The sequence below is a fragment of the Aulonocara sp. 'chitande type north' Nkhata Bay genome, linkage group LG15, assembly GCF_057382095.1.
Source record: "Aulonocara sp. 'chitande type north' Nkhata Bay isolate Kocher_YH1m ecotype deep benthic linkage group LG15, A_spYH_male_GT1.1, whole genome shotgun sequence".
Taxonomy (NCBI): domain Eukaryota; kingdom Metazoa; phylum Chordata; class Actinopteri; order Cichliformes; family Cichlidae; genus Aulonocara; species Aulonocara sp. 'chitande type north' Nkhata Bay.
The window spans coordinates 40966971-41083210 of record NC_141358.1 but is presented as its reverse complement, the minus strand read 5'-3'; the positions used below and the strand labels follow the sequence as shown (position 1 = coordinate 41083210).

Genomic DNA, 116240 nt, shown 5'->3' with positions numbered 1-116240 from the left:
AATGAATGTACTCCGCTAGAACACGTGGCTGACTTTGTCTGAACACCTAAACAGAAAAATTAGCATTGTTCTATAAATGATGCATAACTTATTTAAAATGATTTGAAATGGTGGATTTAATGTTGTACTAATAATGACAAGATTGGACCTGCTGACATTTTGTTTATTTCATGGTTTCTTTGTAAGGGAGCGGTACAAAGAACAACTGCAGAGCTCATCTCTGATGATTGAAACAGGAAGTCTCTGGCTAAAAGCTGGTCAGAATGAAACCAGGTGCCATGGAAAATAATGATGGAAATGAGAACATTTACTGAATTCAACACCGGTTAACCTGTAACTTCATCTTGCTCAGGGGCTCTGGCTTTGACCTCTGACCTTCCTCTATAAAATGTCAAACTTCTGTATTGCTTTTTAATTGAAAGAAAATCCAAACCTAAAGATGAGAAGTTATTTTATAATAGTTTGCTGTTAGTAACATGTTTAATTCGTCTCTGTTTAGCTGACTTAATGTTACATGAATGTCCTGATACTAAACTGACTCATTGAACTAAAGAAAGAAAGATGAACACCCCAATTAAGGTATAAGAAAGATGTGAAATATATATGGGGGATATTTGTCGGTCATAATCTTTAGATGCATTCTTCCAGCACAGACCAGTGCAACATGTGTTTATTTCTTGTGTTTAGACCAACATCTGCCTGTGTCTCCTCCACTAAAACCAGCAGAGATGTCCCAGCAGCTCCAGTAAAGCCCATCAGAAGCAGCAGACAGGAGATGACTTTGTGTTCACCGCTCCGTTCGCTCTAGTGTCTCTGAAGCATCAGGATGCAGATCCTGGTGGCCAAGCTGCTTGGCCTGCTGGGCTTGTTCGGCCTTATGCTGGCTGGTGTGCTGGTCCCAGTACGTCTCCTGCTCGTTGACTGTGATAGAGCACAGAGATACAGGAGGCCATTGTCTCTGTGCAATTCATTTGGAGGGGGCGTGTTCCTCGCAACATGCTTCAATGCTCTGCTTCCTACTGTCAGAGATAAGGTAAACACACATCCTCTCACCTTGCACATACTTTGCATTCTTAAAAGTGAAGCCAAACTTTCCAGATGAGTTCATGGGCTCAGTCTCTACTTTCAAGTCTTAGTCTGATTAAACAAAACACAAAGTTCATTTTGTAACTTATGTTCTCACCAGAGCAAAGACTTTGCTCTGATGGTTTGTGTTGTCGTTGGTATTTCATAGCAACTGCTCCCTCAGGATGTCCTGTTTCAGAATACTAAGATAACGATGAAGTTTTATCTGCTTATTGTTGTGGTTTTCGTTTTGCGCCTTCAGGTGGTCGATGTGTTCCAGCAGCTGAAGATCAGCAGCGATTATCCTCTGGCTGAAACAATGATGATGCTCGGCTTCTTCCTCACCGTCTTTATAGAGCAGGCTGTCCTCACCTTCAGGAAGGAGAAGCCATCCTTCATCGACCTCGAGACTTTCAACGCCGGCGGCTCCGAGGCCGGCAGCGACTCTGAGTATGATACCCCTTTTATCTCCTCAGCACGGGGCTCACCGAGCAACGGCGGTCACCGCTCCCACGGCCACCACCACGGACACTTCAACCCGGCCGAGCTGGCGGGGGCGGGTCCTCTGCGGCTGGTCAGCTTGGTCCTCGCTCTGTCCGCACACTCCGCATTCGAGGGCCTGGCGCTCGGCCTGCAGGAGGACGGGGCCAAGCTGGGCAGCCTCTTTCTGGGCGTGGCTGTGCATGAGACACTGGCAGCCATCGCCCTTGGGGTGAGCGTAGCTAAGGCATCTCTCGGCATGAAGGACGCCACCAAGCTGGGTGTGACAGTCAGCATGATGATTCCGCTGGGCATGGTGGTGGGAATGGGCATAGAGTCGGCCCAGACGCTGGCGGGCAGCATAGTGTCCGTGGTGCTGCAGGGACTCGCTGCCGGAACCTTCCTGTTTGTTACCTTCTTTGAGATCCTCACCCGGGAGCTGGAGGAGAAACAGGACCGGCTGCTCAAAGTGCTTTTCCTCATCATCGGCTACGCCGCACTCGCTGCTCTCGTCTTCATCAAGTGGTGACAGACACCCAGCGATGCCAAACTACACTAAGAGTTCACTTTAATGAAGCAATCAGTTGTGAGAGGCGGGAACATGTGGCGTTTCTATTTGCAGTTTTAAACAGGAAATTACTCTAAAATCAGACTTTTGCCCCTGAAGGACGGATGAGTTCATTTATGTGTTTAATAACTAATATCTGTAAGTGGCTGCAGTGAGACTGCTGCTGCTGCACATCTGGAGCTGTAATATAAGGACACTTCAAATTTCCTTACAGCTACTTTATAGTCTATAACAAACCATTTATGATATTTGTAGGCTGCTTGGAGATGCTAAACAAAGGGGCTTAAAATGTTTTTAACTTATTTTTATAAACCTTTCCGTTACAGTGATTGAATCTCGCATTAGAAACTGCAGGTTGAAGGGGGCGACTGCTACATAGGGCTAGCGCTGCATTCACATATATGTGGGGTAACCAAAAAGTTCCAGGAATGAGCCCCTAAAAATAAAAAGCCGTCACTGATTTACATGTAAGGTCATCTTCTTGGGCACTTCTAGACCGTTTTCAAGGCAGCAGCTATTTTTAGATTGCTTCATGAAAGCCCTGCTAGGTCCTGTTGTACTAAGCTTCCTCTGTCTCCTTCACTGTGTCGACATAAGCCAGAACTGTTTTTAATTTGTGGGAAGCTGAAAAGTGCAAATCTGGTGGTCTGTTAATGTGGAAAAAGGGGTCAGAACAGGGCTTCCAGCAAGACATCTAAAAATAGCTGCTCTGCTAAACACTACCTGGATGTGTCTGAGATGATGACATTGACCAAGAGATTGTTTCATATTAAATATGGTCGGGTTGTTTTTATTTTATAGACTCGTTCTCAGGCCTTTTTGGTCATACCTCATAAGGTAGTATGTAATACCTGACTTCTCAGGATTCCATCTCACTGATATTGTTCCTAACATCTAGCATCCTCCCAGTTTTAGGTCATTTGTTTCTACATAGTTTCAGGCCTAAACGTCAGTTTTTATTTATTAGAGACAGGAGTGGTTCTTACGTTTATGAAACACGCTACATCCTGGACGGCTCTTCTCCAAACTCCGAGTGAAGTCGATTCTTGCCGCTCCACCTATCTGTAAATTGCGAATACAAATGCTTGTCCTCCATTTCTTATTGTCTGTGACATCAGGAAAGTGATGTCACTGATGATGATCAGCTGATTAGCTTTTTCAACATAGTGTGAAGTGAATTTTTCACAGAAGTTTTGTGGATACACATTCACATTTTCGCTTTGTCCAATCTTACTTCTGCCAATCTGCATCTTTACACAGACTTTGCATGTAACAAACAAAGTCTATGCAGAGAGAGACTTTAAAGTTGTGATTCTCAAACGATGAATGACCATGAAAAACAACTTTATTTTAGGAAAAAAGTGTTTTCTGATGCTGCTCGCTGACCTTTTTTAATTCATCTCCTATCCTTTTTAACCCTCACCTATAAAAGGCTGGTGAGCTGTTGTTTGCAAATACAATAACTCGAGAACAAGGCTTGGTCGGCTTTTCTGAAAATCACCTGTGATTTAAAACTTTATACCATAGGAGGCTATGAGGAGGAGGCTGAGGTGGTGGCCCCCACATTATTTTTTATTGGTGATCTTTGTTGTTGTTGCGCTATGAGAAGCACTGCTGTAGAGAGATTCAGGTTTTCATACAAACTGGGAGACCAACTCAAACATTTGGATGTCAAGAAGACGACAGAGGTGCAGTATCAGCGCGCGGGGATGTTACTGATGATGCAAGCCGAACACGTCCATGTTTATAGTTTTATTTACTATTCGTCTACTCAGTAACAAGCCTTTAGCTTAGAGGACTCAGAAATGGAATCAGATTTGTCCTGCTCTCCTAGCCTAGAGCTGTGAGCCAAAGGTGAATCCCAGATATTTTCTGTTAGTTTGTCAAAGCTCTTCAGTTTCTCTTCTGTTTTTACATTCCTGCTGTATTCTCAGAAATGCCCACACAAACACACTGGAGCCTTTTAGCTGCTTTTTCTTTCTTCATGTGTTCATATTGAGATCTGGATCAGGTTTGTATTTATGATTGTTTTTGCCATCTTGTCTTGATGTCATTAATATGTTTTGCAAGGTGATTTTTTGTGTGTGTATTAGTTGGAAATAAACTGATTACTATCTGATACATCCATTTACGGCTTTGTGTTTGTTGTTTCACTCAGACTGTAGTCTGAACTTAGCCTAGGGCCTGTGCTATGAACCAGGTTTGGCATACCCAGGATATCACCACCATACGGTTTGCTGATAGCAGATTCGAAAACAAAGAGGTTAAATGCATAATACATGACAAAAGCAATGCAGCTGCACAGAACAAAAAAACTGGCTTAGAAATTGTAAACTTTTTGAAGGACATGAGTAGACAAAGGTTAAAGAGGAAATCAGGTGACTGGCCTGTAAAACCTTCAGTGCACCCTTACTGCTTCCATGGGAAGTAGAGAGCAAATAGCAGCACGATGCTGCTAATCAAATACATTCGATAACTGATCATCAGCGAGCATGAACGCCTCCATGAAAGCAAAAGTTTTGCCAGTTTGCTGGTCTGGAGCATTCAGGTGTGTGTTAACACATCGCCAGGAGTAGATGTAAATTCAGCCATAGCTCAGGCCGTGCAATGCTCAGAGAAACTGCAAAACATGGAAGAGCTGCATCTCAAACTCCACAGGTTTCTCTATATAGAACATGGCAGCATCGCTTAGGTTGGCAAAGTTGCATCTGAACAAACACAAGATTTCTGGAACAATTTCCTTGTTACAGAAGACCAAAGTGATGTTTGGCTATAATGCAAAAACACCGCATTTGATGAAAACCAAACACAGCGTATGAGCACAAACACCTGCACGTTGACAGTTGGTATGAGGTGCAATATCCTCTTAAGTTTATTGTACTAAGAGGATATTGCCCATCAGATAGGTGGGTGGTTTGAGCTTGTTTCGCAGTATACTGCGAAGCCATCCCTTTCACCTCCTGCGTCTTTGCTAGTGTGGACCCAGAGCGTTTTCAGACGAAACCGCCATTTTCAAATCTATCCGGGCTAGTGTGGACATAGCCTTAGCCAACCCGTCAAGCTTTCTGACAAAAGTCACACTTTTCGAAAACTTCGGCTTAACGCTTTGGTAAAAGAGTGCTGATGCTGACAGGATGGGAGCTAAACAACTGAAACAGGTCTAACCAGTGTGACTTTTTCCCTTCTCTTGTGTAACTACATTGTGAAATAAAAGATCCTCAGGATTTTCTATACAGGCGCTGTGGAGAGCATCCTCACACAGAACATGACATCGTGGTTTGGGAACAGCTGTGTGAAGGACCAAAAAGCTCTCCAGAGAGTGATCCGTACAGCAGAACGCTGCAGCAGGATTGCTCTCCCCCCGCTTCAGGACACCTACACCAGGAGATGCCGGACTAGAGCAGCGCAGATACTGAAGGACCCGTCCCATCCTGGCAACAAACTGTTCCAACTTCTGCAATCTGGTAGAAGGTTCCTCATCATCCGGGCAAGGACAGAGAGACTCAAGAGGAGCTTCTATCCCCAAGCCATCCGGGCCCTAAACACACACACCCGCCCTCTCACATCATCTATAACTGACTGAGTCAGGACTCTTCCAGACACTAAACCAAGGCACAATGTACATTTCAATTCCTTTAACTTTAAATATGTTTATATTGTGTATCCTGTAAAATAGTCAGATGTCTATTCATATTAATGTACAGAATTCACCTGCTTGCTGCTACTACTGCACATTCACCCAGTGTATATACTATATGTGTATATATATATATATATATATATATATATATATAAATATATATATACATATATATATAATGTTCTTCCTCTACACCCCCCCATTTTTGCACATGTCGAGGAGCGTGTCAGGCTACATTTCACTGTGTGTTATACTTGTATAACTATGCATGTGACAAATAAAGAACCTTGAACCTGAACCTTGAACCTTGAAAAGAAAAGAAGACTCATCTAAGGTGTTAGAACATGAAGTGAAAATGTATTAAATTACACCACAGTTTAGGAAACACCCACTCACCAAAACTGTGAATGCAGTATCAGTCTGACATTCTTAACCTTTGAAGAAGCTTCCTGCTGTGTGACTGTGCTGCAGCGTCCGAGTGATACGTTGAGATGGAATCAGGTAAGAAATGTCTTTATGTTTCAATCTGCTCACTGAAAAACTGCAAAAACCCTCAAAACAGACAAAAAGAAAATAACTGTCAAAACATGAAGTGGCTGTTTCGGTTATAAATGTGTTGTAACGTAGTTGCAAATGTGAATTTCGGTTAATTCTGTTTAAAATTCTCCCCCACAGTTAATAACATTGATGTCTATGAATACCTGTGGGTCAGTAACCAGGACATTGCTGAGCACACGCTGCATACACCGTGTCTACAGCACATGCAGCTTGGAGACCTGCAGGCAGACAACTATGTCAAATTCATAATCCAAGACATCAACTATCTGGTGGTGGTCACAGACATGTTGGATGAGATGAGAAACAAAGTCGAGGTCCCCGAGGACCTCCACGATTTCATGGAGGATAGGTGTGAAAGCTACAAGACGTATGCTGAAAGCACGTTAAAGGAATTTAACCTCAATGTAAGAAACCTTCAGCAACCTCCTTTAACATTTCTCTATTTAACTGGAATGTTACTGTTTTGAAGTCATTGCTACAATTTATATTTAACCTGTGTCAATAATTAAATCTACTTGTCACATCCACACAGTGTGTCAATCATTAACCAACCCCTGCCATGAAAAAGTACTTGTCTGATTACAAAGACATCATGGAGAATCAGATTCGCCGTGGCTCTGCTTCCCTGCTCCAGGCTGTGGCTGTGGCTAGCCAATCAGCTCAACGAGAACTGCTGCAGCGCATACTTCACCTGGAAGATGTCCAACATGTGTGGCCACCCAGAACAGCACTATAAAGCGCTGCTCAACAAGTATCTGACCACACCAGAACAGAAGGAACTGGCAAACAAACTCTTCCGCCAGCAAATGGACAACAAGCATGACGTTTGTGCGTCTTCACTTGAATGAAACAGGAGCAGTTAATAATAAACCTTCTTGCTTTCAACTGGTTAGAGTTAATGTGCCTCTACTGCCCTCTGCTTTTCATGTCTAACATAGTGCATGTGAAGAACATACTCTTCTTCACCAGTTCTGCACTGCAATAAAAACTGAGCTTTGTTCAGTCGGTGCCTTTAGATTCTTATTGCTGTTTCTCACTTAAAGCAAAATGTCTGTCTATCTATAAAATGTCCTTTATGGCCGTTACAGCGGGAAGTACGCTGTTAACATCTTTGTATTGTTAACATTTTGTCTGTGAATTAATGTAATACTCACTGTGCTTGTTCTTGTGTATTAACTAAAGTACAGTCAAATTTTTATTATATAGCATGTTTCAAGATAAATATCACGAACTGCTTCACAACAAAAATGGTAGAACATCAAAACAGAAAAAGTCACCAAGAAGCAAGTTTTTTTTTTCTTTTTCTTTTTTTGGCCTGTCCCGTTTGGCTCTTTTGCATCAGAATTGTTGTCTAAAGGCAAAGAAAGATGCCCAACGGATTTACTTTACCAAATTTACCATCCCAGCCTTGCCGTAATGGTCCATTTGATTCACCTTTTATTGTTTATTTTATTTATTTTTTTAATTTTCACTTTTCAATTTTCACAGACTTGAATGAGGAAAAGAAAAGGGAGAAATGAATTCAATTCAATTCAATTCAATTCAATTTTATTTATATAGCGCCAAATCACAACAAAAGTCGCCTCAAGGCGATTCATAGATACAGAGAAAAACCCAACAATCATATGACCCCCTATGAGCAAGCACTTTGGCGACAGTGGGAAGGAAAAACTCCCTTTTAACAGGAAGAAACCTCCGGCAGAACCAGGCTCAGGGAGGGGCGGGGCCATCTGCTGCGACCGGTTGGGGTGAGAGAAGGAAGCCAGGATAAAGACATGCTGTGGAAGAGAGACAGAGGTTAATAACAGATATGATTCAATGCAGAGAGGTCTGTTAACACATAGTGAGTGAGAAAGGTGACTGGAAAGGAAAAACTCAATGCATCATGGGAATCCCCCGGCAGCCTACATCTATTGCAGCATAACAAAGGGAGGATTCAGGGTCACCTGGTCCAGCCCTAACTATATGCTTTAGAAAAAAGGAAAGTTTTAAGCCTAATCTTGAAAGTAGAGATAGTGTCTGTCTCCCGAATCCAAACTGGAAGCTGGTTCCACAGAAGAGGGGCCTGAAAACTGAAGGCTCTGCCTCCCATTCTACTTTTAAATACTCTAGGAACAACAAGTAGGCCTGCAGAGCGAGAGCGAAGTGCTCTAATAGGGTGATATGGTACTACAAGGTCATTAAGATAAGATGGGGCCTGATTATTTAAGACCTTGTATGTGAGGAGCAGGATTTTGAATTCTGGATTTAACAGGAAGCCAATGAAGGGAAGCCAAAACAGGAGAAATATGCTCTCTCTTTCTAGTCCCTGTCAGGACTCTTGCTGCAGCATTTTGGATTAGCTGAAGGCTTTTCAGTGAGTTTTTTGGACATCCTGATAATAATGAATTACAGTCGTCCAGCCTGGAAGTAATAAATGCATGAACTAGTTTTTCAGCGTCACTCTGAGACAGGATATTTCTAACTTTAGAGATGTTGTGCAAATGGAAGAAAGCAGTCTTACATATTTGTTTAATATGTGCGTTGAAGGACATGTCCTGGTCAAAAATGACTCCAAGGTTCCTCACAGCGTTACTGGAGGCCAAGGTAATGCCATCCAGAGTAAGAATCTGGTTAGATACCATATTTCTAGGCTTTTCAGGGCCGAGTACAATAACCTCAGTTTGATCTGAATTAAGAAGCAGAAAGTTAGCGGCCATCCAGGTCTTTATGTCTTTAAGACATTCCTGCAGTTTAACTAATTGGTGTGTGTTATCTGGCTTCATGGACAGATAGAGCTGGGTGTCATCTGCATAGCAGTGTAAATGTATGCTATGTCTTCTAATGATACTGCCTAAGGGAAGCATGTATAATGTAAACAAAATTGGTCCTAGCACTGAACCCTGTGGAACTCCATAATTAACCTCAGTGTGTGAAGAGGACTCTCCATTTACATGCACGAATTGGAGTCTATTAGATAAATATGATACAAACCACTGCAGTGCAGTACCTGTAATACCTACAGCATGTTCTAATCGCTCTAATAGGATATTATGATCAACAGTATCGAACGCTGCACTGAGGTCTAGCAGGACAAGCACAGAGATGAGTCCACTGTCAGAGGCCATAAGAAGATCATTTGTAACCTTCACTAAAGCTGTTTCTGTGCTGTGATGAGCTCTGGAACCTGACTGAAACTCTTCAAATAAACCTCTGCAGATGATCTGTTAGCTGTTTGACAACTACTCTTTCAAGGATGTTTGATATGAAAGGAAGGTTGGAGATTGGCCTATAATTAGCTAAGACTGCTGGGTCTAGAGATGGCTTTTTGAGTAAAGGTTTAACTACAGCCAGCTTGAAGGCCTGTGGTACATAGCCGATTATTAGAGATAGGTTGATCATATTTAAGATCGAAGAATTAATTAATGGCAGGACTTCTTTGAGCAGTTTTGTAGGAATGGGGTCTAAAAGACACGTTGATGGTTTGGAGGAAGTAATTATTGAAGTTAACTCAGAAAGATCAATTGGAGAAAAAGAGTCTAACTTAATATCAATGGTACTAAGAGTAGCTGTAGATAATATTACATCTGTGGGATGATTATTGGTAATTTTTTCTCTAATGATAAAAATTTTATTTGTGAAGAAGTTCATGAAGTCATTACTAGTTAACGTTAAAGGGATGGTTGGCTCAAAAGAGCTCTGACTTTTTGTCAGCCTGGCTACAGTGCTGAAGAGAAACCTAGGGTTGTTCTTATTTTCTTCAATCAGTGATGAATAGTAAGATGTTCTGGCTTTGCGGAGGGCTTTCTTATAAAGCAGCAAACTATTTCTCCAGGCTAAATGATGATCCTCTAGATTTGTGACACGCCATTTCCTCTCCAGATTACGAGTCATCTGCTTTAGGGTACGTGTTTCAGAATTATACCACGGAGTCAGGTACTTCTGATTAGAGACCTTAGTTTTCACAGGAGCTACAGTATCCAGAGTCGTACGTAGTGAGGAGGTGAAATTATTAACAAGATAATCGACCTCTGTTGGAGTAGTGTTCAGATAGCTGCTCTGCTCTATGTTGGTACAGGGCATTGAAGATGATAACAGTGGGTGGATTATATTCTTAAACTTAGTTACAGTGCTTTCAGAAAGACATCTACTTTGATAAAGTCTACTCTTCACCGCTGTGTAATCAATTATTGTAAAAGTAAATGTTATCAGGAAATGATCAGACAGCAGAGGGTTTTCAGGAAACACTGTTAAATGTTCAGTTTCTATGCCATATGTTAAAACAAGATCTAGAGTGTGATTAAAGTGGTGGGTGGGTTCTTTTACATTTTGAGAGAAACCAATTGAGTCTAATAACAGATTAAATGCCATGTTGAGGCTGTCATTTTTAGCATCTACATGGATGTTAAAATCACCCACAATAATTATTTTATCTGAGCTCAGAACTAAATTAGATATAAAGTCTGAGAAATCAGACAGAAACTCTGTGTACCACAGAGCGAGCGAACACCAAGTGACAGCCACTTCAAGTGACAAATGAAGAGGAGGAAAAAAAACAGCGGAGAAGAGGGACGGTGATAAAGGGCAAAAAACAAAAACCAACAAAATAAGCAGACAAAACATACATAAATCAATCACCTGGATCACCTGTTGAGAAAGAAAAAAGAGAAAACAAGCAGAAAAAATAGAGCAACATAATAAACAACATCACGATGATATATGGGAATATGACAGTAAATACTAAATATTAAACATTATTGTGCAGCACATAAGATCAACAGAACACAGTGTGCTTTGAGGTAGGAGCCAAAAAGGGTGTAGTTTGTGGGTGTGATCACCCGTGTGTACACCTGTGAGCATGGACGCGCTTGTTTTTAAAAGGTTCCTTCATGTAATGATCTGCTAGAGGGTGTGGGGGGGCCACAGCCCCGTCCTCCAGGGCATGAAGCAGATATGGAGATCAAGACTCCAGACATCCAGAGGCCCCCAGAACACAAGAGACCAAGGAAGACCAACAGAGGGGCAGCCGCGCCACTGTCCCAGTAAGAGCTGAGGAGAGTCCCAGATGAGGGCTCACTCAGCAGCCGCGGAGCAGAAGCCAGGGGGGGTTGCAGTGACGTGCCCGTGAGCTCCGCCGGCAGCCAGCTGTGCCTGAGTGACCGAGCCCCAGGCCGAGAGGCCGACGGCACCCCACCTCCGAAGTGGCCCGAGCGAGCCCCAGGCTCCAGGCCCCGACAAGCAGCCACCAAGGAGTGAGCCGGTGTGTACCTGGACGCCCACCCCCGGACACAAAGAACCATCAACGCACCGATGTCTGAGGGAGTCCGCCACTGGCAGGGGAAGTGGTGGTGGGTGGAGATAGGCCTCCAAACCTTGGAGGGCCTGAGATGTCCCCAGAGAGGTGGCGCCTGACACCCAACCTGACATATAGACACAGACATACAGGCACACACAGACACAAACATCCATTCCCACCCTCATGCTCTCATATGCACTTACCCCACACTCAACCAACGTGGAGACAGACATAAAGAGACGCTGTACACACGATCACACTCCCCAAGCGTACTCTACAAACCGGGTCTAGGTACCCTTGCCCCTGGAGGGGGAACTGCACCCAGACCCAGGTGGTGTTTCCCTTTTCCCTGCAGTGGGGAGAAGCAGACCGCCCCGACTCCGCAGCAGCAGGGAGGCCCCACACTCCAGACCACAGTCGGACGGCCAACTCCTCCCCCCCCCCCCCCCCCCCCCCCCCCCCCGCTCCAGCAGGTCGCAGCTAACCAAGAAGCAAGTTTAAAAGATGACTTTTTAGCTGCTTTTAAAAGCAATCAGCAAGTTTCATAGAAGCTCAGAGAGAGATCAGGGCCCACTGCTGTTCTCAGCTCAACCCTTAAACCCACAGACTGCAGGTCCTGCTACTGGAAAAACATCTCCCAGTTTACTCTCATGGGGATTCTACATAATCTAAACTCCAAGAGCTCCAAATAAAAAACTGCAAAAGCACACAAACTTTGAGAACAGTGTTTGTTTGTTTTTTCTTTCTTCACAACATGATGCTTGTCTTAAACTTCAGCACTTAAAAGCATTGGGTTGCTGCCATGTGATTGGCTGATTAGATGTTTGCTAATAAAGTGGCCTCCTGTCTTAAGACAAAATGAAGCCTCTTGATTTATAAATGTGTTCGAAAGATTTGGGCCTTAAAAAAAACGTAGGTGCATGTGAATGTTAAACGTCCGACCAAAGAAATCGAGACTGAACTCTGGAGTAAATATAGTTGTTAATGAAGATTCATTGACCAACAGGTTCATTAACATTTCCTCCCGTCACGTGCAGTCACCCTGACCCTGATTTGAGACTTCAAAGTGAAAGCTTATTGAGAGTCCAGCAGCTTTTCCTAAAGCTGAAGGTTCCTCTGACCCATGCTCACCCAGACTCTTTTGCCAAAAGGTGTAAAACCGAAACAACAACAACACGATTGAGTCTAGCAGCAGGACCAGATGCCAAAGGCCTGTGATATTTCCTCCACCTCTTTAAGCCTCTTAGTCCTGTAAGTCTGCAGGCTGTCTGCAGAGCTACCTTGTTGCTGATCAGTGATCATTTAATCCTTTAGTGGAAAGGGTTGGGTCTCAGAGGTTTGTCTGCCTGCCAGCCACACATATAAACACTCAGATCTTCACAGGTATGGAGGAACTTCTGTTACCGAACGTTGAGGAGGAGGTGCGCTCTGACAGCAGCTCGTACGCGCCTGGAAATGCAGAGAAGACGATGGGGGACCAAATGAAGACTTTCCTCCTGAAGACAGTGAAGGGGGACCTGAGGACGGTGAAGAATTTCTTTAAGAGGAATGGGCTGCTCACGCTGTCAGTCATCTCTGTGATCACCGGCTGCACGCTAGGCTTTATGTTGAGAGGAAGTCAGATGTCTACACAGGTACTGTTCACCTTACAGCAAACAGCATGCCATTAAACTCTCAGCTTCACATTTACATCACGTCATTATGTCGACTGGACTTCTTTCCTTCAAATATCCTGTTAAGTCACCTTCAGTGGTGCTGCCAGGAGCTCACCTTTAAGCTCCTGTATTGATACTGTCCAACACTTTTCCTGTTAATTACTTCTCTCAGCTTTCTGCTCAGTAGCTGCCTTTAAACACTCTGTTAGGATGTAAAATTTCAGCTTCTATGTTTACATTTTCCTGTGAAGCTGATAGTAATATTTAAAATAACCTAAAGCTTTGTGTTGATATTTTTATTTCAAATGTCTTTACGTTGCTTCGTGCCTCGATTTATTGCGATATATCTTTTTAAATTTAAATTTCAGCTTCTGTGTTGATTACTTTTTTTTGGTTTGTTTGGTTGGTTTTGTTTTGTTTTCTGTTTATTTTATATATTTTTTGTGGAATTAAGTAAAAAGTATGCAAAACACACAGTAGCAGAGAGGGATGGAAGAGTTACCAAATTAACAACATATAATAACATAAAAAAGAAGATAAATCAAAAAACTGAAAAAAAAACTGCTGAACTTTTGATATTTTAATACAAAGGTTGGAGTCTTCTCCTCCACTTCTCCTAAACTCCAGTGGAGGAGTTCAAGTATCTCGGGGTCTTGTTCACGAGTGACGGGAGCTCGACAGACGGATTGGTGCTGCAGCTGCAGTGATGCGGACGCTGTACCGGTCCATCGTGATGAAGAGAGAGCTGAGTGTAAAAGCAAAGTCCTCAAATTACCCATCAATCCATGTCCCTACCTTCACCCGTGGTCATGAGCTGTGGGGTAGTGACTGAAAGAACGAGATTGCGGATACAAACTACTTTATTTTGCTACAGAAATTAAGTCTTCCATTAAATGAAATCATGTCTGTTTAATAGACTCCAGTTTGCATGTAAATGAGAAAAGCTCTGCACGCAAAAGTTAGTTAAGGAGTCCCTCAGGGTTCTGTGCTGGAACCATTATTGTTTAAATGACACACATATTATACAGGCTTCCCTTACACAATATTATTAGAAAACATACATTTTCAATGCTATGCAGATGATACTTTATCTATGAAGATACAAATGAACTAGTTGAATTGCAGGAATGTCTTAAAAACACAAAGGCCTGGATTACCTCTGAATTCAGGTAAAACTGGAGTTATTATATTTATAAGGCCCCAGTAACACTTTGAAGAATCTTGGAGTTGCTTATGCCCAGGACATGTCCTTTAACACACATATTAAAGTAGCATGTAGGGCTCTCTGCTATTATATCTTCTATTATTTGTGATGTTTAGTTAGTGCATCACTCAAAGACAAACATGTTGTCTTTGAGTGATGCTGAAAACTCGCTAGTTATGTGTTTTTTATTTCTAGACTGTACTATTGTAATTCATTATTATTAAAAGCTCCTTTCAGTTGATCTAGAATACTGCTGTGAGTACTGACAGGGACTTCTCCCGTACTGGTTTCTCTTCCTTTGATCCCTATTTAAGCCAAAATTGAATTTAAAATCAGAGTGTAAAGACTACGTTGGTAACTGACTGCTGGTGTAAACTGGCACTATAACAGTGAAATGAACTGAATCAGTTTCCTTGAATTCAGTTCAGTTTTAATTAAATAGTGCCAAAAACAGTCACCTCACGACCCTTTCGCACACCTTCAATGAGATCCAGAGTTCCTTTACGAAGACTGGTGAACTTTACAGAAGACATCATTGTTGTAGGCTTCTGTGGTGGTGATCGTTCTTTTGCAGCAGCAAATGGGAGACCCACTATTAGAGAGGGAAAGATGGATGTAGGAAAATAAATCCTGATTTTAAAAACATTTCAGCATTTACATTTCAACAAGATAACTCTTTATTTACAGCCTAAGTCTCTGAAGGGGCATGAAAAGTGATCATGTGCAGCAACTATACTTCTCCAGCACTGCCAAGTTTGCTATGTTCTACAAGAAGAACCAGATTTTTTTTTTAAAAAGTGTGACAAACCTGAAGAATAATTCACAGGGAATTTGACACAGTCATTACTGTAAACAAGAAAGAAAAAGACAGGCTTCAGGAAAACTGAAAGTCCAGGCCAGGCTAGATCCAGAATGAAACCCACCACAAGTCCAGGCCTGAACCCAACAGAGCATCTCTGGGGAGAAATAAAGGACAGTGAAAATTGTTTTTATATGTGATTGATTAGCAACATAGTAATATAGGTTGTGCTTCTTAGTTTCTAGTTCATATCAAATTTTTCTTGCTTACTGGATTATATATCTCTCATTAAGGAGAGTGAAGGACACAGCTGAAGGTAAGAAAGAGAGAAAAGTTGTCAGTTCCAGCGTTTGGATAGTTTAGTCCAGTTAGGTTTAGGTTTCTTTAATCACTGTTTTAATGAAACTAAACGTAGTAAAAATGTGACACTTGAATTTATGGTTTACCTTTCACTCACATTTTCTTGTACAATCCCAGTGTTGGGGCACTCTAAGAAAAAAAGTAATGTATTTTAAATTATTCCTTCTTTTTTAAAATATCTGTATTATATATTATTACTGAATTACTCTCAAGAATTACTCATAACAACATCCCAACAACATTATTACATGCTCAAAGGGACTTCAAAGAAGTCACTGCAGCGATTCTACTGTAGCAACATGAAGAGGCAGAAAGGCTCGTCCTTGCTTCTGTTGCCTTCAGTTTGGGCTCTGTCTGCTGGCCTGGGGTCGACACACACTCAGCACTTTAGTTTTGTGTAAATATGCTGTCTGTGCAGCTTGCTAGGAGCCCGTGTGTGTTAGTAGTATAAACGCAGTTGCTTCTGTCCTGGACGCAGCTTGCTCTTCACCATCGCGCCCTTGGCCTTTTGTGCATTGAAAGTAAAAGTAGTGTCCATGGCTTCATTTCAAAAGTTTTTTTTTCTTTGCACAGAAACTGAAGTCAGCTGGTAGCTGACAAAGGCATGATTGATGTTTCTTTCTGATCAGATCTTTCTGATCTCCTGATCAGAACCTGTGTAACACAACAACAACATACTTGTAACTAGAGCTGGGCGATAGAACGATAACGATATGTATCGCGATATAACTTTTACTCGATAGAGAAATTAAGCTATCGCGATAGACCTCGCCGCTCTTGTCCTCTTAAAAAAAAAATTAAAAAAAAAAAAAAAGGTCAGCCAATCCAAATCAAGTAGCGCAGAGCCGAACCAATCACAGCCGCAGCGTCACGTCGCGTGACTTGTTACGTACAGCACAAGTGCCAAGCCGCACGTGTGTTTGTTTGGGAAGCAGCCAGCGGGTAATGGAGGAAATGAGTGTGCCGACTAGAAAAATCAACCGAGCGTGACCGAAGAGAAAACAGATGATGGTTCCAACGCCGGAGAGATTGTCGAACGGAAGAGCCATAGAAGTTCCGTAGTGTGAAGGTATTTCGGCTATTTCAAGTCTGACAAAAAACAGAGTAGCGTGCACTGTAAATTGTGCCGAAAGCAAGTCTGGAAATACAATAAACTGGTGCATGCGTCACACTGTGCGCCACGTTATTGTTTCGGTGAAATGAATTTCTACAATACTGTTAATTCTACTCTCTGCAGTGTTTAAATGCTTACATATACACAGTTACTGTCCCTCCACACATACGACTCGGTTCTGCTTCTATGCCGCAGCTTTGTTTACTTTTTCCCACCGAGGCTTCTAGACTTCTGATTGGCCAACGTTTCTGCACGGTTAGGAATCTAGCGCCACCTGCTGCTTTGGCATGTTCATAGCAGCGTTTTCCTTCATTTCTGCCTTTATGTGTGGACGGGATTATTTTTTAAAACGAAAACGGAAAATCTCCGTTTTCAAAAATACCCGTGTACGTGTGGACGTAGCCTCAGTCTCTGACTGGAAGCGCTAATTCGTCATTCGGCTTTTGTCAGACTAAAGTAACTGTTAAAACTGTTTGAAAAGCTCAGCTATACAACAAGGAGAGATTGAGAATTTCCTTTTAGTTCTCAGTTTATTTGATATTGACAAAAGTTAGTCAGTTTTGTCTGTTCTTCTGTAAAACAAACTAAGATTTATTTTTAGAATTAATATTTTGTTTCTAAGTGGAATTGACAATTTAGTCTGTTTCGTTTGTTCTATTTTGAAACTTAAACGCTTTAGCGGCTGCCTTTTGTGTAGTTTGCAATATTTGCCTTTATTTATCTGAAAAAGTCTCATGTTCCTTAAGTACATCTACCCTGTTGAACTTATTATGGGAAATAAATATTTAAAAACAAGCTGCTGATCATTTCACATTTTACTTGTGAGCAACGGCACATTTAAATCTTACAAATATAGTTATTTGGCTGATATCGTGATAGATATCGTTATCGCCTGAAATGAAAAAAACATATCGTGATATGAAAAAATCTCATATCGCCCAGCTCTACTTGTAACTATAATGTGATTATTAAATTTAATACAGTAATGTGTTACATTACTGCATTACTGCATTTCCCAAATTACTCAGCCGTGACATCACTCTGGGGTGTTGCCTAGCTTCATGATTGCACAGTAGCTCTGCAGATGCTTGCAAAACCCCAAATTTCTCTAACAGAAGAATGAAGTTTTTCTGTCCTTTTATGCTTTCTATATGCAGCATGCAGATAACTTAGGAAGCTTTATAACACAAGTGTCAATATAACTGTAACTGTAATGTAATTATGGATAACAGTAACAAGTTACTTTGTAACATGTTAACCCAGCACAGGTAATGGTTCCGGTCAGCTCTGTGAAGAACTATATGAACGTTTAAAAAATAAAATTAAACAAATGTCATTTCATAACAAGATTCGTTTTTACATTGTCCAATGAGTTCTTACTGTTAAACGATGAATATGCACACCAAAGAGAGATAAAAGGGAAAACTAAAGTTTGTATCAGAAGCTAATTATCCAGATATGTGTTTACACTTAAACAGCAAATCTACTGCTGCAGAGCAAAGATGATCAAACTGTTTTGATGTCTTGGGCAAGACACTTCACCCTACCGCCTACTGGTGTTGGCCACTGCCCCAGTCTGCCCCAGAGCAGTGGTGGCTACAACTGTAGCTGCCTCCACCAGCGTGTGAATGTGAGAGTGAATGAATAGTGGCATTGTAAAGCGCTTTGAGGGTCTCAAAAAGCACTACATAAATGCAATCCATTATACTGAGGACATATATCAAATAGAATATTTCATTTTGTATTTGCAGGAGTTTGAGCATGTCTGGTTGCAAAGCTTAATGTACTTAGCATAATAAATAGCTGTTTTTACATTTCAACCTGATACTCATAGGATTACAGATAAATCGAGCACCGTGCAGTTTCAGAGATGCAGATATGCAGGATATGCAGGATATGCAGTGCCACTTAATTTCAGCACAACTGGTCTGTTAAGTTTCCATGTTGAGGGGAACTTTTCCAAGAAATGTAGAGGTCTCTGGCCTGTTAATTCTCTGGAGGACACACTGTAGTTGAAGAAAAACAGTGTCATAGAGCTTTAAGAGCAGCCAGTCCAAATCCACCAACGTTAATCCGTCCATGTAAGGAGTGCCTCTCATGCTCTCAGAGGGCTCCTTCTCTCTGAGCTTTTAAAAGAAACAGTTAAAACAAAGCTGTTTGTGCAGCCTCTGAGCATCTTACTGTAAATATAACCAAAACAACTCTATGATAGTATAAACATAATAATAATGGCTCACTTTGATCACCGTTGGTTATTTTCATATTCAGAATACAACATGAGTTTTTTTCATTCATCTTTTTTTCATCAGTTTTTACATTTCAACACGAAATCATAGGATAAGTTCTTAAGCGATTGTTTAACAGTTACTAATTATACTCTTCTAATATAATGTTAATAAATAAAACCAACTCGGTTAAAAATGTTCATCTAGAAAGATTAAAGTTACAGATGAGAAATAAAACTGTTTACATTAATTGTTGCAAGCATGATCAGAATGACACCTCTGTGTCTTGTTTCACAAATCAAACAAAGATTTTAAAGTTAACTGAGATTAACTTAATCTGAAAATGTTGATGTGATTTTCCATCACTGTCAATCTGTGTGTCTGCAGATTCAGAAAACCCAACGAAACTACTCGGTTATGTGAACTAAAACTGTGACCTATGAGCACATGCACTTCAGAGTCTGTGTTTGTTAAAAATAGTTCCGTTTGTGTGTGAACGGTCTTTCTGAGAAGAATTGATCCCTCTCAGCTAGACTTAAGTGCCCTGCAGACTGTTCACAAAGCTCAGGGATCTGGGACTTAACAGCCGTCTGTGTGCATGGGTGTTGGACTTCCTCACTGGCAGAACTCAGGTGGTGAGGGTGGGTAGATGCGTCTCTAACAGCATCACCATCAACACAGGAGCACCTCAGGGATGTGTCCTCTCGCCACTGCTCTACTCCCTCTACACTTCAGACTGTGTGGCCACCCATGGCTCCAACACCATTGTGAAGTTTGCTGACGACACAGTGGCGTTGGGTGCCATCTCCAACAACGATGAGGCGGCCTACATGGATGAAGTGAAGAATGTGGCATCGTGGTGCCAGGACAACCACCTCCAGCTGAACGTCAGCAAGACCAAGGAGCTGGTGGTGGACTTCAGAAGGGGTCAGCACAGAGACTACAAGCCCATTATCATCAATGGAGCTCCAGTGGAGAGGGTGCAGTCCTTCAAGTATCTTGGTGTCCACATCTCCTCAGACCTGACATGGGCTGCCCACATTCAGGTCCAGACCAAAAAGGCTAGGCAGTGCCTGTATCACCTACGACAACTGAGGAAGTTCAGGGTCTCTCCAAAGATCCTCAGGATTTTCTATACAGGCGCTGTGGAGAGCATCCTCACACAGAACATGACATCGTGGTTCGGGAACAGCTGTGTGAAGGACCAAAAAGCTCTCCAGAGAGTGATCCGTACAGCAGAACGCTGCTGCAGGATTGCTCTCCCCCCGCTTCAGGACACCTACACCAGGAGATGCTGGACTAGAGCAGCGCAGATACTGAAGGACCCGTCCCATCCTGGCAACAAACTGTTCCAACCTCTGCAATCTGGTAGAAGGTTCCGCATCATCCGGGCAAGGACAGAGAGACTCAAGAGGAGCTTCTATCCCCAAGCCATCCGTGCCCTAAACACACACACCCGCCCTCTCACATCATCTATAACTGACTGAGACAGGACTCTCTTCCAGACACTAAACCAAGGAACAATGTACATTTCAAATTCCTTTAAATTCCACAAACATAAATGACAAATAAAATAATGTCAATCCTGCAAACTTATGAGAGAATACTGAAGGTACAAGGTACCGGACTCTGCAATACAACTACCGGGGTTCTCTGTGCACCGCGCGGACAGGTCACAGGATCTTACTGGGAAAAGCAGAGGCGGTGGTGTGTGTTTCATGATCAACAACAGCTGGTGTGATTATGCGAACGTGCACCCGGTCAAATCCTTCTGCTCACCGGACCTGGAGTACCTGATGATTAAGTGCCGGCCATTCTGGCTACCGAGGGAATTTACAGCAGTGATTATTACGGCTGTTTACATTCCCCCACAAGCCGACACTGACCGAGCACTCAGGGAACTGTACAGCGCGATCAGCAGCGAGGAAACCGCACACCCAGAGGCAGCGTTTATCACAGCCGGAGACTTTAATAAGGGAAACCTGAAGAAAGTCTCACCAAAACTCCATCAACACATCCTTTTCAACACACGTGGAGAACGGCTTCTGGACCACTGCTACACCTCTTTCCGGGATGCGTACAAAGCCCTCCCCCGCGCCCCATTCGGCCAATCAGATCACTGCTCCATCCTGCTCCTGCCCGCCTACAGGCAGAAGCTGAAACAGGAAGCTCCAACCCGGAGGGCGGTGCACTGTTGGACGGACCAATCGGAGTCTGCGCTGCGGGACTGTTTTGATCACGCGGACTGGGAAATGTTTCACGTGGCTGCTAGGGACATTGATGAATACACAGACTCAGTCTGTGGATTTATCAGGAAATGCGTGGAAGATGTTGTCCCATCCAGAACAGAGATGTTCGCGCGGCACTGGCGGCACGGAACACCGCCTTTGCCTCCGCGAACACATCGGACTACAAACACGCACATTACCAACTCCGGAAGACGATCAAAGCAGCCAAACGTGAGTACAGGGACAGGGTGGAACAACAGTTTGACAACCCTCGGAGTATGTGGCAGGGACTAAACACGATCACTGACTTTAGAGGGAAAACCAGCACACCGCAGACCACGGCCTCTCTGTGTGAGGATCTAAACGTATTCTACGCTAGATTCGACACAGCGAACACCATGAGACCGGACAGTGTGTCTGAGGAGGATGTGCGGAAGTGCTTCAGGAAGGTGAACGCACGCAAAGCTACTGGTCCGGACGGGATTCCCGGCCGCGTCCTCAGGTCATGCGCGGCTCAGCTGGCTGGAGTGTTCACGCACATCTTCAACCTTTCCCTCTCTCTGTCTGTAGTCCCAGCCTGCTTCAAAATGGCTTACTGAACTTATAAACACTCTTCACCTTGAAAAAATAAGATATAGTATGAATGACAATGTAAAAGATTTTGAATTAATCTGGCACCCTTTACTTATATACCTTGGGAAAATATAAAACTTTGTTTACTTGTTTCTCTTCCCTTTTGCCGACAGCCGGGGTATTGGGACCCCTTATGGGTGACTGCGGGGTTTTTTGTTTTTTTTTTGTTTTGTTTTTTTTTTTTTTTGTTGTTGTTGTTGGTGTTGTTTAATTATTTGCCTTGTTAGTTTAGAGAAAAAAAGGAGCATAAGCTATGTTATGTCAATTTGTAAAAACTACAATCATGATACTTGCTCTCAATAAAAATATTTGAAACAAAATGGCCACCATCGTCCCTGTACCCAAATCCTCCACCATCTCCTCATTGAACGACTGGCGACCTGTAGCCCTGACCCCCATCGTAAGCAAATGCTTCGAGAAGCTGGTCAGGGACTTCATCCGCTCTGCACTACCCGACTCACTGGACCCTCTACAGTTTGCATACCGCCACAACAGGTCCACTGATGATGCCATAGCCCTGACACTACACACTGCCCTGTCACACCTGGAGAAGAGAGACACGTATGTGAGAATGCTGTTTGTAGATTACAGCTCAGCATTCAATACCATCGTTCCCTCGAAGCTGGACAGGAAACTGCAGGATCTAGGACTGAGCAGCTCCCTCTGCAGCTGGATCCTTAGCTTCCTGTCTGACAGACGCCAGGTGGTCAGACTGGGCAGCATCACCTCATCCCCCATCACACTGAACACTGGTGCTCCACAGGGGTGTGTACTGAGCCCTCTCCTGTACTCACTCTACACCTACGACTGCACAGCCACTAACAGCTCCAACATCATTGTGAAGTTTGCGGACGACACTACAGTGGTGGGTCTTATCACCAACGGTGATGAGACGGCTTACAGGGAGGAGGTCAGCGCCCTGACCCACTGGTGTCAAGACAACCATCTCACCCTGAACGTCGCAAAGACAAAGGAGTTGATAGTGGACTTCCGGAGGTGCAGAGAAGTACACACCCCCATCACCATCAACGGCGCTGCTGTGGAGAGAGTGAGCAGCTTCCGGTTCCTTGGAGTACATCTGGCTGAGGATCTTACGTGGTCAGTACACACAAACAAAACAGTGAAGAAGGCGCAGCAGCGCCTCTTCTTTCTCAGGAGACTGAAAAGATTCGGCATGAGCCCCCGCATCCTCAGGACCTTCTATCACTGTGCCATTGAGAGCATCCTCACTGGATGCATCACCACCTGGTATGGCAACAGCACCGCCTACAACTGCAAAGCTCTCCAGCAAGTAGTGCGGTGCTCTGAACGGATAATTGGAGGTGAGCTTCCCTCCCTCCAAGACATCTACAGGAAGCGCTGCCTGAGGAAAGCGGGGAGGATCATCAAGGACTCCAGTCACCCCAGCCATAAACTGTTCAGACTGCTTCCATCAGGAAGGAGGTTCTGCAGCATCCGGTCCCGAACCAGCAGACTGAGAGACAGCTTCTTCCACCAGGCCATCAGACTGCTGAACACTTCATAGACACCTCAGCTTCACTACTGGAACTTCAACATTATGCACTCCACACTGTATATAAATGCCACTTGTTTTGCACATATTCAACTCTGTATATTTTATATATTTTATTTTATTATTTTTTTACTATTTAATTTGTAAAAATGTGTATATATACACACACACACACACACACACACACACACACACACACACACACACACACACGTAGGAAAACATTTAGTATACACATGCATAAATGCATACACTATTATATATTGTACATATATTTATTAGTTTCAGGTTGGCCATTCTTGTATTTTGCTCGTTTGTGTTGTTGTGTTTGCACATCTCTGTTGCTTGTGGGGCTCGCACACAAGAATTTCACTCGCATGTGCTGTGCCAGTGTGCCTGCACATGTGATGTGACAATAAAAGTGATTTGATTTGATTTGATTTGATTTGAAGTGAAAGACTTCTTCTTCATTTTAAGTTAAATGCACTTTATATAAATTTAGTTTTAACAGCAGTTTTATAAAAAAAAAAAAATAAACAACAGGAAAAAAATATTTTGAATGAGCTGCATTTTTAGAAAGCTGAGAGTAATCACAGTATTTGCATTATGTGTTATGACACAGAGATTTATTCTTGCATCCTTGTGGAATGAATGTTTTTTGGTTTTATTTACTTTTACATCTACCATTTAGCTTGGTCCTAAACTGAACAAAAAACGTGAAAGAAGAGAACGACAGGAATGATGCAACAAAAGCACGACTGGTCTGTGTCATATCAGCAAACACATCCAAACATCCTAACTAACAGGGACTATTTTTAGCTAGATAGAGATAATACACAAAGTGGCCAATCCATCATTCTGAAAGATAAATACACTAAATAGTCATGAATAAGTAATTAAGTAACCAAGTATCAATAAAAGGCAGCAGTGTGATCATAAATATTGAGGCTGATGAATTCTTTGCTGGAAGCTCCGTTTATGTGGTGCAAACTTTCACAAATCCTGACTGAATGCTAAACTTCTGTCCTTTGTGTTAAATGATAGAACATGAGGCATGATGCCATATTTTAATGGCTGTAAAAAGAAAGATTATTTTATTTTAATGCATATTATTGTTGTTGTTGTTGTTGTTGTCTAAGGAAATTGCAAAGAAAAGCGTCTGCACTTCTTTAAGTTACTTGAAGATGTTTCACCTCTCATCCGAGAAGCTTCTTCAGTTCTAAGGTCAAATGGTGGAGAGTCCCAGATTTAAACCCAAGCACGACATCCCGGTGCATTTCAGACCCAGCAACACGCTCAGACAGAAACTGGTTCACCCGAAAGACAAAACGCCAAAACGCAAACTTAACAATGTGGTGTATGCTGTACAGTGCAGCGAGGAATGCTCAGACCTCTACATCGGAGAGACCAAACAGCCACTTCACAAGCGCATGGCACAACATAGAAGAGCCACCTCCACAGGACAAGACTCAGCAGTCCATCTGCATCTAAAGGTCAAAGGTCACTCTTTCGAGGATGCCAATGTTCACATTTTGGACAGATGGTTTGAAAGAGGAGTGAAAGAAGCCATCTATGTCCACTGTGAGCGACCATCTTTGAACAGAGGCGGGGCTTACGACACCAACTGTCTGCCATCTATAATCCAGTTTTGAGATCCTTCCCAGACGCCTTAACGCCCACTCACATCCTGGGCCATCTGACCTCAGGAATTCGCATGATAAGGTGGGGCCAGGTTTCACAATGAGCTCACCTGAAACCCTGGCTGATTGGGACCCACGCCCAGTTTCCCACCTTGGCTCAGGCGATTAGAGGATCATCAGGGGGTCCTTTTGTCCCTCTGTGGGGGGAAACTCCCACTATGTTTATATCTGGGACTCCCCACCATTTGACCTTAGAACTGAAGAAGCTTCTCGGATGAAGGTGAAACGTCTTCAAGTAACTTAAAGAAGTCCAGACGCTTTTCTTTGCAAGCTCCTTTGACTACGATGACCTGGATGACTGAGAACCTTCACAGACATGTTGTTGTTGTTGTTACTATTTGGTGTTTAAATTTAATTTGTCTATAACAGATGAGACTGAATTGAGGACCTGATGTGTTTGATTTCTGATAAAGACTCAGTCTCAAATTTTCATCAGAACCTGTTCATAAGAGCTTACAGTCAAGTCATCTTTATTTAAATAGCACATTTAAAGGACATCTGTCTGCCAAAATGCTCAACAGAGGGATAATATAATCAAATAAAAAGAATTAAAATCAATAAGATGAAAACATATAACATAACAGTATATAGCTCACTGGCCACTTAATTAGTTACACCTTGATAGGTGTCCTGTTAGGACCACTTTTTTTGCTTTCAGTGCTTCATTAATTCTTTGTGGCATAGATTCAACAAGGTGCTGGAAGGTCCTCACTTCCTTAGAGATTTTGGTCCAGAGAGACATTATTAGACATTATAGCATCACAAAGTTGCTCCAGATTTGTCAGCTCTACATCCATGATTGAAATCTCATGTACCACCACATCCCGATGGTGCTCCACTGGACTGAGATCTGGTGACTGTGGAGGTCAGTCAGGCTGTGACATGTCAGGCATGTCAATGATCCTCAGTTGGTACTAAAGCACCAAAAGTCTGACAAGAATCTGCTCACTATGACACCTCCACATCCGGTATAAGCTGTTTGTAGGCAGGTTAGAACCATGCTTTCAAGCTGTTAACACCAAACTCTAATTCTACCTTCCAAATGTTGCACCGGAAATGAAGACTCATCAGACCAGGCAACATGTTTTCCAATTTTCTTTAGTGCCGTTTAGGTGAGCCTGTGTGGTTTTCAGTGTCCACTTTGCATTCTTACCTGCTGCTGTAGCTCATCTGCTTTAAGGCTTGATTCACATACTTTGGTTGTAATTAGTGGTTATTATATCTTATCATCTTCTGACCTCTGGCAGCAACGAGGCATTTTCAAACAGACAACTGCTCCTCACTGAATATTTTCTCTGTGTATCAGACAGAGTGAATGTAAGATAAATGCTTGGATTGAAAATTTGGAAACTGAAATCTCCGTGGAGGATTGGAAACCAGGTTGTGCTGTAATTCTGTGAAAACACATTTCAGACTTGCATGCTAACATTATTTAATGGAAATATATGGAACTCCTGTCAGATTCAATTATCTAAAAACGTCATATCTTTTTAAACATGGACCCAGAGTTTCTGTGTGGACAAATGGCATGTTGTAATTATCCGTTATGTGCACTGAGTTTATGAAGTTTTCAGTGATTCAGCACGATGTGCGTCATGTTCAGCGTGTGACCCTCTGTGGGTCTATGACCAATCTGTGTCTCTCCATAAAATCTGTCCAAAGGTTTGTTCCAACTAAAAGTTTAAGGCCATGAAACAAAACTTTAAGCTTTGTTAATCGATTTCTTTTACATTAATCTCTTGGTTAAAACGTTCAGAGAAATTCATGTGATTCAACTTATCAAATGTAAATGAATAAAATCAGTTTAAACTGTTACAAAGAGCTGGATTTAAGACCTTAAATGAACATTTTAAGTCTAACAGATTACAAATGAAAACCTTTGTTATTTTTTTTTTTAAAGTGATTGTTTTTGTCTCTACAGGCCAAGATCTACTTTTCTTTTCCTGGTGAGCTGCTGATGAGGATGCTGAAGATGCTCATCCTTCCTCTCATCACGTCCAGGTGGGTCAAAGTACCGACACACAGTATGACAAGGAAAATCACTGTAATCAGAACCATGAGGCTTTGCAACAGTCTGCATTCTGTAGGGTGCAGTTAGATTTCCTTAAAGTGGACTGTTTTGTATTCTTGTACTAGGGTAGCTTTGTATGATTCAAATAATCCATCCAGTCATGCACATGGGCTGTGAGAAATAGTCCCAATCAAATAATTATTTTTTATGCTGGGCCTTAGTGCAGACCCTAAGTTCACCCTCTGTCTGAAACATTGGAAATAAGCTATTTTAGCTCCTCCCCCTTGAATATAACTTTCTTCTGATAAGATGCTCCTCTCAAACGTCTTCAACCCAAAGGTTGAAGAAGCCGGTTAGTGGAGCTTCTCTGTTCACAACCATAGATGCACATTTAAGGATGCGACCTTTAGAACAGTCTGAAGCCTGAGTTTGTGGCTTGCAGGGATTACTTGTACAGAGGCTGATCTCATTATTTGAAACTCTGGCCATATGAACCCGTGAGAAGAGAAAAGCCCCCTATAGAACTCTTAGATTTAGAAGGCTGTGATGTTAAAGCTCTTGTTTTAACAAAAGCACCTTAAAGGATCATCCCACTTCATTTGAGCTTGCTGTATTTCCTGTGTGTTGTTTTTCTGCAGGTCAGCTTTGCGCTCCTCAGAGAGTGTATCTATGACGTTAAACATGAACTGTGCCAGTTGTGTTAAACTATTATTGTTGTTGTTATTATTATTACAGTTATTTCAGTTAAACATGCAGTACTTTACCTGTTTGTTAGGAACAGTCCAGTTGGCCTTCTAATTGAGACTAAATCTACCAGCAGGTGTTTACAGTGGGACCACATTTTTGTCTGTGTGTTACCACATATGTTTCCTCACCCACATTACTAAAGAAAATCCATAAATTATGCGTATAAAAATATCAAACAAAGGCATATTAACAGCATATTTATTTGGAAAGTTTTGCCTCGAGATACTGATTCTCACACTTATGACACTTATAACATAAATCAAAGTCCAGTCCAATGACAGGACTCATGGACTTTATTCATATGAGTGATTTAAAGATTCTCCTCCATAAATTTTCAACTAGAAGGGTAAATCCTCTAAAAGAAAAACATGGATAGCTCCACATATTTGACTTGACACAGACTTTCATGGCCGTCCTCAAACAACCTCAGTGTGATTTGTGTCTCCTCCCAGCATCAAATCTACGCAATAAGACCACCCACAAAAATAACTGTGTCCATGGCTTTCTATCAGTAACATTTCAGTCTTTTCTTAAGTAGTAAGTACAGAGTAGTTTTCTAACAGCAGAACACGATTCTGCTGTTAGATATGTCCCCAAACTGGTTTTAAAACAAATAGTCTGAAGAAGCAGAGATCTGTTATAGATTTTCTTATTCAGTACCTCTCAGTCAGCACTATGGCGCAGTTGTGTATCCTCTCTGTTGATGGATCCAGACTATTTTCTAAATCCCCCTCTGTCCTTGCCTTGCTGTGCAGTTTAATGTCGGGTCTATCATCGATGGAGTCGAAGGCATGTTGCCGAATGGGTGTCCTCACCGTCACATACTACCTCTGGACCACCTTCATCGCTGTAGTGGTCGGCATCTTTCTCGTGATCATCATCAAACCAGGTGTGGGCACAGAGATGGAGAGCAACCGGCTGGGTGGCGGGCCTGTCATGACCTCGGCTGATGCCCTCCTCGACCTCATCAGGTGTGACAGGTCAAAAGTCAGCTGGAGACTCTGGAAGGGTCCCTGCCAGTTATTTGTGTGGTGATAATTGTTCTCTGTGTTTGAAAGAGCAAACTGTAAAAGAAAAAGTGAAAGTAAATGCTAAAAAAAAGGAAGGAAGGAAGGAAGAGGACCCCAATGCAGGACTTGTGACACAGGCTGAACCTAAAACACAGCTTTTATTAGCTGGCAACTGACTGGTTAATAAAACACAATGACAGAGCAGGGCAGGAGCAAACTGACTGAGAAACTAGGTCTAGTGGAGAAACATACAGACAGATGAGCACACAGCATAAGGGATAAGAGAGGAAACAGCAAAGAACAGAAGCAGACTGAGGGTTCAAATACACATGAGGAGACTAGGACAGAGTGGACACGGCTGGGGAACACAGCACAACAAAATCAAAATAACAAGCCAGAGGAAGCAAAAACTGAACGTAACACATCAACGTACAAACTTAGTAAAAAAGGGAAATCAGACTACGGTGGAGATAGGACACAGAGAGACGGGACGGACACAGGGACAAAACTGGGGAGACAGAAAAGGGATCAATAAATCAGGAATCAGGAAACTGACAGCACAAAAACCAAGGTCATCGTAAGTCCAGGAATGTGAAAATAACACTATAACCAGAAGACTATAATGCACAGAATACAGAACAAAAATACTGTTATGGCAAATGCAGATGGACGCAGGGAGCAGAGTTGTGGTGAAGACAGTTTATTTACTGTGATGAGGAGGTTTTACAAGTATGTACAATAGCGTATGAATGGGGACGCGGAGCCAGGACGTGCAGGTGACGGAAACACACACAGGTAGTGCCCTCGATTTGGTACTGTTTATAAGCCTCCAGACGGAAACAAACCAGACGAGGCGAAATCCTGGGGAGGAAACAAAACTCCTGACAGTCACCAGAAATAATCCAACGGCTCCAGCAGGCAGGGGCAGAATTACAGACTCCAAAAACGTCAATACTCCGACACTAGTCTTCTGTCGGGAACACTTCTGAAGAATGCAGCTGACGAGTAACAGGTGTGCCAGGTTCAGTGACTCAAACACCACATAACCAGAACCCAACTCCTAACAAATACAAGATTATCAAAAATACAAACGCTGTATTCAGTGTGCTGAATCTCATTCTGTTTTGCTGTGTAGTTCGTAAAAAGTTTCACACTTAACTTGGAGAATGTGCAGAAACTAAATGTGCCAGGCTTTTCCTCTAAACAACAACAACATTTCCATGAACCTCGGTTGTGCTGGTTTGGAGGAAAACACATCAAAAGGATAATTCTGGTTTATTTCACTTTGGTACATGTCCTGTAATTGTGCTTGTTGCATCTCTGTGGCCTCTGTGAGATTCAGGGAAATGAGGATTGGTGCACAGCAGCATAGAAACGTGCACACAGCTTTACAGTTTGTTTTGGGTATTAGAGATCACCGTCCGGATGCACATCCACTCTGACATGTTCAGCTGAACTGAGGTCAACAAAACGTAGAAAACCAACACACACTCTCTCTTCTTCTCTCACACACACAAATCCAATTAGAGTGCAGGGCTGATCAGTATATTTTTAGTAATCCTGCAGGGATAAGTGATAGATTAACCAAGTCAGTGGCGGTGCATGATCTCTGCTGTGGCACGTTGGCAGACCAAGCTCTCGTGCCATGTTTGAAAGTCACTCCCATGTTGGAAGGATTCGTTGGATTGTTTACCTCCTGAGGTGATGAACCCCTCCCAGCAAAGGGTGCAGACAGTCATCCTGTAGAAGAGCCACCCAAGTCGTGCTGCTAAATAAAATTTATTCCAAAATAAAAAATTAATAAGAACAAAAGAACAACATGGAGGAAACTTAGGCTCCTCCTATGCAGAAGAGGCAGCGGGTGGGAGGAGTTTGTTTGTTTGTTTGTTTAAAGCTAACGATGTAATGTGTTTATCACAGAAACATGGTTCCTTCCAATCTAATTGAGGCCACATTTCAACAGGTAAGACAACAGAATCGTGTTGTTTCTTTAATGCTACAAGCTTGAATCCTGTAACTAAATATGATTTTCTTTCTTCAGTACAAAACAGACCTGATTCCCATCCTCAAAGTCCCAACCAAAACAATTCAGCCCAACTTTGTCTATGTGATCCCTGATGACAATGACCCCAAAGGGCGCATGGTGTACCTCGAGCTGACTCCTCCTCCAGATGTCATATACAAGACAAGTCCAGGCAGCAGCCAGCAGATGAATGTCCTTGGCATCGTTATCTTCTCTGCAACTATGGGTGAGTGGGATCGGGCTTGGTAACATCGTAAATTTTGAAACCTCATCATTAGCGTTTTAACTGCCAACATGTTGGTTTTTGTAACCAGAAATGACCTGATCAGAAATGACCTGTTCATTTCTTTTTGGACTCCACTAGAATATTGTTTGAATGATTGACAGTTAAAAATAATCTTTATTCATACTTCTATAGTGTAGCCCCTAAGTTCATCCACCTTGTGAAACAAGCTTTTCCTGCTGTGAGGCCCTTTAACTCTTTTCTGCTTGAAAGCCTACTAAGAGTAACCCTTGAATCTTTTTTTCTAAACTGAGCAGTTTCTGTCATATCTCAGGCACAGAAGCCTGAGATATGACAGAAACTGCTATTTTGTTATATAACAAACTAATGTTATAAGATATTCTCTTTATATGACATTATATGGGTCCCAGAACTGAAAAAAACTGTCTGAAACTGAATAATCAGAGCACGGTGAAGTCTATTCTTTTGGCTTGGAGAGATTACTTCTTTTATAATATGTGCATGAGCACGAGCAAGTGTGACAGACAATAAGGAAAACACAATAGTTCCACTTTCAGGTTGTGTGATGAACCAGTCAAGACCAATTTTTCTTAATTTTGATTAGATCAAATCAAATAAAATCACTTTTATCGTCACATCACATGTGCAGGTACATTGGTACAGCACATGTGAGTGAAATTCTTGTGTGCGAGCTTCACAAGCAACAGAGTTGTGCAAAATACAATAATGTAAACAAGCAAAATATAAGAATGGCTACATCTGAAACTAATAAATATATGTACAATATATAATAGTACTGGATGTGTATACAAAATATGTTTTTCTACGTGTGTGTGTGTGTGTGTGTGTGTATACATATTTTACAAATTAAATAGAGTAAACAATAAAATAAAATATATAAAAAATATGCAGAGTTGGTGGCACGGTGGTTAGCACTGTTGCCGCACAGCAAGAAGGTCCTGAGTTCAATTCCACCATCAGGCCGGGGTCTTTCTGTGTGGAGTTTGCATGTTCTCCCCGTGTTTGCGTGGGTTCCCTCCGGGTACTCCGGCTTCCTCCCACCGTCCAAAGACATGCAGCTTGTGGGGATAGGTTAATTGGATAATCCAAATTGCCACTAGGTGTGAATGTGAGTGTGAATGGTTGTCTGTCCCTGTGTGTTGGCCCTGCGACAGACTGGCGACCTGTCCAGGGTGTACCCCGCCTCTCGCCCTATGACAGCTGGGATAGGCTCCAGCGCCCCCCGCGACCCTGAAAAGGATAAGCGGAAGCGAATGGATGGATATACAGAGTTGGTTGAGACGTGCAAAACAGTGGCATTACTGTACAGTATGGAGTGCATAATGTTGAAGTTCCAGTAGTGAAGCTGAGGTGTCTATGACGTGTTCAGCAGTCTGATGGCCTGATGGAAGAAGCTGTCTCTCAGTCTGCTGGTACGGGACCGGATGCTGCAGAACCTCCTTCCTGATGGAAGCAGTCTGAACAGTTTATGGCTGGGGTGACTGGAGTCCTTGATGATCCTTCCTGGTTTCCTCAGGCAGCGCTTCCTGTAGATGTCTTGGAGGGAGGGAAGCTCACCTCCAATTATCCGTTCAGAGCACCGCACTACTCGCTGGAGAGCTTTGCAGTTGTAAGCGGTGCTGTTGCCATACCAGGTGGTGATGCATCCAGTGAGGATGCTCTCAATGGCACAGCGATAGAAGGTCCTGAGGATGCGGGGGCTCATGCCAAATCTTTTCAGTCTCCTGAGAAAGAAGAGGCGCTGCTGCGCCTTCTTCACTGTTTTCTTTGTGTGTACTGACCACGTAAGATCCTCAGCCAGATGTGCTCCAAGGAAGCGGAAGCTGCTCACTCTCTCCACAGCAGCGCCGTTGATGGTGATGGGGGTGTAGATAGATTAGATAAAACTATATTAATCCCTCAAGTGGGTTCCTCCGGGAAATTCGGTTTCCAATAGCACAGCACCAACAGAAGTTACAGAGTGTGAGCAGAAATATACCATATATACACATATATAAATACAGAGACATATATATGCATATACAGAGTATACAAAAGGGATAAATAGAATAAATAGGAATAAGAATACAAGGGAATTGCACATTTCAAGTATTGAAGTCTATTGCATTGTTGGATATTAATAATAATGGATTGGATTTATAGAGCGCTTTTCAAGGCACCCAAAGCGCTTTACAATGCCACTATTCATTCACTCTCGCATTCCCTCACTGGTGGAGGCAGCTACGGTTGTAGCCACAGAAGCGAGGCTGCCATATCGCGCCATCAGCCCTTCTGGCCAACACCAGTAGGCGGTAGGTGAAGTGTCTTGCCCAAGGACACAACGACCAGGACAGAGAGTACGGGGATCGAACCGGCGACCTTCTGGTTACAGATGCGCTTCCCAACCCCCTGAGCCACGGTCACCCCATTAACAAAAAGTATTTCACAGTGAAAGGCACTACAGCTTAGTTGTTCCCCCCTCCTTTGTCCTCCTGTTTCCCCTCCCTCTCCCCTCCAGAGAGGAGTTAAACAGTCTGATGGCGTGTGGGACAAAGGAGTTTTTAAGTCTGTTGGTTCTTGTCTTGGGGAGAAGCAACCTGTCACTGAACAGACTCTTCTGGTTGTTAATGGCCGTGTGCAGAGGATGCCCAGCATCGTTCATAATGTCCAGCAGCTTCTTTAGTGTCCTTTTCTCTGCCACTGTCACCAGAGTGTCCAGCTTCATGCCGACCACAGAGCTAGCCCTCCTGATCAGTTTCTCCAGCCTGGATGAGTCCTTCTTTGCTGTGCTGCTCCCCCAGCACACCACAGCATAGAAAAGTACTCCAGCAACCACCGACTGATAAAACATCCTCAGGAGCTTCCTGCAGATGTTAAAAGACCTCAGCCTCCTGAGGAAGTACAGTCGGCTTTGGGCTTTTTTGTACAGGTGCAAAAAACAGCCCGAGGTACTTGTACTTGTTGACCACCTCCACCTCCTCCCCCTCTGAACTGGCAGTGGCCCTGCTCTGGACCTCCCGAAGTCCACACCTAAGTCTTTGAGGTGTTGAGTTGCAGGTGGTTTGTGTGACTCCATGTGACGAAGTTCCTCACCACACTGCTGTACTCCTCTTTCCGATCATCCCAGATACACCCCATGATGGCCGTGTCATCTGCAAACTTCTGAATGTGGCATAATTCAGAGTTGGTGTGTCATAGTGCCAGGAAGGGGGGGAAGCGAGGGAGGTAGGAGAGTGGGGAGAGGGCTCTGTAGGTAAAGGTGAGGGTGGGGGGGTTGTGTGCTGGTCAAACCTGTTGAAGAAGTTGTTGAGTTCGTTTGCCTTCTCCACAGTCTGTGATGGTTTTCCCACCATTCCAGACCTCCCTCATTTATGGGCAAAGTCTGTGATAACATTTACAGAGCTGAAGCTTGCATAGAAACGCAAGCATAATCAGTGTTTATGTGTGCTGCAGGTTTGTTGCTGGGCAGGATGGGAGAGCGAGGAGTCCCACTGATCAATGTCTGTCAGTGCATCAACGAGTGTGTCATGAAGATCATCAACGCTGCTGTTTGGTGAGATGAAAACTCAGAGTACAGTCATACAGCTAGGGGTCTGTTTACCCCCACAATAACTTCAAATTGACAAACTGATGTGCAGACTCTCAGTTTGAATTTGAGGGGTTGAACAATGCCATGCAGAGCCTATGTTACAATTGCAGCTTTCTACACCTGTGTTTGAATCAAAAGTGCATGGTTGGCTTTGTAAATGAGCCATGAAAGCTTGTAGTGACTGATTCATTTGACTGCACTGGTATTCACATTACTGAAAATGAATCTCACTATCCCAACAAAGGTGAGCTTAATTAAACTAAACCACAAAAACAAATCCCACTGGGTGGAAAATAGTCACAACAACACGCATTGTGTATATTTTCTTTATTATATTCTTAACTAGCTGTGTTTTTGTGGTCATATGTGTCAACTGTCAAGACAAATACCAAATACGAGGAGATTTAAAACTGTAGCAAGGCTTTAAAACCTTAACGCTCAACACAAACAGATGCAGCTCTACAGGTTTTATTCTGTATGCATGTATACACCTAAGTCTGAATCAACCCTCAAAGAATGCTACTGTTGGTGAGAGCACCCGTAACCAGAACCATTCTCACCAACAGTACAGGACTTCTAAGGAATGATCAAAAAATGGGAGAAGAACAGTCACGAGGTTCCTGAGAAGATGATCTTAAATGGGAGAGGCTGTTTTTTTTCTACAGTTTTTAAATTGAAAAATATTTTGCGAGTTATTTTAATATAGTAACTCTTTCTTGCAAAACCCGATCAAATTTTCTAAAATAATGCTCAGTGGACTTCAAGAAATCTATGTTCATAATTCTAAACAAACTAATGATATCTGAACTCCACTCAAGAACAAGGTATATATGAAAAATATGTGAAATGAACATGAAAGGAATGAATGTAAAACATTTAAGTTTTGCCTTAAGCTTCAGAGACAAACTTCACGTTTAGCTCTTATAGGATTCATAATGATGTTCTGTTCTTCCAGGTATTTTCCATTTGGGATTATCTTTTTGGTGGCGGGGAAGATCCTGGACATGCAGGATCCGAGCACACTGGGGAAGAAGTTGGGCTGGTACGGTGTTACTGTGCTCACCGGGCTCTTTGTTCATGGACTTGTCCTCCTTCCTCTCTTCTACTTCCTTCTCACCAGGAAGAACCCCTTCAGCTATATCCGTGGCCTCCTGCAGGCCTTGGTCATCGCCCTGGCAACCTCCTCCAGGTCAGCCCTACTTTAACCTGCTTCCTACGCTTCAGTTAGTTAGTCCTGGAAAGGTTCATAGCAAATATGCTAAACGCTAACTGAGGAGTGAAGATACGAAACAGAATATGGGCCTATTAATCTTTTGTTTGAATGCCACCTGTCCACAGCTCTGCCACACTGCCTATCACCATGAAGTGTTTGCTGGAAAACTGTCATGTGGACCGGCAGATCGCTCGTTTTGTTCTCCCAGTGGGTGCCACTATCAACATGGATGGGACAGCTCTCTATGAGGCAGTGGCAGCCATCTTTATTGCTCAGGTTAATGACTACGAGCTGGACTTTGGCCAATTGGTCACCATCAGGTAAAATGAGACAAACAGTTACTTTCACTTTATCTGTACAGAACCAGTCTGTGTGCATGGGAGACACAGATTATACTCTCCTGTAGCCAGTGGAGCCTTTTAAAACTTTATGAAAATACATAATAAACATTGAAGAAGCCTGCTGTCTGCTCATGTTCTTTCAGTTTTGATCTCTAACTCTCCTCATGTCTCCCCGTCTTCCAGTATCACAGCTACAGCCGCCAGTATTGGAGCAGCTGGGATTCCTCAGGCTGGTCTGGTTACCATGGTAATCGTACTCACATCAGTAGGCCTGCCACCAGATGACATCACACTAATCGTAGCCATCGATTGGATCCTGTAAGTACTGATTATGGAAAATCACAGGTTTCAAAGGATGGAATCAGTCCTTGGTGAGGTGGTCTTGTGGCATTTTGTCTTTCCTTCTCTCTGCAGTGACAGGTTTCGTACCATGATCAACGTTCTTGGTGACGCCCTTGCAGCAGGAATCATTGCGCACCTCTGTCGGAAAGACTTTCCCCTGAGCACAGCAGGAAAGGTAAAACCATGATCGATTACAGCTGGTAGTTTCTATTTGCCAGCATGAAAGGATTTGCTTGACAGCACTCTTTGAATTGACCGATGCTATGAACAATGGCAAAGTATCACTCCTCTTGGAAGAATTGGTCAGTCCAGTGAGTGCTGTCCAGCAAAAACTACAAATCATGTTTATCATGTGAGAAGTTTGTAGACCTTGGCCTTGTCAAGTCAAAAGACACTGTCGAACATTCAGCACCTCTTATTAAAGTATTTAAGTGATCATATGTACATATATCAGGCTGGGCATGTTTCTTCTTGTACTGGCCTAATGTTAGAGATAATCCAAGGCTGAAAGATGGATGCTGTACAAGCATCCCATTCTGGAAAAAGAACAGTTCAAAAAATTAACAGAAAGCCCAAAATGACCATGAAATTTGTTCCTGTGATTAGCGGATGTAAACCTTTGACCACAACTGTATATTAGTATGATCCTGTTTCTAAAAAAGATTAATTTAAAAAGAAATGCTGTGTAATAGGGTAATATAACAGAACGTAGTGATGTGCAAACTGTTTAGAGTTTGTTTTGAATAGAAAATACTTAAAAACTCCCAACAACAAATTCACTCAAATCAGCAAATTCAAAAACATTTGTGTCTCATCGTTGTATTTATGGGACTTTTACCTTTATTAGAGGGTTTGGGACATGTTCCATTTATATGACTGTCTTTATATGACCAACTTTACTGACCACATATCTCTGTATGTACCTGATGACTATAAACCTGAGCCTGTGACCTGTTTCTTCATTCATGTCTATGGACATAATACGATTACAGCAGTAGGTGTGTTCAGATTGGACCAACAACTACAAAGGATTAAAGCTCCTACTGTCATCCTGAGCCTCAGACTAGCTCCTCCCATATCTACTGAACTCAGTGCTCCATGTTGCCAGGAAGAACAGCCTGTTAATAGCACACCAGAAGCTGTTTCTGTCAACTTACCAGCACTGATCAACATTTCTTGAGTTGTTTTGTTGCTTCAAACACCTCTTTGTGAGAAGGCAGATGTTCTTTTCTGTGTTCTGAATGAAGTTGAAGTTAGTTAATCTAGATTAGCAATGAAACTCAAAGCAGGGGCTAACTGGTCGTAGCTAGTTTGCTGATTAAGCATGCTGATCTTGCTGCAGTAAGAGGCTAACATGTTTTTGCACTTCATCTGCAGCCTGCGCCGTCCTATGGGACGCAGACTCCGCACAAAAACTCCAACACGGTCGATGTGCCAATGACGGAGATGCACACACACAAAGACTGCACGTTCGATTTGACGGGTGACTCGGTGAGCCAGATGAATGCACACACAGTCTACTACAACATCTGCCAGGTGTGAATGGAGAGAGTGGAGCAACTCACCTTGCAAAGGTCCAACTGGGTCTGTGAGACCTCATAGTGCCATCTGAACAGGATTGTTAAGAAGAGATTAATTCTATACAGGAACCTCCTTCTTGGTGTCAGCTTGATTAAGCTAACTTGAGGTGGAGGTGGCCAAAACTGGACTGCTTATTTCGGAGCTTCTCTTGCTCATTAAGGACAAGAAATGTGTGAGGTAACACATTTCAGCAGCCTCTATTGTTGTCATTTTCAGCACTCCAGCAACCCCTCAACTCATCTGTTGTCTCAAAAAAGCTCCTGTCTCTTTCAGGCCTGGGCATAAGCCCACATTCATCTGATTAGGCACTTTCTGGAAGCCTGCAGAGGGGCAGCACCCAGTGCTCATGAACAGCAGTCTGAAGCTGGCACTTTTTGTTCACTGGGATTACTTTTACATTTAATAACATCAGAGACTGCAGCAGTGAATGCAGGACAGAAAACAAGAAAAAGCAGATAGGGTCCCTTTAAAAGAAGCCCTCCAGCTACAGGAATTGCAGGCTTTATTGCATCGGCTTATTTTGGTCCACTGTGGCTGAAATAAATGGGTTTGTGTTGCTGTGCTGATCATAGCCACCATGTGGTTAGAATGACTGGGTGTCACATGTCACGAATTAAAGCCACCTAAATGTCAAACTATTGTTTTTATTATTATTGTTTGTAACTGCAGGTAAAATGAGTTTTCCTTTCAGGAGAAGTTCATTTTATTCCGGTTTCATATAAGAAATCCAGTTCCTGATGTTGCCAGTGGAAACATGGAGCTGTTTCCACTGGCAAGACACTGGACTGCGATCTGATTGGCTGATGCTCGGTGCACACACTGGGTGAAGGGTTAAAGTGTAATGAACAAATTCAAGTGCTCTTCCTCTTGTAGAGTCAACCTTCTTCTGATTCCTTTGTATACAGTAGCATGCTGGCATGCGTTCTCACTGACTTCATGCAAAGTCGAGGTGCATTATTTTCTTCTTTTTGTTTTTTGTTTTTTCACTTGAATATTGCAAAGGTAAACAAAGTGCTGTGTGGATTTGTGGAATTTTGTCGATGACAGTTGCAGCTAATGTGAACAGATTTTAATTTAATTCTGGGTCTACTAAACATTCAGAATTGGTTACTTTCAGTGATTTATCAGAAGCCTCTGGAGCCACAAAACCAACTTTCTGTTAAGGCCAGGAGATCTGAAAAGCACACCACAAATAAGTGCTCTCAATTTACTAATTCACTTGTAAGGATTAATGAAAGGAGCTCTGCATAATCTATAGCAAAATCAGCATTATGGGGCTCAAGTTTGTGCATAGCTGATGCTCACACTCCATCCTCAGTGACAAAACATAGTTGACAAGGCTTTTCTGAACCACTAAGATGTACTGTATGTGCTATATGTCTTCTATGTAATACAACAACTCATGTCATCTGAGTTGGCGTGATGAAGATACCAATACTGGCTACGTGCTGAGTGACGTCATGCTTATGTAGCTCAAGAAGCAACCAACAGTTGCAAGGGAAAAATTTGGATGTCAGCTACAAATTGAAAGGTTGGTAGTTGGATCTCCATCTGCTCCAGTCAATATGTCAAATATCCTTGGGCAAGTTGCTCTCTGATGCATCCATCGGAGTATGAATGTGTGACAGATAGAAAGCATTTACATAGAAAAAGTGCTTGTGTGAATCGGTGTGAATGGATAAAATGGGTCACGAAGAGGGTGCTGTACCAAAAGCCTCCTTGTGATGGCTTTGGTTGCTAGCAGATTACCCATAGTTTGTTACCCATAGTTTGTTACCCATAGTTTGCATGTAAGACATGAGATTATATGCAAACACTCAAAAGCTACTCACCAGATGGTAGTCAAACTGTAAAAACTGCAACACAAGGCAGATATGGAGAATAACTGCCTTTAACGTAAAAGTTACGTCTCAGCACAACAATCAACACGTTTCAAAACACCCAACTCCATAAAATACATATGTCTATATTAAATTAAAAGCACAACAATAAGTAACTGATATGTAGAAATTGATATTCTGAGAGCACAACGTTGTCAGTTGCATGTTGTGTTTGTTGTTGTGTTTATCTTCACAATAATATTTCCAGGTCCGAATGTCAGAAATTCATCAATCTAAACAATATGGATCCCTGGAAATTCTGACACAATAATAGTGTTATTAATGTTTTCTAATTATGTACTTTTCTAACCTTTCAGTACTTCTTAGCTGTGTATATTACCTTGAGTTTGGGAGTCTGTACTGAAAATAAAAATAGAATGAAATATTGACTATTTATCTTCAGGGCTAAAAGTGAGATGGAGAAATTAAAGGAAAGATTAAAGATTTGTATGCTGCATGAGTTGATGTTCAGTGGTTGAGATACAGCTCTTTAAACTGCTTGAAGTGCCCCTGAATGTCTCTGTTTTAAAGTAGCTTTTTGTTTGTTTGTTTGTTTGTTTGTTTGTTTGTTTGTTTGTTTGTTTGTTTGTTTGTTTGTTTGTTTGTTTGTTTGTTTGTTTGTTTGTTTGAGTTAAATGTGAAAATGTGGACCTGCCTTAATCTACAGTTGTGGTAAGAAGTTACATACAATACATCATAGGGATAAATCCAGCACCAGTAACTTAAGGAACTAAGTTAGTACATGTATATACAGTATTGATTCTATATATAAACATCGAGGCCAGGGGTGGGCATTCTCAGTCCACGAGGGCCGGTGTCCTGCAGGTTTTAGATCTCACCTTGGGTCAACACACCTGAATCACATGATTAGTTCGTTACCAGGCCTCTGGAGAACTTCAGGACATGTTGAGGAGCTAATTTAGCCATTTAAATCAGCTGTGTTGGTTCGAGGACACATCTAAAACCTGCAGGACACCGGCCCTCGTGGACTGAAATTGCCCACCCCTGATCTAGACCCAATTATGATTTTTTTTAAGTCATTAAAGGTATAATGTTCAATTATTCCACTCTGGGAAAAGAACAGCACTAAAAACCATTAAAAGCTCAGTGTTACCATGGCAATAATGCCCATGGTGAGTGAATGTAAACTTCAGACCACAACTGTAAATACTGTTAACCTCATTGTTCTTCTGCCAACACACACCATCAGCCCAACAAACGCTAGCATTTTCAACTTTTACTGAAGTTTTACTGAAATTTTGTCTTCATCAAAATGCATCTTGTTGTATGACACTTGTGTTTTTTTACATGGTGTGTTATTTGTCATTTATGTTTGTTTGTTTTTAAAATAAATACATGTTAATATATACATAAATTCTTTTTCATGAGGATATTTCTGTACATATGTCAAAGTGAGTCAAAAATATCCTGCAATGAATGGAAAGCCAGAACTTCCAGACTTGCAGAACTTGACCTCCATCCATCTTTTTTGACTTATTCAGGATCAGGTTACAGGGACAGCGTCCTAGCAGAGCGAGTGCAGCCTCAGAGTGCATGGGGCCGTTATAGCTATGGCGCTGAAAGTCCAGTGATGTCATTTGTATGTAACACAAACAACACAGCAAATGAAAACATTGAGAAGGTGCTATACCTGCTGCTAAACGTGGTAAACGTGTGCACTGACATGTTGCTTTGTGTGAAGCCATTTCTCTCCTGTGCTTTCAAAAAGGGCAGTTTTGATTTTTGTGAAGGAGCTGCTCCTTCGTGCCACTGACTGACCTATCGGCAGTATGCAGTCTGTTGACGTCACATTTTCAGTGGCGTGCTTCACTTGGAACCCAGAGCAGTAGGTACTAAAAAGGTACCTGGTACCAGGTGCTACCAAATAATGGAAAGCCCTAAAAAAAGAATTGAGTCACGCCGGGCCCAGTAGGTACTAGTGGAAAATGGCTATAGAAAGGCCAGCCACCCTTTGAAGAAAACTCATCTCCACCTTTTAGTATCTACAATGTCCTTCTTCCAGTCACTACCCACAACTTGTGACCGTAGGTGAGCGTAGGGACACAATTACCTTTTATTTTGTTCATAAAAATTATAAACTTGGTGACGAAGGGCAGCCGTGGCAGAGTCCTATCCTAACCCTAACCCAATACTTATTGTCCAACTTATTGTTGACAATGCGGCCCAAGCTCTTGCAATGGTTGTACTCCGACTAAATGGCTTGTGGGAACAAGTCAGACAACCCACACAGCCAAAGCACCTCACAAAGGAGGGATGCAACTGATCACCTTCTCTTCACCAAGTTCACAAAACCCATGAGAACCCAGATGCACCTTCAAATATCTTTGAAAGGAGAGAGACCTGATCCAGCATTCTGTAACCAGGATAAAAACCACAATGTTTCTCCTGAATCTGAGGTTAGACTAATGATGAAGTCAGCAGGACCCCACTCACACTATACAGGTCGTGTCCAAATTCATGGGCTGCGTCCTCCTGAGGCCGCGTTTGTAGACCGATTACGTCACAGCGACGCGCCGAAGGCTGTCCAAATTTGTAGACTCCTCCGAATGCAGCTGACAAATGCGTCCTCCTTTTCCCTGAATTTGAAGGATGGGTCGGGTGTGTCCTTCGTGGCCCATCATATCCCAGAATTCATAGCGCGGCCCAGCCAAACTCCAGTTTCCAGCAATGGCGGCCGCTACTAAGTTTTAAAATTACTCTTATTCATCTTTCTGGGTCACAAAATAAACTTTTAACATATTTTCAGGTGAGAAAGTAGCTGTGTAAACATCAAATATCTGCTCGGTTTATCAAGACACCACATATTTCCAAAAGTGCTTCGACGTTTTCGGAGACGTCTGTTACCCACCAGCTCGATAGCGATAGCCGCCGAGAATGGCACAACTCCCGGCACATCATTTTCAGATCGCTGCGGACTTTGGCTACTCGGTTTAAACGTAATATATAATTCACTTCGACAACCTAAAAATGTTATTGTTGGGCTTTTTTCAGTGTTTTATTTGTTCGTGAGTAAATCAGTTTGGCTGAGATTAAAGTGATTAGATTAGATTAGATAAAATAAAACTTTATTAATCCCCCGGGTGGTTTTCACACAACTGAATAAAGTCAAACAGAAAACTGATTAAACAGAAGTGTGAGACGGTCGAGCGTTTACTCCAGTGTCCTGTTATATTTTAGATAGCAAGCAGAAGACAGCCGAGTTTATTAAACTCCACCGAGACAGCGGTGACGCTAATCTGAAGGCTAGACCGTCCAATTTCACGGCCGTTTACTTCCGGCCTACCCGACCTTCTGAGGCCCACGTAGACCACAAAGGCCGGGTCCTCAGGAGGATGCAGCCCATGAATTTGGACACGACTATACTGTGTGAGTAGAGGACTGCTTTCTCTTACTAAGTTGCCCGACAGTGTGCCAGAATCACTTTGTGGCAGATTGAAAAATGCAGCAATGGAAAACTTGCCAAATATTTATCTGCTAATGTCAAACAGCTTACTCAAACACAACAGCTGATTTACAGTAAATGCTGATTGAAGAATGGGATGCCATCTTTATGACCATGCTGGTGAGCAGCATGAGGAGGTGCCAGGCTGCTGTGCCTGTGTGTTCTTCCACACGCTACTGAGGCCACAGTTTATCAAATAAATGAATTGTTAAATTGCTTGTTTCTGCAGATTTCAATCATCTAATTCAATAAACCACAAAAGTCACAATCAACTCCACAGCAGAATAATCTGTTTGGCAATGGAAGTTTTTCATGGGTGCAGCCCACTCAACTCTGCTGCTCAACCCACCAGTGGATTTTTCTTACAAATGTAGCCTATTTTAAGGGGAAATAAACAGGATCCAACGATCTAAGCATTGTTACAACAAATAAACAATTCACCAAATGCAATTTTTCCTTTGTTTTTGTGCTGAACTTAAGATGAATACACTGTGGTCATAAAGACATGCCATGAGTGACAACAAAACCAAGGTAGGCTGTGGCATTTAAACAATACTGCATTGCTTTGCTGCCATATGATTGCAGTATATATAACAGTATACCTAATAAAGTGGCCAGCCGGTGTACAATGAATTATGGCTTTTAGTAGAACACTGATAGTAATTGCAGTTTTTTAGTGTGCAGGTTGGACAGTAAAGGGACGTCATTGCTACAGCTCGATACTGCAGTTATTTTTACCTGCACAAAGCACTGCAGCCATTAATCCAGTAAAGCAAGTGTGAGAGCCACGGGACTGAATCCGTCCAACGACATGCAACTGCAGGTGCCTTAGCTAATAATCCACCACAGATTAAAGGTACTATGAAGACTTAATTAGTTTGGGAAGAACAACAGGGATTAGGCAGGTTTACCAGGGGGGTCTCTTAGCTTTGTAAGTTTTACTTAGCATGCAAATCTTTCAGAGCAGATGGGCACGTTGTAAAATGACCTGATGTTCAGAGGTTTTAGCTTAGCAATAATTAAATGAAATTAAAAGATGCCAAGCCTTGTTGCAACTCTGTAACTCAGGATGAGACTTCTAGCAAGATAACGAGATTGGTCACTGGTGTGATTGCTGTCCAAGTTTTGAATTTACAATGCAGCCTGCAGGGGGCACTAGAGAAACAGAGACTGAAATGCACGAAGGACTGAATCCAGTCCAATCAGATCATTGTTTGGTTGGAAACACCAGTGTGGAATAGAGTCAGTGCAGGTTTTACAAAGTATGAAACAGGAATGAACATTTATAAAAGAGTATGTTCTAATAACAGAATCAGCTTCTTACAAAATCGTAATCATTTTTTAAAGACTTTAAAAGCACCTCAGATGGTCATTATACCCCAGCAGTTGTATAACATGTTTAATCTGTACAACTGTGGAGGGCCAGGAGTGACAAAATGAATTAATTAAATACGCAATTTAATAATTAATTAAATGTTTCATTCATTCATTAAAATTAGAATTGATTAATTGAATAAATATTTCAATAATTAATTACATGCCCATTCATTTGATTTAAAACATTTAAAAAACACTTTTTTAAATTTATTTCAAATTGTATTTAACTATTGACACATTTAATTAATTATTTATTTATTACATTTTTAATTAATCATTGACACAGTTAATTAATTATTAAATTATGTATTTTTTTTTCAATTCATTTTGCCACTTCTGACCCTCCATATCCAACAAAGGTACAAATAATGACAGTTTTGCATGTAACCCTGTGAATAATGCACACATTTTACTTTTATTTACTTTTATTCTTATTGCTTGTACCAGTTAAAATCATTTTACATGTGGTAACTTTTTTAATGAAAGAAAATATAAAAATATTGAAAGTAGATAAATAATCAAAGTACGAGGCTCTGATGTGAGAATGTATTCACACCAGGTTTATTATGCTTATTCAGGATTTTAAAAATACACATTTTTCACTAAAAAAAAAAAAAAAAAAGAAGAGGGGATAGTGTCCTGCTTTTTCACACAGCTTCCTTCTCTGTTTTCTTGTTTCACTGTTTTTGTCTTTGTTGCCATGACTACCTGTTTCCAGGAGTGTATTTTGTGTCCAATTCAGTTCACATCAGTTCAGCTTCATTTTATTCACAACAACAGTCACCTCGAGGTGCTTAATAATAATAATAATAATAATAATGGATTGGATTTATACAGCGCTTTTCAAGGCACCCAAAGCGCTTTACAATACCACTATTCATTCACTCTCACATTCACACACTGGTGGAGGCAGCTACAGTGCTTAATACTTAAAGGCAAGGATGCTTCAATCTTAGAGATAAACTGCAACAATCACACTCTCCCATCTGAGGGAAAAACGCAGAACCATCTGGAAACACCAATATACTGATACACAGCAGCGTTTGAGTACTAACCACAGCAGTATTGGAATTTCTACTCATAAATGTAATATATTGCACATAATTCATTCCGGTTTGGTAAAGTACTTCAGTAGCTTACTCTCTCTGCAACATGGCCTGATATGTATTGTTGTATAATTTCACAATATACACCTCTGGCCCTGCTGAGAGACCCAACCCTTATCCTAATGTAGACACAAACAAGAGCTCTCTGTTAATATTTAAGTTGAAACTCAAAGCAAACAGCAAAGTTCAGTTTACACTGTAAGTACTTTCCATCTAACCAATTAATAAACGACTTGCTTTACCTCCTGAGCTGCAGCCACCCCAATAGCATGTAAGCACGCCATCTCTGCAGGTATTTAGAAATAGTTGATGTCATTCAGCAGCAGCCTTTTCATACAATAATAATTTATGGTAATATGGTAAAACTTAGGTAAGGCAGTGGGATGGCAAGCTGCACAGGCCTGGTGTTTAAATCCAGTGGTTAGCTGGGGCCTTTCTGTTTGGAGTTTGTCTGCATGAGTTCCAGATACATGCATGGGGTTAGGTTAACTGGTTGTCCTAAACTGGCCATAGATGTGAATGTTTGTCTCTCTGGGTTAGTCCAGCAATAGATTGGCAACCTGACGGGAGAGGTTGGTCTGTTTGAACAGCTAATAGCAGACGTGCAGACAAACACAGCTTTTAGAGTTTTTGTTAATTTAGCTCTTTTTTTTAAATCTATTTCTATCACAATATGTATTTTATTTATCACATTATAGGATATAAAGGGTTCAGAACAGTTTCATAATAAAACAGTACAAACACAATCACAGACACATGCTCTGCAGTCTCTTTACACCAAAGCTTCCCCAGGCCGGATCTATTGGCAAATTAAACCAAATAAACACAGATCAAAATAAAGACTTTAGTTAGTTTTGTAAGCACATAATATTCTTTCAATGTTCATTCATTTCTTGTTTATAGATCCCAAACAGCCAACACATTCTTTTCCCATGTCAAATGCAGGTCATTCTCATTGCTGGGCTGTAGCATGATGAATATTTATTAAAGCAGCAGGTGTGCTTCAGTTATGCACAAGGTGTCCTTTGGCGTTTGTCATTCCTCAGTGTAAAGGGTCACATTGCATCCAGAGTCACAAGCCCAAACCGAGTAGCTTTTAGTGCAGGCGGCTGAAAACAAAACAGCAAGTGGGATGAAAGGCTGCAGAAGGTCCCACAAACAGGACGCAAACTTCAGTCTCCTGGCTGATAAACATGCAACGCAGGCATCAGGAGGTCGGGGAGATTAGTCAGCCAGGAGAGTGGGGCTGAGCGACAAATGTACTTGGATAGCTTTAGAAATACATTAGGCTTTCACAGCATTAACTATGCTTACTTTAAGCTTTACAAGCCTTCACACTGGACAGAACGAGGCTGACTGACTTATTTCACTGACCAAAGAACAGCTTGCACATGATATGATAATGAAACATTTTCACATTATAAAAAACATATCTGTTCATGTCATGTTTTGACTAACTCAGATCTTTTTGGTGAATTATAAATTCTGTTTAGTAGAAAGGCAGCAAGAGAAACACTGAGCGCTACATAAAAATGACAAAACTGAGTTTCAGGGCTTTACACGAGGTAGTATTTCAACTGCCTCCTGGAGCCAAGCATCGATGCGTTCACCCACTGTACAAACCTCAAATCCACAGCTCAAACCTATAAATTCACAGTGTAAACACAGCATCCCCCACTTTCTCAACAAAGGGTTTTATTAATCATCAAACTCTGCAAAAGGAGGAAACCAGAGGCTCTCCTTCCTCTGCGATTTGCTTTGAGCTGCTTTTCTTTCCTGTCGCTGTAGGACGTTTTTTATCCAGCAGATCTGAACAGCAGCCAAAGCTATCATGCAGACCTGCTCAAGGAAACACACCAAAGATCAGAAACTGCTGTCAGTGACTTCAGAGGGTTTTTTGCAGCCAAACGTTCACTAGTGTTACCTCGAGCAGCAGCAGGCCGGCAGTCAGACCAGCCACCAGAAGCAGATTGTGTTTGGCCCACCAGACAATTTTATCCAGGCAGCCGATGGTGAATATGTCTTGACGGGCCAGTTTCTCCTCCAGCTGCTGCATCCCATAACCACACATGGTGTTCAGTACAGTCTGCAAAAGAAAGAAGCTGCTTAAGGTAACACAAAAAGGGCTTTGATGCACTGAACACCAGCATGGACAAGAAGTTAATTTGTGCATGGATTCAACGTTCACCTGTATCAATAGTTTCAGCTCATCTTGTTTCATCCTGCCCATCAAACAGGGTGTGAGCTGAACTGGAAACAGCCATCGCTGCCTCCCAGTCTCCGAGTAGACACACCTACGGTATAATTTTACAATTTTGTCCTCGAGTAATCGTATTCACAAGATTTTCAGAAAACTTGACCTCTGACCGTCAAATTTTCTGAAAAGCTCATTTAAATTTGATACCATAGGTGTGTCTCGTGTGATCTTCTTTGACTTTTTTAAGAATGCCTCCAGTGCTAGCTCTCCACAAGGACGCTACCTAAAAGGTGTACCTTAAAGGATCTGCAGCTACTGAAAAGAGTAAGCATAAAGGGAGGAACGACTTTAGGTGGCAAATAATTTCAAATCCCACAAACACAGTGGCTGTCGTTCTCATGGCCAGTGTTGAGTCACGTCGAGTGTAGCAGAGATTCATTTGCATTTAAGCTGATGATGCTTAGATTAATTCACTGAATTCCACCGTTATACCAACTGTATATGATTTAGTGCAGCGGTCCCCAACCCCCGGGCCCGGGGGTCGAGGCTCGGGTGTGAAATTTATGGTTTTCAGGGTTTTTATCGTTAACTCGGTTTCCCTGGGTCTTTCTCGTGTTGCAGTTGTGTCTTATTTTGAAAGAAATATTTACGCGTTACCATAGCGACCAGAGTGCATTAAGGGGCAGAGAGGAGGATGTTACTCTCAGTGTTGTTGGTGCATTTCAGGAGGACGCTGCTAATAAAGTTACACAGTGAATTAATATTTATTCTTATATTTACAAAACACCACAGTTTGTCTCGGTCGCATCATTTTATTTTGTTGTATTTATCCGCGACACCTTAAAGGCCGGTCCGTGAAAATATTTTCTGACATTAAACCGTTTACGCTGATTTAGTGTAAAGACAAAATACAGCATACTGTTAGTGAAGGAAAGGGAAATCAGCTCATGAAACATCTGCTTACATCCTGTTAAATTCAATTATAAATCCACAAAGACCAGCAGGTCAGCTGATCACAGCCTGAACACAAAGAAAATCTGAGTTCACATTAGAAATGATTGTTAGCTGTGACTCTTTTCCCCACGTGGAGCCACTACAGCCGCTCCCAGCTGTTTAGATGAAGAGGAAAACTTACCATTTACAACGACGCCATTATTGAGGCAACTGAAGAAGTCACTCTTGTGTCCTACATAACCGAATTTAGATTTGAACATTTGTATTATCATGTATAATATTATTTTATTATTATTATATTAATACAGCGCAGGGTTCAGTTGCTTTTGCATAAACATCCATGCTAGAACTGTCCTTAGGAGCTACTTTTTACTTTCTTGCTTTGAGAACATTTCAGAGCTTTTTCACCTTTACTTGAGTAAAGAAGGAGATTCAGTACTTCAGCTTTTACTAGAGTGTTTTTTAAACACAAGTATCTGTATTTCTACTTAAGTAAAGAATGGAACAGCCTTGGTACACCTGAGGCATCCCAAACACATCCAGGACTGGCTCACTGACTGGTTCTGACCTGGTTCTGCAAGCGAATGCAGCAGGAGAAGGGAACTCCACAGGCCTCCAGACTCGGGTTGGTGTCCGAACACTCAAAGTAGGCGTTACGGGACCAGTTTTTATAGCTTTCAACTCCACAGCACTGGAACTGCAATCACAGTGAAGCAGAAGCACAGTCATCACAACAGTAAAAAAGAAAGAACAAAAAAGATTACTGACTCTTAAAACTCGTCTCCACCTTCTTCTGGATGAAGTCAATGGCGTTCTCCAGGTCTTGGTCCTCCCTGTATCGTTCAATTGCCTTCATCATCAGCCTCTCAGTTCTCTCCATCACCTGAAAAACAAGAGAACTGTCACGTTGGTTTGTTTACTGCTTCGGTTTAGTACGATTTCTCGACGTCTTGTTACCGTATCAGTGAAAAAGTATCCCACGAATGCAGCTGCGATCTGCAAGAGTAAAATGGCCACCAGGAGTCCCACAAACTGCAGGACAAATAGGAGCTGATTAGAACAGACGGCCAGAGTCAGAACAAGATAAAAACCAGCACACTGACATACCATCTTCAGCAAGCAGATGGTGTTACGCAGCGCCCCGAAACATCCGAGGAACGTGATGAGGAACATCACAGAGCCGACGACGATCAACAGTAGAGCGGGATCAACCGTCAGGGTGTCAACCACATCTATACACACACATACACACATACACACACAGTATATGTTTGCACTTCTATGTTTGTGGATATAATGGATTTCCAGGACCCTTATCCTGACTTAAAGATGATCATAACACGGACCCGAAACCCAAGTCCTTGAAAAATCTCTTTTAAGGTCTTTCCAAAAGTGAAGACATGGCTAAATGTCCTCGCTTACCTATTGTTAGCAGAACTTACCCCGACTTAAACCTGATTCCAAAATGGACCCTGGAACCCAAAAGGTCATTTTGGGAATCCTGGAAAAGTCCTTCACAAAGTCTGCCTCAGTGCTTTGACCGGGTCTAAATCCCAGTTGTTTTCCAGAGGTTCGTGAACGAGCCAACATTCACCTCAACATCAGTGATAACACAAGAGCGAGTAAACGTTGAAACATGTCTGAATAACTTTGTGGCTCATCCTCAGGAATGTGATCAACAAGCCTGGTTTTGATTACCCGACATACATACAGTCGTTATTCCAGGACCACCGACTTGGAGACTTTCACAATCCATAAAACAAATCTTTGCTTAATTAGTTTGAATCTTCACAAAGTGACTGTGTGGACAGATTTTATAACCCAGTAATTAATATTTTACATATCAAGAGACTGGTAGGGTCTGTACTCGTTACACTCTCACACTGTTTCCATGACAACTTGATCAACTTCCTCCCACAGTCCAAAACATGGAAGGTGATTCGAAATTGGCCACATGTATGAATCTGAGTGTGAATGGTTGTCAGACTCTGTGTTGTACCTGCAGTAGACTGGCAACCTGTCCAGGTCGTAGCCTGGTTCCACCCACCCTATGACTCATCTAGAGATAGCTACCAGATATCTATATGTGAGAATTAGACAAAACAAAGCTGAGACAAACCTTCATACAATCTTGACTGTGCACAATAAAGATAACATTCAGACAAAATGCAGAGAAATGAGGCTTAAATTCCTTTCATTTTTTAATAATGCCAGGAAAAAATCAATAATTCAAAGTGGACTAAACTAACCCACCTTTCTCTCTGGCGATCTTAGCATAGATCCCCACTGCTGTAAGTATGGCACTCACAACCTGCAAAGTGGCAGAGAAACGCAGATTTCATTAAAACAGAGGAACAGCTGTAACTAGCTCTACTGTCACTGGAATTAACATCATTTTCATTTCTGTGACTGTGGCTTAGCCTGGATGAGACGAAGCCCACTTGGACATGACGACATGAACACCTAGATTTGCATCCTGATTGGGTCTTATCAGTCCCACAGATTAGACCAGAGCAGTTCAACTGACATATTGTTTTCACATTGTTGTGGCTTCTGCTGGCGATGGATGTCACACTCGCAGTGCCTCCCGAGTATGCCACCATGTTTACTTTGAAACAGGCCCCAGTCCAAAGTTTCCCCTGCTTTACGTTCCATCTCACTATCGGTCCAAGAAGACACATTTCTGCTCTTACTTTCTGCTATTGTTCTTCCTCTGCAGTATTTTCTATTGCTTCCTGTTTACCAGCACATACATGCCGTTTTGTGTATGGTGAGAATGTAAGTATAAATGGAGATTATCTCTGAAACTGTTCTAAAAATACTTGACAGAACAGAGATGGTTTTATTGGAAAACATCGTCTTAAATATAAAGTGTATCAGTGTGGTTGTTATCCTGGCCCTTCACACAGCCCCTCACTTCATCCTCTCTGTGAAACAACCCGTTTTGGCCTCCTCTTTCTTTAAATGCCTCCCTAAGAGCCCACTTTCATTTTGATTGGCCAGCTTCTGGAAGCCTGCCCGGGAGCAAGCTACAGCTTCTAGGGCTGAAAAACGAAGCCATTGTGGAAGCATCAAAACCTGCAGTTCCTCTAAAGGCCACTTGGATAACTGTGAAAAAAAAAAATTTAATCTTATAATAAAGTTTGCACTGTTAAGATGTGGCTTCTTTAGCTGACAGCTAAATACTAACAGTGTTCAGTTGTGATAACAGACCAGGAAGTGTGTGCTCCGGTTTTGTTGAGTGAAGTTCTACTATTTGTATGTCATTTAGCACTGAGTAGCAGATATCTGCTAGCATGCTGGCAATGTCCATCTCTACGCCTGACATATGAAAAATAACTGGTTATTTTTACAGAGTACCTCCTTTGTTACTTTCTGTACACGCCATCTTTCTGGCCTTCATGGGAAAGAAGCCCTCCCCTGCTAGAGATTATTGATGATTGAAATCAGCATCATTTAAAGGCACAGCATAGATTTGTATTGCTATGCAGATGATACCCAGTTTCTATTCATGAAGCCAGATGACAAACACCAGCTAGTTAAACTACAGTAATTTCCCTGCTGGGTGAACCTCCAACTCTGAGGTCATGGTCCTCACCCAGAAAAGGGTGAAGAAATCACGGATACAAGCAGCGGAAATGAGCGTCCTCTAAAGGGTGGCTGGCCTTTCCATTACAGGAAAGATGAGGAGCTTAGCCATCTGGGAGCTGCCACTCTGGCCCTAAAACTCTTAGAATCCAGATACTTACTTTAGGTGGCATTGATTTGGCTTCCAGTAATGTTGGATTTGTTAAATATTTGCACATTAAACAGTGTAGGACTGCTTTCTTGCATTTCCAAAATATCTTTAAAGATGGAAACATCCTGTCTCAGAGTGGCGCTGAAAAAGTAGCTGATGGATTTATTACTTCTAGGTTGGACAATTGTTGTAGTTTATTATTATCAAGCTGCCCTAAAAACTCGCTGATCCAAACTGCTGCAGTAAGGGTACTAACAGAGAGAGAGAGCAAGTTTCTCTGATACTGGCTTTTCTTCACTGATAAATCCAACATATCTAAATAAAATCAGAAGGATAAATGAGTTAATATTAAATATTAAAATGCTGTTTGTAGCTCATCTTCTTCCTCTGTTATGGTGCAACTGAGGCATTTAGTCACTATTATGCAACAGGCTTGCTACTATCACGCACTAATGAAAGTATGATGCTACATTTTTTTAAACAATAAATTGCTTAAAATGGGAGAGACTCACCCAAAAGAAGTAGCAGAAGATGAATAAGGTGTACTTAACGCCTCGGTATCCTCTCATGTCCTCTCAGCAGTGCTGTTGTTCTGTCAGACTGTCGGAGGCTTGTTATCCACTGAGACTAAAGCAGGACATGTGTCGGCCTGCTGAGGCATTCCTGCTGCTGAGGGAGGAGACATCTGTCACTTTCTAATCTCATCCACTGTGTCTCACCTTTTTGGAGACAGCCCCTTCTGTTTATGATTTGATGTCTCCAAATAATCTTTAACTTTTGTGAATTCAGTGAACTTCTAGAATCACAGCTTTGCGATTTCAAAGAAAGAAACATAGCAGGAGAGCTAGCTCATATCATCCGTCTGTGTCACGCTGGTTTCCCTGTGGAAACAAATTAGTTAAAATAACTTTTCTCCACTCACTTCATTCATTGTGTGTTCTGTTACAACTGGCTCATGAGATGCAAAATAAAATCAAGAGTTCACGTTTTTTATTTTATTTTGTGTTTTGGAAACATGGGGTTTATTTGTTCACGGTTTTTATGGGCAGCTGAGGGTATGAGCAGGATGCTGACTCAAAGTAGAGCTGGGACTAATCCATATCAAAAGAAGCAGCTAGAAGGCCCCCTGCACGCCTGCTAGGTGAGGTGTTTTGGGCACACAGCTGCAGACTCAGGACACAGGCTGAAGAGATTATGTAATAGTAAATGGACTTTTTCTGTGCTTTTTTGGGGGGGTTAGGATACTTTGACCAGAGCAGCCAGGGTTTGAACCACCTACCTTCCAATTACACCTCCCTGCTCTACAGTCATGGATTTAAAAAAAAAATACAGGCTCATCAAAGTTCAAATGAACAGGTATTGTGCATATATGGATGCTGGCAAGAACATCTGGACACTTAGCAGTTAAACCCATGCATCACCCAAAGCCACAGTATTGCTAGTAAGGGTTCATAAAATTATGATTACTCATAAAGCTCATTGTGAGCTTTGCAAACAAAACTGTGTGCAGAACAACAGGGCTCCCAGATTTCATTTAAAATATATTTGTCCAGATTTGTGTTTTTAATCATGTATTTCTCTGTCTTTTTTTTTAAGAACTCCCACAGCAACACGCCTGTAAGGAAGAGAAAGTTCCCACTTCTCACCTGTATGACCCGAAAGGAACTCCAGTCTGGAACAGGAGGTCCCAGAGAGTCCACACAAACAGGAAGCCATAGTTCTGCAATTTTTTTGAGAAAGAAATTTGGTGAAAGCAATAAACTAACATGCTGCATGAAAATCCACAAAGATCTCATCAGATGTTCACGCAAAACATCAGAAAAGATTCTGCTGTAACTCTGAACTACAAGCCGAGATGAGAACCCACATCAGTGAGAAGGCCACGGGACACATGTGGGAAAAGATTTACCCTCAGTAGTAACTTGTCCTCATGATAACTCCCACATACAGTCATATTGAATTCAATTCAATTTTATTTATATAGCGCCAAATCACAACAATATTGCAGACACATATGTAAGAAAACATTATCTGAAGTTAATTTTAAAAAGATGTATTAATACATTTTACAAGATCTGGGTCTCATCTGTGTCACACTACACATGCGTGTCATGTGTGTCACAAATGATCATTCTTAGGAATACCATGGATTTTTATTTTAAAAGGTACCTATTGTAAATTAATGTATTTAAAATAGTTTCAAACCAAATTCACTAAAGCGATGAACAAATTTCAAACAAATCACTGCTACAGTTTCATGTTCAAAACATGAAGTTGTGGGGCTGAAATGCGCTTTGTGTAATGCCCGTTTAGACCACAAGGTGGTGCAGTGACTCAGTAACCTTGAACCAGGCAAGTCAACAAAACAAACACTTAAATGAGACCTTTTATGTTGCTATTACCTGGCATCATAAAAAGCACAGACCGCTTAGGAAAACCATGTGCTGAGGTGTGAGTGCTCTAATATTTAACATTTATGGTTCAGTACCCGCTGAGAGGTTTGTGCCATTTTTCTTGTTTGAGTTATTAATATAATTTGATTTTTACTACAGTTATGCAGCAGCTGGAACCTGGCAGGGCCTGGTGACTGCAATAAAATAAAAACGGCACAGAAAAAACTACTTTGTGAACGCGCTGTTTCCTACAAACACCGGGGTGAACGGTGCCGTCAAGCTGTGGCCCAATAATGCAAATTTCGTGCTGTACGCGGGTTTTAATGCAAATTTGGTGGATCCTGTGAAGCCTGTTAGCGCCATTATTGATTTATTTATTCATTCATTTAATAATTATTATTTATTTCCCGGTCTCGAGTACAGTTTTGGTATTTGGGACGTCACAGCCTTCGAAAGAAACAAAATACAACATTTTCCCGTTTCACAGTAAAGTCTTTATAGAGATGTCCAGCAATGAATCTACTGAAGTCTTTCCAAAATGTTCCAGTGTATGAACAGATCCAGAGGTGCTGCACAGTCTCAGGATGGCTTCCACAAAATCCACAGCTCACATTTATGTCCCTTTTGAACTTTGTCATGTAATGATTAGCAGGATAAAATTTATGCAATATTTTAAATGAGACTTCCTTCACTTTATTCGTTACCAGATACTTGTTAGGAATTGTCCATACTCTTTTCCAGTTAATGTCACTGACAAAGAAATTCCAATAAGAGACCACATGTGGGAAAGTTAGAGATTCTGTCTGGAACAAAGCACGAATATTCTTATTACTTTTACTGTGGTTTGTTAGACAGATTCTTCCTATGTGTGAATCTAAAGGGTTGGGGAGAGAAACAGATGATATGCAAGGTTGAACACTCCAATGGACCAATCAGCATGCATTAGAAGAAGATTGACGTTTTAATGGCCCAAATCTGCTTCCGTGTAGGAAAACTAAAGAATACGAGTCTTGTGTTATTTACCTTTTCGTCGACTACTGTTATTGTATGTGTGTAAGGTGTCTTAAAGCAAGAAAACAATTATAATTTTCGCTGTTTAGCGCCATTGAGTTTACCTCCCGAGCGCCCTCTGCTGTGCCAACGGCTGAACTGCCGTAAGTAATAGTGGGGCGGCTCTTGGTCCACCATTTAAAAAAAAACTACAGTGGTTTAGAAACAGTGACCGACAAATATAAAAATGACGTGTCGCTCAAAACTTCCTGTTTGGGGAAGTCGTGGTGACTTCAAAGAAACCCGCTGCTACGAAAGTTTTCGGAGACTTTTCCAAATGTCCCTAAATGATCCACATATGACTGAGCTGTCAGTGGAAACCAGGAAATTAAAGCTTTTCCTGAGTCCCTCCTCCTCTGTCTCATGTAATAGCTTGTTTGCTTAAAGATCAGCGCACAGGGGATTAAAACCGCATCGATCACTCGAAACAGATCTACCGGATCAATAACTCGGTGAGTGACTGAGCGACATGGATGCGAGCTGCCGGGACTGGATGTCAGCCTTGCCTGAAGAGCTGTGGGACGTTCCTCTCACACACCTGGCCATTCCAGGTACATTCGCACATTTAGGATTCCTCGTGAATTTATAGACGCACAGCGCAGCCAACAGTCGTGTAATTGTCGTATTTCTGTGTTTAAATATGTTGACAGTCACCTGAAGTTTTAAGGCGCTTTAAACACAAAAATATCAAAAGCATCAGTGTTACAATTTTCTACCAATGGAAAATCACTAAATACGTTTACTTAATATTGAAGTAATACCTGGTAATACTTTATGTCAGTACTATTTATTCTACTTTACATGTGTACTTCAACACTAGACTTTTCCTTCCACTAACGTATTTCACAACTACTTTATATTTTTATTATTTATATGCAGTGTAAGAAATGTGTTATCTCTGTGGTTTAAAACTCTGCATATTCACAGACAGATTTGTTTTTTTGGCTGTGTGCAAACCAGACCACATTTCCCCTGTTTTGGCTACTTCACACTGGCTGCAGCGCGTCATAGGTTTCATTGTTTGTTTTTAAGTCACTGGATGGGTTAGCCCTGCCTCACCTTTCTGGTTTTTAAACTATGCACACTCCCAAAAGATCATTGCTGTCAGCTGGCTGGATGCTTCTGGCCTTTACTGAGAAACAGATTAAGGTGTAGAGGACATCGGACCTTTGTTGTAGCGACACTGAACAGTTGACCTCACCAACCACCACCACCGACATCTTCAAACCCTGTTTGAAAAATCATTTTCATGTGAAGCTGAGCCGTTTTGCTTGTGTTGTTTGTTATTCTTTTAGTTTTACAAAACTGAAAGAATGGACTCGATGTGTGAAGTTAGACCTGGTCACCCTGACCTTTGGGGCTCCCCTCTCACTGGGAACATTGTTTTTTGTTTTAATTTAATTACATTTCTCTGATATTATTTTGATATTTTCACTCACAAATACAACATTTACATACATATTTTACACTCTGGTATTGTTACTTTCACTGAAGTAAATGATCTTCTTTTACCACTGGACAACAATTCAGACTGGGATTGTTACAGTTACACAAAACAGTCATGATCACACACAGACACAGTAAACAACAAAGTCAACATTTATCAGATAAACAAGCAAGTAAGAATTTTTTTTGAAGCAACTTGCGCCACAAACCAGTTTCTTTACTTTTAAAATGTGTTCCTGTAGGAAGCCACGATGCCATGAGTTACTGCCTGGACATAAACTCCCCGTTGGTCAGGGCTGAGTCGGACTTTTTCCGGCTCCTGGATGGAGTTTTTAGCTGCTTCACAAGGCCGGCCATTTTTAGATGGGCCACCACACAGGTAGGCACTGAAAATACAACCACTGCGCTGTCACTATGTCGGCAAAGGTGTGAGGACAACTGAGAAGTCAGTGCCATGGGTGCTGAGACGAGACGGTCCCAAGTTTAAACAGGTTGTTTGGTCTTCTTAATATACTTATTTTAAAAAGTTGTTGGCTGCAGACAGAAAGACTGTAAGTTGATGATAGAAAGCAAAAATGAGAAGAAATACATTTAAACACTCCACATGTGAGTAGTCATGTGATCCAGTGTTGCTGTACAAATATTGATTGTAGTACAAAATGCTGTTTATATGCCAAAAAAGTTCTTAACTAGTCAGTGTGCTTTGCAAATGTATTTACAGACCAGGGCTCAGGAGCCAAGGTCTAAAAAAGCTAATCAAGAAAACAGAAAAAGTGCAGCGATACTGTTTTTCACAGTTACTGCTGCTGTAGGAAATAAAAGGCCACGTGCCTGCCAGGTGCGAGCTAATCAAATGAACTTTATCAACTGAGCATCAGCATGCGTGAGTATCTCTGTAAAAGCAGAAGTTGTGACAGTTTCCTGGCCTGGAACATGCAGGTGTGTGTTGACAAGTGTTGACAGATTATTCCCACGTTAAAAACATGCAAAACAGCTGCCAACAGCTGGACATCCCTTCAAATTTCCGTCAGTGTCAAACCCTGCAATGTTCAGAGAAACGACAGAAAGCCCAAGAGCTGCATCTCACACTCAACAGGCCTCAGTTAGCATGTTAATCGTTAAAGTTCAGGATAACAAATTAGAAAAAGGCTGAAGGCTGTTTGGGAGGAGAAACCTTCTCTCTTATAAGAACATGGCAAAGCTGCATCTGAACAATCCACAAGATTTCTGGATCAGCGTCCTTAGGAGACCAAAGCGGAGATATTTGGTCATCATGCCAACTGTCAGGCACGGTGCTGGACATCTAGAGAAAAAGAACTATTGATTAAAAATATATCATTTGTATCTAAACGCAAATGATAAATCGTTTAAACTGGTTATGATGTAGAAAATGAGTGTTAAATAAAGTACTTTGCATGTGGTTGAAACAGGTAAGCTGGATGGAACCATGTAGAGTAAACCGAAATTAGTCAGTCGAAAAAATGTTTGAAATGAATGCACGCAAAAATGGGAGGTGGTGTTGATGACGAGGTCATTGAATCCAGGACTGGTTTCAGTGACGCCTCCATCAGGAAATCATGTTGACCTCTTTCCTGTCAGGATAAAACCATTGAAGAACAGCTTTCAATGGGGATTCGGTACTTTGACCTTCGTGTTGCACACAAACCAAACGACTCGTCCAGCGACTTGTACTTCACACACGTCATATACACTCATGTGACCGTACTGGTGAGTTTAGCACTTTCACCTGACAGTTAGTGTTATTAGAAAAAACAAATCACTACTGCACAATTTTTTTCAAAGTTCAAGGTTCTGCTGCACCTGAATAGATCTCATTTCTATTGGATTATATTATTTTGAGATGCAACAGAAAGTCTTTTAAACAATATTAGCATTTACCAGCTGGTACAGATTTTATCAGTTTTTGCTGGAGTTCTTTGTATGTCAGTTTATTTAGAGGTGGAGATTTCTACAAAGAGCTTAAAGGGTTCGGTTTATTTTTAAAAGCGTAAGTCTGGCTCCTCTGGTAGTTACAGTGAGTATCCTATTTAACAGGAAACACTTGAGTCTGTTGCTGCTTGGCTCGAGGCTCACCCGAAGGAGATCGTTATCCTCGCTTGCAGCCATTTTGAAGGAATGGATGACAAATGCCACGAATCGTTCATTTGGTCCCTGAAGAAACTGTTTGGCTCTAAGCTGTGTCCCCAGAAGGTGAGCTTGTCTCTCTGCACAGGTGATTTATGGTACAAAAAATGTCTGGTGCACCGGGACTTAAGAGTGGCCCGCTGGTCCTCCACAGGAATCGGCGCTGACCTTGCGGAGTCTGTGGGCGTCGGGTTACCAGGTCATCCTCTCCTATGAATGCCAGCTTGCAGTGAGACATCAGGAGCTGTGGCCTCCCGTCCCTTACTGGTGGGCCAACCAGCGCAGAGCACATGGAGTCATGACTTACTTGGACTGGCACAAAGACCTGGGACGTCCAGGTGAGTTTGGACTGTAGAGATTAGATATGTATGCGCGTCAGTGGCTAAAAACTCCGTTTTCTCTCCTCAGAGGGCTTCTTTGTGTCCGGCCTGAACCTGACAGCTGACAGATATTACATCACCAAGAACCAGAAGGAATCCCTGCGGACGCTCACCTACAGCAACTGGGAGTATTTGAGGACATGGCTTGAGGAACAGAGTCCCGGATCAGACGCCGGGAGCCTCAACATCATCGCGGGAGACTTTGTGGGTTCACTGCCGCTCTGCTCTGCCGTGATTGCACTGAACCAAAAACTTTGCCGGAAGAACTCCAGACGGATGAAAAAGCATTATTAGCCACACCAAACCTCATTTCCTGTGTTCCTCGGTGTCTCACAGTTTACGTGAATTTTTGTCTCCACTAAGACTTGAAAGAACTGTAACTTCTGTCTGCCTCAACATCAACTCATGAGGGCATTTTATGCTTATTACAACCTTTTTATTCCTATACTCGACTAGAGTGGCTTCGTGAAACCCTCAGTTTACCATAAAAACAAGCTGTTTTAGCCCCTCCCCCTTTAGCCAACTTTCTTCGGACTTGCTGCCAGTCGCAAGCAGAAGGTTTTCACAGCAGGTGTGTGTAGAAAGAGATGAAACTCTGAAACTGAGCATTTAGAGCCATCTGAAGTTTGCCTTTTATCTCTCGTGGGTCATTTGTGCATCTGAATCTTTGTGCAATCTGAGTTTTTACAAGAAAACATTGTAACAGATTTGTATCATTATATATTTTAACATACTGTACAGTAAAAGCAGTCTTTTCTTTAACTGAGGTACAGTCCATTTTTACTTCTGCTATCTCGCCCTTCCTCCCCTCTCATCTGCTTCCAAACAGCTTCTTGTAGCGCCCATGAGCAGCGGTGCTGATGATGACCTTGACAACGGCCGAACCTTCGTCTGCATCCACCTGCACGTCCTGAACGGTGGCCTCTTTGTACAGCCAGCTGTGGAAAAGCATACACATGTTACCACACGTGCTCCATTGATCCAAATGATACGCTGACACAGACAATCCCACCTTAGCTGAGGAGAGCTCAGGTTAACTTTGAGATCTAAAATTTGTTTCCCCGTAGCCTTTAAGATCTCCTCCTCCACTGCTTCCTTCAGCTGTTCCAAGCCCCTCCCCTCCAGGGCTGATATAGGCAGAGCAGCGAGCTCTGCAGACTCGTAACTGAGAGACAACCATAACAAAACAGGTCAGAAATATGATGTCAGCCATAATACCAATAATAACGTAGTACATTATAAGCAGGTCCTGATGGAAGTTACTGTATATATGTGCTGATGACAGTGGTAGGTGAGCTGGTTTTTGCCCTTACTTGGTGAGGAGATCAGTTTTATTGTGGACCTCTATCATGGAGTTCATCAGCCTGTCGGGCATTTGCAGGTTCTTCAGGACATTCAGCACGTTCACCTTCTGACTCGCTGTCTCTGGATGGCTGATGTCTCTAACATGAATCAGAAGATCCTGAAATGATGAGAAACACAACCACAGTCTCCCGTTTTAAAATGTGCAACTTTACAGCAGTTAGAAGACTGTCAGGAGTTTTCCTGTAATGCAACTCAGGTCAGAATAAATGACACTCAGACAGGTTTGCAGGTTTAACGTGCACACGGGTGAGAGCTCAAACGGAGACTCACACTCCGCAGCAGTTGCCACCCTTTATTTATACTCAAGCATGTTTGCGTCACAGTCACATGCAAGAAGAGATAACATATAACGATCACAGACCCATGAGTGGAAGAGATAACATACAAAGGTAGAGACTTTATGCTGAGCTTTGCACAGTGTAACTTCTCTAGTACAAAGAGCAAACACATCTAGAGAACCTCAAATGAAATGTACTTCTATACATAAACATAATAAAATCTTTCAACAAAGACGTTAAAAGTTGGCTTGGCCCCTACAGTTTTTATTCAGGGGTGAATTTAAATTTAATTAAAGCTTACGATGGTGTGGCTGCTTCGACTGCCACGAACAGTTAACCAAAGTCACACAAGCGCACCAAACCTGGACAACAGACAAGTGGAAACACATGGCTTGATGTCGGCCGCGACATTCAGAGGTTAGGGACAGAATTTGGTACGAACAAAATGAAAGCAGCATCCTTTCCTGTATCAACAGCCCGAACTGTTTCATTTTTTATTGTTTACGCCAAGTTTAGATTTTTATGTTGGATCGCTAAAATGTTTTTCACACCTCGTTTTAGTTCTTAGTTTTACTCCTGCAGCGAGTGTGTGATAAACCTCGGTTTGCTACGTACCGAATGCTTAATATCTTCCAGGGTGGCAGCGAATGAATCGATGAGCTGGTGGGGCAGCTGGGACAGGAAGCCGATGGTGTCCACATACAGAACGGTCATGTGACTCGGCAGCTGGCCAGCATGGACGGTAACGTCCAGTGTGGCAAAAAGCTGGTTTCTGGGCTGGAGGCCGGTGTCCCCCGTCAGAGCTTTGATCAAAGTCGTTTTTCCTGGACAGATGAAATCAGAAGAAACGTGTCACTGTTGGGGATGCTGTAACATTTAACACTTTATATGAAAACAATCTGCTTTTTTACTGGTCTTCTACGTTTCCAGCCTCTCACCACAGTTGGTATATCCCAACACTGAGACGACGGGGAACTCCCTGTGTCTGCGCTGAGATCGCAGGAGGTGCCTCTTTTTCCGAAGTCTTTCCAGCGCCAAGCGGATCTTTATCTCCCGCTCTTTCAACAGCCTCTGCTGGATCTCGTACAGCGTCTCTCCTGAAAGGACCAGAGACTTTATATCATCATTTCCCAGCAGTACGGCTTTCTGCTCATCACTGATACAAATATCTGGCCGGGAAACACAGCCACCGTAGGAGCGCCTAATGCTCACTTCCTATTTTGCAAATAGACTGTATATAAAAGATGGACTTAGCCACCATGATGTTACAAAGTGGTCGATAAGATTGATTGTAAAGCCAATTGTGTTTGAAGCTGAAGCTCAAACCAGACCTGACGCCCCCTGCTGGCTGTTAGAAAGACTGCAAATTATGGGAATAAGATGCATGCCTCAATAATGGCACGAACATATAACTGTATCAGATCCAAATTGAAGAAAACTGATCATATATTATTAAAATTGTCCCGGCATGGTTTGTGAAGCAGAAGGTAGCTCCATGGTGTAGTGGTTACCACCTTACATGTGACAGCTCCTCGGTCTGGGAGCAGATGCACAGCCAGCCTCAGGGGTATAAAATTTAGATTTAGATTAAAAAGCTATTAGAGTTTATTATACTATTAGAGATTAGAGTTATTTTAATTAACTGGAAACAATATAAAATAAGTTATTTCAATGTGGGTAATTGGTGTAAGGGCTTTATGGATTCAGAACCAGATATTATGTCCATGATTTATATACAGTATTGGTAACAACCAATCAAAAAGAGACATCTATACACACAGGTAGACTCGTTTCCACTGTGGATGCTGCATCACCTGATCCGCCAATGTATCTCGATCCTCCGCCCTGTTGATCCAAGTTTGCCATTTCATTTTTCAGCCGTGATCTGCCATTAACGTACCAAATGTGACTTAACACTGATAGGAAGGCATCATCATAACAGACTGAAACATTTTACAAGCCACCCACAGGTAGCAGTGTAAGGTACCTTAACAGAGGGATCTCTGCCAGTGAGATCTGAAGCTTGGCTTCTTTGGTTCTGGCGTTGCAGCGGAAAATGTGGAGGACTACTGAGTATCTGTCAAACACTTTGACCCCCCAGACTTCCTCAAAGTCCCTCTAAACAGAAATGAGTAAGAAAAATAAAGAAGAAGAAAAAGAATCATCAACAAAAGAAACCTTTCATCCAACACAGCCAGAGTTTTCAGACATGCTCACCTCAGACAAAGGAGTCAGACGCTCAACATTGACGAACACAGCAGTGATTCCTGCTGTTTGCCTGATCCTCTCTGCAGGGAAACAGCAGGTAATTCACATGTAAGCAGCACTTGGTCTAGACCTTCTGATTCACCGGAGTGGATCATACCTGTGAGAGTCTGGAAGTTCCCTTTCCCAAATATCCTCTTCTTCTCTGGAGTCTTGGTGGAGAGGATCATCTTGTCCACCACAGTCCAGTTCTCCAAGGTGTTCACAAGCCCCTCAGCCTCGGCCATCATCAGCTCAGCTGCAAATGTAACGGTGCAAACTTGTGATAATCTCCACTGGTGTATCTTTGTTCTTGGAGAGCAATCATAGCTCAGGATAATTGCCTTAAAACTGCTCTCACTGCAGCCTGCCAGACTTTCTTCTTCTTGGCTGCCTCTCACAAACAGAAGCTTTAAACAGCACATGGGTGGAGCTCTAGCAGTGTTTAATATGACACCTACATTAGTCAGAAAATAAGGAAAAACATACATTTAAATCTACTTTTTCCATCTGGCTCATCTGAGCATGTGTGTGCTGTTACCTGTAGTCAGATGCTGTTTCCTGCTTCCCCACTTCACATCTGGGTGGACGATGAACACCCTGTGCTGTTCCTCTCCGATGCCTGCAGGAATCTGCTGCTGGAACAGCTCCTCCACCTCGCTGTCCTCCAAGAAATCTTCATCCTCGCCCTCCTCATGAAACCCGTTGCTGCTGCCGAGGTCATCTGTGCTCTTCGGCCTGAACGCGGAGAGCCCAAATGCCCTGGTCTGCAGGCTAGTTGCCCCTCTCTGCCGCTGACAGGTGTTGACTGCATGTGCGTGATCAGGTGTATGCAGCAGTCTGCAGGTGGCTCGTGCCCCTACCTGACAGCTCCTCGTGCAGGATCGCTGCAGGACGGGCATCCACGAGCTAATCCTCCTCAGGGCTGTCAGGAAGCTCATCAAACCCTGAAGTTCACACAACGTGGATCACCGCAGGTCACACACGCGCGCTGCTGACGTCGTTCTTCTACAGGCTCACCTGTAGAGATCACACTTCCTGTTTGGTTTAGAAAACATAATTTATCTCAATAAATATACAAAAAGTTGGACTATGACTGATTATGAGCGAAAGGACACCAGGATCAGCCCGTGAGTAGCTGTGTTTTGAGTTTCGTGGGGCTTTTGGGTTTTTTGGTCCCCGCGTTTTGCCTTCCAGTTAGCATTTCCTCCATGAGTTCGCACTAAACGACAAATTTACCGTCAGTAAAGGATTTTAAGCTAAACAGAGACACCTGAATGGGATAAAACCTCATTTACATTTAAGATTATTCGCTTGAAAAATAGCGCAATAAGATTTTTTTTGATCCAGTCTGGAAGAAAACGTTTCCTGGAAGACTAAACCCGGGGATGTGAGTATGACTTATCAGTATTTCCTGTTTGCGTCATTTCCTCTGTAGTTATGTTTCCACAATTTTCTAAAACACAGCTGATTGTCAAAATAAGAGTTTAAGGTTATTTAAAAACACAGGTTTAATATTTATATTCAGTGTTTTTAGGTATGCTGATTTCACTCACAATATTGTGATTTATTCCGCCCCCTAAAACGTTACTGCGCAACATCGATTTAACTTTCACTTAGTTTGAGTTCATATATATATATGTGGGGCCTGGGAGCTTGAGGGTCCTGAGCAGTATGTTAGCTGTTCCTAGGACTGCGCTCTTCTGGACAGAGATCTCCGATGTTGTTCCCAGGATCTGCTGGAGCGAATGGAGTTCCCATTCGCCTGCGGGATCCCCACCCAGATAGCAAGGAAACATTGAAACAATGTTGAGTCAATATCAGGCTGTGTCATTGAATCAACGTTGAAGTGTGACGTTGACCTAACGTCACTCTTGCACCCTTTTTTAACGTTGAAACAACGTCAGGTTTTGATGTTGAATCAATGTTGAAACCTGACGTTGATTCAACGTTATATTTTCTAATACTGCTGACATTGAAACAATGTCAGATTCTGATATTGAAACACTGTTGAGCTATGGTGTTGATTTTCCACCTCTTTCGCATATTTGCTTTTTATTAAAACAACAGTTAAATCATGACTGGAAATCTACCTTTCTTTATAGGTATTTTAACCAATACTAAACTACTGCATGTTTCCATCAATACTTCAACCACCTAAACACATAATTGTACTTATTCCTTAAATTGGACACCCTTTATAAAAAAAACCAAATGTCTCACAATGTGTCATGTCAATATTAATATCCTAAAATAAGAAAGCATTGCATGTGATGTAACAGAGAAAAAAAATAAACAAAAAAAGGTCAATAGGCATGTTTCGTTTGCTAAATACTTTATTAAAAGACAGTTTCTGATTTACGTTTATATGATTCACAGAAGTTTGTAATTTTTTGCATGATGTGCGTCCTGCACTACCCAAACGATCTGGGGCGTATCGGAGCCATTTCTGCACTGCTTGTGCAAAGACTAACTCGGACATAGAGTTTGCCCCTAACTGCTGCGTCAGGCTCCAATCAAGGCAAAGCGTCTCACCTATAGACACGTTTTAAGAGATGGAATTAGCGTGTCTCATGTCTTAAATGTGTATGCAAGTGCTTGTGTGTTTAATCAACAGGCCGTTGTTATGTATTTAAATCACATCTGACAGCTATTACACTTTATAGTTACAAAGTGTACATAACCTTTATATACTTACCATTGCCTTATTTGCCTCTTGTGATTGAAGAGCTGGCTCTGCATTGTTTAGCTCCTCAATGTTGTGCAAGGGCAAATCCAGAGGCAGTACCCCAGCATCTACCGATTCATTGCAGCCGGTATTGCGGATGGCTCTGACCTCCTCACGGAGTTCGTTAACAGCTCTCGTCAGGTCTGACAGAAAAAGATAATTTTTTTTAAGTATTTAAGAATACAGACAACTTATCAAAAGTTTCCTTGTGTCACACACAGATATGTACAAAGACACTAGACAGTATTTTATTACCTGGTATTTTCACTCGAGGGGCCCGGGGAAACCATTTCTTTGTGGGCTGCTCATCCTCTGAGTCACTATATGTGTACAGGGGATTTGGTCTAAAGAAAAAAAGTTGAAAACGGTCATAAGTAATTACAAATGTGCTTTTGGAATATTTTTTCCTAAAGTTACAGTTTGATTTATAACAACACACACAGGAAACGGAGATGTGCAAGAAGGTACAGTATACAAGGAATTTTTGAATTGCACAAGTGTATACGGCTTTGCATTTATAAAAAGTTTACAAGCTTCCACTTTTTGGACTATATTATGTGGTGATATTGCAGTAAGGAAGCACCACAGATATGTATAAAAGACAAGATCATAAATTCTTAGCAATCAAAGATGTGTTTGTGAAATAAAAACAGTTTTACTTGTGCTTTCTTTTATGACTGGTCTGAGTTTCAGCTTCGGACTGAAGGTCAGACATATCACAGTGTTCACTTAGATATTTCTGAAGACTGCGTTCTGCTTCGTGAAATGTGTCTGGAAGTACAAACACAATGTATGACATAAATTAGGACACGAAAAACTTGTTATTGTTACATTTATACAACACCAATCCAGATGATACCCACCATGGCTTATTAGAAGTCGGACTGGTGCATAGGTGAGCCATGTTGCACCAGGATGAACTCTCCTCTTTACTGCGTCGTGGATCCTGAATGTGTCTCACGGAGGATATGGAGGCCATGACAATTTCTCCCCATTTATCCATGAACTAGGGACTATTTCTGTACCACCAGTGCTAAACTGCACAATGCACCAGTCTTTCATTTGTATCTTTTTTTTAATTTGGAGTCCTTTTTTGCCCTGTCTAGGATAAACAGGAAACAGATAATTACAATATATTTCATAGTCACTACAAAACTTGATCTATTGATTGAACTAAATAATAAATAATAGCTTAAAATGTATATAGGCAACAATTACAAGCAAACCCGTATATGTAAGCATTTAAACACTGAAGATAATAAAATTAACAGTATTTTGTCTAAGTCTGCCATTGTAGGAATTCATGGCACCGAGACAAAAACTTGGCGCACAGTGTGGCATCAAAATAGGCGCACACCTTTGACGCTGCGTTTTCTCCGTCTTCCTCGTCCACACGTAAATGCTAAACGCAGTTTACGTGCGGACAAAAGGTGCAAACGCAAGGTAGGTGAGCGTGCAGCGTAAAGTTTGAATTGAGTGCGAATCGACGCGGGTGCTCTCCAATCATTAAAAGTAACAAAGTCATTGAACACATTTATACAGTTACCTTTACGTTTATCAATCATATATCACAGATTTACAATTTTTTGTAGTACTATGCTAAAAAGCAACTACAGAGCGAAAGTCTGGGTCAAGCGCCGAGGCGACGGCAAGAACAAAGGAACCCTCGAAGCGTTAAAGCTAGCTTTGTAAGGGAATATAACGGAAAAGTATGAAACGAAAATGTTTTCTTTGTTGATAGACTTTGTTTGCAGTGCAATTTATTTGTTGCCGGATTGTAAGATGAAAGTAGACACAATTTCGGGCTCCCACATTTTATCCGAAACTTTACATTAACAAGTTTTTTTTTTTTTTTTTTTTACTGTTATCCAAATGCAACCGTGGAAATAACGAATAGAACAAAAGTCATTCATTCTTACCTTACACTAATCGTGGTGCAGGCCAGTGCAGTGCATGAACTGATGCCTTCTCCGGTCAATTCCGCTGAGAGTAAATCTAAATCTGTTGTTTCAACATTGGTTTTGTGTTGACATTTCAATCCTGACGATTCTGATGGTTCAGATGGAAAATCAACATCTGTTCAATGTCTCCTTGCTATCTGGGCAGGTACTTGTAACTGTCCTCTATGTCTGCAATGTTGCCTCCTGGTAGTTCAATCCCCTCAGTTCTGACTACCTTCCCTCTCTTTGTTACCATCCGACTACACTTCTCCAGTCCGAACGACATTCCAATGTCATTGCTGTATAGCCTGGTAGTGTGGATCAGTGAATCGCTGTCTCGTTCACTCTTGGCATACAGCTTGATGTCATCCATGTACAGGAGGTGGCTGACAACTGCTCCGTTCCGTAGTCGGTATCCGTAGCCAGTCTTGTTAATGATCTCACTGAGGGGGTTCAGGCCTATGCAGAACAGCAGTGGGGACAGAGCATCTCCTTGGTAGATCCCGCACTTGATGGTGACTTGTGCTATGGGCTTGGAGTTGGCCTCCAGTGTTGCCACATCCCCATTGAGTTCCTGATGAAGGCTCTTAGGGTCCTGTTGATCTTATATAGTTCTAGGCATTCCAGTATCCAGCTGTGGAGCATTGAGTCATAGGCCTTCTTGTAATCAATCCAGGCAGTGCACAGGTTGGTCAGTCTGGTCTTGCAGTCTCGGCTGACTGCTTGGTCTACCAGTAGCTGGTGTTTTGCGCCTCGGGTATTTTTGCCCATCCCTTTCTGTGCCCCGCTCATGTATTGATCCATGTGCCTGTTCATCTTAGCCGATATGATGCCTGACAGGAGCTTCCATGTAGTACTGAGGCAGGTTATTGGTCGGTAGTTGGAGGGGACCGGTCCCTTCTTGGGGTCCTTGGGGATCAGGACCGTCCGGCCTTCAGTTAGCCATTCCGGGTGTCTCTCGTTAACTAGCAGCTGGTTCATTTGTGCTGCCAGACGCTCGTGGAGTGCAGTCAGCTTCTTTAGCCAGTAGGCGTGAACCATGTCGGGCCCTGGTGCTGTCCAACTCTTCATACTGGAGACCCTTTCTTGGATGTCTGCCACTGTGATGGTTACTGGACCCTGTTTGGGGAGGTCATTATGGTCTGCCCTCAGATCCACTAGCCACTGAGCATTGCCGTTATGGGTTGCGTCCTTCTCCCATATGCTCTTCCAGTATTGTTCTGCCTCCAGCCTTGGTGGTGCTGTTCTCATATTGTTCCCTTGTCACTGAGAGTACACCTTGGAACAGCTGGTTTATTCTCCTGCCTTCTATCTCTCTGGTGTACCTCCTCAAGCGGCTGGCCAAGGCTGTGAGTCATTGCTTGGCAGTTTCCAAGGAATCAGGTATGGAGAGCTTCCTGTACTTCTTAGGCACCTTCCTCATCGCGCCTTTCTGCAACTCCGATAGTTGGCTAACCTCCCTCCGTGCTACATTGATCTCAGCCTTGGAGGGTACTGCTCCTTGTGGCTGTTCAACTTGTAGCCAAGCATCTCACTGATCCCTGCTGCCGTATTGTAGTTACCTTCATGATATATATATATATATATATATATATATATATATATATATATATATATATATATATATATATATATCATGAAGGTAGCTTCATTTTCATTTTATTTCAGATTTCATCCTATACTGCTGTATATATATGTATATGTTTATAGTATGGACAGTATAAATGATTCTTGCACAATAACAACTGAAGAAAACTGTATTAATAAAATAATAAACTGAAAGATCAAATTGGGTATATGAAAGTGAGATAATAACAATAATGCTTCACTCAGAATGTACATTTCATTTGTTGATGTTTTTAAAGTTTTGTTTCTCTAATTGCATTTAATTTGAAATACTTTCACTGCACTATGAGATTTTTAAAATAAAATATGAAATCATGTATTTTCCCAATAAAATCACAAAGCTTCTAAAAACACAGCAGCAGTTATATACTGTCGTTTACAGATTAAAGTGACAGACGGTATGTTAGAACAAACAGCAGGCTTTACACTTTCATTTAGGCAAAATGGTGTTACCAGGATTTTTTGTTTTGCAATGGAGTTGAAGTGAAGTGTAAAAATAAATAAAGTGTAGAAAATTGGTTCAAAAAAATTGCCGGGCTCATTTAAAACCATTTGCCTTAATTATGGATATTTTACATGAAAAATTATGTTGCACAAATATTTTATACTGATTATCTGTTTTAAGTGATAAAACAAGTATTTAGACTCTTTACTGAAGTAAAAGTCGTAAATAATGGCACAAGTAAAGTAAAAGTCATTATGTAAACTCATAAAAATGACTAATTTTTGTATTTATCACGTTTTTTGGGTTTTTTTTAACTGCTTGGATACTGCTGATACTTTCTTTGATAATTAAACAAAAAAACTTTTATTTTGAAATTTCCTAAACAATAAACAAAGATTTTAAATAAAAGGTACGAAGTACAAAGTGCAATATTTCCATCCAAAGTAGTAGAAGTACAGAGGAGAACAGAAATAAAACAAAGATAGATCTGTTTAAATAAATTAAAAGTAAATTAAAACTTCATAAGTAAACTTAGTATATTAAGTAAGTACTTTCATCCAGTGGGGTTGAATAACACTCAAAGTAATCTACTGGCACAAGTATTAAAATGAGACAAGTTTCAGAATAATGTTTTTGATTAGCTAATAACTGTGTGTAGATTAACGTGTCCATCACGTTCAGTTAGCAGAAAATGAAAGTAAACTACAAGTACCTTAGAACCGAGTACAGTACTTAAGTAATGACTACTTTTACTTTTATGATACTCTCCGTTTCACAGTCGCGATCAGGTGAAAGAATGAAACACAAACTCGTTGTGTTTCCTCTGGATGAAACGAACGTAACCGCAATAACAGGAAGTTTGATTGTAGCTTCTTCTCCAGATGCTGTGAATGAGTCACAGAGTCAGATGTCATCACGTTTCGTGTCGTATGTTTGGGTGTGTGTTACCTGACATGAAACTGCTGACAGAAACTAACCGTCCTCGAGATTTATGCTTGATTTTTTATTTTTCTACTTTATGTTTTATTTTTAAATCCTTCAGCGGTATTTTTGCACGTTTTTAACTCAGAAAAGACGCGAGAAAGAGAGAGAGAGCCAGAGAGGCAGCGAGAGCAGGTATGGCACAACAGGCCGCCGCATGACTGACATTAATGAGGTCGGAGGTGTACGCGGGGTTGGAACGAGCAGAGGACGAGGAAGTGAAGTTTGACTTTTGAATTACGCAGAAATGAGCGAGTTTTGTTTTTCCAAGCTGAAGAGAAAAACGTCTGTTGATAGATTTTCTAGTTTTTGTGCGCAGATGCGCCCAAATCCGGAGACGCCGGTGGCACTTTTACGCGCAGGACTTCTGTTGAGTTTATTTAGTTTGCGCGCCTGTTTGGGTAAGATGCCTGACTGTCTGCAGATCACACGGTGACATAATGACAGTAAATAGCGTGTCTCCTTTTTGTGTGCAGATGACAGTTGTGTTCTGGGGATCGTGGGACGGCCAATGTCTCTGCCTTGCGTTCTCCCTGAGTTAGTCAACTCCGAGAATGTCACCATTGAGTGGATGAGAGACAGTGAGTTGGTACTCAGGTCGGTATGGAAGCCCGATGGAAGTGTGGAGACATGGAGCAATAACAGAGTCGCAGTCCCAGCTGACGCTCCTCTGACTGGAAACGTGTCTTTAAACCTGCCAGCGGTTCGTCCCGTTGAAGACCAAATGTCTTACAGCCTTTTCATGGTGTTAGGGAAGAATCAGAGCGCCAGGCTGTGCACCACATGCCTCAGGACAGCAGGTAAGTCCCGCGGGATTCAGGGGGAAGCAGAAGAAGGATATTTAGAAGTCCAGTCTCTGGTGGTTGGTGGCAGCCATGGCTGTAAATTTTGTCGGAATGAGGACACATTAAAAGCCGTAAATTTTAAGCACGAGACACTTATTTTTTGTATTTTAGGGATTTTTTAATTAACAAAATTGAACGTTTTCTAGATGTGTTTGTGACCAAAGTCTCTGTATTCATGCACAGACACAACATTCAGGTTCCAGTTCAATATACGTTGCAATATAATGCAGTGAGTGTTTTCTTTTAACTTTGCACCAACACAGTTACAGACATTATTTATTCTTCTTCCCTCTTTGCCTGAGTCCAGATGGGAGTCAGAGTTTAAAGAGTTCTGAATATAATATAAGGTCACGTTTGTTGCTTGTTTGCACCTGTTTACATCACTGGTAGATGATCTTATCATATAAACACCTGAATTGTAACAGTTCAGATGTGTTTCAGCAAAACTCCTGCACATTTATAACATGCCACACGTGTCTGTAATGATTTGTAGGTACCATGTAGTTAGAAGACTATAAAAAACAATAAACTGCTGCATGAAAACATTCACAATCATATTGTGGGAGTGTTGGAGGCATTGTTTCCATGATGAGTAATGTCTTAATGCTTTCTCTAATCCCTCAGCTTCTTTCATGTAATTACTGGAGGAAAAGAGATTCTAAATATTACTAAATATAGAATCAACACATGTTTGCAGCCAGTTTCAGCACCCCAAAGCTGGAGAAGGAAGAGGCAGTGCAGGGCGATGAGAAGGTCTTCCTGTGTCACTCCACTGGAGGTTATCCCACACCTGCAGTGTACTGGCTCATCAACGACAGCGAGGAGCCCCCCGCAGGGTCGGTGAGGACTCAGATGACATCACTCCCAGACAATCTCTACAACATCACCAGCCACTTGACCCTCAACATTTCCCACGACTCCATTGTGTCGTGCATCATTGATAACCAATCTATGAACCAAACCGTGATGTCAACCTGTAAGTGCAGTCATTAGTGTTCAGACACAGCAGCACGATTCTCCTTATCTGTGAAACTCATAGTTAAGCAAATTCTGCTATCAGCTGGTTCCCTGTACTGGGTAATGTCACGTGTCTGACTGGTTTGATATTAATTAACATTAGCAAACCAGTCCAGTTTTTATCATCTTTGAATTTTTGAAAGCTCTAGTTTAACATGTAAAGACAGACAGTTTTGTGTTTTGTTTTTTAAATCTTATCACTTTCGGATCAATCAGTTAATCAATCAGTCAAAAATTTTAAAAGTCACCTTGACGATGTACATCTTTTAAATACAGTTTATGGATTTGGACTCTTTGGATTTTAAATCTTCTTCTTTAGTGTTTTTTTATTGCAGGTTTTTTTTTGGAGTCAGGTGTTATTTATTTATTTACACTTTATTTATTGGCCTTGGCTCCATGGCACACTGAAAACATTTTTACTATTGTTTTTTCCTGATGATTGCTCAGATGGAGTGGAGGCCAGGCCTGTGACGACTCGAGCATCGTCGGCCATGTGGATGTTCAGCACAGGTCTGTGTGTGGTGGTTGGGATCATGGTGATAGCTGGAGTGGTGTATCAGATCCACCTGGACAAAATAAACAAGAGGAAGAAGGAAGAGCACAAACAACAATGGAGAGGTAAGCAGATCAATGTGTTTGTTTATCAGTGAATTTAATAGAAAATAGTGCAAATAGTTAAATCAAATATTTGCAGCCTTTGCCGTTAGACTGGAACCTGTGGAGTTGTTTTTTTTTTGGTGGACTTTATGGAGAAATTATGGAAATTATGTTTTTGCTACTGGGAAAAATGCCCTGATAAGAGGCTCTTAGCTTCTATTTTTATATGAGTCTGGATGAATGTTTGAGCATGCTGTCATGCTGCAAAGCAAATCTGTGCCTCCTTTAATAGAGCTGTAAGACGTGTGCCTGAGATCACAGCATTAGGAACGTCTTCTGTAAGACGTCACACAGAGCTGGATGTAGAAAATCACACCTGACATCAAGTGTTTAGAGCAGTTTATTTATTTATACATAAACTCAATGTGCTTAATGATAAACACATAAAAACCTGTGAAGGTTTAAAATACCTTAAGGCAGTGAAAACTTCAAAATAAAACTTTACAGAAAAACTACAGTGTTGAGCGCGGCACAGTGATGCGGTGATTAGCACCTCATAGCAAGGTCGTGGGTTAAAATCCCACCTGGGGCCTTTCTTTGTGGAGTTCATGTGTGGGTTCTCTCAGAGTACTCTGGCTTCCCCCCACAGTCCAAAGACATGCAGTTAATGGGATCAGGTTAACTGGTGATTCTAAACTGACCGTGACGTCTGTGTGTTCCCTGCCTTTCACCCTATGTCAGCTGGGATTGGCTCCAGCCCTCCGTGACCCTGAATTGGATAACAGAAAGAAAATGGATGAGTGATGAGCTGCTGAATGGCAGCCTGTGTGAACACAAAAGCTTTTGAGTTTTGATCTAAGGGCATCTTGCTGTACTGGGGCCCAAACCATTGAGTTTTATGAACTATTAAAAGGAATTTTAAAGGGAAGTTTATACTGTGGTGGGAGCCAATGAAGTGTCTGTACTGTACTGGAGTAAAATGCAATTTGAAAGAGCTCATTGTTAAGCTGATGATTTGGAGACCCTGGAGCAGTCTGAAGTCTGAGCTTTTCCCTCAGCAATCACTTGTATGCAAGCTGACCTCACTGTATAAAACCTGTTTAATATGAGCATCCACCACTTTTAAAAGTATTTATATGGCACATAACAAGAGAAAGTATAACAGAGCTGTCAGGTTGTTTGTTGTGCTTTTGTAACTTGTTTATTTGTCACCATCAGGATACAAAAGACGGTATCAATTCAGGTTGGAAGACGAGTTGATGAACCAGGAACAAAGGGAGACGGATGTTTGAGCCTGACGGTCACTTAAAAAACTGAAGCCACAGAGCACTGATGTGTAAATATGTTTGTTGTAATTACCATTTAAATACAGTTTTTAAAATACTGTACAAGAACAATTCTTGGTGGTTGTTTTTAGTTTTTTTTTTTTAACCTATTTGAAGATTTAATAAAGACTTCCAAAATGACACCAAGCCCTCTTTTACTTCATAGATCTATAAGGCGTACGAGAGGTGAATTCATATTTCTTTCACAGTAGAAGAAAGCTGCATTGGATTTCAGGTTTGTTTTTTATTCTTGAGCACTGATTCAGAAACAAAGAAAGCTCTGAAAACAAACAAGCGGCCAGTCTTCCCATTCATCTGTAACCAGAAATGATAAATGAGTCACTGCTCATCAAAAAGCTTTTAACTAGATCTGCACTGGATACAAAAGTCACAGCTTTTAATGCAAAGTTTCTTCATTCAAGTTATCTTAAAACAGCCAATCAGCGACTGTCCAGCTGATTCTCATGTTTCCCTCTGCTGGACAGTGAGACAGCGAGCTGCTGCAGGCCTGCTTCTCTCTTCAATCCACTTTAACAAGAATCACATGGATGAGACTTTACAGGATCCTTTTGGCTCGATTTGAAGAGCTGGACCCGAGGTTCAGAGTTCAGCTCGAGCCTTCCTGCACTGACGTCACCGCGTAGAGGTCGTCCCGACGCTGAGATGTGATCGGGATCTGCTGCCGGATGTCGGCCAAATACTGCAGGTCTGAAAACACGCGACACATTTAGAGAGAAGACACAATCACAGCAACGGCAGAGTAAACACGAGCACTGTGCAGTAACTGCTGCTGTGCCAGACTGAAATGCTTTCTCTGTTTTACATTGTCAGGTCTTCATTTTTTAGTATTATTCTGTAGAGGAAATCATTAAAGCAGTGAACTAAAACTTCTTCTCAGAGCAGAAATTCATTTTTCCACTTTCCTCACCAGCTGATCAAAGATTACATAACTGTAAATGACTTTCACATTCCACAGAGACAAGCAGACTTCTGCTTTTCCTCACCGATGTCGGCATAAATAACAGCTTCCTCTGGTCCAGCCTTGGAAATGACTTCCCCCCTGTAACAACAGAATTATTCACAAATCAGCACAAGAAACGCTCCTTTAAACTTCCTCACAGTTGATATTTTCTTATTTCATGTTTACAAAAAAGTATTGAATAATTTATTCTATGTTATAAGAGCTAGTTGTTGTTTTTTATTTTACATTCATATAGATTCCCTGCAGGAAACACATTAAAACTTTAAATGCTAATGCAGTGTTAAGCTTTAAGTTTCATCTGTTTTGTACGGTCATGACGTAAGCCGTCGATTCTTCACAGGCAGGCAGGGACGTGTCGCTGGACACTTTTCAGCTGACGACACTTTCAGAGTTGATGAGTAACTCTTCAGACCTCTTGGTGACACTCACTCGACGTCAGCAGCTGATGCCCGTAGAACAGGTTAAGATAACAAACTGCTCCCAGCACACAACCTCCGCTTAAAGAAACACGTCTGTTCCTCAGACAGACAAACAAAACCCACACATGACAGCAGCGGAGCTGCAGGAAGGTTCAGGTAACACGACGGGGTGGAGTCATCAGAAAGAAACTAAACACCTGGAAAAGCCAAAATTCCCAGATGAACTTTAAAGCTCTTTGGTCGCGCCTGCCAACGTGAAATATTCCCTCAAGCCGTTTGTGTAGCAGCCAAGATCCAAATCAAAAAACCACCGTGGGCTATTTAACCTGCCTCCTGTTACCCGAGTTACACTTTACATGGTGTGCATGGCATCCGAACAATAAACGGCTCAGCGTAGGAAGGCTTCACTGGATTTAAACCTTGTGACAAAGTTTTTAAAGCTCATGAAATACAAAGTTACAATGAATTTGCGTCTGAAAAAAGCTGCTTTTCAAGTTTGTCTACTGTTCCTACTGGAGTTCCTCAGCTTACCCAGAGACGGCAGTGAGATAAACTCTGACAACAGCTTGCTGATTCTACATCTGTACTCCACCCCAACTGCTCTACATTGTTAAAACCCTGAATTCTTCTACTTTTACGGCCTCAAGTTGTCCCTCTGAAAACTTTAACCGCCTTATCACGCCCTGCATTTTTGATCTTATTTTCTTACCACGGGTTCACGACGGTGCTGTGACCCCAGGCCACGTAGGAGGCAGCTTCATCTCTGGCAGGTGATGCTGTGGCCACATACACCTGATTATCAAGCGCCCTGCATAAAGAGACATTAAAATGATTCGTTGCAGATTTAAACAGCAGCAGATCTCAGTTTGTAGTCACTGAGCTCTCGTCATGCTGCGTTTATTATTCAGCTTGTGTTCATTCAGGCGTTCTTGTGCCTTATAAGTAACATGTCTGGTTAACGAAAGCTCAACCCTCAGATCAGATATGTGGCTGAAAGATGACTCTAACATGTCTGCAGTAAATTATTCTTTTGGGAGTGGGTGACTATGACCCTCAGTCTGACCTCCCCCTCTGCAGGAGCTCCCAGTGGGCGGGGCCTGTGGTCATGTTGAAGGCTCCGGGGTAAACCAGCAGCTGACAGCCTGAGGACAAAAGCGCAGTCCAATCAGCTCTGGGACATCACAGGAAAACAAAATCTAAACACTCCTTTCAGACGCTTACCCTTCCTGCTGTAGAGCTGGGCGAGCTCCGCGAACCTCATGTCATAGCAGATCCCAACACCCACTTTGCAGAACGCTGCAGGAGGAACACATCAGATCAATGTATGCTCATCCAGACTGCGAGGCAGAAAGCCAGAGTCTGCGGCTGTCGCTCACGTGTGTCAAACAGCGATAAACTGCTCCCCGGGCTCAGCGTCTCAGATTCCTGGAAGCGGATTTTTCCGGGAACGTCGATGTCAAACAAGTGAATCTTAGAGGAGGAAAGAAAAAAGATGAAGAGGATTCATCTCTGCAACTGACCACACACTGTATATGACCCACACATACCTTCCTGTGTTTAAGAATCATCTCTCCATCAGGGCCAAACACTGTACAGGTGTTGTACAACTTCCCACCATCCTCCTCGGGAATGGATCCTGTGGATGATGACGAGTCGTAAGAGCTTAAAAACTCCAGAGGTTTCAAATGAAAAGGCTCTTGGACGAGAGAGACGGATGTCATCACAAACATAAAGAAGGTTCAGTTAAGACCCCAATGACCTGGACAACTGGAAACCTACATCGACATAATGAAAAGTAGTTTGAACTGAACTTGGATTTAAAGTTATCCCAATCTTCTTAAACGATGACCACGCTTGGGTGGCAAGTGGCCCTGTTACGATCATTACCATCTCCATGTGTTTATCCTCTGACAGAGACACATGAAAGAGACACGACAACCAAAGAAATAAATCTTTGGGAGAATTCTGTAAAACCTCGTCACCTGCTGTACTTTGCACCCAGCATGACGACGGAGAAAACTTTCAACTCAATGCTTAAAAAAAAACAGGACTTCAACAGGTCAGATCGCCTTTTCTATTTTTATACTGTCCGTGGTGAAGCCCATCAGTCCATCCTCTGCCTGAGACCAGCGCCTCCCCTCTCCTTTCTTCTGATTGGCCACCTCTTGGAAACAGAAGGTTTGAACAGCAGAGATCAGTCTTTGTGACATCGTACTCATCCAAGAGTTAAAAAAAAAGTCTTAAACCTGAGGTTTTATCTCATAGGATTACTTGCACATACACCGACCTCGTGAAACGAAACCTTGAGCTTGTTAGTGCGATGGATCTGTTAAAAAGGTTTCTGATGGAACACTTAGAGGATAAAACACGGTAGAGTGCAAGCAGCAGAGCAGCTGTTTTCCAGGAGTTAAACATGCAAAGTTCTCACTATTTTTCCTACAGTTTACCCAGAAACAGATTACATTTTCCACATCGTCTTGACAACCCACAGCAGGAAACACAGTGGAGTTATATATCAACTCTACTACTGGTGAGCTTTTAACTCTGAGGATCTAACACCACAGCGTGATACACACAACTCTTACTGTAGCTGAACTACATGAAGCATCATCAGCTCCTTTACAGTAACATTAGAAGGGAACTTTAATGTACTCTATGTAATAGCTTTAAATCCACGGGTGCTTTCACACCTCCCACCAGATACACCTCGTTCTCCTTTGCTGCCTCCGACAGCACCTGGGTGGATTCTCCTGGGATGTTCTCGGCATATCTGGAGAAGAAGCTGGTCCCATATGGAGAATTGAAGCATTCCTGTGTTAACGACAGGGAGATCATAAGCTCATAGGGTAAATCTGAGCAGTCCAAAAAGGCAGGTCATCTGAGGGTCCTGTGCTGGGAACTTTTTAGAAATATTTCATTCCTGCACTAACGGATGTCCAGAAAAGGGAACAAACAGTTCATAAAAACACAAAGACGACACCGCGTTAATGGTAAAGCGCCGTCCTCTCAGGGGACACGTCTTTTAAATAAAATCTACAGCTGTATTTGTCCCCGGACACTGGCTTGTTTAGTTGGTTGTATTTTAAAATAAGCACTTCAGACTGCTGACAAGCAGCCGTGAGGCGCCCTTCCTCCTCCTCACCGGTAGCAGCACCACTTTGCTGCCCTGTCCTGCAGCCTCCCTCACCAGCCTCCGGGCTCTGCTCAGGTTGTCTGCTTTGACGCTGCTCACCTGCAGCTGAACCACCGCCAGACGGAACTCTGAGGAAACAAACACGGAACTTCAGCGAGTGACGGAGAGCCGCAGGCTTCAAAACCGCGCTCAGCGATTTAACATTAAACTGCGAAACACGGAGACCTCTGTACTTACTGGACATGACTTTGGCTAAAGTAGACATGTACACACAGGACTATCTGCTCACTACACCGCGCCACAGTCCGGTCATGTGATTCCGGGTGGCGGATTGGTTTTCAAAATAAGAGACCTTCTTGATTTAACATAAAAAAAATAAATAAAGAGTACTAAAAAATATTGACTGTTTTGAAATCGAAAGTGTTATTTTTAGGTGAGTTGACAATATAAATTTAAGCTTATGAAAAACTGAGGTCGTTAAACGTGAAGATTTAAGGCGGTGTAACGTCACAGGGGGTGGGTCGATTCAGCACAAGATCGTCATTATTATTCACTTTTCTGGTTAATAAACAATAAAAATGATGTAAGGATCTCAGTGGCTCTGCTCAGTAATAACGTTCCTAAATATAACATGTATTTCCAAGTAAAAAAAATAAAAAATAAGATGAACTAGCATTAATGAACCTCAGCGATTAAAAAATAGGGGGATTACTCAGGGTACACAAATAGTGTCAAACCTTCCACTGCAGAGAGAATAGCTAAGCTATATATAGGAAAGGAAAAACAAAAATATTCAAAAGGAGGACTGTGACCCTGTTTGAAGTATATAAAGGATTAAGATTTTTAAATGTTTTTTCTCTGGACATAAAACAAATAAGTTGCTTTTTGCTTGCTTCTTGTTTTTTGCTTATTTGACTAATATGATAAACTAAGAAAAATATATTTTGCAGAATAATACTAAAGTAAATGAAGAAAAAATTAGTGTGGGCCATGATTAAAACCACAATTAATTTTGTTCAGGTTTTGAATAATTTTTAGTCAAAGATTTAAACAGCAAAAAAAATTAGGATGAGAAATTTTCCTCCAGGTTGTTAGAACAGCTGCCTCCTACGTGGCATGGGGTCATACCACCCACCCCTGCTGTCTTACTGACTTACCAACGTCTTACAAAGTCAGCACAGGCAGGACTCACGGAGAAAGGTAATTTAGTATACATGCTTACAAACTTTTAATGTTTCATTGTACTTGTACTTTAAGTAATTTCACATTACATTACCTTCTACTTCTATTGGACAATATTTTCAATGCAAATAACGTACTTTCTACTTGATACTGTTCATCTTAAGGCTGTAGTTTAATATTTTATTTTGCAATACTTTTGTTAAAGCCTTGAATTAAGGCTGAGAGTTTCACTTCAATCACATCTTGTTTACAATCCACTTTGCTGTACAGAAAAAATTAAAGTTAATGTCCAAAAACCTTTGGTCACAACTGCATGTCAAATGCTGTTTCACAATGAGTGTGTCCAAACGTGCAGTCAAATAATCTCCATTTATTAAAAACAGAAATGCTTAGAAAATAACAGCAGTACAGTAAGGTGCAAATTACATTTGAGACATGTTGCATTCTGGACTAGTGGTTGACAGCCTGATCCAGTGATGTTACAGAGAATGTAAAGACTCCCAGTCGAGGATGTTCCAGTCAATGGGAAAATATCAGAAAAGCACAACAACGCATGGATTACACAGGAATGCTTCAGACTGGAGGGAGGGTCGGGAACAGATTTTGTCTTGAATTCTACTTTGCTCATAGTTTAAATGTGCTTTTCAGTCTGAGAAAGGGGCCAATGCCCTCTGGGCTGAAGTTTAAACTGCAACTGTCACACTGGAGGTCTCTGTGGGAGGCTGAACACACAACTAGACTTCAAAGCAAATAAATAAGCAGGAAGAAAGCAAGAATGAGTCCAAGCAGATTTCATGACTAAAGAATAAGATACGGCGATCGAGGGGGGCGTGGCAATTCTGAAACAGACCAATCGCACATTAGTGTGACACCCATGTGGAGCTGTTAAAGCATGCAAAATAAAACCGTTCAGCCGAACCTTAAACACCACCGCTCTACGAACAGAACCGCGATTTTAGAGGATCTTCACGCCACTGCTGGTGCCCATATCGCACGTCACAGGCATGAGGCCGAAGGCAACAGTGGCAAGCAAACTGAAACTGCTCAGTATGGACTGCAGACTGCTTAACACAGTATATGGTTTTAGCTAATACATGAGACAGACAGAGATATATATTTATATATAAATATGGATGCACCGATTATGAAATTGGATACTGATGTTACAAAAAAATTCGGCTGATAGATGACGTTTTTCTTTTTCCTCTTATGTTGCCTTTTTCCCAGGGAAACAAATCTTCACCCTGTAAAAATAATTTTTATTTTTTTAAAGCTTTTCATCACTTTGGAAATTAAGTCAGCACGAAAAATCCTGTGACAGCACAGATGAACACTGGGGCCTGTAAGTGGGAAACATCCATCAGAAGTCAACAGCGGCCCATTTATCAGTGTAGTCGTGATAACTTCACATCAGCGGTTCTCAAACTTTTTGTAGCACGCCTGCCACTCAAAAACATGAGACGATCAATAGCAATAAAAAAAAATCTAATCTGAATTTTAGTGAAATAAATGTCACCACAACCACACCAAACTCTTGTCTACTTTTGTACTTTCAAAAAAAATCATACTCATCCACGGTGGATTAACCCCATGTTTCCCCCCTGGTCATAATCACCTGTGGATCTGTGCACCACAGTTTGAGAACCACCTGTGCTGCTCTTCTATTCTGTGTGGACAGAAAAGTTGTTCATGTGGGTCAGAAATGAGATCAGCTTTTTGTGCACCGTGAAAACCGTCTTTAAAGTGGACTTCATATGCTTTTACTTATTTCCTGTCATACACGAATACTAAACATATGAAACATGGCCACACTTTCAAATAATCACATCAGCTATGTCCGCGTAATCCCCATAAGCCCAAGCTCAGACTTCCGACTGCTCTCAGGGCTCGGGGTTACACACTTTGACTTGTATGATGTCAAAGAGATCACATCAGTGCTGTTCGGGGGCCAATCAGAATACAAGTTGCCTTAAAAGAGGAGGAACTTTAGACAACAGATGAACTGAAGCTGGAGGACAACATAAATAAGGATTATTCTGCACTGCCAGTCATGCAAAGCTACTCTAGTTGAATCCAAAAATAAAAATAGAGCTGCAAATGAGCATATCAGGTCCATTCCTTTCAAACCTCTGCAGCTCGTTAGTGTGATGTTTTCATTCTCCCTAATGTTTCAGCCTTCTGGATATAATTTACTCATCGGGGGAGCGGGGGATGTCATTCACATGGTGAATCTGACTGGGACGAGAAAATACTGAGGTGCTCATAATGTAGTCCAGAAAGGCTTTCTGGGAGCTACATCAGACTGCTATGAGATGAGGTTAATCAATTTTCATAAAACCAGAAAATCAGAAAGAAGGGGAACTTCAAACCTGGCAAAGTTTACAAGTTTCACTGCATATTCTCTCAGGATATGCTTTCAAAATGACATTGCAAAGGTCTGTATACAGAGCAGTTTACACAATATATATATACACATTACATATTTATAAACTAACCGCCAAATAGTTTATATTTAAGGCTGCCTGCTGGAAAAGTAAAGTTATCAAAAACAGTTACTGCAGTAGGAAATCTGCTTCATGTGCCAGTACTGCTTTTCTGGGGTGGGGGTGTGCATCGTTATGTCCGAGCTGGCTGACTCATGCTGACCAAATGATCGTTAAATCTACACAACATGTTACGAGAAACTCAATACTGCTCACATCAAAAGAATGGGTCATCATCAAAATGCTCAGGTGGAAAAGAAAAGGTCAGTCACGTGTGGATGAAAGAAGTTCGCCACTGGTCGGTCAGTACGCTACGTTAAGGCCAGCGGGAACTCATCAGAGTGGAGCTCCTCTGTAATGAGATCCCCTTTTATACTAACAGTAGAGAAGAACATACACTACAACCAATATTTCTTTTTAAATAAGTATAATATAATGGTTGGATGACAGCGGAGCACCTAAATATTTCAACACTCGCAGCCTGGCTCACAGGTCTGCAGTCAGCAGTGTGCCCACATGTCCCAAAGACAGACACACGGGGCTTCACAGTCAACACTGCACTGGGATCTGTCCAGGAGGGAGAGTAGATTTCACCGGCGGAGCCTCTTCCTACAGTTTGTATTAATCTCCCAAAACGAGCTCACCACCACCATTTATGAGCTCTCCAGGGCATCCAGGACTTTCATGATCTGCTGCTTGATGACCTTCGTGGCATCGCCCGCATTGGGAATCAAATATCTGAGACAGAGAAAAAGACATTAGCTGAAAGGGAAAATGTTAATAAATCGTAAAGCCACTACTTTAAAATTCATGTCTGATTAGTTTTTCATCTGCGTGCAGACAAGCACCTCTCAACCACTGAAATCTCCACTCCAGCTGAATTGTTGGTTCCAAACTTGAACGTGATCAGCTCTGGGTGCTTCTTTTTGGATGTGATCTTCACCACTGAGTTCAGCGCTTGTCTGGACTGGATGTAAGCAAAGCCCTTCCTTGTGGCGATCTCCCTCAGGCAGTACATGTGAGTGGCTGTGATCAACAAATGACTGGAAACACAAAAGAAGAATCAGTGTTAGGAGTTAATGTTTAATAAGTGGCCGCAGCGCTTGCTTGTTTATTCGTTTCTCATTGCACATCGAAGCCAAACTCGTCCACCCTTGGACCAAGGCCAGGAAGATGGTGAAGGACCTCAGCCATCCCAACAACAGACTGTTCTCTCTGCTGAGGTCAGGAAAGCGATTCTGCTCCCTGAAGACCAACACAGAGAGACTGAGGAGGAGCTTCTTCCCGCAGGCGATACGGTCTCTCAATCACACCACCACACAGTACTGACCCACACATACAGTTCTTACACACACACTGGACTTTCTGGACATTGTTTTCACTTCATCACTTAAATCACTTTAAGCATATTTGCACTGCACAAGACATAATGTGGATTGCACAACATGGACATTATTTCTTCATGTCCATTTAATACTTGCACAGCTGCTGTTATTGTGTTTTATTTATATATATATATATATATATATATATATATATATATATATATATATACACACACATACATATATATATTTATTTATTATTTTTTTCATTCATATTCATATTTGCCAGTACCTGGGGATCCCGCAGGCGAATGGGAACCATGAAGAGGCCGCTAGAAAAGCTGTGATCAGGTACCCTGCTGGGGTAATAGGCTGGCCAAAGGAGGAGATAGAAGCCACTGACATAAAGACAAGAAAGCTCTTACCATGCATGGAGGGTTTCACCCCAAGTCCAGCACCCTGAGGCTGTACGCTAAGCGGAAGGAAGGGGGCCGGGGACTGGTGAGTGTCAGCACCACAGTCCAGGATGAGACAACGAACATCCAAGAATACATTGGGAAGATGGCCCCAACTGACCGAGTGCTCAGTGAATACCTCAGGCAGCAGAAACCCAAGAAAGAGGAGGGAGACGAGGAACCATCATGGAAGGACAGGGCCCTGTACGGTATGTACCACTGGCAGATAGAGGAGGTGGCTGATATCCAGAAATCCTACCAGTGGCTGGACAAAGCTGGACTGAAAGACAGCACAGAGGCACTAATCATGGCAGCACAAGAACAAGCTCTGAGTACAAGATCCATAGAGGCTGGGGTCTATCACACCAGGCAAGACCCCAGGTGCAGGCTGTGTAAAGATGCCCCAGAGACAATCCAGCACATAACAGCAGGGTGCAAGATGCTAGCAGGCAAGGCATACATGGAACGCCATAACCAAGTGGCCAGCATAGTGTACAGGAACATCTGTCCCGAGTATAACCTGGAAGTCCCGAGGTCAAAATGGGAGATGCCCCCAAGGGTGGTGGAGAATGACCGAGCTAAGATCCTGTGGGACTTCCAGATACAGACGGACAAAATGGTGGTGGCTAACCAACCGGACATAGTGGTGGTAGACAAACAGAAGAAGACGGCCGTAGTGATCGATGTAGCGGTTCCGAATGACAGCAATATCAGGAAGAAGGAACACGAGAAGCTGGAGAAATACCAAGGGCTCAGAGAAGAGCTCGAGAGGATGTGGAGGGTGAAGGTAACGGTGGTCCCCGTGGTAATCGGAGCACTAGGTGCGGTGACTCCCAAGCTAGGCGAGTGGCTCCAGCAGATCCCAGGAACAACATCGGAGATCTCTGTCCAGAAGAGCGCAGTCCTGGGAACAGCTAAGATACTGCGCAGGACCCTCAAGCTCCCAGGCCTCTGGTAGAGGACCCGAGCTTGAAGGATCAACCGCCCGCAGGGGCGTGCTGGGTGTTTTTTTTTTTTTTTATATTTCTTCATACATTCTTATATATTTCTATACTGTGTATTTTGTTGTACAGTTATTTTATTTTCAACTTTAATTTATATATTTTATCTTATTTTATTCCTTCCTAGTTAAATTTACCCTTTTTAATTTTCATATTTATTTCCTATCTTATTCATAGCCTTTTCATTTTTCTTTAGGTCACGAGCAGTTGTGTAAGCATTTCACTGCATATCGTACTGTGTATGACTGTACGTGACAAATAAAATTTGAATTTTGACACCCAGGGAAGGATGTCAAAAACTGTGCTCAAGAAGCCAAAAACATACTTTCACCTCAATGGGAAGCATCACGATTTCAGTGAAGAAAATTAAATTATCAAGAAATGTTAGTCATTCACATTTTCTCCTCTTCTTGCAAAGACATACACTTTACTTTGAAAATCCTGAGAGTTCCCAGGACACTTGCAATGAGTTTCTTAATATTCAGTCGATTAATAGGGCTGTGCAATACGACCAAAACCTCATCTCCCGATATCAGACATCTATCGTCCGATAACGATATAAATCACAAAAATGTAACATTTTCTGTAAATTCTGTGAATCTCGGGCAGCTCGACTTGTGTGAAGTGTTTCCAGCTGTGCGTCATGTAGCTGGAGTCGAGTGTTTTAACCGATGCATGAAACGATACATTTTAGACATAAGTTTTAACGGCCGCCATTTTCTTTGTGAGTATTTATTACACGGCGTGCTGCGGGGAAAAGCCTGTTCTAACGTTTGAGTCTGAGGTTTATTTTTTAGCACCTGGCGGCTCTTTTTTACTTCTCATCCGTAAATAATCTGCTCTTTCATGTGATTCAGTTTATTTTGAAAAGTCTCAACGGGATCTTGAGCTTTATTGTGAAAGGTTTACGTGGAACATAAACAAGCGGACACGCGATGCTGTTACCGTCGTTGTTGCTAAGGACAACACATAAAAACAGGCGCTTGTCCGTCAGCAGTGTGGTTATATAAAATATAAGAGAAAGAGAGAACTTTAAGAAATGAATATAGCCACTACAGTGACCATCAGAACCATGACAAATATTGCTGTAAACAGTTTATTTTGCCACACCACGAAACAAACGATAGCGTAAAATGAAACGAGACGTTTTTATATCGTCGTCCGATATATATCGTTATATCGAACAGCCCTATCGATTAATGCTGTCAAATTTAGTCAAATGCAGCAAGACATGTGGGATGGTATTTTATAGCGCAGATGGATAATGATCCAAAGCTTCCTGCAAAGCCAACCCAAGAGTTTCTGAAGGAAAAGAAATGGCCAAGTCAGTCACGTGATCTCTTTTCAGTTACTGAAGATAAAACTGAAAGCAGAAAGTCCCATAAACAAGCAGCAAGTGAAGGCAGACGCGGTAGGCGTGGCAGAGGAAACACAGGATTTATTGATGTTCATGGGTTCCAGACTTTATCCAACTATTAAAAACAATCCTTGTATTTAAACGTATGTTAGCTTGTTCAATTAATTTGGAGCCTCTGAAAATCAGGAACTATGTTCAGGAAGCAGTGAAGCACCTTACCTTAGTATTTAAAGACTTCAACCTGCCCTTATTATGGCTGCCATGCAATATGCTTCAAGGTCACTGTACTCATTTAAAACGTTTCCTAAACAAAACTGACAGCTTACCTGGGGAACATGTGACCCGTTTCTTTCACCTCGTTACATGGAATATGATGTTTTACATCAGGTTTGTTTATCCAGGTCTGAATGTTGACAATCTCCTTCCGGTCATCATCAGATATGGAGGAACTGTCTATCTCATCTGGCAGGAAGATCAGATGGAAGTAATCATTTTGTTCTTCAAAATAAAAGCCCTCACAATGCTTAAATATTTCACAAAATAATACCCTCTTCTAATTGTAATCTGTGTTAGCTGTAATTTTACCTGTATCGTACTCTTCTTCATCAGCAATACTGAACACAGGCTTCACTCCCCGGTAAGGTTTGCCGACGCGGTCGCTGCTGCTCACATGCCTGATTACAGAGGGCAACAAGGCAGGTCAGAGCATTATAGTCACACTAGATAATTATACATTAAGTGCATTAAACAGTTTGCACACAAACATCAATGGCATGAAGACCTCCAGCCTGCAGTAAAAAAAAAATATTAGCCCACTACTGCCACAGGTTGTGCTGTTAAATACAAAAAGGAAGAGGTTAAACGAGACATTTCTAGCTCGACATCTGGGTTACAGATTAGTGGTTGTATGATATTCAGGGCTATTTAAAGCAAATTATAGTTTATTTTATGGTTTTGCATAGCCCTGACTATCATCTGAAAGAACTATAATGAAATGGAAAGACAGACTTTTCAGTGCATCTCCAAGCAAACAAAGGTGAAGTCAAAGGCCTCGGTGAGTTAGACTAGAAAACGACGACCTTGTGGATGTAAAGATGACTCAATGCTTCCTAAAAGGCTGGAGCAGCTCCGACAGTGCAGACAAAACAGCAGTTTTATGTTGTTAGTGAAAGCATGAAGAGAAATTCTAAGAAACGGTATCTCATAGACAGCCTGCTGCCCGTACTGTATGGGAACGTGTGGTGTTGTTACATGAGTGTAGGCAGGTGTAGGCGGAGATGCTGATACTAAGCATGCGTTAAAAGTCTCCAAAATCCTGGGAGTGGTGCGGGTCTACAGCCAGTGGGCATGCCAGTGATAAACATCTGGATGTTTGGGAGCTCTTACCGATCTGGAATCACCTTCTCTGGCCAGGGTAGATTGAAAGATATTCTATTATGGGATAAGGCACAAGGAACTTAATTTCATGACAGGAAATATGGAAAAGCAAATATGGTGTTTTCAGTCAGGTGTAAATATGCACTAAACCCAAACTAGCAGGATGTCAAAAAACGGTAAATTTGAACTGTTCTGGTAGAATTTCATCTGAAGAGGGATCAGTTGGCTCTCAGAAGGCGCTCTGGTACTTTGGTTTTTAGTATTTGATATGTGAGAAGAATCACAAACTTGATTTTTTTTCAGTGTTATAATATTAATTTGCATTCTGTTATTGTAGCGAACTGTATGATTTACACAGAAAATTGAGAGTGTGTGTTGCAGTGTGAGCTTCAGTGGTGAATGTTTTGAGGAACTAGTTTCTCACCTGTCGACGGGGGCAGAGGTATTCTCAATGAAGCTGATCATCTTCTCCTTAACATTGACCGACTTGGACTTGAGAGCAAATGTCATTTTGTTGACCAGGGACTTCACACCTTTGCTGTCTCCAGGGCCGCTCAGAGACTCTCCCTGTATTCATGGAAAAATGTAACAATCCGTGCCATCAGACAGAAGATCTCTCTTAACACCTCCAGTGTGGAGCATATTGTGATGTTTATGTCCTTTATGATAAAGGGGGTTGGCTGGCTCCCCTAACTTCTTACATCAGCTGAGCTGAGGCTGCTGTGAGATCCAGATGTGCTGACGATCCAGTGGACGTACGAGGAGTCAAGCCCCTCGACGTTCATGTCTACCAGGTGCTGCTGAAGAGCTGGAAGTACACGTGTCTCTGTGAATTTTAGCTTTCACAATTTTCTGTACTGCAGTTGTGACCAAAAGACAGATATATAAAAATGTGGATGTGTACAAGTTTCTCAGAAACATATCTCTCTCTATCTATCTACCCTATATACATACATATATGTACAAGAAATGAATATAGTATTTTAACTTTATTTCATGCTAAAAAATGATGATGGATTTGTCCAAACAAGATCCTGACAAATCACTGACAGCCACTGCTGCATCACCTCACCGATGTAACCATTACAAAAACTATAACTTACACATACACGCAAAAATAGGCCTCTCCATGTTCATATTACTTCTCTGTGTGTATGCAGACTAATGTGCTTGTCAGTATTGTCATTTTCCTACTCACCCATAAAACCTCCTTTTGCGATGCTGACATACTCTTTGTTTTTCTGTAACAGAAAGCTTGAAATTAGCCGATCTGCTAGAATATCATCCATAATATTGCAACACAAAGATCACAAAATCATTTGTTTTGCCAAACAAGGTCACACAATTCTCATTTTTCCAGTTAAAACTTCCAGTGATTACTACTTTTTTTAAAGCATGAATTATAATGACTTTCCTGCTTCTGCTTCGTTTATTTTATTTTATAAGCAAACAGAGATTTTGACAGTTTGAAAAAATCTAAAGGAAACGTTTGTAATCGTTATATATGGATCCCACTTTCACAGCTCACCTGCAGGAAATGTGCCAACACCATGTTCATGTACATGTCTTCCTCTTCTCTCCCGCTGCCCATGAAGCACAGGTGCTCTCCGCTGGCGATGGACCCCGACTCTAAAGACTGCTTCTGTGTCTCCAGGAGGGACTTCACAGAGAGTGCAAACTCAGATGGGTTCTGGAGCATCTGTAAGAAGACATAAAGCTTGTTTTATATTCGTTTACTGCAAATATATTTTTCAACAAATCCCTAAAGCCCCTGTCCCTCACCAGGTCTGAGTCCAGGTGGAAGGCTGTGGACAGATGGCCAGCATTGTACTGCTCTGCAGGCCGGCAATCCACCACGAAGAAACGTACCCCATCCTAAAAAAAAAAAAAGAAAAAGTCCAGTTTCCTCACATCCTCTTTCTTCCTTAAACTCACAGGGCAAACTTGAGAACAGTTAATAATTTCCCACTCAAAGTGTCACTGACCTGCTGCAGCTGGTTTGCCTGCAGGATTTCAGGGACAGACACAGGGAGGCACAATGCCTGACTGAGGTCAGTGTCCTCCTCTTTGAGAGCCACCAAACTGCTACCAAACAGATTCTGATTCATCTACAGAAACAGACAAAGGGAAACAAACAATGAGGTTTTTTTAGATGCTGCCGTTGTCTCTTTGTTTATATTCAGCACTGCTCAGTTTTTATTTGCTTCACCTTTCTGAGCGACAGAGGGGTTTTGCTCTGGTAATACTGGGCCAGTGAAAACAAGTCTTCAATGTCCTCAGACTCCAGGAGAGAAGGAGACGCTTCCAGCATTTCTGGGATGACATTTTTTTCCCCACATTTAATTACATTAAAAAGACGTTCAAAAACTGTACAAATGAGAAGAGAGGAACAAACTCACTGATAATGTCCTCTTTGCTTTCTCCCTCTTGTGTAAGTATGGTCTCTCTGAGGATACAAACAAAAACAAACTTTCAGAGCTGGCACAAACAGCCACGAGCTGGATTATCTTTCTGGCTGCATACTTGGCATTGACGAGGATGATAAGCATGAGAAAGAAGATGAGAAAAGGGTCCGCCTGCTGGAGGTACGAGTCCCACAATGTCTGGGTAACTTCAGGAAGGCAGTGGCTTGAAAACAGACTACCCAGCTGTGGAACAGAGACAAACACAGACGCATCGTTTGCCATGGCCACATGAAGAGCAGTGTTACTTGAGCTCTAGAGCTGCACAGGTGGAGAACAGCTGATGAAAAAATATGGAGTAAATGCATGTGAACGAATATCACTTCTGCAGGGGTAAAAATGCTGGTAGCAACTTTTATTTCACCAAAATTGAAGCTGTATGCCGTTAATTGTTTTTGACTGAATCTTTTTCTGAAATGGGGCAAAAATGTTGTAAAACTTATTTAACATGAGGCAACATACCCAGTTGATGGCATAGGAGTCTGGTGTGATCTTTTTGGTGTCCAAGAACGAGCACAGCTCTGGCTCGTGATACTGCAGCAGTAGTCTGTACAGGTGGAAGGGTCGGCCTTTGGGCACACAGTCCCTGAAACGGGAAAGCTTTTACAGTCAAAGCCTGCGTGTCTGTGTGAGTGGGGTGAAGGGGACAAGGAGGCTGAGATGACTCACCGAGGGATGTATTTGTTCATGATAGCATAGAAGCAGTTGTAGAGGTCGCTCCGGGGTAGATGAAGCCCCAGCAGCGGTTTGAGCAGGTGCGGCCAGCTGAGCTCAGGGGTGAAAGTGATGTTACGCGACTTGCAGTAGAAAGTGATGACTGACTCAACGTCGGACACCATTTCACTCCTCTCTTCCTCTGACACTGCCAGCTGGTCTAAACATGGGACACACGGAGGGGGTCGGCAGTTTTAGTTATCTTTTCCAAATAGGTCAAGTTTTTTTTTTCCTATTGATGCATTAAATGATGTCATTATTATCAGATTTCTATTCAATTGAATCTCTCCCCATAGTTTCACGTCAGCATATTATCTAAACTTGTGACAGCCGTTCATGCTCACAGCTCCGTACTCCTTTAAATAAATGACGGGACTTTTGGTTTGAATTTCAAATTAGAGGAGGGTGTGACAAAGACTGGAGGGGAGGGGAGCTATTCTACTGAACAAGAAGGGAAAAAAGTACAAAGTTAGAGCAGGCTAGATGATTCACGAGGCTACCCCGATGGTATAACTCCCCGTTTTTTCTATCTAATGTAGGAAGTGGTAAATAAACTCCTCTGCATCTCTTCAGCAGCAAGAGTGCTGCTCCACTGAGGCGTTTTTGCATTATGGAGGGCGGACAATGCTACCACAACAAGGAAGCGTTAGTATCCTCCCACACCAGCATCGGAAACTCACAGGAACATGATAGGAAACTGAGATTAGGGAGAAGATTTAAACCTTTAAAGAAAGTATTTTTAAACCAAACATAACATTTCTGGAGGATCATCAGGGCTTCAGAAGTCTTAGCAGTAGATCACCAACATCACACAGGCACAAACTCTCATATTCAGCCCATTAGCAGCGCATCATATCAGACAAGAGTTGCAATAAGATAAACTGCAAACAGCAGATCGATGTTATTACTAAATACTTTGTGTTTTGTAGACGGTCGTCTCAGAGCCAGCTGCACACAGAGACCAGTGCTATTAGTCCAGAGCAACTCTATTTAATGAAAATGAGCTTTTAGTTTCTTTTCTGACTTAAAGATAAGACCTAACATGCTTTATGAGTTAATAATCCAAAGAGTTCAAATATGTGAATTTTATCCCTAATTTTAAAAATAAATCTCATCTAAGCCGAGCTTGTTTTTCCCCCACAAATATCCAACTTTAAACTCAAACAGCCTATAATTTTTTTTTCTTGAATTTTAGCCCCTTAACCTCACCAGCCAAACCCAGTGGATCTTAAATGTTGAGATATGGAGCCAAAAAACAAAATAGAGCAAAATTCCTGACACAAATAATGCACTGACTTTTACTGAACTAAAAATTTATTCTCAAGTTGGATGTGCCAGAAAACACTTGAGAAACTCACTGCAAATCCAAAAGTCAGGACTGTGTCAACGTATTCAGAGGCACCGACATTTACTCACCGATCAGCTGCTGACTCCGGTTATGAATGAGCTTCTGTTCTGGTAAATCGAGGACACCGTCCCAGGAAGCCAGGCTGTCGCCTTTTCCGGAGACATTGAGAGCAATCTGCAAAAACAAAACAAGGATTCAGTGCTGAGCACGGGGAGAAAAGGAGACCTGACATTCAGGAAATAAAGACTGATCTGCTATAAGTGGCCAAAATCTCACTGCACTGATGGACAACAAATTCATACACATGAAGAAAATACTGTAGAAGCTGCTGATATTATTTTTGGAACATTTTGAGAGAAAAAAAACGAAATTAATTTAAAAAAAAATCTCTGCACCCTCTAGTTCAGCGGTCCCCAACCCCCGGGCCTCGGACCGGTACCGGTCCGTGAGTCGTTTGGTACCGGGCCGCGAGAGTTGAGGCTCAGGTGTGAAATGTCTGGTTTTCAGGGTTTTTATCGGTTTTCAGCGTTATTTTGTTATCGTTTTTATCGTTAACTCGGTTTTCCTGGGCCTTTTCACGTGTGTTATGAATAAATCTTCTTTTTTTCGGTACCGGTACTAGTTTTATTTTGTTGTATTTATCCGCGACACCTTAAAGGCCGGTCTGTGAAAATATTGTCGTGCATAAACCGGTCCGTGGCACAAAAAAGGTTGGAGACCGCTGCTCCAGTTTACCCCAGTACAGCTGCAGAGCGATGAACAGGTAAAACAGGCTCCAGATCTCAATGAACGTGGCACGCAGCTAAAGCAAATAATTGTTTTTGTTTTGAAAAGTAACAAAGTGGTAAAGATACGTTTCTTCATGTCTCCCTTAGGGAGGCCATATTTACTCACCGACAACTTTGAAAGTTCATTTGATATCTTTAGATTTTTTATGAGCAGTCATTTTCATACCTCCAGGCTGTAACATGGAAACCACACGATTACAGACTTTTCATTCTTTTCTTTTTTTTCAAACACACAACCACAGAGTTATCAAGTTGAAGCTGCAGGAATGAGAAGACCATAGTGAACGCTCCAGATTGCAGCATCTGCTTTGATGCGAAGGTTGTACCAGTGTGTTGTGTTAAAGAGAAACCTGACCATGAAGGGAATGCAGTTGGTTAACTGGTCAGTCTGCGTTCCCACTCTCACTTATGATCAGAATGAGACTGCAGATACAAATGGTAGAAATGAGCTTTCTTCTTTTTTCCTGCTCTAGGGGAGCTTTTTGAGGTAATCTGGGCATCTGACCAGGATACCTCCTGGACATGTCATATGTTTTAGGCATGTCCAACTAGGACATGACCCTCAGGCAGACCCAGGACTCCCGGAGGAGCTAAAGAAAGTGACTGGTGAGGAGGAGGTCTAGGAATTATGGCTTAGACGTGCTATCACAAAACAGACGCCCACTCCACAGAGTTGTTATATTCAGGCTTGTGAAACAGGTTGTTTAAAATCAGAATCCATTACTTTGTTTTGGTAAATGGAGTGCTTAGCTTTAAAAATAAATAACTATTATATAACATATCAATCAAATGTAAATGTCTGGCCCGTGATATTTTTTGTCATTTCACGTGTGGCCCAAGTGAATTTCAGTTTATAGTCTATGACTTATACGATGATTAATGGAGCAAAGTGCAAATTTTTACTTTTAGATCCGAATGTTTTCAGAATTTGACACAAACAAAACTACACCTACTTTATTCTCATTTTTAAGGTTTTCCTAAAGTGAAAAAAGAAATCTTGCATCTGCTCTCCTGCACTGATAAACACTTTGTGTTTGATTTGACTTTAAGCATTATTTGAACTTTTTTATAATAAACCAAATTATTCAATTTTATGAGGTGTAAAATTAAAGGCTCTCTGAACTTTACACAGTGACTAAAAGGTCTCCTAATGATATTATCAAACAGCCTATTATCAGACACAATAAACATCCCATTCAAAGCTGCTTTACAACTGGGTGCAGCCGATGACGTGTCTTTTCACAGGCTGGTATTTTGCATGCGAAGCCAAGACGAGTCAGTCACCTATAAGTAGCATCATTATTGTCATCCACATGCTTGACATACAATACTGACTCTTGTTATGTGATGTAAGACATAACTGAAGTCTTTTCTTTGGGTGTGCCAATAAGGGATGATCCAGTCTACTCACACCTTAACGTAAGAATGCTTGCCTTCTGTCCACAGACGTACAAAGTATGTTGTACATGTCCAATAACTGTTTGAAACCACAATCTAACTGCTGCAACGTTCTCACCTTCCACATCTTGGCCCTGTGTTCAGCTGACTGCTCCTGGACCTGGATGGTGCCCCTCTCCATCTCCATGTCTGAGCCACCAGAGTCAAGAGCGTCAATGAGATCCTGGTCCCTGAAGAGTAACGAACGGCACAGTTACAATCCCACAAAATATAAAGATAAAAGTTCATAGGCTGAAAACAAAACATAAGATTTGAAGAGTTCATTTTAAGGTAAATTATTACACCAAGGTTCAGAGTAAACCCATGCAAAGGCTCACTGATGCAGAAACAATATTATTACTAATAATACCACTATAAACGACAAAACTGCCAATCTTCAAAATTGTGCTGTACTGTCCAGCACTACGTTTTATTAAGTTCATACATCCATCTTCCCGAGGGGGCTGCAGTGTATGTTACAGAGCAAGAGACAGGTTGCTAGTTTGTCGCAAGGCTAACAAAGACATACAGACAATGTTTACACCTATGGGCAATTTAGAAACAGCAGTTAACTGGTGAAGCGAGAGTAGTAATCACACAGAGAACATGCAAACTCAAAGAAAGACAGGGTCAGATGGTGGATTCAAATCCATGACTTTCTCGCTGTGAGGCAACAGGGTTAACAACATGCATTATTATTAACTTCATATTTAACTCAATCATTATTCACATCTGTGTAATTATGTAAATTATGTCAGCTTTTACTAAATGCCCTGTGTTGTTTATTGCTCTTAATTTACATCTTAATCTTTTTTTTTTAAATACATGTTAATTTAACTCCGCATACAGACAGGTGACAAACTCAAGAGGAAAACAATACAGCAACATCATAAAAGGGGGCATTCACAGCTTCCCTGTGAATCTGTGTGTTGGTTCTCCAAATCTCCAAAGAGATGAACACCATTTTTAGATATTTCCTCATCTGACGTTTTGATGAAGCCGGAGAAGAACAATGTCTAACGCATTTGTTCAAAATCTCCGATGATTGTATGTACACATTTATACATATGTATAAAATCCAGGTCACTTTTATACTCATGGAACTCCTCAGTGACCCGTGCACTGTGACAAATAGCAGTGTCACAGAAGAGGTCTTTCTTAACAAAGTAGAAACATTTCACGATAGATCTGAATGGACACGCACCATTCACACCAACAGAGCTACCAGAGCCCTCTCTGCTGGTCTATCGTTCAGGTTTTTCCTTTAATCTGACACATGAAGACCTCTTTCACGATGCCAACCATCTTAATGGCAGCTGCTTTAAAAGTTTTTAGATATAACCAGCACTTTTCTATAAACTCTTTTCTATATTTCAGAGTAAAATAAAACTGGAACAACAGAGTGAGGCTGGGGTAGATTAAAGGGAAGCGGCTGTCCGCCTAAATATTAGCTGTCCGGCTAACATTGCTACTAAACTTCCCACTGAGGCAGAGAAACCGATAAAAATGTAGACTTCGTCACCGAACAGACTTAAGAGCTGTTATTTTATCCGTCTGAGATTTATCGACCGTTAATTTATCAGAACCGGGTTAGCTAATTGTCATGTAGCTGGCTAGCTGGTAACGTCACCAAACTCCAACACTATTTTAAACACAAAAACTCATCTTTAGTTACTTTACACGGAAATCTGCGACAGAAATCCGACGCGACTGTCTGACAATCGAGACAAAGGCTCCGAAAATATTGACTGAACAACAAATTGTCTCACCAGCTGCCCCGAAGAGCTTCCTCCACGGCATCCGCCATTGTTGTGTTGACGGAGACACGTCAGATGTCGTCAACACGCGCGTTATGCGCGGTGACGTCACCGAACAACGAGGGGTCGAGATTGACAAGTGAAATCAAAGTGCGATAAGAAACTGATGAGAAAACTACTTGTTTGCTTTGATTTTGGGCGCTAAAAGTTAATAATTGATCAACAAACAGAGAAAAACAGAAAACATCATCAACATGTGCTGACCTCAGAGTTTAATCCCAACAACCTTCCTGTGTGATGAAGAAACAATTTACACACAGTGACACGATCCTAAACGTGGGTCAAAGTTTGTGTTTGTGTGAGAAAGTGTGGGACACATCACTAAAGTCAGGAGTCAGAAATTCTTTATATCTCACTTAAAACATAAACATATGCAATCGATGCAAATAGGTTATACATTTGGCTCTGATCGTGTGAATGACAGTTATTTTTATTTGAATGTAAATTTTCCTAACTTCAGATAATCATAAATGGAAACTTAAGTTTGTTTTTTAGATTTTGTGTGGTAGTCTTTGCATATACATTATAGTTGTAAGTATTGTTATAAATGTAAACATGTTTTTTAAATAGTTTTCCTTGTGTGCACCACAACAGCTGATTTTAAATTGAACAATCAAGACTTGTTTGAAATGTTTGTAAATTAAAGCCATTGCCAGAGGATTAGCAGTAATTGTACAGTCGACTTAGGTTCTGTTTCATGGAAAAGTGAGGCCTGTTCTCTTGTTATTCTATAACAAATAACAAAGCAAATAAAACCTATTTTCAAGACAAAATTACAAAAATTGTGTCATGCCCAAATACATATAGACCAGACGACATGAATATTTCTTTTTTCTAATGAACTAATAGTTAAATATTATTTATTCTGCTGCCCATCTTTTCATTTTAGTAGCAATGCATTCACAGATATATATATTTTTTTGCCAGCATCTGCAACACCTGGAGCCAGATCCTTGGCAAACTGTCAAAGTTGCTGTCACAGCTTTACACAATAAAGAAATATAGAAAATTTAATACAGAGTTTGTAACATAAGTCAGTATTAAACTACTTCACTGTTATATCCTTACCTCCCAAACAGCTGTTCCTAAAACATTTCTGCACAGAGAGCAAACACCATCACACATTTTGACTCGAATAATAACAGAAAGTTGCTCTTAATGAAATGTTAAATTGTATTTCTTGTCTGGGGAAATATCACAGTGATGTTTTTTATCAATCCAATGTAATATCAGTAGGATGTCCTGATATCCAGGAGCTGCTGTCAGTGGTCAGACATCCAAATATTTTAGGGGTTTCAACTTCGTCATGGAGCAGCAGTCCCAAGAGTCCACATTCATATTTATGGTGCCAGAGCTTTACCCTAAAGCATCTGAAAGGTCACGCTTAAGTGTTTTAATAGATTAGCAATTTTAAAATGGCCCCTCAGAAAAAGATCTAAAAACAGCTCTGTCTTCATAAAATCCCTCACAGGAAAGTTTGCACAATTCCTATTAAACAAATCTGGGAAGGTCAGCTGTGAGGCCTTTTAGGAAATACTATGAAATGACTCTATAGTCTGTTCAATAGACATATCTTTAATACTTACGTGTGCTACTTAGCAAGAAAATCAGAAAAACTGTAAAATTCTATCAAAGTTTCAGATAATCAGAACGAAATTTAGTTTCTAACTACAGGGGTTTAAAAACAATGTGCTGCACAATCCGGGTGAACAGAAATGATCAGATGTAAAACTCATTCCAAGAATTATAACTTTATTAGGACTCATTCTTTCACTTTGGTCACCACACGTATGGTAGATGCAGAATGTCAGTGATATCAAACAGCCAAAATCTAGTTCACATCCATGTTCTGAAGGTTAAGTAAATATGGTTTTAGTTGGAGTCCGTCTCACCAGCTGCAGCTCAAAATGCATGATTTGGTTCCTTGGCATCACCACACATGCAGTGATAGTGTACTGGGGGTGAGACTAATGAATGTCACAGAGAACGGGAGCTTTTTGTTGCATTTTTTTTTAAAATGCTCCAGACGTACAATCATCAGTGGTGCACAGATGCTACTTGAGAACCAAACCACACACCGTACCAAGAGATTCTCAGAGCTGCATAGGCTGGAGACAATAAGGCTCGGGTTGTTTGAAAAGGAGAGATGAAAAAAGCAAATTAGAATTAAACCACCGTGTTAAGTATTCAGTCAAAAGTAAAAGGAAATGTAGCATGAAGAAGAAAAAAAAAATCACAGAAACTATAAAAAGAATCAGGTTTCCCAATTTACATGAGCTGGGGAAAAACCACTAAATACCCTTCTGACACAAGAGGCAACTTCTTTTAAAAAAAGAAGAAAAAAAAACGAAAAACAAAGTTGGCTAAGTTTGTCTAATCAGTGTTCTGCAAAAAAACAAAAGCCTCAAAAAGGGTTTTCCTAGTGTTCAAGACAGCACGAGCATTGCATTTACATTAATTTATAAAGTGAACATGCTGCACGAAGTATATAAAAAAGCAAACAGGCAATCCCACCATTTAAAACGAACGAAAAAAAACTTTGCCTAAACTCTGTAGGCTTGTATCCTGGGATCAACTCCAGCATTTCAATACAGACATTGTACATTTGACTATAATTTTAATCTTGCATTCAGAACTGATACTGTATGTTACAATATGGGAGTAGGTGGACACAAACACTTTAGATCAGCATCAAGTAACAAGTGAACAGTCCATTGGAACTATAAAGCTCTCACAGTATTGTCTGTCGATTTAAAAGTGTCTCCAAACCCTTGTGGGTTCAACAGACTGAACATTTCAATTCTCTCTACATCTTCTGACACGTATACGTCTCACTCATCTACACTTTCCCTCCATAAATGACAACCTTTATTTTCATTCTGAGCCATAAAAAGCAAAGGTTTGACAATGACGCCATTGTGGAATTAAGTGTCAGCATAAAGGGCGGTGTTGGTTAAAATCCACCCCCCACCCCAGCCACCCCACATCCTGATAAACCACTGAGTCTACCAGAGACCAGGCTCATAGCCTCGGTTTGACTTTGAGTACAAATCTGGTTTCCATGAAAATAATCCCCTTCAGTGTGACGTAAACAGTATATATTCAGGGTTCGTCCTTTTTTTTCAAATTCCCCCCCATATCATCCAGTATTTATTTTTTAACAAATCAAAGTGAAGTCAGACAGTTGCACTTTTAACACAGTTAGATTCAACAATGAAGACTGAGATTGGCGATCCATTGGCAAAACGGTTACAGAGTCGGAGGTTTCAGCCCGTACTTCCTCGCCACTTCTGTCTGGGCGTAGGCGGCGTCACATAACGAGTACAAGTGGGCCATCTCCATCTCTGACTTCGCTAGGTTAATTGCTTTGTTGAACATCTCGATCGCCTTGTCAAGATTGCCCCTGTAAAAAGAAAACACTCCAGTTATACCAAGCACTTGAAAAATGTGTAGATTTGATCATTTTTACCACCACAGGAATTTTTTCCCAGGGACTGTGTTTCCATAGCAGTCATCAGAGTTTTAAGTTCTTGGAGGCATCATCTTACTCCCAAAAGAGTCCCATAATGTAAGATAACTAAGCCGAGTGTGGAGCTGCAGCTTCACACTTGGCTGTGAACTGCTGCAGTGCGAGGTGGAGGCCACCACCTGCTAAAGCCAACAGAACCACATCATCTAAGAAAAGCAGAGATGAGATTCTGAGACCGCCCAAGCAGAAGCCTTCCTTCACTTGGCTACACCTAGAAATTCTGTCCATAAGATCATGAACAGAATCAGTGACAAAGTGCAGTCGTGGTAGAGTAACACCCACCAAGAATGAGTTCGACTTATTGTCGGCTAAGCATACCAAGCTCTTGCAACGGCTGTATACAGATCGAATGGCTCCTAGCAACGGGCCAGACAGCCCACTACAGGCGCCAAACACCTTGTGACCACAGCTCAGTACAGCAGCTTCAGCATTGAGGCGCTCCCGATACGCTGAACTGTTGTTTAGGCGAGTGCAGAGGACAGTCAGCACCCGTTCCCTGACCCAAAGGTGCAGGGGGAAAAAAAACAAAAAAAACCTCTTGTCAATCGTGAAAAGCCCCAATTTACAGGGAGCAAGTTGAGGGAATACTAAGATGCCCACCCCAGCCCACAGCCTCCCACCACGGGCAAGTCTAGATTGAGACAGACTGGTTACACGATTACAATATTTCCTATTCCTCCTTTTCCTAACATTAACAAGGGCTCATCCAGACCCAGGAACCTGTCACACCTGAAGTAAGAATCAGATCCTTAAACCGCAAACATGATGTTTGTAACACTTCAACCAGTCTGTTCAAAATGGTACAAATATATTCCTTTAGGGGCAACACAAAAGCACAAAGCGCAGCAGCTGACTGCTTTCTCTCATTTAGTGTTTTATAAAGAAGAAAAATGCACACTATGGGACTCCTAAAAACATCCTGACAGAAATACCAGCATGCTACCATTTTTATCTTTGTACAAGTGAAAACATTACAAAGCAGCAGAGAAATCATCCCTGGGAACAAACACTCACATACTGTGTGACTCACCTTTGAACTTCAATGGTTCCCATGGTTTCATAGGCAAAATCACATTTGTTGTCGATCTCAATTGCCTTACTGATGAGGTCGAGACCCAAGTCGAGATCCTGTTTCCACTGAAGCTGCAACAAACTGCAGACAGAGCAAACAACATGTCACATTTACACAAACAAATCAGAGACATTATATGGATCAATATAGCCACATAACAGGGGAGAAACCCTTACCCCTTGTGGACATATGTTGTAGCATTGTCTGGTTCCAGTTCAATACACTTGTCGTACATTTCATCGGCTTTTCCAAATTGCTGCTGATCAGTCAAAGCCTGAGAAGTACACAGGAGGACTGGTAAAAACGTGCCCACCAGGCATGAAAGCGACACTTTCCCATCCCAACAGGATTATAATGCTTTCACAAAATTACTAAAAATAAATCAGTGCACATATTAACCACATTTCCAAGCAAATGTGGGAAATGTTAAGGATTTATGGCTATTTTGAATACATATCATGAGGAGTTGGCCAAATCAAGATAAGCAGTTTTGTTACAATAAGCTATCACAGAGAAAGAGAAGACTGCAAACAAGTATTAAAACAGAACAGAAACACACGGTATTTCTATTTCATGTGTCACATTTTGTTTATATCCATCTCCAGCCGAGCATACCTGAGCGTAGAGAGCGTAGCCCTCTGCACATTTCGGAAACCTCCGGATAACATCTTCAAAGCCATCCATGGCTGTCTGTATTTGTGAAATATTACTTCCAGTATATGCTTGTCTGTACTGAAGGACAGAAGAGTCAAATGAAAATGATAAATGGCACAGACAAAAATCACCATATGATCATATAATGAATAGAAATAATTAAACATTTAAGGCAAAATCAGGCAGTTACAGACAGCAGGAACTGGGACGCTCAGACCATTAAGAGGAAACTGAAAGTGATCAGTGAAAAGTGGGATATGCTTGAGGACCAGAGAGCAGGTTTTTCAGGCTTTATCTCAAACATGACTTGCATCCAAACTTTCAAAGACTTCTGGCATATCTTCCAGGTCTCCTCATACCGTTAGCCATTCCTGCTATTTTGGAAAAGTTACCCTAAAATTCTCTCTTCTATTGTGACTTTATATCAGCGCTCCCCAACCTTTTGTGCCATGGACGGTTTAATGCCAGACCTTTAAGCTGTTGCGGATAAATACAACAAAATAAGATGATACGATAATAATACTACAATAATAATAAACGTGACTTCACTGTGTAATTGTGTAACTTTATTAGCAGCGTCCTCCTAAAACGCACCAACAACACTGAGTAACATCCTCCTCTCTGCCCCTTAATGTACTCTGGTCGCTATGGTAATATGTAAATATTTCTTTCAAAATAAGACGCACAACTACAACACGAGATTAGACCCAGGGAAACCGGGTTAACGATAAAAGCCCTGAAAACCATAACTTTCACACCCGAGCCTCAACTCTCACGGTCCGGTACCAAACGACCAGGCCACGGACCGGTGGTTGGGGGCCGCTGCTTTATAATATTATATATGTAGATTACTCAGACACACCGTCTAAAGGCTTAAGGAACCCTGCACTGTCTTGTTGTCCCTTTTATTTTGTCACCATCACTTTGGGACTGCAGGGTGACCTGTGGAGTTCTGCCTACACCCTGCTGGTGTGTGCCGGTTCTGAATCAGTGCTGATGTGGACTGATCTCTCCAACAATCTTACCTTCTGTGATTTTTGAATAGTTTCAGATAGTGGTTGAACCTGTGCATTGTTACATATGAAGAGCCGCACTGCTTTTAACTTTGCCTTTATCTGGTTACTTACAAGGGCAAAGCACTTCTGTGCCTGCGCCAGAGCAGAGTCAGGCCTGAGCAGGATGCACTGATCAAAGTCTACCACTGCCTCATCCACCTGGTCGAGCAGGATCTTCAGCTGAGAGAGAATACATGCATAACTGGATGTTAACAGTTATTACACCAAATCAACAGCAGGTTACTAGTTTACCCTCACTCGTACCTGCCCCCTGTGATGATACACATCAGGGTTCCTCGTGTCGATCTCTGCGGCCATGTTGAAATCCTGTGTAGAGAGCATTGGCTGCTGCTGCTGCATGTACATGCTTCCACGCTTGATCAGCGCATTGGCCCTCAGCTGTAAAGTTCAGATAAGAGTACAGAAGGCTTTTTAAGACTCCTGTAAAGAAATGGTTTTTGGAGCTTACAAATTATGTGATCTAAAAAACAGGCATGCTCCCAAAGTCACAACTTGGTAAGCCTATTCATCTTCTGGCTAAAACCTAGCTTGTCAGGCAAAATTCTGCAAGAAGTACAATAAAATTACCCGAGACCGTTATTTGACTTTTTAGTCTTTCCACACAAACAACCAAAATACCCCAATAATAAATCGTCTGTACCTTCACGTTGGCGTCCTGCATGTTGATGACCCGATCCAAGTCGGGCTGAGCAGCAGTAGAGTTTCCAATCAGAAGGTAGAAGGTGGCGCGCAGCAGCAGCGCCTCAGCGGTGTATCTTCCTCCTGACTCGATCTCCTTGGTGCATTCGCTGATGATTTTGTCATAATTTTCCTCCTCCATGTACTGTTTTGCTTTCAGGTACCCAGAGCTAAGCATATAGGGAAAACTATTACCTACAGAAATGTCTCCTAATGAGCACACACCACCAGTTTTTAAATTAGCATACCATGACAACTTTAGTCTAATTAAGCCTGCCTGCTTTCGTTAGTCTAAATACGTGCGACAACATGCAGGTTAGATTTGAATTATTCTTCTCAAGAATGGTGCCATAAATAAACACAGTGCTACAGATTCTTTACATTGTTCTGTAACAACAGAAACCGTAGGTTATGAAAAAAGTTTGGATTAAGAAGATATGCCAACCTCTCTGAGACCTCTGCTGCCTCGCCCTCCTTATCCTTGTCTTCGTCTTTCTTCTCCCCCTTCTGCAGAGGCTGGGAGATTATGTCATCAGTGAAGGAGCTAAAGTACGACTTGATGAACTGAGGCGAAGGCATCATTGGCTCACGGTTCTGCAACAAAATGTTTTTGGGAAAAAGGAAAAAAAAGTTCAATGTGAAGATAAAGGCAAAGAAAACTAAAAGTGTCTGAAAGTAGAGCTGGGCGATAGAACGATAACGATATGTATCGCGATATAACTTTTACTCGATAGAGAAATTAAGCTATCGCAATAGACCTCGCCGCTCTTGTCCTCAAAAAAAAAAAAAAAAAAAAAAGGTCAGCCAATCCAAATTAAGTAGCGCAGAGCCGAACCAATCACAGCCGCAGCGTCACGTCGCGTGACTTGTTACATACAGCACAAGTGCCAAGCCGCACGTGTGTTTGTTTGGGAAGCAGCCAGCGCGTAATGGAGGAAATGAGTGTGCCGACTAGAAAAATCAACCGAGCGTGACCGAAGAGAAAACAGATGATGGTTCCAACGCCGGAGAGATTGTCGAACGGAAGAGCCATAGAAGTTCCGTAGTGTGAAGGTATTTCGGCTATTTCAAGTCTGACAAAAAACAGAGTAGCGTGCACTGTAAATTGTGCCGAAAGCAAGTCTGGAAATACAATAAACTGGTGCATGCGTCACACTGTGCGCCACGTTATTGTTTCGGTGAAATGAATTTCTACAATACTGTTAATTCTACTCTCTGCAGTGTTTAAATGCTTACATATACACACAGTTACTGTCCCTCCACACATACGACTCTGTTCTGCTTCTATGCCCCAGCTTTGTTTACTTTTTCCCACAGAGGCTTCTAGACTTCTGATTGGCCAACATTTCGGCACGGTTAGGAATCTAGCGCCACCTGCTGCTTTGGCATGTTCATAGCAGCGTTTTCCTTCATTTCTGCCTTTATGTGTGGACGGGATTATTTTTTAAAACGAAAACGGAAAATCTCCGTTTTCAAAAATACCCGTGTACGCGTGGACGTAGCCTCAGTCTCTGACTGGAAGCGCTAATTCATCATTCGGCTTTTGTCAGACTAAAGTAACTGTTAAAACTGTTTGAAAAGCTCAGCTATACAACAAGGAGAGATTGAGAATTTCCTTTTAGTTCTCAGTTTATTTGATATTGACAAAAGTTAGTCAATTTTGTCTGTTCTTCTGTAAAACAAACTAAGATTTATTTGTAGAATTAATATTTTGTTTCTAAGTGGAATTGACAATTTAGTCTGTTTCGTTTGTTCTATTTTGAAACTTAAACGCTTTAGCGGCTGCCTTTTGTGTAGTTTGCAATATTTGCCTTTATTTATCTGAAAAAGTCTCATGTTCCTTAAGTACATCTACCCTGTTGAACTTATTATGGGAAATAAATATTTAAATAAAAACAAGCTGCTGATTATTTCACATTTTACTTGTGAGCAACGGCACATTTAAATCTTACAAATATAGTTATTTGGCTTATATCGTGATAGATATCGTTATCGCCTGAAATGAAAAAAACATATCGTGATATGAAAAAATCTCATATCGCCCAGCTCTATCTGAAAGTGAACAAACACCTTGTACTTCTCTTTGGCCTTCTCTTTCCCAAGCTGCTTTAGCACCTTGTCTGCTAGCAGCATGCTCTGTTGGTTCTGGAAGGCCTCGAGAATACACACCGCTGTGACATCTGGAGATCACAGGAGAAAAACGCAGCAGACTGTCAATGAGAGTTGCACGTCAAAAGTTAAACTTGGAACAAACATTTTTATAAAAACATCTCACCCTCTAGACACTCCTTCCTGTTTTCTAGTCTCTCCAGAGCTTTAGCCCTCCTGAACAGAGCCTTCACATAGCGTGGATTCAGCTCAACAGCCTTACTGCAATCCTGTACCACCTCTGTCCACTTCATCTGAAATCAAAGGTTCAGTTAAGTTTTAATTTGAAACATCCCTGCTGTGTCTCAATGAGAGATCACTTTAACCTCTCGCTGAGACAAAATGAGATACTTTGTGCGGTAAATCCTCAAATATAAAAGAGGAAAGTTAAGACTCAAACACAATCTTGTCCAAAGAACACGAACCGTTTGCTTCTGCAGGAGCCGACAGAAACCACAGTTTGTTTCATTTAGCATGCCATCAGGGTGTGAGAACAGCAGGACTTTTTAACTAAAGCCATTTTAGGTCCAACCCAACCAGCTTAACCTAGTGAACATCTCTGGGGACAATATCTAACTGAGAACAGTAATAACACTTAAACTGGGGTAGCTGGAGCTCAGTGTACACATTATGCTTCTGAAAATGTGCCTTTAATTATTTTTAAACTCTACAACAACTTCTGCATAGTTTACAGGATGTTGTGCCAACCTGCTGTTCGTAGGCTGCAGCTCTGTTCTGGTAAAACGTTGACAAATCCGACTTCTGCTCTGTGGGGCACAGAGCAATGGCCTCTGTGTAGCACTGTATGGCGTTTTCATACTTTCCAGCTTTGAAGTACTTGTTGCCTTTGTTCTTAGATGCTTGGGCCCGATCCAAAGGACTCTAAATGAAAAAACAAAGAGAGAGAAGGACAATTATTGATTTGTCCAATAAACTGGAAACGTGACCAAGGAAACAAAAAAAATGTATGACAACTACGCAACAACTGACCGACAGTCTGAGGTTTGCCGAACAAATTGGTGAGCTGCTGCAGTAATTATTGACACCAAGGGCACACTGAATGCCTGATTATGCACTGCATGCACAAATGCTTTTCCCCACTCTACATAACACCAGCATACAACCAAAAACTTTAAGTACACGCAATTAATTTCACCCAAAACCTCAGTAGCATGCAGAGTCTTGGTAATTTCACCCTGGATGCTTCCTTTAGCTAGAATAAATACAGAACTCTTATCTACACTTTTACACTGTGTCGAGAGCAATTAGTGTGATCATTTTAGAGGCCTTTGGAAAGGCACAGTAGGTCCTGTGCCATGTCTTGAGCCACTCATAATTTCTTAATATTATACTGGGAAATATGTGGCAGCAAAGTATGTAAGGCAAAAACAGAGTTTGTACGAAAGTTAATATTTAGTATGACCACAAAAAAGACATCAGGGTTGATTATACACATAACCAGGAATGGCTTACAGGCATACTTAACAGAAATATGTGCATTTTTTGGTTATTTACGTCTATTTCATAAACAAAAATGAATTTCTCGCACAAGTAAATAAATCCTACTTTACAAAAACAAAAGAGTTTAACATGTGTTTTATTAAGGTCCTGATGATTTTCCTGAACTAAGAACAGAAACTTCTGTATCTACCTAATAAAACGTTGGTCTTTCATCCATTTCAGTTAGAATTGTCCTACCCATGTGTGTCACACCGTTTTAAGATCATGTAAAAACTTTAGTAAGATGTACATGTAACAGAAAGTAAACCGAAAATGTTTAACATCTATTTAAAACGCACTGGCTTCATTACACTGTTTAGCAAATACAGCCCATCACTGAGGACATTATGCATGACAGTGGAGAGTAAATGAGGTGACAGTCACCTTTGGCTGCTACACTGTCTCTACCTAAAACAGACTCGAACCATCCCCGCCCAACGTCACTTTCTGGGAAAGCAGCCTTAGCCAGCTAAACATTAGTTACAAAACTCAAACCTCATTTCGGGTAATTATTATTATCATGTGGTTGATGTCTATTTTACCGCTCAGCATCGGGAATTTTGGCGTCAGATACGGACGTTTTTCAAGTCTTTTGACGCAAACATTTGCAGCCAGGCATGCTGACCTAGCTACTGTTAGCTTGAGTGCTAGCTCTCTAGCGATTAGCATAAGCTAATCTGGCTCCAGTGGACCGGCTGCTGCCGGCCTTGCACTGCGGAGGTAGAGCAGCTGCTTAGAGGCGGTAACGTCCGATGTCCTTGACTGTATTTTTATGGCAATGACACGGTTAGTCAGAAGAGTGTACCCACTGCACGGACACCCATCATGCTAATGTGGTAAGAGTGAAATGAGGGCGGCAGAAGCGTCACCATGCTCTCCTGCTCTCGGCCGGATCGAGATTCGCCGTCCTGGCCCTGCACGGGGCTGGCGCTGCCTTCAGGTGTTTTCCGCTCCCCGGTCCCCTTCTTTTCCTTCGTCCTGCTGCGGTTCCATAGGTAGACCGCCCCGACTCCGAGTACTATGGGAGCCCCCACTAACAGGGCCAGCTGCCACCGGGGTAGTCCAGTCCCAGACTGCGGCTCGACTGGCTTCGAAGCAGCCATGATGTACAAGTGAGCAATAGTTAACCAGCCAGCAGCACCACCTCCTGCATACAGCGTGACCGAGCTCGGCTTCTTCTTCCCGTGCTCCGCGAGGTCACAGACACCAAGGAATCATGGGATACTAAGAGAAGGGGAACCCACGGGGCTGAGTGTAGTTGCAGTCTTATATCGACGATTTGTAGTCCAAACATCTCCAGACCACCAGCTACCGCCTTTCCAGTGCAGTTTGTAGGCTAGAACAGAGAGGTTTGTTATGAACCACTGACCACGTGGACCAAGCACTTTGTTGACTGATATTACAGCGACGCCTGCTATATTATTAAGACTTCATAAACAATCAACAGTGATGGCTACGCTACACTTTAGCTATCAGCGAGGGAGCTAATGTAAATAGCAGCAGTGTTACTTGCCAGTGATTACAGTCTGGGAGCATTTTTAAAAAAAAAGCGTGTCACGTCTGGAAGAGAAAACACGCACGTCTCTCAGTTCCGGGGCCTGTCTGATACCCTGTCTGGGCCTTTTGGACCCCTCACTGATGAGGTATTTTTCCTCATTGAGAAGACATGTAGAGTTGTGGGCTGTGGATTAATGTGTTGTCTAGAGATCCGGTCTCCCGTTGTTATTATCTCATTGCTGAGATGTCCAGAAGCAGTCAGCTTGGATGTTTTGTGAGAGGAAGCCAGTGTTAGAGGATGTATCACAGCAGGCAGCAGTACCCTGCTGACTGTTTTAAATGTTTTGAAATCTGATTGATATTTAATAGGGGTTTTGTGCCCTTCTGTTGTGTACTGTGGGTGAAGTGTGCACAGCAGATCAGCAGTTCAACAACAGCAGTAGGAGCGACCCAGTTAACTCTTATTGTTCTGTGTATGGACTTACGCTACAAGTAACACACACACACACACACACACACACACACACACACACACACACACACACACACAGAGTTTGACATGTGTGTCAGAGTACTGTGCATCTCTGAAGTTCCTTCAATCCCTTTAAATTTGTTCCCAGTATACAATTCCTGAAATCCAGACGGGTGTTTGGAACATGTTTCCCCTGCACCAGTCTAGTTTGATTTCTTTTTTAAATAAGCACATCAGTACACGCATTTGTACTGATAGGGATTGTTATTACAGATTCAAAGCTTTTTCAAGGAAGTCATTCTGTTATTGTTTAAATCTGAAAACTTTTTTTTAAGATTTTAATTTTCTTGTACTTGCTGTTGAATATATGGAGGTGCATTATAATGCACTGCCCCACTGGGGCTTTCAATTGCCTTTGCAGCATGACTGATTTATACATCAGCACCACTGTAGTGGAGCAAAAAACCTGCATTTATTACCTTTTAGCATCATCAAAGATTCATTTTGAGAGAAACTTTATTATTTAAAATTTGAATTAGCATTTGTTTCTGTGCATTTAGTTGTAAAGAACATGGACTATTCAAACAAAGTCATTATCTATGTGAGAGTATCATTTAAAACTTTTTGGTCCTCTATTATCAAGAGTTTCTTGAGTTTTGTAGAGAAGTCTTCTTTAAGCCCTTTTATGATACTTGAGACTCTGTTTTTTGCCACGTCAGTGTAAATGGCTGAGCTCTTTTAAGCTTTACCGTGTATTTGTCGACAGTCTCTTTAATCCCGCTCACAGGTCACAGAGATCAGAATTAAGGAGCTCATGACGAGTGGATCAGACAACTTTTACCATGAATGGCAGAGACTAATCCGGTATAATATTGCTGTAAGTTTGCAAAATATATTTTTGGAAGCTTAAATAAGGTTGTACGGTGTGGATGAGCACGGCCACCCTTCCATTGTTTAAGTAAATCTGCCAGAAAGTAACTGCTCAGCCATCTGTGGTGTGTGTGTGTGTGTTTACATGTACACTTCAATGGCTAGTGTGATATAATGCCATGATGCATTTTTTGTAATCAGTGTTTTAATGTCTCATTTTGTTTTTAAAATCAAGCCCTCAGTTCTTGTTTTTATCTTTTCTGAGCTGCAGGCAAAGCTAATTGTGTCCAAAACAATCTTGTTTACGTACAAACTAACAAATCCGACCTCCTCAGAAAGAAACACTATTTGTAAGCAGAGCGTTTGAGCTCTAGAGGGCACCACTGTAGAGCCGGTGTTTGGGCTTGGTAATGGCAGATGGAAGATAATCAGCTGTTAAACTACGACTGTGTTATATCTCCAAGTAGTCTTCAGGAACAGTTCTTGAAGGACATCCAAAGCTCTTCTTTGGATGTTGCTGCCTTTTATTCTGCTCTCTGCCAAGATCCCACACTGCTTCAGTAACGTTGAGGTCCAGACTCTGTAGAGATGAATCCATGACTGATAGTGTTGCTTTGTGTGTTTGAAATAATTGTCACGCTAAAAAAAGAAGACGCCACTGTGTTTTCCAGTTACTGTTGTACCGCTCTCCTGATCTCTTCCTTACATATTAACGATCATTCAAACCGAGTAGTTAACATCTTTTGTTGATTTTTAGTCAAGTTTATGTGCAGTTTGACATACCGTGGCCTTTTCTCCGTTTCCCTTCCACTCAGATCATTTCTGATGAGACTACAGCAAACAGTGGCTCAACTGCAAGATGCATCTCTCAGGTCCTGTCTGGATCTGGACCTCAGATCTGGCTTGTTTTCTATTGCTTAAAGACATGACTTTCAGATACTGTTCATCTGCTATAAATGCATTTTTATATACTGCCACTTCTTTTGATAGTTCCTTCACATCTTCCCTCATATCGGTAATTTTCATCGATTCAACTAAAGAAATGGGGTCAAATTATGTTTTGTTTTATTGTTTTGTGACAGGCTGCTAAGAAGAAAAGTGCCTAAAGATACTATGTATAGTTCTTTTTAGCAAGTTGTCTTATGTGTAGACATAACACCAGTTCATCCCTTGAGTTAGGTGCCTTATGTTTGAATGGTTCTTAGTTTTGTGTGAAGGGGCTTAACAATTAAAAGACATGGTCAGAGACAAGGACCGCACTGAAAATGAGTTAAAAACGTATTTCCAAAGACCTGCAGAAAGCCTGAGGCAAAATATCACAATAAGGAGGTGGGGGTCGTGGGGGTCTGGCAGACATAATATGGTCATTGCAGTGGTGCATTGGTACAACTTTTAAACCTGATCAATTTTAAACTCGTGACACATCTTTTCACTTATACAGGCTGTTTTAATCAATTTAATCACTTTGATGTTTTACTTTAAGTCAACAAAAATGAATTATTAGTCTGACAATCAAGCCTTTGATACTTCCCCAGCACTTACTAAAAATAATTACACGCATGTATGGAATGCAGTTCTTTTGCATACAACCTTGTATGCAGTGTACAGTGTGGTGTTCATACTTTTACATTACAAAACAAAAATCTAAGTAGTTTTGAAAGCATGCGCAAAATGCAGTTGCTAAAAGTGAACGTTTCATTTTCACTCTGAGAAGTAAAACATGCAGTAAATGTAAACATACATGTCAGTTACTTTGCCTGTTTCAACCAGTCTTATGAAGCCATGCATGTATAAAGTATCAGCCCTGTTCAGCACACACCAACCAGCCAATTCTAACATTTAGTGACTTACTTTTAATTCATTGCTAATTCTTTTGTACTGTTCATAAAGTAAATTGGAATGTAGGATTCTTACATGTAACTTTTAGATAAAAGTCCCCTGTCACAGAGGTCCCACATGGTGCAATTTGATCAGACAAGAAATACAAGGGGTTGCTTTGGGCTGCTGAGGTTAAAGTAAGAGGTACACAGCAGGAAAATGTGAAAAAATAGGGTTTAAAATAACCATCATTCTCAGATTAATAATTAATTCTATGATAATAAAAGACCCCACAAAAAACAATTGATTGTGGCACAGTCTCCGACTCACACTATGTGGGAGGAAGTAGTTTCTACAATCCAGACTGAATGTTGAACGTGAGACTGGATGGCACCGCTTTGTCTTCTCAGCTCAACTTTCACCTCTGACTTGCAGTGACACATTTCTTTCTTTGTTGGCAGTGTTGTGATAACTAAGGTTGAAAAGCTGTGCAGTCTACATAAAACTGGATAAAAACAGAGGGATGCTCAGGGGAGGAATCACAGTTAAGGAATGGCAGTTAGGCTGCGTTCACACTGCAGGCGAAAGTGCATCAAATCCGATTTTTTTGACCCTCTGCGACCCATATCCGATCATGGTGTGACAGTGTGAACGGCACAAATCCGATCTGGGTCACTTTCGTATGTGGTGCTGAATCCGATACATATCTGATGTTTCAGAAAGCGACTGCTGTTTGATGGTCAAGTCGCATTAAATCCATCTTTTACGTCACCGACACAAGACAGACGCCAACTATCAGCGCCAGTGAAGTGCCCGAGAAGACATCGCGAACGCTTCCTGACCATCCGGTGAAACTGCTGGGAAGACAACGTTGGAGAAACGTGAACATTTTATTTGTACTGTATAATCTGCAGATTCTGACAGAAATCTGCAGCTATCCTTTGAAGCACTGCTCCTCTCTAAAACAGCAATAAGGATCATTATTAGGTTAGTTACATTATTATGTAATTAACAAAATAACTTAAAGCAAAAATTGGGAAACGTAAAGTCCGAAGTCTTTATATTAAGGCCATCAGTCAAACAATACAGGGAGTGCAGAATTATTAGGCAAGTTGTATTTTTGAGGAATAATGTTATTATTGAACAACAACCATGTTCTCAATGAACCCAAAAAACTCATTAATATCAAAGCTGAATGTTTTTGGAAGTAGTTTTTAGTTTGTTTTTAGTTTTAGCTATTTTAGGGGGATATCTGTGTGTGCAGGTGACTATTACTGTGCATAATTATTAGGCAACTTAACAAAAAACAAATATATACCCATATAAATTATTTATTTTTACCAGTGACACCAATATAACATCTCCACATTCACAAATATACATTTCTGACATTCAAAAACAAAAACAAATCAGCGACCAATATAGCACCTTTCTTTGCAAGGACACTCAAAAGCCTGCCATCCATGGATTCTGTCAGTGTTTTGATCTGTTCACCATCAACATTGCGTGCAGCAGCAACCACAGCCTCCCAGACACTGTTCAGAGAGGTGTACTGTTTTCCCTCCTTGTAAATCTCACATTTGATGATGGACCACAGGTTCTCAATGGGTTCAGATCAGGTGAACAAGGAGGCCATGTCATTAGTTTTTCTTCTTTTATACCCTTTCTTGCAGCCACGCTGTGGAGTACTTGGACGCGTGTGATGGAGCATTGTCCTGCATGAAAATCATGTTTTCTTGAAGGATGCAGACTTCTTCCTGTACCACTGCTTGAAGAAGGTGTCTTCCAGAAACTGGCAGTAGGACTGGGAGTTGAGCTTGACTCCATCCTCAACCCGAAAAGGCCCCACAAGCTCATCTTTGATGATACCAGCCCAAACCAGTACTCCACCTCCACCTTGCTGGCGTCTGAGTGGGACTGGAGCTCTCTGCCCTTTACCAATCCAGCCACGGGCCCATCCATCTGGCCCATCAAGACTCACTCTCATTTCATCAGTCCATAAAACCTTAGAAAAACCAGTCTTGAGATATTTCTTGGCCCAGTCTTGACGTTTCAGCTTGTGTGTCTTGTTCAGTGGTGGTCGTCTTTCAGCCTTTCTTACCTTGGCCATGTCTCTGAGTATTGCACACCTTGTGCTTTTGGGCACTCCAGTGATGTTGCAGCTCTGAAATATGGCCAAACTGGTGGCAAGTGGCATCTTGGCAGCTGCACGCTTGACTTTTCTCAGTTCATGGGCAGTTATTTTGTGCCTTGGTTTTTCCACACGCTTCTTGCGACCCTGTTGACTATTTTGAATGAAACGCTTGATTGTTCGATGATCACGCTTCAGAAGCTTTGCAATTTTGAGACTGCTGCATCCCTCTGCAAGATATCTCACTATTTTTGAATTTTCTGAGCCTGTCAAGTCCTTCTTTTGACCCATTTTGCCAAAGGAAAGGACGTTGCCTAATAATTATGCACACCTGATATAGGGTGTTGATGTCATTAGACCACACCCCTTCTCATTACAGAGATGCACATCACCTAATATGCTTAATTGGTAGTAGGCTTTCGAGCCTATACAGCTTGGAGTAAGACAACATGCATGAAGAGGATGATGTGGACAAAATACTCATTTGCCTAATAATTCTGCACTCCCTGTATTGTTTGCTCTGGGTCTAAACAGAGCGCGTTGTGTGTGACGTCTTCTTTTGCGCATGCGGCCGCTTTGGTTCACACTAGAGCGCGTTTGCTGTCTCATTTTATTTGTAGTGTGAACGAGCAGACAAAAAAATAGGATTTGATCAAAAAATCGGAATTGAGCATCAAGACCTGCAGAGTGAACGTAGCCTTAGAGAGGAAAAAGAGAAGAAGAAAATGCAAAGGAGTGGAGGGGCTAAAAGAACCACTCAGATTTAACAAACCACCCAATCAAGCTGCGTCCTTGGAATTGGCCCCCTCCCTTATTTTTCACCACGTGAGAGTGAAGAAACACAGCTGTGCCTCAGAGGGCTGAAATAGACAGAAA

The 116240-nt window shown here is 41.7% G+C and overlaps 9 protein-coding genes across 16 annotated transcripts in view; 4 read left to right on the top strand and 5 right to left on the bottom strand.

Annotated features, from left to right (window-relative positions):
* The window catches only part of LOC147313713 (zinc transporter ZIP3-like), a 6808-nt gene extending 2574 nt beyond the window's left edge, over positions 1-4234 (top strand). For 2 of the 4 annotated variants that reach the window (XM_086263470.1, XM_086263471.1), the window contains exons 2-3: positions 688-1033; positions 1328-4234. In XM_086263470.1, coding sequence (XP_086119596.1) covers positions 827-1033; positions 1328-2074 — 954 coding nt within the window. In that variant the 5' untranslated portion in view covers positions 688-826 and the 3' untranslated portion in view covers positions 2075-4234. The remainder of the gene's footprint in view (positions 1-687; positions 1034-1327) is intronic. The other 2 variants (XM_086263473.1, XM_086263472.1) reach the window with 2 other exon arrangements.
* Positions 4235-12907: 8673 nt separating this feature from the next.
* Positions 12908-41391, top strand: slc1a8a (solute carrier family 1 member 8a). The gene is made up of 11 exons (XM_086263469.1): positions 12908-13220; positions 26939-27018; positions 28531-28746; positions 30706-30748; positions 30827-31034; positions 34506-34605; positions 35597-35830; positions 35980-36174; positions 36379-36513; positions 36610-36712; positions 37915-41391. The coding sequence occupies exons 1-11, from the start codon at positions 12972-12974 to the stop codon at positions 38077-38079; spliced, it is 1728 nt and encodes a 575-aa protein (XP_086119595.1). The 5' UTR covers positions 12908-12971; the 3' UTR covers positions 38080-41391.
* A 3850-nt stretch (positions 41392-45241) lies between these two features.
* On the bottom strand, positions 45242-53492 carry LOC147313711 (tetraspanin-33). 2 transcript variants are annotated; one of them, XM_086263467.1, is made up of 8 exons: positions 53347-53492; positions 51349-51406; positions 50203-50327; positions 50053-50127; positions 49883-49978; positions 49664-49792; positions 47869-48030; positions 45243-47783 (listed from the first exon to the last, which is right to left on the bottom strand). In XM_086263467.1, the coding sequence occupies exons 1-8, from the start codon at positions 53401-53403 to the stop codon at positions 47643-47645; spliced, it is 843 nt and encodes a 280-aa protein (XP_086119593.1). In that variant the 5' UTR covers positions 53404-53492; the 3' UTR covers positions 45243-47642. The 2 variants fall into 2 exon arrangements, with proteins under 2 accessions (XP_086119592.1, XP_086119593.1); XM_086263466.1 differs by lacking the exons at positions 51349-51406; positions 53347-53492 and adding an exon at positions 50538-51332 and having other exon boundaries at positions 45242-47783.
* Positions 53493-56444: 2952 nt separating this feature from the next.
* Positions 56445-61010, top strand: plcxd1.2 (phospholipase C, X domain containing 1, tandem duplicate 2). 2 transcript variants are annotated; one of them, XM_086263464.1, is made up of 6 exons: positions 56445-56828; positions 57966-58102; positions 59323-59451; positions 59779-59934; positions 60023-60206; positions 60277-61010. In XM_086263464.1, the coding sequence occupies exons 1-6, from the start codon at positions 56747-56749 to the stop codon at positions 60540-60542; spliced, it is 954 nt and encodes a 317-aa protein (XP_086119590.1). In that variant the 5' UTR covers positions 56445-56746; the 3' UTR covers positions 60543-61010. The 2 variants fall into 2 exon arrangements, with proteins under 2 accessions (XP_086119590.1, XP_086119591.1); XM_086263465.1 differs by lacking the exon at positions 59323-59451 and having other exon boundaries at positions 56446-56828.
* On the bottom strand, positions 57605-65485 carry gtpbp6 (GTP binding protein 6). The gene is made up of 10 exons (XM_086263461.1): positions 64677-65485; positions 64257-64394; positions 64109-64179; positions 63879-64009; positions 63706-63776; positions 62830-62988; positions 62507-62715; positions 61562-61710; positions 61261-61413; positions 57605-61186 (listed from the first exon to the last, which is right to left on the bottom strand). The coding sequence occupies exons 1-10, from the start codon at positions 65074-65076 to the stop codon at positions 61060-61062; spliced, it is 1608 nt and encodes a 535-aa protein (XP_086119587.1). The 5' UTR covers positions 65077-65485; the 3' UTR covers positions 57605-61059.
* A 6319-nt stretch (positions 65486-71804) lies between these two features.
* Positions 71805-76871, top strand: LOC147313708 (T-lymphocyte activation antigen CD80-like). 2 transcript variants are annotated; one of them, XM_086263463.1, is made up of 5 exons: positions 71805-71990; positions 72332-72655; positions 73398-73676; positions 74165-74335; positions 75533-76871. In XM_086263463.1, the coding sequence occupies exons 2-5, from the start codon at positions 72367-72369 to the stop codon at positions 75604-75606; spliced, it is 813 nt and encodes a 270-aa protein (XP_086119589.1). In that variant the 5' UTR covers positions 71805-71990; positions 72332-72366; the 3' UTR covers positions 75607-76871. The 2 variants fall into 2 exon arrangements, with proteins under 2 accessions (XP_086119589.1, XP_086119588.1); XM_086263462.1 differs by having other exon boundaries at positions 71805-72256; positions 75533-76866.
* Positions 75512-80528, bottom strand: nit2 (nitrilase family, member 2). The gene is made up of 10 exons (XM_086263468.1): positions 80411-80528; positions 80183-80301; positions 79731-79851; positions 78588-78676; positions 78417-78510; positions 78262-78336; positions 78104-78182; positions 77750-77848; positions 76644-76699; positions 75512-76347 (listed from the first exon to the last, which is right to left on the bottom strand). The coding sequence occupies exons 1-10, from the start codon at positions 80436-80438 to the stop codon at positions 76247-76249; spliced, it is 861 nt and encodes a 286-aa protein (XP_086119594.1). The 5' UTR covers positions 80439-80528; the 3' UTR covers positions 75512-76246.
* Positions 80529-81705: 1177 nt separating this feature from the next.
* On the bottom strand, positions 81706-97990 carry tbc1d23 (TBC1 domain family, member 23). 2 transcript variants are annotated; one of them, XM_086263459.1, is made up of 19 exons: positions 97872-97990; positions 96182-96293; positions 93946-94051; positions 92485-92689; positions 92278-92401; positions 91877-92001; positions 91753-91799; positions 91563-91666; positions 91339-91461; positions 91136-91228; positions 90882-91052; positions 90552-90594; positions 90055-90161; positions 89778-89920; positions 89363-89407; positions 88562-88650; positions 88303-88438; positions 84687-84881; positions 81706-84576 (listed from the first exon to the last, which is right to left on the bottom strand). In XM_086263459.1, the coding sequence occupies exons 1-19, from the start codon at positions 97907-97909 to the stop codon at positions 84492-84494; spliced, it is 2091 nt and encodes a 696-aa protein (XP_086119585.1). In that variant the 5' UTR covers positions 97910-97990; the 3' UTR covers positions 81706-84491. The 2 variants fall into 2 exon arrangements, with proteins under 2 accessions (XP_086119585.1, XP_086119586.1); XM_086263460.1 differs by lacking the exon at positions 89363-89407.
* A 1661-nt stretch (positions 97991-99651) lies between these two features.
* On the bottom strand, positions 99652-109784 carry tomm70 (translocase of outer mitochondrial membrane 70). The gene is made up of 12 exons (XM_086263457.1): positions 109446-109784; positions 107785-107958; positions 107204-107330; positions 106999-107108; positions 105374-105522; positions 104891-105098; positions 104494-104628; positions 104302-104409; positions 103136-103252; positions 102697-102794; positions 102479-102601; positions 99652-101322 (listed from the first exon to the last, which is right to left on the bottom strand). The coding sequence occupies exons 1-12, from the start codon at positions 109677-109679 to the stop codon at positions 101169-101171; spliced, it is 1737 nt and encodes a 578-aa protein (XP_086119583.1). The 5' UTR covers positions 109680-109784; the 3' UTR covers positions 99652-101168.
* Between the last annotated feature and the right edge of the window lie 6456 nt (positions 109785-116240).

Excerpts from the sequence above, each read along its gene's own strand:
- slc1a8a (XM_086263469.1), top strand. The coding sequence starts at position 12,972 with ATGGAGGAACTTCTGTTACCGAACGTTGAGGAGGAGGTGCGCTCTGAC. Across the intron at positions 36,175-36,378 it reads GGCCAATTGGTCACCATCAG|TATCACAGCTACAGCCGCCA; the intron begins GTAAAATGAGAC and ends CCCGTCTTCCAG. Across the intron at positions 36,713-37,914 it reads CCCTGAGCACAGCAGGAAAG|CCTGCGCCGTCCTATGGGAC; the intron begins GTAAAACCATGA and ends CTTCATCTGCAG.
- LOC147313711 (XM_086263466.1), bottom strand. The coding sequence starts at position 50,685 with ATGTTGGCTCGTTCACGAACCTCTGGAAAACAACTGGGATTTAGACCC. Across the intron at positions 50,128-50,202 it reads CCATCTGCTTGCTGAAGATG|TTTGTGGGACTCCTGGTGGC; the intron begins GTATGTCAGTGT and ends TTTGTCCTGCAG. Across the intron at positions 49,979-50,052 it reads GATACTTTTTCACTGATACG|GTGATGGAGAGAACTGAGAG; the intron begins GTAACAAGACGT and ends CTTGTTTTTCAG.
- plcxd1.2 (XM_086263464.1), top strand. The coding sequence starts at position 56,747 with ATGGATGCGAGCTGCCGGGACTGGATGTCAGCCTTGCCTGAAGAGCTG. Across the intron at positions 59,452-59,778 it reads ACACTCATGTGACCGTACTG|GAAACACTTGAGTCTGTTGC; the intron begins GTGAGTTTAGCA and ends CCTATTTAACAG. Across the intron at positions 59,935-60,022 it reads CTAAGCTGTGTCCCCAGAAG|GAATCGGCGCTGACCTTGCG; the intron begins GTGAGCTTGTCT and ends GGTCCTCCACAG.
- gtpbp6 (XM_086263461.1), bottom strand. The coding sequence starts at position 65,076 with ATGAGCTTCCTGACAGCCCTGAGGAGGATTAGCTCGTGGATGCCCGTC. Across the intron at positions 62,716-62,829 it reads GTTGGGATATACCAACTGTG|GAAAAACGACTTTGATCAAA; the intron begins GTGAGAGGCTGG and ends TCATCTGTCCAG. Across the intron at positions 61,187-61,260 it reads CTGAGCTCTCCTCAGCTAAG|CTGGCTGTACAAAGAGGCCA; the intron begins GTGGGATTGTCT and ends GCTTTTCCACAG.
- LOC147313708 (XM_086263462.1), top strand. The coding sequence starts at position 72,103 with ATGAGCGAGTTTTGTTTTTCCAAGCTGAAGAGAAAAACGTCTGTTGAT. Across the intron at positions 72,656-73,397 it reads CACATGCCTCAGGACAGCAG|CCAGTTTCAGCACCCCAAAG; the intron begins GTAAGTCCCGCG and ends ACATGTTTGCAG. Across the intron at positions 73,677-74,164 it reads CCAAACCGTGATGTCAACCT|ATGGAGTGGAGGCCAGGCCT; the intron begins GTAAGTGCAGTC and ends ATGATTGCTCAG.
- nit2 (XM_086263468.1), bottom strand. The coding sequence starts at position 80,438 with ATGTCTACTTTAGCCAAAGTCATGTCCA. Across the intron at positions 78,337-78,416 it reads TTTATCGCTGTTTGACACAC|CGTTCTGCAAAGTGGGTGTT; the intron begins GTGAGCGACAGC and ends TTCCTCCTGCAG. Across the intron at positions 78,183-78,261 it reads CCAGCTCTACAGCAGGAAGG|GCTGTCAGCTGCTGGTTTAC; the intron begins GTAAGCGTCTGA and ends TTTTGTCCTCAG.
- tbc1d23 (XM_086263459.1), bottom strand. The coding sequence starts at position 97,909 with ATGGCGGATGCCGTGGAGGAAGCTCTTCGGGGCAGCTG. Across the intron at positions 94,052-96,181 it reads ACAGGGCCAAGATGTGGAAG|ATTGCTCTCAATGTCTCCGG; the intron begins GTGAGAACGTTG and ends TTGTTTTTGCAG. Across the intron at positions 91,667-91,752 it reads AAGCAAAGAGGACATTATCA|AAATGCTGGAAGCGTCTCCT; the intron begins GTGAGTTTGTTC and ends ATGTCATCCCAG.
- tomm70 (XM_086263457.1), bottom strand. The coding sequence starts at position 109,679 with ATGGCTGCTTCGAAGCCAGTCGAGCCGCAGTCTGGGACTGGACTACCC. Across the intron at positions 107,959-109,445 it reads GCCGAGAGCAGGAGAGCATG|AGTCCTTTGGATCGGGCCCA; the intron begins GTGACGCTTCTG and ends TTTTTCATTTAG. Across the intron at positions 105,523-106,998 it reads AGGCCAAAGAGAAGTACAAG|AACCGTGAGCCAATGATGCC; the intron begins GTGTTTGTTCAC and ends ATTTTGTTGCAG.